Consider the following 144,179-nt stretch of genomic DNA (forward strand, 5'->3'; position numbering starts at 1 on the left):
CTACGCCTCCTACCTGGCAGCATCCTTCTACCAATATATTCACTATCTCTCCTCTAGACATGTCCCAACCATCTCAGTCTGGCCTCTCTGACTTTATCTCCAAGGCCTCTAACATGTAATGTCCCTCTGATGTACTCGTTCATGATCCTATCCATCCTAGTCACTCCCAATGAGAACCTCAGCATCCTCATCTCTGCCACCTCCAGTTCTGCTTCTTCGAATTATTATTATTAAAATATAGTGGATTTATGCTTCTTTCAGCATTCTCCCTCAGTGAATTGAGTCACCATTTTACATGTCATCCTTTGTGTCTTTCTGGGGGTTACGTCATTACTATTACATTATATAAAATATTTTTTTCTACGCTACTGATTTGATTTTATTTTCCAAAGGTACATACTTTTTGAATGAGTTTAATAGTGTCACTGAAACAGCATTTCTCAAAATGTTTTTTTTCACTGCATTTATTTTGCAATGTAGAAAACTACACTTTCTGTGAACGCACACCATTTAGTGCTGTCTTGCTCTACACTCTGCTAGTGGTCCTCCCTCCACCAACAGAGACGAAGACACTGACTGACTCACTGACAAGAGGGTTCACTCTGTTCATGCCTTTGTTTTATGGAACAACCACGGCCAGGGGGTGAAAACAAGCACAGAGTGAACTCTCTTCCTACCTGCTTGGAGGCGAGAGATGAGGAAAACAGACACACATGCAAATGGTAATATATCAAGGCCAACAAAATTATGCAGTTTTATTTACCGTGTGATTAATGAATTTATTTATTAGCATCCCAGGCCAATGTCCGCAAGGGTTTTTTTTCTGAATGAAAAATCTTGTCACCCCTACACCCTTACTCAACACACATCATTGTCTAAATAGTTGGCATCACAAGTAAGTAGCAAGATGATTGTTTTGTCTAAACTGAAGCATGGTGGTAGCATCACAGTCCGGGGCTGCATGAGTGCTGCCACGGACCTGCGGTTCATTAAGGGAAACATTGTTTCCAATATGTATTATGTCATGTGAAGTAGAAATTGGGCCACATGGCAGTTTTCCAACATGATGAGCCTAAACAAGCCTCCAAGATGACAAGTACCTTGCAGAGGAAGCTGAGGATGAAGTTGAACCCCATCAAGCACCTGTGGGGCATCATTAAGTGGGAGGTAGGAAGAGGATCAAAGCAATGCAAAATAACAATGGTGGATAGTAAGTGTATACTGCTGTACACAGACTACTGTATATCCAAGTTTACTTTGTATACATTGGTCCTTTGACAATATATACCATATTTTCCTCACTTTAAGGCGCACTTAAAAGCCTTTAATTTTCTAAAAAATCCACTGACCAAACCTGTAAAAATTTTGTTGTGCTAGCATTTCCCACGGGACTACTATGCTGGCAGTGTTAAACCAATCAGAGAACGTACGCTACTGTGAAAAACCAGATGAAGAAAATGTATTCAGAGCTTGCCATCATCCCAGAAGGATTGACAAAAGAACTTCAACCATTGAACATTGGTGCAAACAGGGTGTTCAAAGTGACATTGCGAGTGGGAGCGATGGATGAAAAACGCCAAGCTTGGGCTAAGGTGTCTGCTTTAACTGTTGTCTGAGCTTTGGTGAAATCTGCCATAATTGCTGAACAGCCACCTGACAACGAGACTGACTCTGACAATGATGAGAGGGAACCCGGCATGGGTGATGGCCAAATTGCCCTGCTGTTCAATTAAAATATAGTTTTGATTCATTAGTGTCAAAATCATCTTTTTCTAGTTACATTATGCTTTCTTTTGGTCATTTTCTCCATTTGCCATAACCCAATAAAAAAGAAAAAACAGCAACAAACAAACAAGCTGTGAGCCGCAAATGGACCCCATGGCACTACGGACGCAGCTACTGTACTGTATGCAACAGAGTTCAGAATCAGTGCACACACACACACACACACAAACACATTAGGACATGAACTACCATAAATACAATTAGTACCATAAATAAATGACCAGTAATGTACCTTTGTGGTTGAGGGAAAGGTTCACCCAGTTACTCAGGAGTGTAGTAATTATTCCTATAGGACATATTAGTGTAGGAAGGACGACTACACTTAGAAAACCTACATAATTGTACCTTAAGGAGTTTCACGTACCCTGCTTTTCAGAATCTACACTTATCACCCATCATAAAACGTATAACGAGTGATATTAGAGTCAAGTAATTAGTTGACAGACGGCGAATGAACTATTAATAGCATTACATTTCACCTTATCATGGATTATGTACAAAAGCTATGCCAATTGAATGGCACCATTTAACAGACTTTTGATAGTCCTGCAGTCATGTAAATAGTGGTACTGTAACTTGCTCATCAACATCTACCATTTCTCAAAATGATAGTTAACCAGTCAAAAAATACTTTTTAGGCAACCATAAAGGAAGGATGTGTCAGGCTTCATTTATACTTGCTTTAATTTGGTGCTTTCAGTCATTGTAGGGAGAATGAATCACACACTATAAAAACATGTTATGCTGATGACAACTTTGCATACACATACATACACACACACACACAGGACTTTCCACATGCATCATTTTGGGCCACTCATCCACTGGAGGGGGAAGCTTGATAATGATTTTCTCGGGTGATTGGGAGTTTTGATCATCACGATTCTAGTTGTAAACACCGTCTCGGAATCGCCTACATGCTCTGTTCCGCTCTCTAACTGCTTATTCAAAGGCCATGGGACGTAAGCAATCGCTGTTATTTCTTGTTTGATCCAGCCTCTGGTCTTTGCATCACTTGGTAAGACTGTCTGGAAGGAAACATGGACTGAATCTTTAGGTTTTTTTTTTTAAGGATTGATTAGACTGATTGATTTCCTGCAGGAGTCGGCTCATGCCGATGCGACTGTGTTTCATTTATTTTTGTGCCATGCAATCGCTCATAAATCACCGTCTTTCTATTTCTGAACAAAACACAATCACATTGATCATGGTGAGGCAAGACGGTCCCTTAGAGTGTACCTATACATTGTAAAAAGTATGCCATTACAAGGATAGTGAACTGGAAGTACGTGTATTGTGGTGCAGTGTTGTATCATTATCTACTGTACATTACTTGGACTCAGAAATAAACAATAACAGTAGTTCTAGTAGTTTTAAGATGACAGATGGTCTTGTGTATTTCCAAGACAGAGAGTACCAAAAACAAGTTGATAGTGACAGATTTAACACCTAAAGTGTCAAGCACCAAGATGCTATTCTCCCTGAAAGACAAGTGTGGCTGTAATTGGTCGATAGAGGGCGCTCGTAAGCAACGATAGAAAGCACCGCTGGACTCCAGACAGCTCCGTGCAGATGCTGAGACAGTCTCCCTTCTCTTACCCCCCGCCATCTCGCACTGCATCTCTGCCCCCCTCTTCTCTCATTCTCATTAGTATCATGCACTGTGTCATTTCTTCGCAGATGTGACAATTCTCACTCACTGATGAAAGAGCTGTTTCCCATGCAGTACGTTGACACAGGTGGGCCATTATGCATGCAATTTGTCTTCATGGGATCGCATCCATCACATCAGATGCATGCAGACGAGTCGAAGCGCGGTCACAAGCGCGACCACACGCATAATAGTAACTACAGGGAGACCACAGCGATGCGCGCACACTCAGCACGTCCCGTCTGCACTGTCCTGCAGGGGAGGGTTTTACATGCCGACTGTTCTTCTGTAAAGATATAGTTGCACTGCATCGTTAGTGGAAAAAAAAGATATGGCAAAAGGCCAGCTGTATGAGATTGAGAGGAGTCCTATCAGAGCTTTCCTACACATGGTCTGACACGGACACGGACCAAGACGCCTGACCCAAGTACACGTTTACCGGGGAGAGGGTGTTGATGGAGGAGTCGGGGAGAGAAAGAGAGTGAGCGAGCGAGAAAGAGAGAGAGAGGGAGAGAGAGAGTAGAATATCATTTGTACGTCCCTCTCTCTGTGCTGCAGAGAGAGGCTGCCAACGCACGCCTGTAGGTGAGGGGACAGGTTGCTGCATCCACTGAAGGATCAAACCAACCCTTTCTAAAAACTCCCCTCACACAAAGGATTTACTCTTTGTAATGTTTGTTGGTTTTGTTTTTCCGCGCAAAGATCGTTGAGTGGAGCTGCGTGGCAGGAGGAAAAGAGAACTAACGTGCGCGTTGCTCACCAAAGTGACTTGCAGGATGAGAGCAGAATTGGCTCTCTTTCTTCCACATTGGAGTGTGTGACTTGCGTGGGCATATCACGGCAAAGAGGATATATTGTCAAAAACGGGAAAAAGAAGGCGTCTGCAGAGAGAGAAAACGTGAGTGACAAGAGACGATGTGGACTGCTTGTACTTTCTGCTGGCGCTTTTTACGCGCATGAAAATTACATTGTGGCGCACGTTGAGAGATTTTTTTTTTACAAGTAGCACTGAGGCGTCATTTAAATTCATAAGAGGAGAGAGAGGGGGGTGGGAAACTTGCTGCCATCCACTGCAGCAAGAGCGATGTAGAAGTCTCACACTTGACGCTCCTCTCCTCCTGAAAGCAGCATTTTATCCCAGCATTCACACCACCAGTGAGTGATTTATTTTTTTTTTTTAAATCAGTATTGTATTTTTGTGGACACTTTCAGAAGGGAACAATGAGGACTACTGGTGCAGTGGACTATTTGTACTATTGCATGCTCATTCTACAGTTCGTGCATCAGCCCGCTGCCAAGCAAGTGCTCCGGTACCGTTTAGCAGAGGAGGGACCCCCGGACGTGAGGGTGGGCAACGTGGCCGCAGACCTGGGCATAGTTGCCGGGTCCGGTGAGGTGACTTTCACGCTTGAATCAGGCTCTGATTTTTTCAAAATAGACAACATCACAGGTGAGCTCACCACCAACGAGAGACGGATAGATCGTGAAAAACTCCAACAGTGCCAAATGATATTTGATGAGAATGAGTGCTTTATAGATTTTGAGGTATCGGTGATCGGTCCGGCCCAGAGCTGGGTTGATCTCTTTGAGGGAAAAGTCATCATTCTAGATATTAATGATAACACTCCATCTTTCCCTTCACCTGTCCTGACTCTGTCTGTGGAGGAAAACAGACCCATTGGAACCCTTTATTTGCTGCCCACAGCCACAGACAGAGATTTTGGCAGGAATGGAATAGAGAGGTATGAGCTCATTCAGGACAACGGGGAGAACTCAAGGCGCTCCTCCGGGGATTCTTACTCTGGGAAGAGGAGATTTGAGGAGGGCGCAAGTAGGAGTAGTGTCTTTGAGCTGCAAGTTGCAGACACCACTGATGGCGAGAAGCAGCCCCAGCTCATCATCAAGGGGGCGCTTGATCGGGAACAGAGAGACTCCTATGAGCTCACATTGCGTGTGAGGGATGGAGGTGATCCTCCCCGGTCCTCGCAGGCCATCCTGCGGGTGATGATCACTGATGTGAATGACAACAGCCCCCGGTTTGAGAAGAGCGTGTATGAGGCTGACCTACTGGAGAACAGCTCCCCCGGCACCCCCATCTTGCAGCTCAAGGCAGCCGACGCAGACGTGGGGGTGAATGGTCAAATAGAGTACGTGTTCGGGGCAGCCACAGAGTCCGTGAGGAGGCTGCTGAGGTTGGATGAGAGCACGGGGTGGCTCAGTGTATTGCACCGCATCGACCGTGAAGAAGTGAGCCAACTGAGGTTCACAGTAATGGCCCGTGACCGAGGCCAACCTCCAAAAATGGACAAGGCAACAGTGGTGCTCAACATCAAGGACGAAAATGACAATGTCCCCGCCATCGAGATACGTAAAATTGGACGTATTTTCCTGAAAGATGGTGTTGCCAATGTGGCTGAGGATGTAGTGGTGGACACGCCCATCGCACTCGTTCAGGTATCAGATCGTGACCAAGGTGAGAACGGCATTGTGACCTGCACAGTGGTGGGCGATGTGCCCTTCCAACTTAAGCCAGCCAGCGAGATGGAGGGCGAGCAGAACAAAAAGAAATACTTCCTCCATACATCAGCGCCATTGGACTATGAGGCCATGCAGGAATACAACGTGGTCATCGTGGCTGTGGACTCAGGAAGCCCTAGTCTGGCCAGTAATAACTCTCTGATGGTCAAAGTGGGCGACACAAATGACAACGCTCCCATCTTTAACCTCAATGTAGTCGAGGTGTCATTCCCAGAGAACAACGCTCCTGGCGAGAGGGTGACAACAGTGGCAGCCATTGATGCAGACAGTGCGAAGAACGCTGAACTATCCTATTCCCTCGACTCCTCTGTAAATGGGATTTTCTCTATTGATGCAGACAGTGGAGACATCCGAGTAAACACCATCTTGGATCGAGAGCAAACTGAGCGCTACGAATTTAAAGTGATAGCCAAAGATAAGGGCATAAACACCCTACAGGGTTCCGCAACAGTGGTCGTCCTTGTGGCAGACAAAAATGACAATGAACCAAAGTTCATGCAAGATGTATTTACCTTCTATGTCAAAGAGAACCTCGAGCCAAACAGCCCAGTAGGCATGGTTACAGTCATTGATGTAGATAAAGGCCAAAATGCACAAATGAGTCTTTTTATTGAGGAGGAGGAAGACATCTTTTCCATTGAAAATGACACTGGGACTATTTTCTCAACACTTTCCTTTGATAGGGAGCAGAAAACCACATACACATTCCGTGTGAAAGCAGTGGATGGAGGCGACCCGCCCAGGTCAGCCACTGCCACTGTGTCACTGTTTGTTATGGATGATAATGACAACGCACCGACTGTCACCTTCCCAATAAACAGCTCCTACACTCTTCTCCCACCCTCCAGCAACATCAGAACAGTAGTGAGGACAGTTATAGCCACCGACACAGACACTGGCATCAACGCAGACCTCAACTACAGCATTATTGGCGGGAACCCCTTCAAGCTGTTTGAGATTGATGGGGGCACTGGTGTCATTTCACTGGTGGGGAAGCTGGAGCAGAAGCACTATGGACTGCACCGGCTAGTGGTCCAGGTGAATGACAGTGGGCAACCTTCCCAGAGCACCACAACGCTTGTTCATGTCTATGTTAATGAGACTCTTTCCAATTCCACTGTGGTGGAGGCGCAGGTGACAAAGAGCCTGAGCACGTCTCTCAATACAAACATCGCCGGTGACCCCAATTACGACCTCAGCAAACAACGTCTGAGCATTGTCATTGGAGTCGTCTCAGGAATTATGACAGTCATTCTCATCATTCTGGTGGTTGTCATGGCCCGCTACTGCCGGCCCAAGAACAAGAATGGCTATGAGGCTGGCAAGAAGGACCACGAAGATTTCTTCACGCCGCAGCAGCACGACAAGTCCAAGAAGCCCAAGAAGGACAAGAAGAAACCGAAATCCAAACAGCCGCTCTACAGCAGCATCGTCACAGTAGAGGCCTCTAAACCCAATGGCCAGCGGTATGATGGCGTGAACGAGAAGCTGTCGGACAGCCCCGGCATGGGCCGCTACCGCTCGGTCAATGGAGGGCCTGGCAGCCCTGATCTGGCCCGACACTACAAGTCCAGCTCGCCGCTCCCCACCGTCCAGCTTCACCCGCAGTCTCCAACGGCTGGCAAAAAGCACCAGGCGGTTCAGGACCTTCCCCCGGCCAATACATTTGTTGGCACCGGAGATAACATTTCGCTGGGATCGGACCACTGCTCCGACTACAGCAGTCAGACCATCAACAAGTACAACAAACAGGTAAGAAAAACTGTCTCCATGTTCTTTTTATTTTCCCACCACCACTCTTAAATGTATTCTGTTTCCTGCTCTTAGTGTTTTGTCTAGCCTAATGCGTTCTGACAGGGCTAGTCTCAGTAGTCGTGTTGCCTTTATGGTGCTAATGTGTGTCAAGTTAGCAGTATTGATCTGTTTTGGTTTGGAGTGCCATTCACATGCGATATTGACAGAGAGAGTAATGGTTCAGATTAGTTCATTGAGGAGGTTTTTTTTTACCACTCGCCCCAACACCAAACTTTTTTTTTAGTCACTGCTAATGTGTGTCAGAGTGTTGCAGACAGTTCGCATAAGGCTTGGGTTTTGCGGTTAATTCATCCCAGAGGCGGAGGATGGTGGGGCCCATGCACTCCACCTCTGACAAGGCTGCCTTTTTCGTCTTAGGAGAAGGGAGCAAACAAAAGGGGAGACAGGTAGATGAACAGTCATGCTTTGTTAGGATTGTACAATCTTAAGTGGGAACATCTGGCCATCGGGTCATGCTAGCATTCCTTTCCACTGCGTGCTCTGTTTCAATTCACTGACCTGGCACAGAGATTAGATTTTTCTTATTTTCTTTGACGTCACCTCCCATATTGTGTCTTACTTTCTGCTACTCGCTTATCTTTCTTTCTTCTTTCTGCCCTCCAGCAAGTCTTAGCTCCCTCCTGTATTGGTGAGGCAGAAGAACATAGAGGCTTGACAAGCGATGGTGCAGCATCCTTAAAAGAATGCTTCATTCACGTGCGATTGAATAGCTTTAATTTGTATGCTTCTATCTATCTATCTATCTATCTATCTATCTATCTATCTATCTATCTATCTATCTATCTATCTATCTATCTATCTATCTATCTATCTATCTATCTATCTATCTATCTATCTATCTATCTATCTATCTATCTATCTATCTATCTATCTATCTATCTATCTATCTATCTATCTATCTATCTATCTATCTATCTATCTATCTATCTATCTATCCATCTATCCATCGATCCATCCATCATCCTGCCGCTCCCTCTCATCCCAATACTTTAGTGTTTCACACGCAGCTTCTAATATGGTCTATTTGCCGTGCTACTCCCCAGAGGATGAGGAGCGCTGTTGCTTTTGGATGTCTCCTGCATAATTAAAAGGGTACTCCATTCGCCACATGTATTGTGTGTCACTGTGCTCACCACTTATATAGTTATTTTTTTTATCCTGCACATAAATGCTGTTTTATGTTTCATGCATTGTGTGTGATACTGAGCTTCATCAGCCCTGACCATATTGTGCACAAAGTGCTTACCTGCCTGTTATCTTGATAGACTAATGATTTTAAAGTCGAAAGTCATGACGTCATGTTATCACTATTAGAATAGAGAGTTGCAGGTGTGCTGTTAATTGTGCCTGAAGTTGGTCCTTGTATGGGTTCAAGTTCTCTGTGGGAAGAGCACAAGCACAAGAAAGACGGCCCTGTTAGCGCTACAGAGAAAGACCACTACTGTTCCCGCAAGGGCACCACACTAGGGAGGGAGACGTGGAATAATACTGACCATTCAGTATAACCTCTGAGGTATCGGATTGCCTTTTTTCTGCCTCCTTGTCCTCCTAATATTACAGTAATCACTAAGGCAACCTGTCTTAGCAGGTAACCAGGCAACTGAAGGACTTTATTGTGCTTTCATTTTTGAAGAGCTGACATTTAAACAGTCATTAAGATGAGCCAGCTGTGAGAGGGGAAAAAAAATTCCGGACATTTCCCCACCACGCCAGCTGATGAAATAACACATTTTCTTTTACATACCTGCCCGCTGACTAGTGTATGTATTCCACAGAACACTTAACTTTATTATTCTTGGCGGTTGTAGTTTCCATTCTTCCCCGTGCCAGAAAATAATTCAGCGCAGCCTTAATGTGGCGAGGATTTAAATCACTTAGCCATCAAATTAGCAAAGGCCATCAGCTTTTGTTTTATCATTGCTCTTCAAAGAGCCTCGTGCCCATGTGGATCACTTTTAATCAGCGGTGATCCTCAGCAGCTTGTATTCTCCGCTCACGTAGCCAAGCCCCTGAGGGAGAGCAAAGCCTCGGTCCAGGCGATTATAACTGTATTCTTGCCTCGGGGTCCAGCAGCAGAGCCGGACATTGCCTTTTAACCCAGTGTTCACCTTCCCAAATCTTGCCATCCTGCCTGTAATATGAGCCAAGCTGAGCTGGACCGTGTTTCATTTGTATGGGTGGACACTTCATCCTGCATGCAAATGAGGCTCACCTGATCGGTGTTTGTAGCCATGTAAACATAGACACAGGTTTTCAGAAAACCAATATGGAAATGTGGTATTTTGCCTGCGGTGTCATTTGTCTTGTCGATGCACAAAACTCCAGCATCTAAACAGCCAAAAGGAAACACAGTACAACAATGCACAATTTCAGAAATGTAAATTGTCAAAGCTAACAACACCTTGTCACAAATTGCAAGAAGAAACAAAGACAACATTCAATTTTCACAGTTCTAACATTAAAACTAAGTACTTTAAATATCCTGCAATTTTCCTTCAATTTCCCACGACCCTCAAATGATTTTATCTGCAAGCCATTCACTGGTGGAGTCCAATAAGGCAGTTATTAGTGAGCAAGTCCTCCTCCCCATGCAATTGAAGACACTAGTCAGGTATGTGAGAAATGAGGAGACAGTACTCTGTTTTTCGATGAGCATATTATTATCAGTGTTTATCCTCGATGGCTGTGCCGTACCACCAGCTGAGGTGAAGTTGATAGAACTACTTTTGGATCTATTATAGATAAATTCAATCAATGCTTTCCCAGGCTTTTGTTTATGTGCTGAGAGGAAAATGGAAGCGCTAACAGAGCCCAGTAGTGCTCATGAAAGTGCAGCAGGCAGCAATTTTGACAATAATTTGGTGATTGGAATAGATTTGCTCGGAAGCAATTACTAAGCCGAGGCTGAGAATTACCTGATAGAAAGGCAGCAATGTTAACTGATTCTATAGACGATCCTATCAGTTTGTTGTATATTTCCCTTGCATAATGGGTTGATATCCCCCATATTAATAAGGGATTTTTTTTAATGATGGAAAACAAAGCGTAAGCTTTCCTCACGGCCCTCTTCTTTGCCTGTGATAAATGTGCTCAAGTTTCTCTCATAAGAAAAACACTTGTGATTTAAGGAGGCGAAGAAGCTGCAACACTCGACATCTGTCATGATAAGAAAGATGCTGAGAGACACAGAGAGGAGGGTGGAGACAGATAGGAAATTCAAGCCCTGCGCCACCTTGATTGCCCCGCACGCTGCTGATTGCGAGTGTCGGTGTCGAGGATGCCACCTTTCCGCCGACACTTCTTTCAATTTGCTGTCATCAAATATGGAATTTCATTTCATAGTCGGCAGTGATCACGTTAGACGGAGCTTGGCAGGATAAAGCAGATTCATATCTGCAGCTTTCCTGTGCCACTCCCAGCTATTGTGCGGCGGCCATATTGCAGACTTGTTTATCCTCAGCAATTGTTAGCGGGAGTTTGTACAGCAAATTGACTTTTACAAGGCTCCCAGGGTCTATGATGTGCTACGCTAGCCCTGCTGCTTCCTCTCACCCATCCTCTTGTATCGACTGTAGGAGCTCAGACCAGCTAGATAGGAACATCACTTAAGCTCCGCTGCGGTCCAACTCAGGGGAATAGTTGTCTGTTGACGCGCTGCATCACAACACAGATCCTCCGTGAGGCTTGTTTGTGTGACTAATGGGCTAAAACAGTGGTGCTCTGTTCATTGTGACACTGTACCTCATCAAAATTGCAAAAATGTCTGGCAGAGTCAAGCCCATTGTAGTGTGGCTATTTTGTTGTGTGGTACAAAAGGCCTCAGGCGTTGTGTTCTCTTGATGCTGATTCAAACAGGTTGGATTTTGTTTTTTTGCCGAGTGTATTTATTTGTTCTGGATTCTCAGAGGATTCTGTTTACTTATATTTGTGTTACTGCCTCTCCATCTTTATTCCCCACTGTGGAGAGATCCATGTGATGAATCAAATGAATCACCCTCTGTCAGCTGTGCTTACATGGGTCCAGGATGTCAAGGCAACAGTCAGAAGGGTCCCTGGCCCCTTGTCAGTAGGCTGCGATTTAAAGCCTCTCCAGCACCAACCGTCTTGTCAAAGTCGGCCTTCGTGGAAATGAAAAAAAGAGACGTGAAAGGTGGACATGTTGATCCATAATTTACCCTAAGTGCCACCCTTTGCTCTGGCAGCCAGCTGAAGAGCTTGTCATTGGTAAGTGAACTTGTTTATGAAGAGGAGTGGACAGGTGAAGAAGACACTTTTATTTACTCTGCGAAGTTTTTGATAATATATGGAATACTTTTTATTGAGTATATCGACTTTTTGTTCATCTGTTTTAACTTAAAAAAAAAGTAACATCAAATCTATAGTAGGATTTACCGACAATCGGATATACAATGCTATTGTTATATTACTGCAGCAGCTCCAGGAAGACGGTGTTTTGAGGGGGTCTGTGTACAGAGCAGCTTGAGCCGATGTGATGGACAAGGTCAGAGAAGCAAGCGTTCTACGGCAGAGTTCTGCAGAAAAGTGATATTTCATATTTTATGGGTGTTTTTTTTTTTTACCTCTGGCTTTGTGTTTTCCTGTGTTTTCACCGTTTTGCTGTGTTGTTGCTTTATGTTGCTTGAAGTAAACAAGAAGGGATGCTCACATATATTATGGGGATATTCAATGTTTTATAATTTACAGTCCATATTTTAAATCCTTTATTCAAATCATTTATTCATGTACCCTTTGGATGTCTTCCATCCACCCATCCATTTTCTATACCGCTTATCCTCATTAGGGTCACTGGGTATGCTGGAGTCTATCCCAGGTGACTTAGTGCGAGAGGCGGGGTACACCCTGGACTGGTCGCCAGCCAATCGCAGGGCACATTTTGACAAACAACCATTCACACTCACATTCATACCTATGGACAATTAGGAGTCGCCAATTAACCTAACATGGTTTTGGAATGTGGGAGGAAACCGGAGTACCCGGGGAAGACCCACGCTCATACAGGGTCAACATGCACAGAGATTCTGGATGTCTTATTCATAAAAATACTGTAACATTTTTTGAGGTGGTCACAGGTAATGGGGATCCCTGAAAATAAACAGATCTCATTTGTGACATTTTCCACCCCAAAGAAAAAAGGCCAAAACACCCAGATAAATAAATAAACAACAAGTGTGCAGCAACAGTACTTGTATTTATTTAGTGAAGTAGAGCAACATGAACAAAATAGAAACATGGTCGCTGTCAGCAAGTGGGCATATGACACATCAGAAAAGTGCACATAGGAACAACATGGCTTGAAAAACAACAGCTTGCCAAAACTCTCAGTTGGCTGCCTAATTTGTTTGATTAAAATCCACAGTTGCAATATAATGAAGTTGGCCCAGCAGCCTAACTCATTTTAAATGATATGCCGTGTTGGTTTTTGGTCTTGCACTTTACTTTCTTGGGGTCATTCTTAACCTTTTCAAAATACTTAATCCACTTTATATAATTTTTTTTAGCAGCCATTATGACCCAATAAGTCCACCATCACCTCAGTTCCTCCAATGATTGTGCCAATGAAGTGGGTGATGTATATAGTATAGTATATATCACCAATTTTGGTGCACATGCCGCATGTGTCCACATCATAAAATGGCATGTTGTGGCAAATTGTGAGGTCCAGTCAGCACCTTAACAGGACTGACTCAAAGTTTAATCTTGCAGACAGCATTAAAGTCATCACACAGGAACTTAACACTCAAACAATATATCTTAGAAAGAAACATGTATCAATCCGAGTTTAAAGAATTTTTTTTTTCTGAAAACCATTTAATTTGAGGAGTATAGAGAACAGAAAATGGTGGGACGGCGTAGCAATGCTGGAATTGGAATTTTCTTAACCCAATGTGGCGAGCAAGTCCAAAGGTTTGCCTTTAAGTTGTAGGTTCTCTTCAGCGTAATAATAGCGAGACTTTCTGACTAACAAGGCAACATTTGTTGTGAAAGTGACTTTGAAGGGGTGGGAAAAAGGAATCCCCCTCTACACTATACCAAGGTTATTGGAGCATAGTGTATTAAAAACAGGTTCAACGTTCACCCTAGGTTCAGGTTCACATTGGTTTTCCTAGGGCTATATGACAGGCATGCACCTGTTCCTGTATAATACGTCTCCTTTTGACTTTGATTTGCTTCCTTTGTTATGCAAAATATCACAAATATTAAGAAGTACGGGATCTGTCTCAGATACTGTAAATAATGCATCCTAAAGCTTTTATGAACCATCTGCAGCCATGCTGTAAATGCTACCTAAGCAACAGAGCATCATGGCTATGACTCGATGCAGGAAAGAGAGGAACAGGACAGTCTGCTTCTATTACCCCTCTTTTGGTTGTGGCCCCAAAATGAGATTATGTGTGTATGAAACAGGAGGTACCACGCTCAGAAACCATCCATCAAATCTGCACGAATAATCGTCGCTTGTGTGTGTTAGAGTGTGATACAGTGTGTGTAGGTTGTACAGTATCAGAGTGTATCCTGTGAGGGGCCGCCACGGCAAAGCCTCTCCATCATCCTGCACACCAGACGACATGCCTGAGAGGGTTTCAATATCCTGCATGAGAATGTGAACGTGTGTGTGTGTGTGTTGTGTGTTTACCCTAGAAATGCGGTTCATCATATTAGTATCTGTGTCTGGTCATTATATATACTCTGCACACGTGCACACGTGCAGAAGCAGCCTGAAGGCATGAGCAATGCCTCAATTGAAAGGAAGAAAGCACATCACTATACACAGTCTGGGAGGACGCCATGAGCTCCCTGACCAACCTGATCTATGTAAGCAGTGGTGCTATGATTTTAAATTTAAAGCCTAAACTCTGGAGACGCAACATTAATTAGCAAAGCAAGCACTTGAGAGAGTGTGAAACTATTCCTGAAGAATGAAGGTCTCAAAGCCGACTTGCAAGGTGCTACAAACAGAGCAACAGTATTATTTAGAGGTGTCATGACATCTCTCGTCACGAGATATCATGATATCGTGACAAGATCTCATGGGCACTTGGCCTGGGACAAAAATAAATAAATCAGTTAATCACACAATTACTGAAAATGAGCTTGTTAACTTAATCCACACTGTCATGTGCCAGAAAGAGAGTTCACTCTGTGCATTGCTTTGCATTGCAGACGGAGCACTTTTTTCTCATTGGGTGGAGGCGGGGGCGCATACACACAGAATGCAGAAGAGTGTAATGTAGTAGAAATTAAATTAGTTAATTGCAATATATTATCAGCTATTTTTTTATATTTTTTCATTGTACTTTTCTTAAAAGTAGTGTTAAAATCTTGTCCTGTCTTGTTTCCGTAGACCCAATCTTGTGAACCCCTACTATTATTATTTGTATTATTAATATATTATATATATTGATGCTTATATTTTCTTACCTGTAATACAACATCAAATAACATACTTGTAAAAAATAGTTTGCGTGCAAAGCAAAGCGCTTCAGACTGATATAAGCTGCCAAAAGAGCCCCTTTGCGACCCCCCCATGCAACTGTACTTTGTTTTACAAGCTGTAGGCAACAGGGTCAGACTGATGCTGTGTATTAGCGGTAGCTTGTCTGTCGGAACCTACGATGAACCAAAGATTCTCTAATTCCGGTTCTCAACAGACAAATTTTCTGATGGATTGACTAACTCCAGACATTTATTCAGCTGCAGGCGGTGGATTTGCAGCATCTTGCCCACTAGTTTGGGATTTAGCTTTGATATCACCTTTTACTCTTTGCACCATCTCAGGAGAGGGAGTTCTCTTCCTTGTTTTTTCCCCCTCTCTCTCTCCCCAGCAACAAAGTCCTTAGCAACGAGCAGTAAATCAACCTGGCCACCGGGAAAGAGCACACCAGCCATTTTGGATTGAGAATGAGTGGGTAAACCCTGGCACTGGAACAATACCACTTTGCTGTGTTTGCTGCAATCATAGACGGAGGGAAAGGAGTTGTTGGTGGTCTGCTGTAATCAAGGCTAAAATACTGGTCTTTGACATGCTTCATTTGCCCGCGGTTGGTCCCATGCAACACTTGGGACACTGTTGTAAATTAGAGAGTGGATTCAGTAGTGAGAAATGCCTTGAGGGAGGGTAGACAGGAAGGGAATGTTGTTACATTTGTTGTTTTGTTCAAGTTGATGAGATCTGGGATTGAGAGAAAGGAAATGACATCAATCAAATTGACATGTCCGGGGGCAGTAAAATGATTAGACTAATAGTAAACCAAGCTTCTTAAGCACATTTTCCTACCACTGGATTTCCCTTTACATCCGACTCATCATGTTTAATCTGCCTAGACGACTTCCCTTAGAACTTAAGTGAATGAAGAAGCCTATCAGAGCTATGCTGTGATGACGGCAGGGCGGGCTGGCGACGGCTTCGACAAGCAGCTAAGCGCCTACTCGGGTGACATTTAAGTGTGTGCCGTGGAGATCCCCAGCCGGACGCTCTTGAGACGACTCGCTGTTTGACTGCCATTGGAATTCAGAGGGCGCTGCGGCAAATGTTTGAACAGCGGCGATTACTTTGCCCCATGAAGCCAATTGCGGGTGATTGTTTGATGTCAACGCAAATGTGCTTAGCACGCAACAACCTCCCACCCCTCCCCTTTGCTTCCTGTGTGCGTTTTATAAGCTTTTTGTCAGGGTGTGTGCATGTGTGTGCCTACTCTTTTGAATCTCTTTGAATACGCTATTCTTTACCCAGGCAGCCTCCTCTCGCAGAGAATTGGGGACATGACACGACAATCAGAGACCTTGTAATTTATGTTTAAAGCGCCAGCATTCTCCGTGCCAGCATGGTTTTGTTTGAACAAGCGGGGATTCTGGCGAAGGTCCTCAGTCGCTGTTTAAAGCGTATGACTGTGTTTGCCCAGGAATCCTTGGTGGACAATCCATTGTTACTATGGCAATTTACCTCTACCGCACTCGCCCCCACCCACTGTAAATTCTCCCATGGCTACGCCTCCATTTTGAAAAAAATAACAAACAACCCAACAGCAATAGAAAAAAACTAAGCAATTACTGCTCTCCCACCAATGCCAAAAGCTTCACTCAGAGACAGAAAATGTCCCCATACTGTAACAAGTTGGCCCTCAGTTGGATGAGGCGCAGGAACGCTGTGTTCCACTAAAATCTTGTGATAAAGCCACCTGGGGAAGCAGGGAACATTTGAAAGATGAAGGTCCCTGAACACTAAATTGGCAGCAGTTGCTTCACCACAATGGGCTCATCTCTTCCTGGTGTCAAAGCTCCATTGGGAGCCGTAATTTACTGCCCTCGCCTCTTTGAGTTCTTGCTTTCTGAGATCAAATTAGACAACGAGTGAACATCAGTGACTGCACAATACGTTAACTCTCCAACTCAAGGCCTCAGAATCCAGTCTGGCTTATCTGCAAGTCTGCTAAACAAGTATCCTACTCAGTTGGGAAAGAAAATGTGTGAGCTTTGTCACCATATTGGAGGCAGAAGAATGAGCTTGATATGACCAAACAGAAGGCTTTCACAGGATTTCTTGAGAAGGCTAAATAATGATGAGTTTATTCTGGCAGAGCAAAGGAGTTGGTGTCAAGGTTAGAAAACAAAGAATAAATACAGAAAGTGCAGGGGTTGAAAGAATGTCATGCTATCAATACCTCACACGGCCTCAACTGCTGTTAAGTGGCAACATCAAGTGCTTGAAAGTCTGCAGTCTCCTCAATCTGTATATCCACACACTCCAATGCATGTCTCCATTTGAAGCCTAGGTTGAGAATGTAGTTATTGTGATCACCGTGATCATGGAAGCTCTCGATATGTATTGGTGACGTATGAAATATTTGTGTATATATATATATATATATATCATATGTCACACTCTGCAAGTGTGACATATGAAAAAAAATGCCCAAACCTGACACCAGTAAAACGTACAAAAGACATGTTGCCATACGGATAAAGTACAAGGACGTACAAAGTGTCATAGTGCCCGTAGAGTTTGTAAACCTTTGGCCTGTCTGTGGCCAGTTTACAGCTTGAAAATCAATACATCATGCACTCATGTGTATTTCTTTTGTTTTTTGCACACAGACTAGCCTTAGGAGGTTGTGATCTAGGCTTTAGACAATGAGCTTGGACAAATATTTGCAGGTGACAAAATATAAAATCGGATGTTTGGCTGACCGTGCATTAGTAAAGTACACTACAAGCTTTAAAGTGACATTTTAGGTCTGAAGTGCCTACAGGAAGTCACGTTAGGTGCAATCCTTCGTCATATCTTAAAAGGAACCCACCGAGTGGTGTGCACAGAGGACAGCAAATAAGGTGCCGTTGCGTGTCAGAGATGTGACGTCTCGCTGGATTGTACAAGCACTCATACAGTGGCCAGCTCTTTTCTGATGTCTCAGTGTGGGCGCGGCAGTGTCTGAGGCGTTTTTATTAACCACCCAGAAGGTGTCGTGAGGTTGAGACTGTGAGTGGCAGAGGAAAATGTGATTACCAGGCGGCAGGGACACTTCAAATTGAATCTGATGAACTGTCAAGGCTCCCGGTCCTCAGCTTTTGTAAGCCATTGCCATTTATTCACACAAGTCAAATTTGCAACGCTGCAACGAAAATAATGCTCACCCTGTCCCTCTCTGTATGTCTGTTATATAAGACTGGAAGTGATGCATTGTAGTGGCAGAGGGGCGGGGGGTGGACGACACGGTGTTTACCTTGCATCAGCACAATGACAACAACAATAGCGACAGCAGCTGGAGGAGGGCCTTTGTGCGGCACACGCCGATACACGGAAGGGGAGTGACAAGTTTGAAAAATTGGCGAACAGCGTTTGCTGGAAGGCTTCCTTGGGGCTTGCGTACCTTTGGAATCATGTGTGAACGCGGGGGCGTGTGAATGAAAAATAGCTGTGTGATTCTGCCATATCGCCTCTGTAAAGATACGTGTCCCGCCACCAGCCCACCCTCCCCCCTTTCTCAGCTTGCTTACATCATCATCATCTCCCCCCCTCCCCTCCATCCCTCTCTTCCCTGCAGCTTAGTAGACCAAAGTTATTTAAAGCTTAAAGATCGTAAAATCCACCGTAGGTGTGTTTTCTTTTGTTACTTTGCCAAAATGGTGCATTGTCTGACGCATCACAAAGCAGGCAGCTCCGGTGCAGCTGCTGGCCGAGTGACAAGCATTTACATGTGGTTCAGCTGAGGTAGAGCCCTCATCAGCAGGTTTTAAGTAGAAATGCTGCCAATTAGAAAAGAAGGTTGTAGACATTCCGGGGATGCCGTTCCCCCCAAAGAAAACTATCAAGGACACACCCTGCAGGGGTATTATCTTAACGGTTACAATGCAGACATGCACAAACAGCTCTTTTGTGGTAAACTGACACTTAAGCAGACGCCCTCTACTATATTTTCCCATTCTGGATGCCACATAAGCTCATTAAAGGAAAAAAATGCCAGGTAGGTCTTGTTTTGAGAAAGGAAATTATGTTTTTATTGTGTTTTCATAGTTAGGATTACATTCTGTGGAGGGGTGGAGCTTAGACCAAAAAGGAACCCTTTGCAGTTTGACAGTCTTACAATCGGGGTTTCTGTTTTGTTTTTGATTACATTTAAAGTACATTCAACTTATCGTTTGATCAATAAAGCATTGATCTTAATTAGAAAGTGCAAGCATAGGACTGAGGTGGCAATCTGTAAAAGTGAAGAAACAGGTCCAAATTAGGATTATTTGGCCTTCGTGAAGATCTGCTTTGTTGTTTATTGTTGTTTATTGCAGTTGTATTGTGTGATCTCTACCACACATCAGACGTCACACACAATTCTGCCCTTCCTAATTAAACTCTATTCACCACAAAGCTCTTAAAACAGGCTCTTGACTAATTATTAGTCACAGACGCCACAAAGCAATGTTTGAACTCTCGCACACTGTTGACAGGACGCCAAGACCAGACAGGAGAACAACGCAACTCAAGTCTTTCCCCTCGAGCATCCCCTCAGTGGGTCCGCGTCTTTGGCCTTGTTGATTTTGCATATTGGTCCATCACACTGCTAAAGCTCTAATTAACGCGTCTAAATTGTGCCAAAACATTGTTGTGCTATACAAAGTGTGGCAAAATAAATGGAAGGAGTAAAAATACAGCAACATGTTCTCGTCAGCGGTAAAACTGTTTCCTGAATGTTAGACACATACATCACTTTGTATTTTTCCGTATTTATTTTTACATAATTGTCACGAAAAAACCTCTTAACGCCTCATAAACTCCCATGGAAAAATATTCAAGTAAAATTTGATGATAATTTCATTCAACAGTAGGCTCAGAGAAACTGTCGACTTCTAGCACATACTCAGACACACATTCTCTCCGACACACACACATGGAATTATCCCATGCAGCAGCCTGATTCAATTAGTCCGAGGTGAGTAGCGGAGAGATGAGGGTCACACTTGCCATTCCAGCCCAAATGGAGATGTTTCCTGGGAGACCTGGCTTGTCTCTAAATTAGTGCAGCTCCTGGGTCATTGTCTCATCGTGGCCTAGAATGGCCTTTTTTTGGACATTTTACAAGTCTCCCAAGATCTATGATGTTGTTTGAAATTGGAACTCCTTCAAACTAGCTGCCGTAGTATATGTGTGTGCATCACTGTTGCCAACTCCTGGATAATGTCAATGGCTAATTTGTATATTATTTGCATATGACGCAACAGATGCTATATAAAAAAAAGCGTATCTGAGTAGGAGAGACACAAAAGTGAGTAAAAACCCCTTAGTTAAATTTAGAACTACAAATAAAATAATCTCATTCAGCACCTCTCAAAGTCTCAACAACATAATAATAAAATCCAGACTCGCCTGTACAACATTGCGAGATCCACCTCGGTGGCATCACGTCACATCAGCACTTTTGAGAACATATGTATGTCTCTAAGAGGGTTTGGAATGTCACCAGATCTGGCAACACTACTGTGCATATCAATAAGGTTTCAATTTAAAAGTCTAGGTATGGAGTAAATACAGCGGCTTCAAGGAAAGAACATCCTCACTTGAGGTGAAAATGACCACCTGTGCTCCTCCTGTTATTGAAGTTTCAGAATGAGCCTTCGTGACCAGAAGGTATCAGGTATGGATTATACCAGTAAAGGCAGTTACTGACAACACTCGCTGCTCCCATTAAGACATAATGGATGTGGAGAATCAATGTTGGATAAACAGAAGGCCTTCGTGTTTGAATGTTATTCAAACAAGCACCAGGTCCAATCTCTAATGGAAGCGTTTATACAGAGCACCTGGCTCTCCAGTCCGGTCTCACTCTACCCTGTCTAGACAGCCATTCCCAGCATCGCGTATACCTTTGTGTATGTCTCACATACACACTCCTGATCAAAATTTTTATGACATTGAACAAGTGCAACAATTTACATTGTGCACTGTTGGATCTCAAGTAGATTCTAAGTAGAGCTTCAAAATGAAATGGGAGTGAGCCAAAATAATTAAATAACAATCATTAAAGTTAAATAGATTGCGGAAGGCCACAGCCTCTAAAAGCTAAAATCATGGCAAAAATGTTTATTCAATGCCATTTTCTGTCAGGCATTCACACTGTCATGATCTCTTGATGGCAAAGGCAAAAAAGCTTTGAATGCGGTCTGATTGTTGTGTTGCATAAGGAAGGCCTCTCGCAGTGCGCCGTTTCTGCTGAGGTTAGACGCAGTAAGATATTCTTTCAAAAATTGTAAAAAAATCTTGAGGATTATGCAACAACAAAGCCAAGTGGTAGAACCCCAAACATGACACCAATCGAGTGGATCTGACTGACAGTCAAATGAAGGTTGGCGCCAGCTTCAGCTTGTGCAGGGGTGTCAAACGGCAGTGGCTATGAGGAGATGTTACTAGGGGCATCTCTTATGACTAAAGGCCCTCTTCTGTGTGGGAATGACAACTCTGCAGTTCATACCCGCCTGGACTTCTTCCAGAGGAACAACCTCACTGTTTTGGACCATCATGCATGTTGCTCGGATCGATATCCAATTGGGGACATCTGAAGGTGGGTGGCAAGGGAAGTTTACAAAAATGGACATTGGTTCCAGACATGACCTCCGTGAAACCCTCTTCACCACCTGGAGCAACATTCCCACTAGCCTCCTGGAAACACTGGCATCAAGCATACCCAAACCAATTTTTGAGGTGATTGAGTCCTTTTTTGAGAAAGTAATTTCTCTTTTCGGTGGCGGGGGTCAGGTGTTTTTGAGCTGCAGTCTTAAAGGTGACCTATTGTGCTAATTTTCCGACCCTTTGTATTGAGTTGTGGAGTTGTATAGAGCAGCTACACACAATAACTTGGATAGAAAACCTTTTCAGAATCTGCACCTATATATATATATATATATATATATATATATATATATATATATATATATACACATGGACTGCCCCTCTGTGATGTCACAAACGGGCAGTTTTACCACGCTTTTTGAAACCTAGCGTCATCCCACACGTGTTTCCGGGCACTTCCAAATGTGCAAACCTCACTATCTGCAACTTTGGCATCGTTTAACACGAGAATACAACATTCTAATTACATTCATAGGTCAGAAAAGTGGAAAAAGCATATGGGTCCCCAATGAGCTTGTTTTTGTTTCATCACTCATTTTTTTTGTCAGTTACATTTCTTCTTTTTGCATTTTGAAGCCCTTATTAGAACCTCCATAAGATTCAGCAGTGCAAAATATAAATGTTTCCAATTTTTCAACTAGTCTTAAAATTGTGAAATGTACATCTGGTTGCACCAGCTCCCAACGACAGCCTCCTGACTGCTAATTCTCATAAACCAACTTGATGTGCCTGCAGGATGTAATCATCAGCAATCGTTTTATCAGCCTTTGAATTCATGCAAACACTGTTTCTGTAGCAATGTTTACGAGCGAATCGACAATAACGTGCAGCAGAAGCACCTCTGTGAGTGCCATCTGTCTGTGCTAGCGCAATTTAAACTTGTCATTTTTACGTCAGGGGCTGGAAGTCAGAAGGCATGGATAGTGACACACCAGTATACTTGCCATTACTGGCACAAGAAGCAGTGTGATGCTACTTGTTAATAAAGCCACAAAATGTGTCACGTATTGCAGCACAAGATCTGTGAACACTTTTTGAAGACGCCCAAGTCTGTGAAAGATGAAAAAGGCGGTGCTTAAAAATCAACAATGCCCGCAGGAAAAGCATCTCATCCTTCCCACGCTCACGTTTACTACCAGCCAGTGGTGCACACAGGTATAAGTTATGTGAAGTTTCTATGGTTTGCATGCGTGTGAGGAGGACGTGTCTTGCCTGAGGGTGGCAGTGAAGGCGGGGACACAAGACGTGCTAGAAAAGACAAAAAAAACCCAAGTTTTTCTTGCTTTTTGATTCGTCTCAGTAGTAACTAATTATAGTCTGACAAGTCTCTGTGTTAAAAAAGAAGTACAAAAAGAAAGAAAATGTGTTAGTAATTACATCTTTTGTGATAAGCTGGAACCAGCACACTCCGTCTTCCCCCCAGGAGACGATAGTTGTTGTGCGTGCGAGCTATTTCTCTCGATAGAATGTGATCCAACAGCTTTTTGGATGGAATGAATCCCGTGTAAGTAATGTACTGCTACACACGATTCAGCACGGAGGGCATGCTGAATATCAAACAACATTCAATTGCACGTGAAGTTTCATGTGCTCCTGAATGGGTGATGTCTTGGCAAGTTCACGCTAGGTGCCAAAATTGCAGCATGCCACTTGTAAATAATCACGCAGTAATTATTGCAGGAGCTTCCACACAAAGCTCAGTGTTCCAAGTTTGACCTTAAAGGCGAGAGGCTTTTAAGTTTGTTTCCTCTGAGGCTCAAGTCAGATTAGGTTTATTAACCATTATGGTGCAATTTGGGTTATTCCCGTAATGATTGACTGCATTCTGCGGCGAGACAGACGACAGGTGGGACATGTTTGGTGTCAGGTTTTACTTGCAATGAGCTACTGAGATGATAAGTAGTCTGTCTGAGAGGGTGTGTCCGTCTTCTGTCAGCAGCCACTGTTTGTTTTTTTCTATCAACTGCTGTTATGCAAAGCATGAACTCATACGCGTCCTCTTTTTGCACATTCAACCTCGCTGTGCGCGTCCCTTTGGTGCATCTTGCAGGTGGCATGTGAGTGTGCCATTCATGAGCGTAACAAGGTCAAAGCACTTGGCAAAGTGATGCCACTTCAGAGCTGAGGAATCTCTAGGAGCAGAAATCAGCGGGAAGTTGAATGGAGACAAAACAGAATGCACAAGGAGGCTGCTCATATCACAGCACTTCATCTCCAAATCTTTAGCCCTGTAAAGTGTCTTTGAGTATTTTTAAAAGCGCTATACAAATAAAATGTATTATTATTAAATGTATTATTATTATCACTTATTATTAAGTGAAGGATGCTTCTGGATCAAAAAGTAAAAAGACCACTTTAGTATTTATTCTCAAGGAACAATACTATAGAAGTAAAATTTGGATCTAACTTGGTCTTTTTTACAGCTTACATTACTATCCACCGAAAGTGAGTCAACACACAGCCATTCTTGTATAAGTTTACTATATATACGTATATAAGTTTAATTTATATAGCTTTGACAATAGAGGCGTTATGTGAAGGGTTTAAACAAGGGAAATGGAGGCATTATGCACCAAAAAATGTGGCCGTGAACTACTACAATGTATCCCACGGGACAATCATGATTAAGAGTGTTGATACTAACTAAATGTAATTATATGACTACAGCTTTGTTTTAAGTCTGCTACAGAAGAAGCTTTGCTGCTCACATCTGCAAGGTGTGTGTGGCTCCGAGGAGATGGTAGCTTTTGCAAGGAGCACTATATCAGTTCATTTCTGCGGCTCAGACGAGCTCATGTTTATTGTTTTTTTTTTTCTCAACCTCTGGATCATTAAAATGCCTCTGGCTAAGCTCATGTAAGCTATTACTTAGCCCCCACCGACATCTTTTTGGCAGCATAATGTTGCTTCACCTAAGAAAAGTCCATAAAAGGTTGTGCTTCTACTTTTTAGTTTGCATCCTCTCTTTAACTCAAAAAAAAAAAAAAACAACTGGAGAGCTGTAAGTGGGGGAAATGCATTTGCTTTAGAAATTAAGCATATATTTCTCTCTGCCATCTTTCTTTCTGTGCTTTCATTAGCCTCGCATAATGAGAAAATGCGTGTCCAAACCAGAGCGAGGTTGGATCATCTGATATCACACCGCAGGGTTTGCAGGCAGCAAAAATGTAAGAAAAGTTGTTTCAAAAACTAAAAAAAAAACAGAACAGAAGAGAAATATCTAGTAATTGTGCAGTGCTTATCTTTGGTTGGAAATGTCAATGTATTCATGGGAGTTTGCACTTTATTCATTTCAGTTCATGAACATTTTACTGAACATCTTTAACTGGGATTGAGGCTATAATGGTTGTTTTTTTTTAAGTTTCAATAATTACAAAGAAGTAATCGTCATGTCCTAAGGTTAGCATGCTTTCACAAGCGACACTGCATCCGACTTTTTAAACAGCATTAAATGTCAGTTCCACATTTAGAGAGAGGTTCCATCTACTCCACTAATTCCTGTCCTAAAAACCTGCTCATGTAGCCATTACAAGCGCCAGAAAACACATAAATTGGAGCCCATTGACCAAATCACATTTTCAACTTCATTACTGGAGGTACACGGATACATTAAGTTACGCTCGGATGCAGAAAATGTCTGCATCAGCATTTTCATCCACAGAGGGTCCTTTTAATGAGGGGGATTTTATACTACGATGCATTATTCAATTAAACGGAAGAGCAAAAGTAGAGTTTGCATCTGGTGGCTGCAGAAACACAGCGATGGAAACACATTAACGATGAGGACAAGGGAGTGGGATGGACACATGGGGTGAGCATGAGGAGGGCTATTGTGGTGAACAATATAACCAAATGACGCTGCTTGCACAAGCACGTGTACATTCAGCAGCAGCCAGCTTAATAATGATTTGCCGCCTACACTCACAGAGGCAGCAGCAGCATCAACCTGCATATGAAAGCAGAATTGAAAGCAGAATGATAATATACGATTTCTGCTGGACTGGCACAGCACGCATTAGAGCTGATGACAGTTGTTGAATTGCAAATGTCCTTGACAGCATGTTCTTGCTTCAGTGGATTATTAGAGCGACTCCTTTGCATTTTCCCAGAATGAAGAAAAGGCTGAACTCAAAAAGCAAAGGCCATTTCTTCATCAGTTTTAGTAAAAAAAAAAATGCAGTGGCATTATTACCTATATCAAATTAGTCATGTTTGTACTTAAAATTTCTCTTTTAAAGGAATTAATTAACAATTGTAAGTAATTACAATCGATTAATCAAAAATAGCAATGCTGTTTATTTTAAATCAACAAAGAAAGGTCAAGGAGAACCAGCAAGGACAATGCAAACAAATGACGTAATAATCCCTACTCTGTATTAAATATACAATTTGCATTGAAACAAAATATAACAACAACTGGTTTTGCAGCAAACATCTGCTACAGTACATGAGAGAATGAGCGTGGTCAGCACAGCCAGATGTTTTTTCAATGTGTTTTAATGCAAACACATGTAGGCACCCAAATCACTCCAAGAACACCAAACTGACCCGGTTTGCTGGCAAAGAGCAGTTGCCAGTTGGTGTTTGTTCATCAAAATATTCAATGCAATTTGCTGTCCAAACAGTAACCTGGAATGAAACAGGCAAGAGATGGGTCCACAGTCTTGCTTTGCTCTGTGACCAAAGCTGCAAAGCAAAGCATACAAATAGGCGTTTTGTATGTGGGAGCGAGAAAGGCAGGCAGGCAGGCTGCGATTGCACACAAAGTCCTTCGAATCCTCAGAGGCGCTGGGGGCCGTCATGTGCCAAGTGGCAAATTGATCATGACATCGCAGCGTGGAAAAAGAAGAAACCGGAGCGTACGAGCATGTCAAAGGCACAAAAGAGGAAGCGGTGGATGCAGGGCCAGAGAGACACACACATATGCAAAGATGCAGCTGTACCCTACATACAGTACCTTCAATTCAATGCCCTTCCTTTGACAGTCAAAGCACTTTTTGCCCACCTTGCGTCCTTTTGCAGTTCACTGAGGGTTCGTAGCCTGAGCTCTGCACTCTTAATCACACTTTCAAATCCTCCATTTTCCTGAATCGCTATTTTCTAGGTTAAACATACCCTTCTTTAGAAGTGTGCCACCAGTATTATGCCTCCAAACCTTGATATATTAAAGTCTGGGTGAATCTTCTCTTTGCCTTTTTTGGACGTACTGAATAGTGACCATCTGGATAAAGCCTGCAGGATTTAGTCATATATCCAAATGGCAAAAGAAAGTAAATCTGCCACTGAAGTATTAGGTGGGAGGTCAGACGAGCGACGGGCTTAAGCCAAACAATCTGGCGTTGCGAAGACACACACGGCGAATGTGGCTTTCAACCTGCCGGCGTTCACCACTAAAATATTCATCGTAAAATGTTTTATATGACAGGCTGTTTTGTTTTGCTTGAGTGAGAGCTAAAGCCTGGGCAAGATGACAGTGTGTTTTATGTCAACAGTTTTTTGTGCGTGTGTGTACATTTTAATAGTTAATCACAGGGCCCAGTGCTAAGAGAGGGGACGAGATGAAAACAAATGGAACAAAATGAGCTCTAGCTACCTGGGTTATTGCTTGCAGTGATTGACCTTTGAAGTCATATAGCCATAGACCTTCTTGAACCCGTGACCCCAATGCACACCTGCACGGTGCACCTCACGTAAGTTGAAAAAGAAAGCAGTGCTATTCTCAAAGATGTTTGAGGAGTCCTGTGGTTCCTCTTTAATCTGGTGACCTTGAAAATTAAAATAATGACAGCTCAGATTTGGACTGTGGAATCGCTGTGGGTTTAATCCCTAGCAGTGGGCAGCTGGAGGCGATTGTTTATGGTGTGGCAGTTAGCACTTTATAGGAAGCAACAGTCAGTTTGAGTCCGCTTTTGGACATCATTGCTGTTTTAGAGCAGTGTTGGCAGCCAGATGCCTGGGGCAGAAGATGATGCTCAACTCCTTCTTGACTTGTCCTCTCCTCTCTCTGTTTTCTTGACCAATTAGCAATTCCCTTTTGAGCTGCAATGACATCGGCTTTTGACAGCTGAGCGACATTGCACCCCCCTATTTCTCTCGCCTCCCCCATTTTTGATGGTCTTTAATCTGGCCTCAAAGACAGGTGGGCTGTTTGAGCTGAGCTTTAAATGAAAGCCTGTGGAATTGTAGTTGTGTCTTTGACCTCAGGTTCTCTTTCCTCAAGAGCGGGCCTCGTTACTGGCAGCAGGATGTCACCCCGGTGCCAGACAGATAAAACGCCTTGTGAAGCGTGTGCGCGTGGAGCATCCCGAATCCTATTAGAACACCTGATAATGTCGAAAAAGGGATGAAAGGAAGGAGACACTCAATGTGGACACATTTTTCTGCTAACATTAAGCTAACATTTCCAACTTCCTTTTGTAAACTGAAGTTTTGCCCTCAGCTGTTTGCACTCCCAATAACCATTTACAGCCTAACGGTGGCCCTCTGTCTGCACAGGGAACACTGAAGCTAATCCATCCTCTAAGGATAGCTCTTTTTTAGACAACACTTTTGTCACGATGGTGGCGACATCCCGAGTTTGGAGATCTAATACTTGTAGCCTGCTGTGTTGCTGAAAATGAGATTTTCCAATGTGGCTCGAAAAAGAAGCTACTCTTTGAAAACAGCATATTCTCCCCGAGTTGTTTCTTAGAAGCCTTTCACCCCCGATTTTCGTTTTTTTTATTTGCTTCCTCACATTTCCATTTGTTCAATCTTTATTCTATCTTCAAGATGCGTCTCCCGGAGCTGGTCAAGGGCAAAAGAAAATGATCTTGTGTGCTCATTTTCTGGAGATTTGTTGGCAACACACAAAAACATTGTAGTCGAGATGAGAAGTCCCATGTCAAAATGTGTAAATTTCTTTAGCTCTTTTGAATGAACGCACCCCGCCCTTCCCCCAAGAACACGGTGTTTTAGAAACATGCTCTTGTGTCAACACATTTCTCCATAATGGCGCATAGATTCCACCTCTGGCATTTAAGTCACAACAAAACCAACTATGCTGTTTGAATGTCAACAAGAAGAAAGACGGAACAGGCCTTCGACACACTGCCTCCAGTCAGTCGCGGCAGGTGGAAGCAGGTTCAAGGATGCGTGTTTGCACCAAGACGCGCCAGCACAGAACGCCTCTGATTATAGTAGTTGCATTTATGCATGCCACCGCACACAAGTAATATAACGAGGCGACTGTTGCACATTTCTCTCATATTTTGAATACGTGTGTATGTGCTAGTCTTTACGGCAAAGAATGATAGGATAAAGGTGGTTTGAAATAAAGGTGGTAAAAAAACAGGAAAAGGAAGAAGAACAAGGACACATTTTGTGGTTGCTTGTTGCAGGGTCCTATTAAATTTAGATGTAGTTTGTTGGAGTGTACTCTGATTATATGGGAGACTATAACCATGTCTTCTTCTCTATAGTCATTTAGCTGTTGGCAGCCAGTGTGTAAAGCACAATAATACCACCTATAGCACTGGAGAGGGATAGTATTGACCGTAGCTCCTAAATCCTGGGCTTAAATGTGCTGTCTGTCATGGTTGAGTATTGTAATGGGGGCGCTAGCTTTCGGAAGTACTATACCCGGCCTTCTTCCCTCCATGGAGCACTTACACACAGGAAAAGGTGAGGTGAGGTTTTCTGAGACTGCATGTATGTGTATGTGCGTACATCTACAGACATGTGCATGTCCACAAGCCGTGAGTGACAGTCGTGAACACAGAGACAAACAACAAATGTCATCCTTTTGAAACATTCTTTGGTACAAACCAAACCACGATTGGTAACATGCTAGCTGATGGTGGTGTTCTTATATTTTTTTTGGGTGAAAAAAAGTGTATTTTGGAAGCAAGGTAGAATGCCCCTTGAAGATTCAGTTTGAAAGTCCTAATGCTGGGTTTAAATGTTTCATTGAGCACTTGAACCTTGCTATATAAGGTCTAGCTGCTACTACATTGTGGATAAGACTGTACACGAAATGCAGTGTTACTTACTATTGCTCTCTGTTTCAAGTCTTTTCTATCATTCCATCCATCTATCCATTTTGCATACCACTCATCCTCATTCGGGTCGCTGGGGTATGATGGAGCCTATCCCAGCTCACTTTGGGTACACCCTGGACTGGTCGCCAGCCAATCACATGACAGTGCTTGTTTGCTTCAGTGGAAAGAAATCTACACGGGAATGCAAAAAGTGCAACTGCAACTAAGGGCTTTGTAAGAATTCAGATTTGCCACCAGCTGCTTATAATTATCTGCCTTGTAATTTCCAAGAAGTGCTTATACAAAAGTAAATTGATGCTGCTGTTCATGAAATGCGTCTACATACATACATACATTTCTATATTTACATAAATATAGCACACAGGGCACACCCCTGTATCGGGACACACCTAATGTAAATCATCATGTATGTTGATGCAAGCATCACGTAACAAAAAAACCTTGCTTCCCCCCGTACCGGGGCCTGGCGGTTCAAAAAGGTTTAATTTGATATTACTGCCTAACCGTCTTCTGCGCACTAATAAGTGCAACTTTTTATTTGTCCGCAGCATAATGCAAAAATGGCTAATGACTAATGTTGCTGAAATTAAATCTAGTTGGGTTATTTAGGTTATGAAAAATGTCCTTTCTTGCAACATTTTGCTTAATTTAACAGTGAATAATGCATGCAACAAAACTCAAGCATATGCAGGCAGTGGATATCTATGCTCCAAAATGTAGATGGATGAAAAGATTTAGATCAAGCTTTGTCCATATTCATACAGTGGTTAATCAAAGTGGTTGGAGAGCCTAAGCAGTCCACACGGCTAAAAAGTAGAACGTAAGATCACTCTCACTGGACACACACACACTTCATAAGCTCCTTTGTGATCCTCTTCCATGTCTTCTTCTTCATCTTTTATATCTCATTCTTTTCATCGACTTTCATCTACTTTGGTGGACCATTTTTAAGTCGCCCCCCCACCTCCACCCCTTCCCTCCCGCTTTCACTCTCCCATTCTGTTCAGTGGATGGATTTTTATTCGCACAGCAAAGAAGACGCCTGCTTTGTCCCCATGCTGGATGCTAAAATCTGACCTATTTTGGCTGAAAGACTGGGAGGCATCTTTTCTCCTGCCCTCCCTCCCCTATTTCAATGAATCAGTCAAGCAAAGCACATCATAAGAAAATCCTTATCTTCGACCAAGTTGGATGAGAGTTCCGTCTCCAACAAATGAAAGCGCCTGTGATTCTCCAAACAAATTCAACGCACTTTTCATCGTTTGTCAGCAGCGAGCTCCGCTGCTTCTTTCTCCTAATTACTGTCGTCTACGACTACGGGAAGGAGGGTTCATGACTCGCCCACTGGCTGCTTGCCAACGGATTTGATCCCTCGCTCTGACCGTGGCCATCTGCGTCCGTTGGCATTGGGATATGACAAAAAGTGCCCGACTTCTCCTCCAATGCCGGCTTTAGTTCTCTTGTGAGCTAAGGACCATAGTGATTTACTGATGGCTTTTTGACCTCAAAAACCTCTGCTTATTGCTTGTAACCTAGTGGATAATGAGAACCGGATCAAAGGATAAACGTATATTTGGAAAATGCGCAGGGAATGCTATTCTTGTTTAGTACACAATAGAGGTTTAAGCAGTGAAGTCACTATTTTAAACATAATAATCAGTTTGTCTACTAAGCCTGTTCATTATCCAGTCTTTACATTGACTTGTTCACATTCTGTGAATGCAGATTCCATAGTGGGCGACCCTTCTAATAATGACGCTATTACTGCCTGCACTTAAGCTGACTTCGCGTTCCCTCCTCCCCTCCTCATATAGTTCCTTCCCTGGCTGCATTATTAGCGCATATTGCTCTCTCCTGCCTCTGCAGAGGCCATTAGCTGAGATTAGCAGAGGAAGAGTTTCAGCTTCTCTGTCACTCTCGTAGACTCACTTTATTTCAGCCTTTTTTTTCCCCCTGCCATGCTCGCTGAATGATTACCATCCATTATGGGGCCTTATTGTGCTGACAGAGGCAGCTTCAGATCCTGGCACTGGCCGTAAAGAAAAAAATAAAAGGGCGACAATCATAATCTTAGACTTACTCCTTATAAGAGCGCCGTGTGTCATTGGAGATTGCGTGATATGCATAAGAATTAGGAAGCAAAAGGTCAGAATGCCAAAATAAGGAAGGGACAACTCTGACATTGATTGATTGGAAGGTTTGATTGGACTCTAATTCTGCAAAATCTGTTGGCATTCCTCACCAAGGTCAGGGTTTAACCAACCGTTTCCCAACTGTACTGCGGGGCGGGGCCACTAGCATACACACAGAGTGCAGAAGAGTGTAGGCTTGTGAGGAACATAGTAGAAAATAAATTATGTTATATGTTTTATATTTTTTCATTGCAGATTTTGCTTGTCTCGTTCTCGTACACCTGATCTTGTGTATCATCATGTCTTGTGAACTGAATGTCTCGCAACAACCCTAATTACAACAAAAGTTCAAAATTGTAGCACATCAATCCTATACTGTAAGAGAAAATGATATTGTCTTTTATCTGCTATTTTCTACCACCCTTAACTAGCTACATTGACTTGTGTTTCTTCATTCATCCTTCTGATTTCCAAGTGAAGCCCCTAATCCTTGTATCCTGGCTAAACACAGCCAGAGCGGAGTTTCATCACTTTACTACTGTCAGTCATTATTTTCTTTTTTTCTGTTTTAACTTTTTCCAACAGGCGTGCGGGCATGCAGGGATCATTAAAACATATTTTCCTAAATGTTTTTTTGTACAGAAAAAAGGTTACATGCAGTCGGTAGGAGGTTAAACAGCACAAATCGGTGTGATTTTATATAACTGGTGAAGGGATTTCTTTCAAGCATTAACAACTCTCACCGCCCCAAACCATCCTCCCTCTCTATTTATCTGTCTGCGCCTTGCTCAGCTTCTTCTTCCGCGCTTTACTGAGCTGCATTTCAATGAGCCTGTCCCAAAATGCCCCGTCAATATTCCTGACAAATCTCCAACATCGTGATACTGTATGGCGTGAGGGAAATGACAAGTAAAGTTTCAATGCAATGCACGCCTACAGTTTTGTTTGCTGAAATTAGGTCTGAATTAGCATGATCACTGTTACCTCACTCAAACGTCTGCTGTTTGAATTGTGCTGATGTAATGTTCTTATTTTGTTTATAGTCTATTGCAGGGGTGTCCAAACTTTTTCCAGGTTGGCATCCAGAGGGATGAGGGGGGCCATTTTGATACATTTGTATGACTGTACATTGAATGTACATTGCTGACCTTAACACCAATCCAAGTTAGGTAAATATATGCTAAATATATAAATATGCTAAATATATAGCTATATGCTATATAAGCTATTGGGACAAAATATCCACATCTTCGCTTTTGTGCTATGGGTGGAAAGAATATTCATTAATAATAAATAAACAGGACTTTCCAGAATTTGACAAGCTGTAGGCCCAAAGAACCCATCAGAGACCGATTGGTCTACTGCTGCAAGTAACGAGATGGGGGTGCCATGTACTTCAGCTTCATGGAACGAGTTGCAGCAGACAATGAACAGAGAGTGGGTAATCAGGTGCAACAAGGTGACCATCATTTTGTACTGGAAAATAAGACAATCCATTATGAAAGCAGGTTATCCTGATAACCTCGGCTACACGAGGTGTAGTATAGTTTTCGTCCTCCTTGTTGACTTGGAAAACACATTAAACCATGTCACTCACTGTGGCCTGTGGGGGGTGGTCCAGGAGTATGGGATTGGTGGTACCCAACTACATGCCATTGGGTCTGGTCCGGGGTAGGAGCCTGGTTCGCATTGCCAGCAGTAGGTCGTGCCTGTTCCTGGAGATCGTTGGCCTCCGTTACACTTTGTCACCAATTCTGTTCATAATCCTTATGGACAGAATTTCTAGGCGCATCCAAGGCGTAAAGGGAGTCCAATTTGGGGGCCTTAGAGTCTTGTCTCTGCTATTTGCAGATGATGTGTTACTGATGGCCTCATGGCGTTGTGACCTTCAGCGTTTACTGGGATGGTTTGCATCTGAGTATGAAACTCAGAAAAGGAGCCTGCGGTAATGCAGTCGCTGTACCGGACCATTGTGGTGAAGAGAGAGCAGAGCCGGAAGGAAAAGCTCCGGTCGATCTATGTTCTGACCCTCACCTATGGTCATGAGCTTTGGGTCATGACCGAAAGAACGAGATCCCAGATACACACAGCTGAAATTATTTGGGTGGCTAACACTTAGAAATAGGGTGAAGAGCTCAGTCATCCAGGAGGAGCCCAGAGTACTGGCACTGCTCTGTCACATCGAAAGGAGCCAGTTGAGGTGGCTGTGGCATCTAGTCCTGGTGCCTCGCTGGTGAGGTGTTCCGGCCACGCCAAGCTGGGAGAAGGCCCTGAGGCAGAGTTAGGACACGCTGGAGGGATTATGTCTCACAGCTGGCCTGGGAACGCCTTGATGTCCCCTCACTGAAAGAGGTGGCCGGGGACGGGGAAATCTGGGCTTCCCTACTGAGACTGCTGACTCCCGAACCGGGATAGGGAGAGGAAAATGGATGGATCGATATATCCTGATGAAACAAACAACTGAAAAGGTGGAGTTTTCTTTTTTAAAGGGGACTTATTATGCTGTGTAAGGGGGCTGTGTTTTGTGTTGTGGACTCCTATAGAGCAGCTATGTACGATAACCGGCAAAGAAAGCTTTCTAGATCTTCCAGATTCTGCACCTCTTTCTGCATTGTTTCCATAGACTTCTTGCTTCTGACCCAAATGGTATGTTTAATTTACTCGACCCTTGGCCATCTTCTAGATGATTGGTCACACTCCCAAGTACTCATGAGGACTTCCGCATATGTAAGTCCGCGTTTACTGCAGCCCATATAAGGAAGTCCGGTTCACATTTGTGTTAGTAGAACTTGGTGTTAGATAAAACTCAGTAAAACCAAGCTTGCCATAACTTCTTTAAAATGCGTAAACCTCATTATCTGATGCTTTAGCATCATTTAACACAACAATACAACTTGTAACAACATTTATAGGTCAGAAAAGTGGAAAAAGCACAGGTCCGCTTTAAAGTTCTTCTTCTTGTTGAAAATTAATCTGAATTGAATACATTGAATTGATTCTGAAAATGTGAAAAAAGTCATCCCTTGCTACATTATAGTTCAAACATTGCCCCCTCACTCAATCATTTTCAATTTTATTTTTTCAATTTTATTTTATTTTTTTAATTAAAAATAAATTATTGATGTTTTGTGGATGTCAGTCAAAGAATATTGGAAGACAAGTTATATGTATTATTCTGGTCACTACGCATGTTATATTGATGAGTCTGACGTGACAGAGTTCGAAGTGGAAATGTTTTACCTGCTTCCCCACACCCTTTGAAACACTGTAAGTTGACACTAAGTAAATAGGAGAACCTAAGTGGTTGCTATGCTAGCGGGGGCTGTCTCTTATCTCCCTGTAGTGATCACATAGCCTGTGCACTGTGGTGTGAACAAAGAATAAGAGGAGTTTAAACATGGCTATAGGGGTGTTATTCCATGTCTACAGGGCTCTAATAATGTTATAACCGGGATAAACAAGGGACGACTGTCATTTTATTTTACTGACTTGTTTACAAAGGAATTGTAATAAAACATAGAGCTCTGTTTCTGTCTGGCATTAGAAACCTATAGGTGTAGCCATTCATTACATTAGCACCCCCTATGACGGAATGCATCCACCTCCCTTCCCATCATCACATCTGTCTTTTTGGATCTCTCCCTCCACTCTCCTTGTGCTCTTTATTTCTAATCTATTTTCTCTCCTTTACTCAACCTTCCCTCTTGCCAATAGCCTGCTATCTCCTCTACTTCTGCCCTCTCCACTATTTTCAATCTCTCTCCACTCAGCCATGCTACTCTCTTTTTGTTTCCCATCTCGTCTCTCTCTCTGCTTGTGTTTCTCACCAGTCAATAATGAAAATTGCTTGCTACCTTGAATGGATTATGGGTGTGCGTGGGGGCCCGAGGTAGTTTGTTTGAAGGCGCAACGGTGTCAAATGAAAAGGCTGGGGCCATTTTCTACCTGCCACAGGCCCTCTCCCTCCATCCACACACACACAGCTCAGGAATGTTCACATGATGAAAACAGCCTGGAATACACACACTTGCGAGCACTGGTGATCAATGACAGCGGCTCAAGCAGTACCACCCGTGGCTTCTCGCTCAAACGTTCCTCTCTGCTGTCTCTCACCCTCTCCCTCCGGTCATGTATTATGAATGTTGCCTAATTACACAGCCTGGAATTCTTTATATGGGCTGGCACAAGCATTTGTTTGCTTTGTATCTCTTTGACTCTCTCTTGTACGCAAAATCCTTCCGTGATTTAGTTGTTTATTCATTGGCGCTGCTTTCCTGAGATCAAACAAAGAGCAGATTGAGTGGGGACGAGGTGCCATCGGTGGTCAATCCTCCAGTTGATACACACCAGGAAGCGGAAGGGAGAGATAGAAGTATTTTGGTAAGGAATCAAATCCATAAAGCACCTCATCGCTTTGACTGGGAATCTAAAAATATGTCGCCACAATCCCGCCGCTCATTATGCAACAAAAACTTGGTCTGTGTGCATCACAGCTTGGTCCCATGTATGATTAATATGTGCTGGCATTTGTTTTCCAATTTGTTCCTCTTCTATCACTCCAGGAATGGCTTCAAGCAGTGAGTCATGAAAACTATGGAGTGGACCTATGAGTGGGAGGATATTTTGAAATGCGGTCAAACTCTGACTGACAGCTGTGTTGCTGATGTAGAATACAAATAAGGAAGGAAAAAAAAAAAAAAAACAACCGCTCTTCAAATGGCGTCTTCCCGCAGCAAGTGCAAAGTGGCCACATCTGCTTGATAAATGTGTTAAGACGTGCTTATTTTAACATTGATGCGGACAGATTCAGAACCAGCTGCAAGACGGGATGCTTGCATCTGTGTCACATCCATTTAAACACGGCTTGCGTCATTTTTTTGTGTCCTCTGTACGTGGGAGAGAGTGTGGTTGTGCGGTGGAATCGAATTTACGTGTGTGCGAATGCCAATTGCTCTTTGAAATAATACAAAAAAAAGTTAGTGATGCTTTAGCATTGATTGTAGGCCTCAGGTTGGTGATATTTCAGCTATTTTCCTGCAGTGAGTCATTTCCACTGATAACAAATATCCCTTTATTTTCATTTTAGACACTGCATTTGGAAACAGAAATGCTGCACAAAAAACACTCCTCATAAAAAGCATCTCTGACTGAAGCCTGAGAAAGGAGCTTTGGGCCTCTGATTTCACAGTCACTAATGAGCATCCAGCATTTGTCTCCTCCTCCTTGCCAGCTAATGTGTGACTGACAAGCCGCTGCTTTTTTTGCATATTCCAACATCAAACTTTCATCTTTTGACACCTGCATTTCGAAAAGGACGCAGCCCATCTTTAGCTTTCATACAGCGAGATAATTCAGAGAGTGCATTTTGGCTTTTCTACGGAAGACGTGGTAGGGCAGGTGGCTGGAGTTTTTATTTTGCCAGATTACTGGGCTGCCTCTGTTACTTGCCTGCTTAAATTAGCCCAGCAGGGACCCGTGGGTGCCAATTGTTGTTCATAGTCACATTTTAAGCATTATTTCTATCTATTTCTCACACCATCTCTTTCCTCTAACAACCAAGTGATCAATACGTATTGGCGGTCAAGCATGCTGGCAATCCGAGAGGTCACTCGGTTATTTATTACAGTGAACTCTGGGTCGTCATGGCTAATGATTGGTCCCAAACTAGTAACTCGGATTTATGACCTACATCAGTACGCATCTAAAGCACTTAACAGGGCTTGCATGGGAGGACTGTTTATTGTTCAATGAGCTATGATGAGCCAAATCTGTGTCTATGTATTAGCTTGTCTAAGCAGGTTTTTGTTTACATCCTGGGACCATCTCTTGCCTCATCCGAACAACCATGCGACCACCCAGGTTGTGCATAATGAAAGAAAATGTGGTGACATTTCATGCAACACCCCCGAAGCATGGTAACATCATCTACTGTTATTCCATTGCCTTCACTGGTCAATTAGCAAAGCTTCCTTGCGCCATGAGGAACAGGCAAGGTCATACAAAGATCTTGCAATGAACACAGTATTGTTAATCCAGTTCGGCATTCTGTATCTAGGGTAAACCCTCGGAATCCAGTGTGCACTTAAGACCCGCGCAGCACATGTGATGAGCCTGCACAGATGTCCCTTAAATAGTGCAAACAAAAAGGGGGCGACAACTCATAGCACAAATACACATTTCTCTCGGTCACAGGAAGCAGTCTTCATGTTATTTTAATCAGCAGCAGTGTCAGTTTCGTAAATGAAGAATTTGTCCGAGACCAAAGAGAAGCTCTTCCCAGCCAATCTTCATTTTGCAGTGCAATACTTTCAAACAGAAATCCTATTTTATTCATGTGGATTCCGGCAGTCTCTCGTTATCGCCATCGCTCACCCACCCTTCCTCTTGGACCTCCTCCGCCTGCTGCTCTCTGCAGCAATCGCTCAAATTAATTTTCAACTTGTTAATTCCCTTTGAAAAAAAAAGGAAAAGTAGGAGAAGAAGGAGAATTAAAGAAGCGAGCCCAGGTCATCACTTGATTTTCTAATTGCTACAGCCCAGAATGTGGCATACAGATGTGAAAATCCCAACCTGATAAAATTTTAACTAGACTGTGACACTTGGGTCGAGATCAGCTGTAATGGAATAGAGTGGAAAAAAAGAGACGCCATGGTTGCAACCCAACACGCCTGGAGTTGAAAGGGTCATGTAAAGGAATGTGGGAATTAAATAGAACTCGTTAGCAGAGTGAGGAAAGTGCGACAGGGGCATTTACTCATGAGTGTGCACTATAGATACCCACTCCTCCAAGGTCTTATACGGCATAAAACCGTAATGTGAAACGTAGCGTCAACCTTATCTGTGGATTTACGACCCAACAAGCCATTCATCTCCTTTCCTACCTTGTTAGTATTACGCCTCAGCTCCAAAGTATTGAGATAAGCAGAGCGGGAGACATGAGAATTAGGGAGTGGATTGAGTGTGATGGATGACTCGCGGGGGTAATATTCCTGACAGACGGACGAGAAATGAAAAGTTGTTGAAGCTGAAAAAACAAAGTCACTAATGGTGACGATGGCATCTGGAGGGGTTGGCATTTGCCAGCAGAGTTTGGCTAAGGAGGAAGACACGGTCTCCTTCTGCAAAAAAGACCATCACAATTGTGATACACCTTCAGGATATGACAGAAAGAGGCCATTTGCTGTTTGAGAGTGTTTGTTATTTGGAAGAAGACAACATGTTTCTCGGAAAAGGGAGGGCCTCCTCTACAAACCTGCTCCCGTGGGAGTGCATTCTGAAATATTGTTGGGGGATAGAGTTGCATGTTACCAACAATGTTGGCCATTTAGTTTATTAGTCAAAACGGCAAAGTATTTTATCATTTCAGTCTTTAATGCCTAACCATGTAGGCAAGCAAACTACTTTCTGAAAAACCACCCCAATGTGACTGTGGCTGTGAGCTGTGGTTGTGCTGCAGTTGGTGATATTAGTACTGTTGCAACATTATTTCGCCACTCTCTATGTAATAGAAATGTGCAGAGACGCACGCACAATTACACGTGTCTGATTCTTGTTTTTGCATGTGTAGCGGACGAACACAGACTTACTTAAATGTGGGCCTTATGTATGACATCATTTTCACTCAGTGATTCGACCTGAAAACGTTCCGGTGTGGAGGTGACTGTTTACTGATCCGACTCTGTGTGGACTCGATTTATTTTTTTCAATCAAAAAAAAAAAAAAAAGAAATACCCAGATGCATTCCTGGGCTAAAATATGGAAACATTGCCTTCCGGATTCATTTTAATGTGGTCTACAATACTTCATCGTGCCTTCCCGGCATGGCCTCGACTACCTCTCAATTTACACGGGGGGGTTAATTTAGCCAGGCTGATGGGGACCGTCATTAGTGAGGAGGCATGCTGCGCCATGTCGCTTGGCTTCAGCCAGCAGCGAGTGGGCAGGAAAAACCTGCTCGGTGGAAACTCGGATAGAGACGAATCCAGGCCATTGTTCCTGGATCAATGAAAGAAAACAACTTCAGACTGAATGAATGTGTGGCCTTTTTTATTTTGCCTCTTCCAGTCTGGATTGCAGTTATTTTCCTGCAACAGGAGAAAGTGGATCTTCTGCGCAAGGACACTGCAAAGCTTATTCATACACATGGCCAACCCCATGCCATGCCTCCATACTGATTCACCATCAAAGATACTCGCTTGTCTGTATCCATCACTATTATCTGTCAAGCTGATGTCACTTAAAATCAATACCACTCTCGTAGCCACTGTAGCATAGCACAGCTACTATATTCACTACCACTAGCCAGCATCAAGAAGCATTATGCTTACAGTGAGGTGTATTCACCTGCACTGCTCACAGCAGGGAGGAGGGCGTTCCATCTGGTGGCCCGCTCACCTCCACTGATGAATCCTACACTGCTTGGGGAGCAGCTGTTGGTAAGGTGATAGGCCCACATGCACACGAGGAAAAAGGGCTCCCGGTGCGCTGGTACAGAGCAAGCACAGGTGTACAGTCATTATGAGGGGTTGACCTCTTCTCACCTTTGATTATTTATTCTTTATTCTGTCCATGAGTAAATCGTTTTTCCCCTTGCGCTATTCACATTAGCACACATTTATTTTGTGTCTTATTCTGCATTATTTTGACTTATCGTGCAGAATTACCATTGGGAATAACCGAGTGTCACCGTTAATTGTGTTTTGTGGCCCTGCAAAGTGCCGCCGGTGACAGCAAGGGATCAAAACAACCCGACTGCTCCCTGCTCGAATTTCCCATTAAGCTGCCCCCAAAATTGCTGCCCAGTCAACAACTAAGTAATGAGATCTAATAAGGCCGATGTTGAAAATGAGAGCTTAAGAGCACTTTTTTTTCCTTTTCACAAGTCAGTGGGAATGAGCCGAGTGGAACTGTTAGCTAAGTGCCGCTAAGGGGAGGACTATTTTACATGCGGATTAGTGTGCATATCGCCATCATCAGACAGCGATGTGACGCCTTGATAGACTTTCTGTCTTTGATGCCTTGCGAGGCACGGCACCCTTTATCCGCCTTTTTTTGCCTATCTTCTGGAACACGCTTGCACAAACCCACATACACTGATGCAGCTGTGATTGGATTGTAAGATATGCTTGCCAGTATATCGATTGCTGCAATGTACATATATCTTGAAAGTGAAAGCAATGACAGACACAACATTAATTCTGCAAAATAAAGACACCCCTTCCTCTCTCCAGTTAAAGGTTGTTTTGCCCTGCAATTCAAACACAAATACTGTACATTTCAGTGTTAAATCAGTCAGCACCTAAGCAGCTTCCCACCACCACCACCCGCCACTGAGTTCTTAATCTCCCGTTGCATATCTTCATTATCTAAAAGTGTGCTTTCATCTTAATTCCATTTTCATCCATCAAACGTCAGGGAGGTACGACCTTGTCTGATCTCTACAAAGATAGTGGTGTTGGGCGGAGGGAGTGACAGAGACAGGGGAGGAAAGTTAAGAGATAAGGAGATGAGCTGTGGTGATGAACGAGGATGGAAGGATGGCAGGACATGACAGGGGGAAAGAAATATTGCTGAAGCAAACTTTGGTGGCCTCTCCAATGTGTAAGTAAGTTATTGTGTTTAGCATAAACTAGCAAAGTAATCATCTTCCTTCCCTTCATTTTACCTCAAGCTTTCCCCATATCCCCCTTTTCCTCCTCACTTGACTTTACCTACAATTAGCATTTAATTATGCATTTGTAGTAATTGTATAGCAGGCATCGTAACCATAACGTCTGTTGTCAGGAGCAGGTGGCGGATGGGAGATGTAATGCAAGTGTGCATAAGCGATATGATAAGGACACTTGGCAAAGCAAATGATGCGCCGCCTGGTGGTGCTCCCCCTGATGAAGTGAGGGGAATAATGGGTGTACTCGAAGATGACACCCACTCTACTGAGCCTGCATGAATGATACATGTCTTCGGACTGAATGTGTGCTCCATCCTTCACCAATCCATCTTTTCCTCTCGCTTTTTCCAACTGGATGGCGGCCCTGCTTCCCTAAATGCAGGTCATCTGTCATCAGTGACTCAGGATGGTAAATAGTCGTTTATCAGCCTTATTAAGCTTGAATGCTGCTCTCTCTCAACTGTTATATTGCATTTGTGGCGTCTCCTATGGGTTTGGGCAAAATGCTTTAGAGGACATGCTAGCATACATGTTATATGGTAATATCAAAATGGCATAATCATCAGACAAATGGTCAATGACTTATGGGCAATTAGTCACCACCTGTGCCTCTTCAAAGGCATTTTGTTTGATGGCGGCAATGTTTTTCAGCCAACATGTGCTTGTCAGTGACCAAAATGTGTGTGCCCAATTTTGTGGTGATTGACAAGCTAAAGTGAGTGTATTGTTGAGTGCTTTGAGCTGTGTGAGAACTTGGGGGTTAAACTTTGGGATTTAATAACGGTGCTACCATGTGGTGGATATGTCAGAAAAATAACGCTGTAGGTGTTTATATTTTGTCAAATGTTTGTCCATTTTTTTGCAAAGGATTAAAACAGGATTAAAACACATACAGTAGTCCCTCACTACATCACAGTTTTTACTTTTTCACATTTTTGCAAAAATTACTTAAAGAATAAATGATCATCATTTTGTGGTTGACTGTGGTCTATTAGTAGTTAAAAAATCTGAAATAGAATTCACATATAGTCTTCTGGTCAATCGGTGTCAGTGATGTTACATTGATGAGATATTCTCCTACATTACATCAACTTAACTTGCAGACTTCAACATGACATAGTAAAAAACAGTTCTTCTCCCATTCCGTGTGGAAGTGGTACAGTTTGACTTCTTACTTTGTCCTCGACCAGCCCAGGGTGTACCCCACCTCTTGCCCAAAGACAGTGGGGATAGGCACTTTATAAAATGGATGAATGGATGGATGGATGGATGGGTGGGTGGATGGACTCAGTTTGAAACCCAATCTGTTGCCTGCACATAAGAGTTGCGCAATATGGTGAAAACAAAGCTAGCAGTGGTATCTGAATATATTTCTTTGTATGGCGGATTCACATCATACTTGCTGTCCTGTCAATCAAGTGACAAACGCCATTTTGAAGATGGATGGTCTTTTCTTAATGCCGGTGGATCGACCCACATTACATTTGCAATACAACAAAAAGAGGAACTTTTTTTCACGTGTGAGTTATTATGTCTTATTATGCGTGTCATGTCCACTATATTGGGTAATAACGGTACAAAGGCGAATATAGGGATGTTATTTCATATTTACAGGACTCTAATAACGTTAAAAAAGTCATTTTTTAGAAGGTCATAAACAGGTTTTCTAAATGATGGATGGGGGCTATGTACTAATGATCATTTATCACCAACATTCTCACATAGCAAAACAAATCAATCGCTCCTTGTCACATCATGCACAAGTTTGGCATTGGGCCGCTTTGTGCCGACTCCAGGCACCGTCGCCGTCATGCTTTGTGATGACACCCAGAGCCATGTCACAACAACCTAACGTTAGCGCCAGCCTCAGGCTCGTTGCAACCTGACAGTAGCGGGCCACTGGTCAGATGTGATGCTGCCAGAGCAGTGACTGATCCCCCGACTTGACACCTGTATACCTGCCCTCATGCCAAGATTGTGGAATCTGAGTTGATGGCTGGCTGACATGTAAGATGACATGACAAAGGCAAAGGCATGACACACATACTCGCAGACGACAGACGAGTGGCACTTGCACGCCTGGCTGCGTAAAGTGTGCGTTCGCCACGCTGGACGAGAGAAGAAACAAACAGAAAGAATGTATTCTGTGCTTATATTCAAACTTCACCAGACCGTGAATGGAAACACAACACAGAGAGTGTCAAACTTGAGGGCCTCACCCAAACCCATTTAGGCCATCCACCCCCTCCCTACACCCATGCTGCCGCCACCCCCATGCCTTACCAAACTAATAAACACTTTGGTTTAAGCCTGTGGTGATGTTCAAACGCATCCCCTAAGAATTGTATCTTTGTTACACCAGTGACCCAATCCGCCTCTTGAAGATCAATTAAAAGTTTAGCCCAGACTTTAAGAAAGTAACTGTGTGATCTTTTTTTTCCCTATTTTTTTCCCTTCCTCCTTGTCTCTCCGACTGTGCGCATGGGGTGCATGCTAATAGGAAAGTGGTAGCCATGGCACTTTTCCAAAGACATTCCAAACACAGTGGGAAAAGAAAAGACTTGAAGGGTGATGAAGGAATGAAAAAAAAAATAATGTGTTTCCTTTCCATTCAAAACTTTGGAATCCTTCCTTCTTCTTCAATACCCACTTCCCCTTTTGTCATCCAATGAGAGGACTAAAAGCAGCTCCCATTAGAGAGCTTCTGTGCCTTGAGATGCCATTGTGGGTCATATCCTTCACCATAAACTCGAGGCACACAAGAGTCCATGTTTTGGCTTTCCTGTGGGTCCTCTGCCAAACTAATGCAATAATGGTCCTGTAAAGATTTAAGAGAGCCAAGCGGAACGTGTTCAACTGTTTATTGCACTAGCAAATCATAAAATAGCCACTTGATAAAACAGAAGAGTGAAATGACTCTTGGAGACACTGGTATTGCCCATAAAGCTTTGTACCCATGGCATGAATGAGTTCACAGTTCCTGGTCATAACTTTAAAAGGTTCCAGCATTTGATCCGTCACTCTAATCTAGCTTTCTTTAATCTTTGAGCACATTGAAATGTGCTATACAAATAAAATGTATTATTAATCTAAGAAGATTAGACTATTTTGGTATGTATGTTTTAGGCAGTGGGTGTCCTTGTTTGCCTGGTTGTGTAAAAAGACAAGGAATAATTTACTTTTCCAGGCTAAGCAGAGTCGGATAAGTTTTTTTTCTTCTTTGTTGATTCTGAAGATAACGGGAAATTCAGGCACTGAACTTGCAAAAGTTGTTTTTCTTTCTTTTCTGTTTTGGGGAGTCTTGGGTGTTCTTTGGAAATGTTAGCCTGGTTTCATCTCTTCATCCTGCCTTTCCTTATGGGAGGAATGTGTGTGCGGAGGAGGAGTAGAGCATGGAGAAGACAGGCAAGGAAGTGAGGACGAGCGCTGGAGCTTGACGGGGGCCAAAGCTATCAGTCAGGCAAGAAGACGATACCTTTGACTCTGCGGGTGTTTGTCTTGGGGAAGCTGCCCAATTCATTGCCAACATTCCAGTTCCTTATTGAAATCCCCCCTGGTCACTCGCAAAGGCCGGACTTGAAGACCATCCACAATAGAACACTTGTTTTTGGCAGCATCACTGTTCATGCTTTGAAGTGCCCTGTAATCAACGGAGATCAACCCAAGAACCTGATCCACCCTGATCAGGTTGCCATTGATTACTCCCTCGGATATTCACCTTGAGGGCATTTGTCTCATTTATCACATCTATCACAGTGTATCTGATTGTTTGAATTTATACGAGTGGAATTACAGTAGGCTTTATCAGAGCGGCGCTAAGCAAGCAGTCACCATCGGGATAAATGTTGATACTTGGCACTCTTTGCATGTCTCAGGTAGCCTCTGCTTGGTTGGCCATTAAAAATGAAACAAGGCTTCTTAATGTCAGACTTGCTTGCCGACTAGCACTTTTAGTAGGCAAAGCCTACTCACTCCTCCAATTCTTTGGCCTTTCTCACTGCTGAAAAGACCTATTAATCACACCTTCCACGTGGTATACCTTCCGTCTTTCTTGCTCAACTGCAAAAGGACATTGCAGTTTATTTTTGCTCCCTGAGCTCAGAGTCTGGGCCCACTACATTTGACCCATGTGGTCCAGTCAGCATCTAGAGCATAAACACATTTCGTTCCACAATTTCTCATGATATATCAATGTGTTTTCACTCAAGTGTAACACGAATGCCAAAGAGTGTTTTAACCCTTTGTGGGCATTGAAGAACAAAAACAAAGATACCTCCAACCTGCTGACAGCAGCCAAATATTGAGTTCAGTGGTGAAGGAAATGAAAGTCAAATCCAAGAGGTCACACATTATAAGACATGAGAGGTATGCTGTGTTTTTGTTGGCTCAACCTGCATTTGAGTCACTAAAGCCATGTGTTTTTTTTTCTTTCCCAGACAGGAAATAGGCCAAGTTAAGCCACGTTGGAGTGCTTCGAATAAAAACCTGTGGCTGTTTGCGTTGTTTGTCTTTTAGGATGACGGCTTTGTTCAATCACCCGTGGCTGTCACAGCTGGGTTTCAATCACAGGCACACCCCCAAAAGAGTCTGCTGTTTTGCCCCCTCAGAGGGGTCCCAGCATCTGGCAAAGATAAAACAAAGTAGTGCTAACTTGTAATGAAAGTCATGCATTAAAAGCCTCCTCACTACTCTTGTGCAGAGCACAGCATGGGGTTAAGCCGTGCAATATGTGTGGCTGTGTGATAGTTTCACCGTACAAGCGGAGCAATTTGATAAGGTTTTGATCTTTTTTTTCAGCTCTAAATTCATGGACATCAGAAATTGTAATTTCTTTGCATTTAGGAATACCTTTTAATAGAGCTGAAGCAGCGGTGAAGAGCAAAAAACACCTTTTACCAACTGGATTTGTCTATGTTTGCATGTGCAAGTCATTCTGTCGCGTTGATTGGCAGAGGTGTGAACTTTAAGGGCAGGAAGTTGAAGGAGCGCAGTGGGAGCACATGTACTCGGTCAGGCTTTACAAATGCGCAGGGCCCGAAAAGAGCTGTGTCCCTGCCATTGCCATTTTCACTGCAAACACTGAAAAGTACCTGCAAAAGCAGAACTCATCACATTTATTGCATATACATAATAATTGATACTGTATGCTGTCCATACCAAAAAAAAAAAAAAAAACGAAACCATGTCCATTGTTGAGTTTGACTTGAAAATGGGAAAGAAAAAGTTTGAGAATTAAAGGAGCAAAGGTTGATGTGCAGATGGTGGATGCTGCAAATTTTGATCCAAAGCCTGCGGGCAACGAGCTCCATATCTGGCCTGAAAACAAATTAGCTTTCCTCCCTCCATATTTCTTCTATCTTCCTCTGCTTACCCATTGAAAGTGTAAAGGGAAGTCAGATGAATAAAATCTGCTTGTTGATTCAAATTTAAAACTTCCTTCCCACTGACTAACTAAGGTTTCCCTTGACACACATTTTCTGGAGAGCTTTTTTTGCCAGCAATTCATAAGGCAACATTTATTGCATTTGCATCATTGGATAACTATTTCCTAGGCAGTGTAACACCTCACAGCCGTCAGTGTTTGGGTGCAAAAAACACAACCAGAAAACGAACAAAAAAACGAGATTGAACATCTTAACATGGCCTCAAGTGTTATTACACTCACAGAACCGTTTTCCTTCTGGGTCCATGATTTTAATTACACAACAAATGTTTGGCTATTGGAGTGAAATTTGCATGAATATTTATACCGATTCATTTGTTGAGTGTTGATTGTAATTACACGGAAACATGATTTATTGCCAGGATTGCAGTGTTAGCCAACCAACCAGAGAACCAAGTGGAAGTAAATAAATAAATGCAAATTTCCACTCAAACAGAAGAAGAAACCCTTTTTTGTCATTTTTCTCGGAGGTTTGGGTAAATGTTATTATCGGTAAACAAACAATCTTTTACCGTGCAAAGACTCACACTTGTTTAAGTGTTTCTTGGAGCAGAAGACAACTTTCCAAAGGTGGCCTGTTTTCCCACATCAGTATATTGCTTTCTCTTCACAACACATGAACCTCTTCACAAGGAAACGTTTTAAAGTAGAAACGGTAAGGTAATTTTTCGTTTCAGCCCTTGAAACGGCTTCCAGAGTGGGAAAATCTGATAATGATGGCTTGTCATTGCCGTGTAGACAAGCAAATCAGCGTTCTAAAAACAATGATGTCACCACCCTGTCATCAGAAGTGAGCGGTTGCTGACTGCTACCGAAAAGCCATCAAAATAGCTGAATACTTCGACTGACATGACTCCCAGTCAACTCCAACGTGACTCTCAGAAGTAATTCCGCTTGATCGTGAATCCAGACAAGCCATCTGTTTACAGCGTCACATGCGGGTGTGTTTTATGTATTACATCATGGCAGGAAATACTCGACTAAACTAATCGAGACAACAGGATAACAAACGGACAGACACTGTGGGAGAAATGATTGAATAATGAGCTTTTAATATGGATCATGGAGGTTAATCAAAAGAAGACAATGTCAGGAAGATGATGATGAGGTCCGGCGAGGACCTAGCAACAGAAGCAAGCTGGCACTATGTTTGTATCTAATTAATGAACTGCATTAGCCGTTTGTAAAGCCATTTATTATGATAATGGAAACAAGCCTTCTCCTTTATTCTGTAGCGCACACGTAAATCTGTCTTTCACCGCCCCCACCTTGCTGTCTGCCGTTACTTTTGTGCAGCACTTCGACAGGGATTGAGAGCAGCGGTGCATGGAAGGGAAAAGCGAGTGATACAGTGAAAAAAAAGAGGCTTCTACTTTAATGAAATGCTCTTACTGCTTAACTCACTGACACTGCTCAATAATGCCTTCGATCAAGCTCCACGTATTGACAGCGCAAGCCCGCAGAGCCTCAGCTGGATCGGAACGCTCTTATCGTTTACCTGCATCCCCTGTTCCCTCTGTCCTTCTGAAATGAATATGTTAAAAAGCCCCCCTGACTAGTATCTGTTGATGGATCTCTGGGAGTTAAAAGTTATTAAAGTTGTTTACTGCTGTGGGAGATTAGGCATGTATCGTGTGTATATATATATATATATATATATATATAAGTGTGTGACAGTTTAAAAAGTGCTACAGTAAAGTAGCCGTACTGGGAACACGCTGCATCTCTTCAGCTATGTTTGTCCACACCTGAGTGTGTGTCTCCAAGAAGCGCCATTTCATACTTGAATCACATTTTACATCCAACATACGAGAGGCAACCCTGCAAAGACAGCTGAGATAGGCTCCAGCACACAGCCCACAGCTCCCACGTCTGTAGGTGACTTAAGTCTGAGGTCCAGGCTTTATTTCAAGATGTGCAGCAAAGCATATCTGGAACTGCAATAGCAACTGTTTTCCTCTTTTCTCCAAAATGGAGCAAACAAGGGATGGATATGATACAGGAACACATATTACTGCAAGAACATGATTATTTTTTTTGCATAAAAGGGGACTTTTAAACACTATCTAGTTCCTCAACTACTTTGGAATCCTCACAAAAAGCCACCCTCAATTGTCTGCTTTTGCTGACCTGAACTCCCTTTCCTAAAATTCTAAGGATGGAACTCCCTTCTAAACAAACAAGTAAGTTTCAAAGCGTCCCTTTTATAGTGACCCCCGGCAATTTGGTTTCTCTTGTAGCCGTTTCGCCGAGTGACCTTCTCGGTGGTGAGCCAGCCCCAGGACCCTCACCAGCAGGGATCGCTGCAGAGCTGCTACGACAGCGGCCTGGACGAGTCTGAGACACCCAGCAGCAAGAGTTCATCGGGGCCCCGGCTCGGCGCCCTGCCCCTGCCCGAGGACAGCTACGAGAGGACAACGCCGGATGGCAGTGTCGGTGAGGCAGAGCACATGGAAAATGGTAGGGGCAAACACTGAAAGGAGATTTAGAAAAAAAAAAAAAAAAATGCTAAGATAAAGGCCACACATGCACGCACATACTGCCTAGAGCATTCAAGCAGGATGTTAGACAGGTAGGCAGTCACAAACTTGCGAGGTTCTCTGTTTTTTTTTTTTTCTTAGACAGTATTTGACTTGAGGATTCTTGCCGCCACAACGCTCCTTCTTGATGCACTTTTGCAATAGACCTTCATGTTGAAACATACTCCACAGACTTTTTTTTTTTCTTTCAAAACCTTTCAAACTAACTTTCCTCTTTTTGCTCATTGTTGCTTCGGGTGATTCCCGCTGAATTTCATCTGGTAGTGAGGATAGATTTTCCACATGATCTTTCCCTTGGTTGAAATAAAGTCAAGGGGGGAGTAACCACAGGGGGCTAATACCCTAGTTGAATTGGTAAGAGGCTGTGTTGCTATAGTTGCTGTGTTTGCCTCAAGGCCGTATGAAAGCACTAATATTTCTCTAAATTTACCGTGAAGCCTATGAGTGAGTGAGCGGGCACTATGAACAGTCTGGATTGTAGTTTAAGTTTTGTTTTTGTTTTTCAGGTAGTTTCTTCACATCAGAGCTGTGTGTATGCGGTTGCATTTTGCAAAAATATGAGTCATCAAGTTAACTGTCTTGTTGTGGTTTGTGACGCATGTAGACTTGGGCAAAGCAAACAGATGTCAGATGAGCAGCTGTCCTTAATGCAGTGTGATAGGGGGTTTGGCATGGGACTGATCAGGCTACCTTAAAAAGCTTATTTAGACATAGGCATCATTCAACTGGACGGTGGGAAATACCTTTTTTTTTTGTGGGGGGGGGGGGATGGTGTTGTCATGGTCATTTTGTCCAAGATGAAAAACAGACATCTTCATGCTTATCTTAATCAAGATCTGCTGACTTGGCTTGTGTGTGTGTCGATAGAAAAGCATGTATACAAACAAGATTGCAGCAAAGCAATTTATATAGGTAGTGCATACGTTCCGCATCCATAGATTAGCTGTTTTGTGAAAACTAATTATTCCCGCTTTTGTGTTCCAACCACTTTAAAACTTAGCAATATGTCTCCTCTTAAGCGTCCTTGAGGAAGACCTTGCTTGCTCACTTATGCGCGGCCACTCTTTAAGAGGGCATCAGTTAAACACCTAAGTGCAAAGCAAATGCAATCATCAAAGGTTAGGGCAAATATTGGCTAACTGCTCCAACCTCTGTGAGAGGTTTGTGTGTGTGAGGGGTGACAAGCGGGGGGAGTCTACACAAGAACCCTCCTGAGATTTTTAATGTATTTTTTTGGCGTGTTGAAAAAAAATTACATCCACACTGTGTCAGAATAGTAAATAGTTGCATCCAGATGGGAACGGATCAGTGAAAACGATGTAACGATGCAAGGCACACTTATATGTGGTCCACCAGGAAGGAACCACATGACACATCAAACCATAGAGGTAGAATTACTTCTGCAAGTCATTATGGAGAAAAAGACGACTAAATATCAGGACAATGTTGAAATATTCAGATGTGTTCTCTCAGATTTTCAAATAATTTTCATAAAAATACCTTTTTCAGGGCACCCAGAACTCCGTTTCTATGTAGATGAGAGGTTGAAATGACAAAACACTTTGTTGTTTTGATCTGAAAATGTGATGGCCCTTAAAGATACTAATTAGCTACCTAGCTTTGACTATCCCGCTGGTTGTCAAGTAGACACAACATGCAGGAACAGAAACAATAGTGCACTATCTCAGCTCTACTTCCCACCCATGTTTTGCTTCAAACTCCACACATATGCAGTATAAACAAAGAAACGGCTATCATCAACACCTTCATTGAGGTTGGGCTTGATCTTTGACTCTCAATCACAAAAAGTGCCTGAAAATCCAAGGTTGAGTCCAGATCAGGATATGACTATGTTTACGTAGGACTATATGAAGCATTGCGCCCTGACAAAATAGTGATGCACAGCTGGCTCCCTTCACTTATTCATAAGCTCACCCCCATCCTCATCAGATATTCATCAACATGTCCACAGGTTTGGATCAAAACAACCGATTAAACTCTTACAGATGTCATCGACTTCTGTTGTTCGCTAGAAAGTGGGCAGTGACATGTTCAACCTCTGAGAGTTAATTCTTCCAAATAAACAAAAACTCTGCACCATTTCATCCAGTGTGAGGTGTGCGATGTCGGAACAGCCGCTAGCGCTTGAGTGGAATGCTACCACAGTAAATATTTATGTTTTTTGATCAATTGTGTGACTTACAGAGATATGTCAGTGAATATGTTTTGCCCTTTCACTTAGCATCTTCTTTTTTGTTGTTTTGAAACTACTTTTCTGCCGAAGGCAAATTTGTAAGCAATGCGAGTTGTCAGGAACTAGACAATCCTTCAACTCTCCTGCAAACAGAGGCGGCACCTTAAGATGATCACTCGCAGATAGAAGAACCGTTTACTGGCCTGAACATCACTGAGAGTTCATTTACGTCGACTGCCGAGGCGGATGAAGAGTGCAAATTTATTGCAGCCCTTCTAAAAGAGTAATAGTTGGTCTTGCTAGTGTTAGCATGCCTCCCACACTCTGGCTGCTAGACAAACCACCCTGCAGCAAACTCACACCCAGACTCCGTCAACGTCTTCCCTGCTGGGGTACCGCAGTCGGATTACAAACATCCCTCAGCGGCACACGCCACATCCGCTTTTGACACGCATCAACTGGATCGCACAAATAGACGCAGGGAATTTGTTTAACAGGCGCTTGGTTGCAAGAAAATGGTAGTTTTACATGAAAACCCATTTGGTGGAGCACCAGCTATTTGAGAACCAGCCGTACCCGGTGCTTTCACTTGCTTCCTGTGTCTCTTCTAACTGCAAGACAGCAAATACTTTTGTCACTTTTTCACTCTACAACCCGAATTGCGGAATCTCTACTTTAGCTTTAAGCTTTTTTTGCCGTGGCGCCATCTGCTGGATCTGGTGATCCACTACCACACTTTCCAATGATGCCAAACTGCTACTGCTGATGCAGGACGAGACGCTGCATCATTTTGCAGCTCTGTGAGGTGTGAGTTGCCTCGCTACATCCTTCTATTCATTGTTGTTGTTTTTTTTTTTTTTTCAAAGCCTAGTTAATAATGTGTATGTCTCGTGTGTGTGTGTGTGGATGTGTTTCCGTTAATGAGGCAGGCCCGTTAGTGCGGCCAGATGGCAAAGCAAGTGTTTAATTAAAACCATTCATATTTCAAGAGCGGGAGAAGCAATAGCGCTGGTCTTAGGTTTGATTTCCCCAAACATGGTGCAGAGATGGTTGTGTATGTGTGTGAATTGGGGCAGTTTGGTGAGCAAAATATATATATATATAATAATTTAACAGAAGGCATGTGCATTATCCACTCCTCTCCCCAAGGTCATGGCCCATGTGTGCATAGAAATAAAGCACCATAATGTGAAAACCAGGACAAAAAAATGGAGGAAATCACAGTTTCATCATTCACAGTTTTTGATGCCCCTGTAGATTTATACCACGCATGTCTCATCCATCCCTTGTACTCCTCAGCCCTTATTTCTCCTTGTGATATCCCCAGGCAAGGCGACAGCCGGGCAGATAGGGAGAACAAGAGGACCTGGTGAGATAATGTGAGTGAATGCACCGTGAGGGAAGGTAAAGAGATGGAAGTCGAGTGAATGAATAACACGGTGAACAGAAGCTCAGAAGCAGATGGAACAGCGGGAGGAGGGAGAGACCGAGCGGTGTAGAGAGGAGATGCCGGGAGAAAATTAATTAAAGAATGTTTAAATAAAAAAAAGAAAACAGGAAAGAGGTAGAGAGAGTGAGGTGAAAAAGGAAGCCACGTGAAGGAGGAGGAAAAAAAAGAGGGATAAGACGCCAGCGGGGAGTGGCGGCTGACAGAGAAGTGATTGATCACGGCTCGGCTGGAGCAGGCAGGTATTCAAATCATACCCCTGTGTCACATCCACAGGCCTGGCTTCTTCCTCTCTGACTCTGTGCCTGTGCACACTGAGCACACATGGGCTGTAAAGCCCACTCGCTGCCGGCCTAAGTCCCTTAACATGGACAGGATTATTATGGAGGAAAATATGCGATCCACAGGGAGTAAAAGAGAACTTGGACAAAAAGAGATGCTGCCTACATTATCCACACAGATAAACATATATACCTTGTGTTACTTATCCAAGTGAAATCAAGTGAAGACAGCCGGTTGCAGGTTAATACACCAAATATTACAATAAGCAGAATTGAATGTATGTGATGGGCAATTGGGAGCCCATTGAAGCAACTTTAACTGTTAGCAAACTTATTGCATAATCCAAGCATACTGCTTTTGTTAATTATAATTATTGTAGGTTTACAGCTTGAAGTGTTTGCCTTGAACCACAAACCACAATCGCTTCACGGGCGGCATGTGTCTTGTGTTAGCCTGAGTGCAGGTCTGACTGCTGTTAACTGTGCATAAGGCAAGTGTTGCTTTGGTCTTTTGTATAGCTGAAACTCGGGCTGACTACCCAGAAACACCAAAAAAGATCATTTATCTGCTTTTCAAACTTGGCAGAAGACCACCCCCACCGCTCTGATGGATGTCTTCTTTGAACAGGAGAATAGTTGAGCAACTTTATGGACCCTTTGAGACAGCCTTTGTTCTGAATATGTCCTGTCTTTTTGCATGAAAACATGCAAGAAATGTGTTTTAAAACTGTTCCCATAAGTGCATGCTGTAAAAGCCTCATCCAAAAGAGAATACTTTTTTTTTTTTTTTTTTTTGCTGAAAAGATGAGTTGCAACATAGTGCTCTGCACTTTGGAGCGACCGGCGATACAAAAAAGTAAAGAACAGTTTGTCATGGCAGTGCAGAGACATGACTGTATTTTCAATGAGGGCCCGCAGTCATACAGTGTGCATCCGCCGCCTGTTTAGGAGCAGTGAAACAACGCCGGGAGATTTGGCTCATATTCAAATGGCATTTGTTGCAGTCGGAATGAAATCACTTTCTCAGACAGCGGTTCATTCTGAATGCATCTCCGCTAGCATTGCTAACATGCCAGGTATAGTGTATGGGCGGAGGCCTCAACAAAGACAATAAAAAATCTCTGTCAGAGCCTCCAGTCCTCTCCTCCCTCCTATGTCTGTTTTTGTTTGCAATGTTGCAACGTGATCACAATGTGAATGCCCATCGTACAAAAGAAGGAAGGTGCAACATACTGGGAGGAGGCAGTGGGTGCCACTTCTTTGGGTATGTAATTGTACGTGTGTGGATGTGCATATGTTGACGACTTCCAGCAGAGCCGACGCTGGAAAAGAGAACATTCACTTCTTTTCACACTTCGGAGAATGTGCTGGAATAGTTTAACAAGAAACACATTCAAGTGTTCACACATTCTGTAGGCAAACTCCAGCACCTCATGCATTCATTCATGCACCCGCTAAACATATCTCACAGTGGAGGCGCCGTGCACATACAGCCAATGCATAATAAGCCACAATACGTATTCTTTCCACGTGTCAACTCCATGCAATTTAATTCTTGTTTTCCTTTTTGTCGTTATAAAACACATCACATTTGTGTGATTACAGAGCCTTCCTGTAAACGCTGAACATGTGTTTGCACCCCAAACAGCTCCAACCAGATGTAGTGAGCCTGCAGCCAATATTAATCCCTGTGTCTTTATTTTAGGGAATCATTGCCAAAATTGGTCAGAGATATCTTTGTTTTTCTGAGAGCGTGCTCTGCACACTCTTGTCTGAATATACACACCTCCTCGTCGTTTTGACCTTTTGAGGTAGGAATGGCAAAATGTGCACACATTTTTTCCTGCCGATGTTTGTGCATGAGCTGACAAGCGCATGTTCTAGTCCTGTCTCTGTTTACATTAGGTATGTGCGGCGTCGGGACCGCCAGCAGCTTAACCTCTGACATTTGGGATACTTGTCGAAATAAATAAGAAGTTCTGGCTCGCTGCTGAGAAAACAGCCTGTGCTTGTGCTTCATCTCCAGCAGGCATAGATGGTGTCGGGTTTTCCAGGATGCTCCTTATTCTGGCTGCTGAGGCTGATAATTGATCCCAGTATGTGACACCATATAAGACATCATTTTATCAAACCTGCAGAGATCTTTACAATAGTTAGAAAGGTGGAATGTAGAGTGCTTGGTTGTAATTGTTAAATTATTACTGTGTAGTGATGCCAAAATAAATCTTGGGTAACATTTGGTGTTTCGTTGATTGATGATTTAATTCTGGATATTGGGGGAAAAAAGGGACACAAACACCTAACCTTTTATTGAGTAGGCTCTGACGTGAACTATAATTGCATCCTGTAAAATGATTTGCAGCGGGAGTCATTATTGATGTGCTGTTTGCAAACTACGCACACATTTCCTGTTTCACAGATAATATTGTCTTTGCAAATACAATGAAAATAGTTACCTTTTGTGTTCACCACCATCACACTCATGGAAAGCGCCTTGAACGCCTTCCTAGGCCATAGTTATGGGGCCAAATTACTACACAAGAAAGTTGTGTATATTATGTATCGATATCTAATCATTACATGGTATCTAAATCATTAAGATTGTTTTCTCTGACATATTGCTGTCAGTGCAAGGTTTTATTTGCCGCTATTTGGCATGGGGGTGCATTTTCAAAAAAATGTACACTTCAGCTTTAATTGTCTCCCTTGTCACGCATTTAGTCAAGATGTTTGGAGAATGTGTCATATACAGAATCTTGCAAAAGCTTTCAGCACGCATTTTTGTCAAGGGACAATAGAGAAAGTAAACTTGGATATACCTTAGAGAAGTCAATGTACAGCTTGTATAACATTATAGATTTACTATCACTGAAAATGAATCAATACATTAGAAGCATTGAGTCATTCAGTTTTTATGTTCATATTAATGAATATAGAATATCTTGATATAAACGTATAATACTGTATATTGTGAGAGTGCCTTAGCTTTGGGCTGTGTTGATGCATCAACTGTAATGTTTACACCAGACACAGTAAAGATCAAACTGGGGCATGTTTCAGGTTTCTACTTGGCAGTAATGATTTGGGATCAATACATGTGTTTATTTAAGTGAGCGTGGGCTTTATATACAGTATATGAGGCTGACTGCTCTCAGAAGATACTTTTTCTTCCCTCCTCTCGCCATCTCAAGGCCCTCCCCTCCTTCGCCTTATAAAAATAGATGAAAGCATGCAACAATAGAAGAAGGGGGATTATCCTTCTGCTTGCTCCAGCAGCCCCCCCTTCCCTTTGAGGGCCCAGTTGATGTGTCTCATATGGAGGCACGGCTTGCAAAGCTAACTTTCCTTGTGGACAAACGTTAGTTGCATAATGGCACACTGCGACTTTTGACATTGAAGTTGCTGGTCGGCACAAAGACACACGTGTGCACTTGCCCGCTCAATCTACCTGCAGGGATAATGTTCCAGTGAGTTGCTCTAGCTGAGGAATTTAATTATTTCCTCCTTTTTAATTCCTCCATGGACTTATGCTCATGGAGACAATTACTCTGCTGAAGAAATTCTCTGCAAGAAGATGGCTGATTAAAGAAATATCTAAATATTGCAGAATGCTCGTTATCTCCTAACCCTGAGCAATCCTCCTATGCGTCGCTGAGATGTCCAAAAAGGGTTGGATGAAGGTTTTGTCCACAGTCTGAGGATGGTGACTTTTTTTTTTTTTTCCAGACAGACTTTGTCACAAAGGCTAGCCCGTTTAGTCGGCTGAAGCAGTTCCCTGGCGACCACGGCCCAAGAAATGCACATAAGAGCGCGCATTAACAGCATGCATGTTTTATGAAGGCCGAGCACTTCTTAAAACAGCTATTCACTGAATGGTGCACGCAAGTGTGTGTCCATTAGGGAAAGGAAATTGTGCAAGCCAATATTTGTGCTCCCCCATGAGTGTTTTGTTGACCCATTTAAAGTGTTCAGTGTGTAGCTATTGATCTCCTATAGTTCACATGCTAAAAGATGCATTTCCATCATCGTCTTCAGCAAATCCCTCATTGTTTTCACTCTGTTACCCTCCTTTCTTGGTGCACCAGGATTTAATGCCGGAATGAAATCATTGTCAGCAGTATGCAAAGACTCTCGCATAAAACAACCTGCTGACAGCTCAAGAATTCTTGCGAGGCGCCACTTGGTATGAATATGCACCTCAAGGCTGGAATCGGGTTGGAAATATCACCTTTTCCTCTGTTTCCACTTTGAGGTCAACCAAACAAGGAGCCAAAATGAATGCCATTCAGGCAGCTGTCTTTTTCAGTTTGCACCACACTGGCCCTTCCCTTCACAAAGCTACAGCTCGCCGACTGGGAGGTCCAGGCGTGACTTCCTGTGAGGCGTGAGCAAAGCCAAAGTGGCTGTCAAAAGCCTCCATTTAAAGCACAAAAGGGAGAGCCAAAACACATCAGCGGACACAATCAGAGCAAAGTAACGTGACTCTAAAAGCAAACAACTAGCTGGTGCAGAGACACAAAGATTAACCCCTTGGAACAAATGCAATAGGAGCACACCTGTTTCTGTGCATGGGGGGCTAGAATGTTTGACTGTCTGCTTCCTGCTCTTTTGTTTGTGGCGCAGACCGGAGACTAATGGCTACCTGCAAGGCTAAACCAATAGCATTTATCTTGTCTGCTGCTTAATCTGACCCTCAGGCAGTCACTTTAGAAAGGTTTGCCGGACAGGTCGCATAAGCCTCTCAATGGGGCACAAGGGATTTTACTTAAGCAGGTGGAGTGGGGGGGAATTCTGTGAAATATCAATGTAAACATGAAAACTGTTATTTTTTTCCCTACTTTTTGTTGCGCTAGGCCAGCTGTATTCTAGATGGCCTGTCAGAGTTATTTAGCCTCCTTTTCAAGTGAAAGTCTTCGACTTGGGTTTGAAAATTTCACCGAAGTGACAGATTGGGTTCACACACTCTGTGCACAGAAACAAGTTGCAGTCATTATCCAGTTCGAGCTGTCGTGATCAGCTGGCTCTCTAAGTACAAACACTCACTCTAATATGTGTTTATTTTGTTTATAAGGCCACGATGTGCAAAATACAACACTCCAGTCAATGAATTACGACTCCATCACCTCACATTTGAATCCGAGGTCAACAAGGCGACATAAATCATCTTAATCCCTGAGTGATTGCTCAGATGCACTCCCATTTATTTGTAAATACACACATCATAAAAAAATAAGGCAGCTTTAACTGACTTGAGCTCACAGGTCGCTCCGCTTTAATCTTAGTCGAAAGCAACCACAGATTAGGAAAAGAACAGATGGTTTCTGGGTGAAAATTACATTTTCCAGACATTTCTTGATTATTTACACAGCCCACCAACTCACTTTGTATTATTACTGCGCTTACTTGTCGTCGCTTTTTGGGGGCATTATCCAGTTTTAAACACAATTCCGAAAAATGCGTCTGTACTGTTGTTATTTCAGCATCAAAGTCCTAATCCATGTCAGTACATACGGTACATGCAAACAGTAATCCTGCCTCTCCTTTCCTCATCTCATGTTCTTTGGCTGAACTCTGTAGGAGGACAAAGAGCTATGTTTTTGAATCCTTAGAGGTGGAGGCCTTAAGGCGCCACATGGAAGCGTTGGCTGAAGAGGACAGAAAGTGCATAAACTGCTGGCTCCTTGTTGTGCTTTTTGGATTGATAGGAAGCGTGCTAAAGTTTATCCACTAGCAGAGGTAACACTGGGAGTACAGGGATATTACAGTTTGCAACCCTGGCTTTCTTTTTTCTTGATTAATTGTGCACCAGTGGACTGCTGGTTCAATCTAAAGTGCTTTAGAGGCGAATATAGGAGGGTAGAAATAATGAAAAACAAAGAAGGCACGCTTGAGATCCTGCGAGCACTTCACCTAATGAAATGCAACGTCCAACACATTTTTTTGTTCCCCCGGAGCGGCATATAGAATAGAGAAATGGAGTTGTAGAGCAGATCCTGGAGTGTATGCCCAAGAAGCTTGGTCCAATCGATACTGTAGATGTGGCTCTTTGCTTTAGAACACCACTTGTAATGCCTAGTGCTGAAATAGGGCAAAACTATTCCCTACAATTTCAGCAATGGATGTTTGTGTTGAAAGCGGAAACAAGGCCACAGTGTAACTTCAGTAAAACAGGGTGATGGAATAATCTGGTGTTTCAAATAAGTCACAGGTGAAAATTCACAGTCCACTCCAAAGCATCTTTTCATATCGACCGTAACGGTCTTCTATTCCGATATTGAGAAGCAATGTTTCCCCGCCCTTCTCCTACATCTTGGTATATCATGTGTGTGTCTGTGCATATTTCTTTTCCTTGCAAGCATTGGGGAAAAAAAAAAAAAAAAAAAACAAGGAGATGCCAAGTATTTGAGGCGCGGAGAGACAGTGAAGCAAAGGCTCCTCTTTGTTCTACAAACTTTTCTCTCTGGCCAATATCCCCGCCCAAAATGAACACCCCCGCCCTCTCGCCTGCCTCTGTCAGCTTGTTGTAATCACATGCTTTTGATGGAGAATCCCCCCCACAATGATTTCACAGAGTAATACTTTTTAAGGAGGACTTGTTTAACATCCAAGTGTTGATTGGCATCACTCGATGATGGTGCGAGAATGCGGCACTCCCTGTATCCAATTAGAAGGTAGTCATCTGTGTTGACAGCACTGCGTTGAAAGGGAGAGAGGAAAGGTGCAGCCACCAGTGTGACTAATAATAGACTGATAACTCTGAAGCTGTCGGCAAAGGGTTTTGTGTTGCCAGGATGATGTACAAGACATGGAGGAAGATTATTAGAAAAGGATTTTATTCCATTCGAACATGTGACACATTCAAGTGCATTGCTGGATAGTATAATTTACTGACTGCTGTCCTACAGTAGATGACAAAAGTGAGAACACCCCTCACATTTCAGCATTCATCATTTTATTATGTCTTATTATGTCTTTGAAGGGTTACAATAATGGAAAAATTTAACTTGATTAGAACGTGTTTGCCAGCCGAGGGGGTCATACTCTGCTTCACAATGCCAGAGTAGATTTCATGTTTCCCCTCATTGAACCACAGCATTCCCATGCCGGAAGCAGTCATGCTCGCTAATGCTTGACTGTAGGTAGGGGTGTCCCGGTACGGCAATAACTCGTTTGTCAATGTTAATTGGCTCTTGAATCGACTGTGATAAGTGAATTTTCACAAAGTAGGATTTAAAAATCATTAGAATATATATTTAGTTGAGTTAAGTTTTAGCTGGAGTGGATTGCAGCTGCAGATGTAGCCGGTGTTATTATTATGATTATTATTCTAATAATAAGAATCATTAATATAATAGTAGATAGTAATTTGGATTATGTTGTTGTTGTGCCTGCTGTAAAAGCCTGTTGTTCCGGCTATCGAATTTGATGCATGTGTGCCTCACTGAAAATTACAGTAACATTACTGACACCGATTGGAAGCAGTGTAGTATACAACATAGCATCTTTGAACGCATCTTCTGAATGTCTTATAACAGTATTCTAGTTAATTTACCTTAATTTAGAAAAAATATTTTTTTTATTAAAATGTACTCAAATATGCTGATTTTTTACTAATAATAGCCTTAATTCAACTGAAAAAATAGTATATATATATAAGTGAGTGAAGCAACAAAATTCAAACCGCAAAGTGGGGAGGACGGAAGTCTACAACGTTTTCACGTCTGATAAGATAACGATATTACAGCCTTGAGTAATGATATTTTATCAGCACAAAGCATTAATTTTTGAAGTGTTAATGATAGAAAAGGCTAGACTAGATGATATTACTGATGTATGTATTGACGTCATGGTATAATGTAGCAAGGCTTGAGGTGCTCAATTAAGTTCAATTAACCCGACATTACTCACCACCAACAGGGACTGGTCATCTCGCACAATAAATTAGCCTCTCTTTTATAGTAAATTGCTAGTATTATAGCTAATGACTTTTGCCATCCCATGGGAGTTTATCACGCTTTGCAAATATTCTGAACACTGTTGGTTGTTTGTGAGAGCCAAAGGTTTAGAAGTCTTGACATCTAAGGTCTTTATTTGTTTTCAAATGTGTGATTGGATGGAGGTTGGATTAAATTAAATTTCCACACTGCTATGCCACCACGGGAAACTTGTGCATGACAAGTTTTGCACTCAGCTGCAATGTCTGTTTTGGTATTTAACAAAAATAAAGCCAAACAACATCACTCCTACTTCTTGCTATTGTTTACAAGTTAACACATGCTGGTTTTGTGTGATTATGTGGGCTCTATCCGAGCGCTGCTTGATAGAAGTACACTACTTGACAATGGACTGCTTGTATGGAGCTGTTTTTTTTTTTTTTTTTTTTTTGCAGATATTGGACGGATGTCCATTATTAATATTGAATCAGGACAACCCTAACTGTAGGCAAAACACAATCATGCCAGCTATTTGGAAAATAATGGCTGTGTGTTGACTGATATTCAGTGGATAGTAAATCTAAAAAATACAAGCTGACTAAAGTATATACTGTACAAGTGTCATTTCTTGAGTATTGTCCTGTATATTACTGTTTGGCTGTAATACCTATCGCTCACATGCAGTAGTGAAGTGCTATCTGACAGTCCATGTCTTCCACCCGCCTCTGTGTTTTCAGTCTTAAATGGATTATGGTTGACGGTCAGCTGTGTGTTAACCTGCACTTGTTTGCTCCTGACTTCCCTTGCACTCAATGGTGGGAAAGGAGGAATTTACTAGCAGCCGCCTCAGCCTAAATGCTGGCGCGTCACTAATCACGTTAGCATTGATCACGCAACTATCCTGGCTTTGACCTTGCTGTACAGCATTTAGCTGCAATGGGAGGCACTGTGTAGCATTAGCCAACTCTATGCAGTTGACTAATACATTATGGAAGTGCAGCAATAGAAGAGCAAGCTGGCATACTGTATATTACACCCCTGTGTGTGTGTGACGTGCATGGTTTGCTGCCATGATTACCCTAATATGCATTTGAGTTAAGCTCAGCCTCTGTTCAATAAAAACACCAGAATTTGCTATCAAATAGAGGCACGCTGCTCAGAAAGCGTTGTCAATTTTATGAGAATAATGTTTCTTTTCAAGCATGAGGTCGCAACTAAAGAATCCCCTCGACATAAGCCCGAGAAATGAAGCTATAGCACTTTTCAACTGGGATAATTAGTCCGGCTGACAGTCCATCCCCATTTCTGACACAATTTTTATTCTGCAGTATGGAGCTGTAATCCCCCCTTTGAGGATGTGTGAGTGTCTGTGAGTCTGAAAGTTGTTTTTTTTTTTTTTTTTGTTCTTGTGGAATATATTGAAGCAATTAGAAGCGACTCAATAACACCCATAAGCGTCTTGTAATTAGATGACATGAGAGCGCCTCTTTGACCTCCATGTGGGCTGACCAGTCAGAGCTTTTGTCTCTTTTTGTGTATTTGGGTGTTCGCACATATGAGGGATTCAGGTTAGGATGAAAGTGCAACGTGTCGGAAATTCTTTGAGGCAATGTAGTGTTCATGTTGTTCGTGTTATGACTTTTCTCTGCATTTTGAATGAAAAATAAAATATTTATTGAAAGCTGGATCTAGATAAACGTGAGAACTTGTCACAGTCTGTCCAGTGTTTCCCAGCCTAATGGCCTTCTCTGGATGTCTGTGACCCCCCTCCTTTCCAGCAAATGATCATCCGTCACGCGACGCAAGGCAGATTTGGCTGAGTGCCTCCGAGGTGTTTGTCTCCACTGATGACTGCCCCACCTGTTTGCCTGTCACACATTTCCAAGCCAAGACACGTCACGCATAAAGAAATAACTCAATACAACTCTGATGGGCCAGGACAGAACAGCGCCTTTAATAGTTATCAAATGTCAGGTATTCCTCCGATACAAAATTCAAGTTTTGAATGTTTCACTTAGAACAAGCAATGGCCGTTTGGCCGCCAACAGTGGTTTGGAAAGGTCTCGGCTGTGAGTTAGCTTCAATGGATCTCTAATAAATCACATTTTTAGACTGACTTCAACTTTGAAAATGCTGACTTAGACGGGACGGCTGATCAGCTTACACCCAAGGTGGCATGCTGTGATTTCCCTTTGCACTCCGCAGCCGTCCTTTTGCATTAGTCTCTCGTCCTGCTTCATTTATTCAGATGACTCTCTCAGCGCCGCTTTGTAAAATGCTTAAGCGGTCCAAATTGAATGCAAAATAGACAAATATTTCTTTAAGATGGGGGTGTGTACTATGGAAGAGTGGGTGCCTTGTGTGAGCATGCACGTTACATTTGGAATCCAAGACATCTTGAAAAAAAATGGTAAAAAGTAAATGATGAGATTACTGTGTTCTCAGATAGGAGCTATTACACCGCAGTGAAAAAGGACACCTCCCCCAAGTTTTAAGCTCATAGCAAGGTATGACGCTAATCGCTTCAGACTGGTGTGGCAGCGATGAGGAAAGAAAAAGAGACACGAGTGCGGTCGGGGCGTAATGGAAGGCAAAGAGTCGACGTGTGCGAGTCAGCAAATGGCCAGAGGGGATGCTGTTGGCAAAAGTGGGCCATTTGTTTGCGTGGCTTCAGTAAATATGTGTCAGGCCCTATCATCTTTCCTGGCTTAACGAGCCGTGACTCTCTCACTAGGTGAGGCCATGAGGGCACATAGGTTAGTTACAGCGACACTCACACACCCACACACACATTTGGCCATGGCTTGTAATACCTGGACTAAAAATCATGTGCACCACATGTGATGGTTGTTATTGTATTAAATAGGCCACCATCACCTCAAACATCAAGCCTGTTTAGTGACATATTGTGGGTAACTAAAGCTGCATTTGACTTATTACCCAATATCATTGTTAACACAACCCAGTAAACCCATCGACGCTCAAGTTACTAATTGCTGTACAGTGGACCCTTGAGTAGCATCATTAATTAGTTTGAGAAGGTCCAACGGACAACGGAGTCAATCAATGTAAATCCAAATAATCTGTTCCACAAAGCCAATCATCTTAATATTAATATTGCTATAGTTTAACAATGATAGTTTTATGCAGAAATCACTTTAAAATTCAAATAAATATGTATAAACGGTAAACTAAAGGGATAAATGTACATTTCGTTTTTCAACAGTCAGCTTAAATGTTAAATGTATCCCTTTCGTATTTCATTCATCATTTATATATATTTAGAATTGTTTTATTCTAATGCAAGTAAAATTGTAAAACTGTAAAACTATTTAAAAAAAAGCTGCTGGTGACATAGTAGACGGACTAACTCCTGGTTTCAGATGCCATTTTGTTTTGCTAGCTAATAAGATGCTAACAAAAAATATATATAAAATAAATTTAAAAATTCTTAAGAACTCACACAGTGTATGAACAACACACGGTGTGTGTCGTATTGTACACGTGACTGGAGAATGCATGCAAACCGAGGAAAAATTGTGGTGTAAATTTTCAACGCTAACAGAAAAAGATGCTAACCAGGACAGACGCTAACTGAGGTGCTACTGTATAATTACAATAAAACACATTGTTACTGGTAGGGATGCACCAATCACCAATTTGTAGCCACCAATTTCTAGCCAATCACCGAAATGATCTTTTTAAATAGCTTCACACACCTTCAATGTTCCAAACCAAGCTTGAACATCAGGTTGCAATGGAGACCTGATTTGAGCATCTTACCAAAAGAGCACAGTGACTTGAAATAGCTCATCGTCGAATGCCATGAGTTCCGCTATCGTCCTCGTGGTAGCCTTGCACTTTTCACTGCTCACAAGCACTAAGAGCAGGCCACCACCTGGCTTTTTCTAGCTTTAGCTTTAGCCTTAGCCTGATTGCCTTTCGTCAGTGTGGCAGAGCAAAATGCAGACTTTTAGACCTTTGCAGAGGTAGGTAAGATCAGTGGACAAGATCGGTTTCATGCAGTATGTACAATTAAAAGAAATCCAACATTTAAGAAATGGTTATTAAACCAGTTACTGATAATACTCGTGTTTATTAGCTTGACAATTTTTTTTTGATTCATCATACAAAGTCTGCTATTTGCAGTATGTCCTTTTCAAAGTCCAAGCTCGGAGATGTTTGCAATGAATATACTTTACAGTAGGTGCATGTTTGCATGGAGGACACCGCAAATGTCCTGCCCCACTTCTCTCCCCTACATTTCTTAGTGAGGAGATGTCCGTCCCTTGCTTTAAATAGACTCCCCCCTGGGGGGCACTGCTGGACACGTACAAAGTCAACACCGCTACCCCGCCCACGAGGGGACATAACCTTGGCAGATACTTTCTTTTCACACATCAGCAGTGTCGAACATTCAAAATTTTGATCTTTGGGATTCTTTTCCATTATTATTTTTCCTCCTGTTTCACACCCCCCACCTTCTCAATGGTCAGTTTGGCTCTCTGGTTAGAGGACATTCAAAATGAGAGGTTAGAGATGGAGGTAATGAATCGTATCTCATCGCTCGCTGCTTTAATTATTCCGTCATCAAGGTGTGTTCCTTTTTGAGGAGCCTGAGGTTATTAAAGAGTGTCCATTTTCATCATGGAGCACCATCTCCCCTAAATAAGCGAGTAATTAAAGTTGGAATAATGAAATAGAATGGTAGAGTTGGCTCATTTTGCTTTTAATTCATTTTCTGTTCACAATGGGTTTTCCCTGTCAGCCAGGAGTTCCCACGGAATACTGTACATGCTGCAGCACATTCTCTTTCTTACCAATGTTTACAGATAAATGACCAAGTAATGATACCTTTTCATCACCTAGTTTCATGGTCTTCTTCTCCTCTGTGTCCTCAGTCTTTGCTGTTCTTTGAAGTAAAGCATAGCTTCCTCTTCTGCCAGGCAGCCAGTGATAATTACCAGTTAAAGTGAAGTGGACCACAGTGCTGTAGCTTCATATACCACAAAGACACCTTTTGTGGAATTAGAGTGGCCTCTTTATTGTCTGCCTGTCTAGTGGAACAAGTGGAAATTTGTGTGTTTGTGTTTCCTTTGCACAAAGAAACATAAAATCGTGCATCACTTATCTTGGGGGTCAATTATTTCTAAAGCCCATCAGAGGGCAGCCCTATTTCCCCCATGATGTGGGCCAAAGTCTGTTACAATTTGATTGTCTTACAATAAACATGCTTTTTATTTAAAAAAAAAAAAAAGTGACTTTCTCATCCGGATGCAAAAAAAAGTTTTTTGAAGTTGAACACCTTACCTGGAGATCAGAGGAGTTCTCTTTAGTTTAGTAACCTGTCTTTAAACAACATAGGCCAGCCTCTGGGAACATCTCTGACATCTTTCCATCTTATTTGAATGCTTCGAGTTTCGCCCCTGGTCTCTCCTGTGCCCCAAGGTACCCCCATGGCCCCTACAACGCAATGCAAACAAACAGCCGCTGGCGTAGTGGCGCTTACAGGAGTATGCCCCACCAGGGAGTAGGATAAATAGGGAAGTGGTGAAGAGAAGATTGGCGAGGAGGCGCAGTGACAAATAGCAAAATGTCATAAAGTAGCACTGAAGTAAAGATGCGACTGAGGGAGGGATGTGTGTGTGCGTGTACTTGTGTGTGATACGCTTGAGGGACTGGGCCACAGAGACAATGTGCTCATTAGTGCTTACTCGACTATATATTTTCCCTCTGAACATGAGGACATCTCATGAAGCAGGGTAGCACATGCAAGTCTGCACCAATCTGGCAGTTTTTTTTTTAATTCTGCGGCACACATTTGCATATTCAAATGTATGGCTACATGCCTGTAAAGATGATTGTTGGCACCACCATCTACTGTATGAGGACGTAAGCCCCAACATTGCCCTAACTGTGAGCTGTGAGAACCAGGTCATTATTGGGGATGAACTCTCCAGCTAAATATGGAAACGGCGACTTGGGGCGTAAAGAAAGAAATAGCGGCCGCCTCACTTGATGGCAAGCATGTGAAATCAAAATGGCTTCCATGGAAAAGGCATTTATCCTCAGTGAATGCGCTGTTTGCTGAGTCACACGCTTAGCTCTTTATCAACGCTTTATTAGGAAGTTTTCCATCCAGTCAAAGCCATCAAAAAAAAGGACTCGGGTTTGGGGAAGGAAAGCTCAGAGCCACATTGATTGACATGCGGCAGCGATGAGCAATTGTTGACTTTTTAAGTCAAAGCCTGTGGCAGCACAAGCCGACCCCGAGCGCAAACGCTGCAGCGAGGTGAGCCATGTCACCGGGAGGACATGCCATTTACTCTTAATGATGCAATTGTGCATTGAGTCCAAGTTGGAAGAAGCACAATTCACTTCTATCCACACACTGGCATCATTAGCCGGCTTGTGTCCACTCCCTGAGTCAAGGGTTGCGATGACAATTTGCCACCACCGTATTTAGGAACATTACCGCCATCACTCACAGCAGTAATGAGGGAGCAGCAGATGGATGCCATTCTAGAAACTGCTTTTAATGACCAAACAGGGGATTGGGCTCCCGAATGGAGCCTGCAGACTCTCACTCTTAAAGGGCAACTGCCAGATAGCACACCAAAATAAGGGCAGGGGGGCTCATTTTCTTTTCACCTTTTTTGAGGTCCAGCGTAGGCGACGATGATGCTGTGCTTTTGGGGAGCGGAAATCTCCGATGAGAAGAACTTTGTTACTTCTTGGTCTTGCGCAGGCTCAGAGAAACTGCTTTATCCCGTGTAGTCCATTTGGGAGTGCCTTGTCTTTTCACCTTAAATCCCTGATTCCTATGTCAGCCCTGCAGTCCTATAAATAGATGCTTATGGTGGCCAATCAATACCAGCAGATTAGTAATGGGATTTAGCATTACAGAGGTGATATTGTAATCCTCACACCTTTGGTGAGAGACACAATATACAGTAGAATTTCTCAACACAGAAACACTTAAGGGCTCTTCTCCTGTCTTTTTCTGCTTCTGCACGCAGTAGCCATGCACAATTCATTTTTTATCCACAGCAAGTGTAAAAATATCTTTATTTCTTGCCTTGACTCTTCATGATTTGAGGCCAGAAAAATAGCTGTTTGGAAACCAAAGTTGTAAATGTTGTCGTATGACCCCCATTCCCCACACCCCCCACCCCTTGGGCTGAGGGCTTGTCTCAGTGAGAGAACAGTTAGGATGTTTCACCAAGCCCCTTGAGGGACTCTGGCAGTTACCTCATTCCCCTGTCTTTAATTAGCGATGTGTATTAGCCGTTCGCCAGTGCAGATGAGAGCCTGCGAGGACATTCAGGAGACCACCTGGGGATCACTGCGACAGGATATCAGGGTCTCTTATCTGTGGTCCCGGAGGGTGAGCCAGAAAAACAGCTAAAGCAAACAGCCTCCCAGGTAGTGTCCTCATTAGCGCTATCGTCACTATTAACAGCATTAGTGCCAATGTTTTGATTGCCGTCATTAGCGTTAGCAGCTTAAGCTGCACAGTTACCAATGAGGTAGGGGCTAGGCTAGGAGGAAGGGGCTAGGACCGTGTATGGCAGGTGTTTTAATGCCATCAACAAGTTGTTGGAAAGCCATAAAAGTGTTCTGGTTTATGTTGCTGATACTTTGCTTGACCTCACTAGGTGTTTCTCAGCAGACCACCTAAACCTGATGACAATAAGCTTGCACAAAAGGACACTGAGCCCAGTTAAAATGACTGCACAGGCGTTGTTGGCGCAGACGTGTGGCAGTCAGCAAGTGTCAGGGAAATCTCCAGGCGGCATGCCTGGTTCTCTTAACTGCTCTAGCATTGTCCATATTGGCTTGATTCATGAGGCCATTGAGCCTCTCCGCACCAAATTGCTTTCCCTCCTATAATACCCTGCTGGTAACTGCGCGGCATTATGGCCAGCAGAATCTCATCCCTGATGTTCAAACATATTCAATGAGTTTCAGGCTGCAGCTGTCGCAAGCTTGCCTGTCGCCTGCCGTCCTTCAAATAAAACAGCAAGGTGTATTTTTAAACAATTAACTGTGAATATAAAAGGAGCAGCAAGAAGCTATACAAGAGTAGAAGAAAAATAAGCAAAACATAATGAAGCTAGTGTAGGAGGAAGATGTGTACTGTATATTGAAGCACAGAGAGTATTCATGCACCCTGTGATACCCTCGTGTTGATCCTGGTGTGCAGTTCCCGTCCACAAATCCAAGAGGAAAGGAGTAGACAGCAGAGTGGACGTAAGATTATGAGGAAGAATCAGCAGGAGAATGAAGAAATAAATAATTTATCTTCACAATCTGATAGCAACAGAGCTATGTTGATGTCAAAGCGGAACGAGGTGTGTTTTTTTTTTTTTTTTTTTACATCACGACATCCTGAAGAATCATTTTATGGAAAATACAAGCAGTAAGAAAGATAACAGAAGGCAGCAAAGATAGCAGCCTCTCTTCAGCTCATCCCTGTCTTCATCTCAAATGCTCCTTTCATATGCACAATGTGGCTTCTCCCACTCCGGGCCTATGATCAGGTGGTACCAATGACAAGAATTAGACAGGGAGAGATTAAACACGCTACTGTCAGACGCCACACATGGTGCATTAAATTACAGCTGCTTAGATGTGACATAAAGCAACCTGTCGGTTTTGGACAGAGCAACAAAAGTGAGGGAGAGAGAGCAAATGATTGGGGAGGGAGATGTATGCCGCAGAAATTAAAGCCTTTCAACTAATTATTGCCTATTGTTCCAGACTCTGAGACACAGTAGGAAGAGAAGGGGAGGAGTAAAAAGCGTGAACTTTTCTAGCCTTTGCCAAGCAGCTATTCGGAGCAAATTATGGGTCTATTTTTGAATGTATAACTGTCAAAAGTAAGATCTCGAAAAAGAATTGTTTGCTCATTCCTACCTGAATCTCATTAAAGCCACCTCTTCAAAAGAGTACATGGTGACATTTGCTCACGGTACACTCAGGGGGCAGCCCTGAAATTAATTATTATAAGCCCAGGATGAGGACATTTTCAAAGCCATGGGGCTCATATATTGATCAAAATGGAAAAAAAAGAAAGATAAAAAAGAAATCTGTGTATTTTTTCCCCAAACTCAATGTGTTGCCTCCCTGATGCCTCATGTCGGCGATGAATCACACCCCCCTTAAGGCCCATTATTCAGCCATTATTGGCAAGTGCTCGTGCTCACTTAATTGGACAACTTGTCTGTGACTGCCAACCCCCTGGGCTGGCCAAGACGGAGCCCAAGCCAATCAGCCTAATTGATCCAAGCAAATGGTATTAGTCACCGCTCATGATTGGTGATAGTGAGATCAATTGGGGGGAGTTTATGAAGACTTGAGATTTTAGCCCCAGCAACTGGTAAAAGTGTATTGTACAACTAGGAGTGCACCCAATCACCAATTAAGTCAAACTGTCCTTATCTGGTTCTGACAAATACATCTTAAATTCATCACAAATGTATTAGAGATTGCAAAAATTGTGGTAAACACACAGAATGTGAACATGTTCCAAATAAAACTGTCAAAGCTATTTCATCTTGATGGGATAGTATTGAATCTTTCTTTTACGCCAGACCTTGTTAATTTAGCTGGTTTGTCTTGGACTGGACTAATGAGAACACAGCGGCCAGACAGCTGGGAATGTAAATTTTAATCTAGAAAGCCAACATAGGCCACCCAAAGAGACATGCCCTTCTCTTGGCAAGATGTACAACAAAAGAATGACTACTCCTGTGTGATTCAGCGGGATTGATTGTCTTTCCACATCACTTGCATCCAAAGCTAATACGCCTCACTTGTTTGGAGATTGTTAGGTTCCTGCCAAAGACTAGGCTGTTATTTCCAAATTGTTTAAAGATGAGTTTGGCTTAACTTTGTGGAAGGTCATACCAAGTAAGGAAACTTTATTTTTTGGCTCCTCGTCGTGTAAGCAGAGAATGATGCAGTACACAGGGGTCCTGGGAGCAAATAGAGGTTTCTACCCAAATAAGGACAATTCCAAGTACGAGGCTCGTTGTCGTGTGTGGAAGATGTTACAAGATAAGGTTTTGTTGGATGGAACCACTGAGAAAAGAGTTCACAACCACAACCAAAGACAGAGAGAAAGAGAGATTCTACAACTGGAGTGCGATGTTCTTGTCACACACGCTCCTCCAAGCAGGCCAATCTTTCAAATTTGCTTCGCAGTAGACAAATACCCTTCAATGTGCTCCTGTCGAGGGATGTGTTCCAATGGAAAAGAAAGATATATTAATGAATAAAGGGGAGAGAAGAGCTCATGTGTGAACGCCTGCTGTCAAGCCCTTCTGTCAGTGTGAAATATTGCTGATCCCACCACACGTCCAGTGGGGAGGTGCTTGTAATGATTCAGTCCTTGCGGGGGTTCAAAATGTCATCACCAGCCTCCGAGTGTACTGGTGTCCTCCAGGAAGACTTCTACAACACTGGGACATTTTGGGGGTCTCAGGGGAAAGCTATTACTAGCAATATAAAGGCCTCCTATTCCTCATCTGAATTCTTATTAGCAGCATTAGTGCACATTAATGGCTATTGTTGTTTTACAGTCCTTTTGACAAGGAACTTTTGGACGTTTAAAGGTCATGGCGAAAGCATTCCAACTCTTATGGCTGTCACACTTCATTGTATGTTGGTCCCAACAAGTCAATAACCAGGTCAGATGAGCTCTAATGCTGGTGGAAACCAATAAAAACAATACCCATCTACATCTGTGAGCTTGGAGACCAGTTATTTTCATTTCTGTTTGCTATTAGTGGGTGTTGGTCAATGAAAATGCCTTCAAACGAAGCTCATCCAACTAGTTTCAACCCATTACATTCAGCCTTTATTATAACAATTTCACTTCTATATTTCATCAGAACATACCATTAACATGGTGTGATTTAACAAGATTAAATTAAAATACAGAAGATCTTCAGCCAATGCTTACATGTGTAATCGATTTATGGGGACTGTCAGAATCTGTGTGAAAAATTGTTGGCAAGTTTGTCATTGCACATAGCATAGTTTCAGGCAATTTGCACACACATTGCATATACACACGGCACAGTATGCTCTGTAGTACAGTTTATGTAAATGATGTGAGAAATAAACACTGTACTGTACAGTAGAATGGAGCAAAAACCACTTTTTTTAAAATATATTTTTCAAAACGAGGCTTTCATTTGACACAAGCCCATTTTTGCATTTTTTTTATTTATGCAAGGCAGTAGCACAGTGACTCTCAAAATATAGGACAGACACACTCCAAGAATAGATGTCTCCTAGCCAAAGCTTATCCCTTTCATTCTGCTCACAACTCTCAACCTAATGATTTATTCTGCTGTTTTCTCCCCGAACATATTACACAAGCCAACATTAAGCAATGTATGGGAAACCATTCATGCTGCGTGGAGCATTTATTGACAAGGTGGTTTTAATAGTTTGGACTTATCAATGACAACACCTCCCTATTGTGGGATCAATTCAGACTTGACTTTTCTCTCCCTTTTGATGCTGTTGGATTCACATCATGCCGCAGTTGGCATTCAAAGACTAATCTCATGCTTAGACTGAGCAACAATTAGATAGTATTGATCGTATGCCGGTTTCAAAAAGCAGTTTCAGCAGCTGTCTCATAATGACACCAAACAAGAGATCCAATTGTATTTGGTCTTGTAAGGCTGAGTTAACGGATTATGGTATTGTTATGGATCTATTCTATACACTTTAAATGGGTCAGAGAATTGACAATTGCATGTTATTGCTTTCATGTCCAGGCATTTTCCAGGCTTTTAGTCATTCAAACAGCTTTAAGTTACCCTGAGTGTAATTACATCCAATGTATGTCCATACCAGGCAGCACACCATCATTATGTTTGTATAAATGTATAGTAAAAAGCAACCTTGATAGTATGTGGTTGTTTTTCTCACTCAAACTAAGCTTGAGCACCTGCTACCCAAGCAGTGCAAAGATGTCAAAAGTCCATCTGCTAATGTACAGCAGTACTTTTTTTCACATTTACGCCGCTTCCAATATTAATGAATGCCAGCTGAATGGGCAAAAATAGAACCATGTTCCTTCCGTTATACTGACATCAAAACGGGCATGTCTTCCTTTGGAAAAACTGACCAGCAAAAGGCAACTACTGGTAAGAATTTGTTTTTAAGTGAAGTGAGAGAAGATTGACGACTACTTGTGCAGGTCAGTCTCTCGATGGAAGAAAAATAGATTTCATCATTTGCACCCTGCATGAGAGAAATAAAGCAGGTTTAGGGCTTTTGAAAGTTATTTTTAGTGTCCTCCTTCCCTTGCAGCTCAGCAGTTGTAGTAATGAAAGCGGCTCTGCATTCTGCATTCTCCCCCTCCCCAAAGAAAGTGTGATAACAAGGCTCCACCAGCGACCATGCGGCCATTAATATTTGATGCATCCATACACATATGCACACTCAAAAGCAAATTCGCAGAATACTACAAACAACACGACAAGCAATCTAGGAAACTTGGCAAATTGTTCCATTTTATAAGGTGTCTCTTTAAAAGAAATCGTCAAGGGATGCGATATACTTGGCCTATATATTGTTGTGATAGTCACATGGCTTTTGTGAGACTGCAGTCATTTGTTACTGTCCTTTTAATCATGCTAATGGAGCCACTCGCTTGCTCTCTGCTCTCACTATCCTGAACACACACTCCCATCGCTGAGACATTAAAGAAAATGGAACCAAAGAATTGAATGCCTGCAAAGGAAAATGAATATATTAAGTGTATTTTTTTGTCTCTTTGCATGCCTGTGACTAGTGCACTTTCAACACAGCTGTATCCATATCAACATATAATGAAGTACCAACATAGGAAGAATATGGAAGCCAAAGTGCTGAAGCAAATGAAGCGTTAATGCTGGAGCTGGTTTCCTGGAATGCCACACTTTATTAGTATTCTGTTTGGACTCCACTTGAGTTTCCTTTTAGCCGCTCTCCCACCACCTCTCCCAACCTTGAACCCAGTCCATATCGAACCTCCGGCTTGTCGGCTGAGGTTTTCGGGGGGAAGAGGGGAGGACTGACTCCTTCCGTGTAGCCACCCACCCATATAAAAATGATCAATCTCATGAATTTGCCAATAGGGAGTCGTTGGCCGATCAGCAGAGACAGAAAAATATAATGAGAGAAATACGAGGAGGCTGGCATGCAGCAAAGAAGGGAAAGGAGGAAATTTTCAAAGGTAAAGGAAAAGGGAGATTGTGCGAGTATGAGAGAATGGATTAGGGAAGACAAAAGAGCAGGTGAGCTTTGATCGCCAGAACGAGGGAATGTGAACATCAGTGTGGGCTTCGATAAGAAACAGGAGTGAGGGACAGCGGGGAGAAGCAAGAAATGGACCATGTTTTTCTCTCTTTTTTTTTTGCCTTTCACGCTTTGCATCCCACATCTGAAAGCTGACGGCCCATTGTTGCAGCAGTGGAGCAAAGTACATGTTTGGGTTTTTTTTTTTTTTTGTCAAGCGTGAGCAAGTCCCGGTGAGGTAGCGACAAGGGAGATTGGGGTTGAGGCAAGTGAAAAAGAGCTTGTCCTAAAATTGAGGTCTGGTACAGCCTGAGGGTGATTTCTACACTCGCAGGCAGTGCAGTATGTAAATTTCATAGAAGTCAACGGAGCGAGAGGCTGTCTGTCTGTCTTTGTTTGACAGGACAGTGCAGACCAGGTGCATCTCTCACTTGCTTCTGATGTGTGTGGATCGAAAGAGACAATGCATCTCGCACACACACACTGTAACAGAACTCGGTTGTTTTTTTTCTTTTATATGTATTTTATGAGCTATCTCACAAAAATATCTACATCACACACCGGGTTCATTTCTATCTTGCTTCTAACATTTTCGGAACTTCCACCCTGTTTTTTTGTATGATTCAGTGTTCAATGAAAAGTAGTGCCTCTAGTCACCGTTCTCGTACGGCAAACTAGTCAAGTGCCCAAACAAAGCATTCACGCTGTGACTCGGCCTCTGTGAAGGATGGATAATGGTTGCTATAGTGATACTTTCGGACACTATAGACAGAATACTTTTATCATCTTTTTTATGTGTGGGGGGTTGTTTTATTTAGCCATTGAACGCACACAGAACAATGTTTCTGTCTCCTTCCTTCCTCTAATTAAACACTGTCGCCTTGCGCTAATGAGGCGTTCAAGTGCACTGTGAATTTCTGAGTGTTGGCTTTTTTTTAATTACGCCTGCAAAATAAAATGTCATAAATAATGTGACAATTTCATGAAGAAGGGCAGAAACACTTCTCGTACTACTCGAGGACTCGTAACAAATTCAGGTAATTCAGGTCAGTTAAAATAGGATTGGAATGCTATTGTATGTTCCATAGAAAACACATTGCAGGAGCAACGGCTTTATATGGGCCAGTGTTTGTAACCGTGATTGTACCTGCGTCTAAAGTTTACATTAAAGTTAAAGTCACATCTCACAGCTCTAACTAACTCTTTAGATTGAGGTGTATCCATTTATTTCATCATTTATATATATTTAGCATTGTTTTTTGCGTGTAAAACTATAATTATTGTCTATCAGTTTTATGTCCATATTTTAAGGGTCTCTGGAACAAATTAAGTCAATTTACCGTATGTACTGTAAATTATTACTAACCTAAAAGTTTAATCCTAACCGATTCCATAATGTGTTGGTTATTGGCGATCTACAACCCTTGTTATTTATCGAGAGGCTATTCAAGTGAAATGCTTTTTTACACACGCTAAGGAACTATGCTTCATTCAACAGTCCTTATTATCCTACAAAGCTGACCTTGGTTAGGCGTCTGAATAAGCAGTGTTTGCAACCTAAAGTGAGAAGGTTTGGCCAAACACACAAGAAGAAATTGTCACCTGGAGCACATTAGCATGAACGCGAGCAATGAAGGCAGAACGTGGCTTTTTTTTTTTTTTCTCATTTTGCGTTAGTGCTTTTAGCAGTTTGTCAGAGGGCGGCATCATCCTTTATCGACACATTTCATGTTTCCCAGAGGACTCCGCAAAGCTGGTGATATTATTGAGGAGCACTGAGCCTTATTAAATTCCCAAACATATTACCAACTCTCTCAGTTGTATCTCTCACTCTCTGAAGCGCTCACTGATTGTTTCTCCCGCTTGCTCTCTCTTAATTTGGTGGCATGTTCTGCTGTAGCTCAGTCACTCATTTTCATTATTTCTGTTCTGTTTGTGTGTGTGAGTGTGTGTGTGGAAAAACTCACAAAATCGGAAAAGTTACACTACAATATATCATTGGACCGCTTTTAGCTTTGATTATGTCACACATATTCTTTGACGTCACCAAAATTAACACATTTACACAGTAACAATAACAATAGCAGCAACAAAATTATTGAATTCATTATGTTAACATCTTATTGGCTGCACGGTGTAGTGTTTGTACAGCTTTATTCTGACCTCAACACATATGGTGGATCCTCAGTTGTTTTTTTTTTTATTTGTTTCAAAAGGTCAAACTGAAACGGACAAAATTGAGGCAGTTTATAGAAAATAATTATAGTTTACATCAAATGCATTAGTGTTTCCCACCTTCTTTATGAAATTCCAGACACTGTTTAATGTTATTTGGCCCCATGGTTGATTATTTATAAAACAATCTCGAAGAGTGAGTCATCAATATGCACTTGATTTTGCAGAATGTTACAGTACAGGGGAAGTTTAAGTGCAACATTGTACGAAAACCAAGGCAAAATCTTTTTTTACAAAAACTGGGGCCGAGTTTTGACTGTAATTGTGGTAACTTCTTTGGGAGCTGGCTTGTTGTCAATAGATTATGCAGGGCAGTGAGGACTGTCTGAATTTACATGTGTGTCACTCATTCATGCATACTGGAGGGTTTTCATAACTTGCCAATATCGAGAAAATATGAATTCTGCCTCATAAGTGCAGACTTCATGTTAATGATTCTGTCTTTGTGCGCTCCGGAGATGAATGAGTGTGCACTCGTGCACCAGAATGCACTCTTGAGGATTACCACTGTCTATGAACTACAACACCCCTGCACTTATTCTTTATACATGAGTCATGCAGCAGCCATTCATTGACAGTACGGGTTAAGATTTACAAAATAGAACTAGACTGCGTGTACATTACTTGCCAAGGCAGCTGGACGCAATGAAAATTTGATGCACCTTGTATTTTAAACGAGAATGCAAAAAGCGTACAGTGTTGGGCTGTGTGAGGATTCCAGTGAACTGGCTCACATTGACAGGTAGAAAGAAACAAGCTGAAAGCTGGTGGCTGATATTTTGTTGAGCTGAAAACAGTGTGATTTCTGCCGCTCATGAAAGACCCATCAGCTCAGCCGTCGATCAATGTGAATAAATATTTCCCACAACCCAGAAGCATTAGAATCAAAGACGGGAAAAAAGGCAGACACAGGAAAGTGGAAAAATCAATTGGTCAAGAGCTTTGCTAAAAAGGGGGGTGGGGAAGTGGTCGTGGGTATTGGGAGGGGTGAATAATGGAGAATGCTGGCTGTGTTTCAAAGGCATCCTGTAGGTATGTTACATGATTCTAATTGTACATTCATCTGAGGTGCAAATCAGGTGTGAATGGAAACATCAACATGGACTCTACGGACGTTCAATAATACGTGTAATGGAAGTCATGCTAACAACATTACAAATCTTTTACAAAGAGTAAAAACAATATGCGTTCAAAGGAGTAATACATTTGCATCATAAAAATGCTTCCTCTCTTTCTCTTCCAACATATCCGCCTGTCCATTGCTATGTATGCATTCAACAGCAGAGGAAGATGTTGTCATTTAAAAAAAAACAAAAAAAAAAACATCAGTTTAAAATAATACAGTCTCTGTTCTGATTGTTGTTCTTGTTTTTATATTGTCTGGATAACCTACATGGCTAACAAAGAGCTATGGATTGAATGGGGGTGCATATTTAGGCATCAATAATTGAGACCAGAAGGTACAAAGAAAAGGTTTAAACTCAAGGACACTTTGGCTGAAGGAACGGTGAAGTGCAGCAAAGGACCCTCGACACCTCTTCTCTGCAATGGATTGAAAAATGGAGAGGATTCAAAGTTGAGTCGCAAGTCAAAGACAGCAAGTGGACAGGGAAGGTGACAGCTCTGCAGGAAATCTAATACAGCGTTCCTGCAGGGAACAAACCGTGGCCTATCTATCCATAATCCAGGACACCTTGGCGTTATCAGGCTGTATCACTCTGAGTTTTTTTCTTTAGCTGGAAAGCCCGGATGGATAATGTTTTAAGGCTCCTGAGGAATCAAAGATCCTGATTTTCACCAAGTGCAATCTTCTCCTAGTGAGAAAGTACACTGACATGTTTTCACAGAGGCTGCAAATTAAACTGATGATCAGATGACTTTGGAAGTAGCACAGGAAGCCTTCATGCTGTTCCTGAGGCCTTCATTTGTTAACCAACAAGGGCACACTGGTCAGACACAAGGATACATTAAAGATGAACCTATTTGCTGACTGACACAACCTTTTAGAGCTTTCATCCACGCTCAGCTACGCTCTACAAAGCAGACTGATGCAGTTTATTTTCAACTTTCTCGGTAGGTGTTCTGTCTGTTTTTAAGGGAACGCTCTCTAAAGCCTGTGTGATCATCTTTTAGCTAACCTCGGGGCAAGTGTCATCTCATTATAACGTCTCAACAGACACAAATTGCAACTGCTGTAGAAATTTCTTAGTAACCCGCTACAGACAATTTCATCAGCGGATTGAGTTGAGTGGAAAAGTTTACAAGTTTTGAACCAGTTTACAACCTTTTTGGATTCAGATTGTTAGCCATTTCATTTTAGTTATAGCTTCATATTTCATACGCTGCTTGGAGCAGGTTTTCAAGTCTTTTCTTTCTTTCAAGAGCTACTCTTACAAAATTAAAATGACCGGGAGTTACACATTTTTGTTACATTTATTTTTGAAGTCTTGGCTTGTTTTGCCCAAGTATTAACACAATGTTAGTATCCACTCATATACATATACATACAACTCATATACAACACCACAAAAATTTTTTTATCTGCATTTTGTATTTCACAATTCTTTTTTCGGAATGCCTCAGGCCACTACCAAAGTGTCGGAATTTGGAAAAGTTAATGCTAGGTGTAGGTGTTCATTTCTATTTTTTTCTATGTGAAATCAATGCACCAGGAAGGAAGGTACGGTACTGCTTAAAAGGATGAAAATATGACAAAATACTGTAAGTATTAGATGGTATCATGAATGTACATTTTACTACATGGCTACAGCTTGAATATAAAACTATCAAACCTTGTTGGAGGTGTTTTAATAGCGGTCTTTGTAGGCGACATCGGTGTGTCCCATTATGTGCAGTAATGAGCTGCCTCTTTTAATATGATTTTATATCTTTTATACAAACAAAAAAGAGACATATACGGATTGTGGATGATGGGCAAAATTAAAAAAAAAAAATCTATAGTATGATTTGTTAAAAGCAACAATTCTTGTCTTTAGTTTATTTTTAAGGCAGTATTTAATCGAAATTTTATTTTGACAAATAACTATTTAATGGTGTAAAAAGTGGCTATTGTGTGAGAGAACCTGGGCAAGGGTGATAAGACCAGCAGTGGAGGAGAATGCAATGACACTTTCTTTTCTGAAGAGAGAATTTAGGGGTATAATAAGCGCACACAACAGTAGCTCAGAAAGCCCTACCATTTTCTAAACACCCGCCGCCTCTTCATACATATTGTGTTTGTCTTATCTATTGTCTGTGGCTGGCAAACATCAACACACACGCATACACATGCACTGCATGGTTCGTTTGACTGCAGCCTTATTCTTTTATTAGTTGCTTTTGCAGCTAATACTAATCCCTATGCAGAAATGTGTTTCACAGTCACTCCATTCCAGTTATAAACACATAAAGAGGACCGTCATTCCTCATTCACTCACTGGGCTGCGGACAACCACCCGCTGTCTAAAGAAGCTTCATGTGCTGGAGCATATGTGTACAAGATGAACGAGGAAGCACGTAGGGACACTTTATTTATGGGCTCTTTGGCTTGCCTGTTGACCTCTCTAACAGGCAGGGAGGAGGTAAAGAGGAGCGATGATGTGGGTAGAGCTCAGGGCATATTTGATAATTGGCTACAGAACTGTCACCTGGATGAAATTATGTGAGCTAATCTCTCCACAATTAATTACCTCAGGAGCAGGGCAAAGGATTCCAGCAAGGGTGCTGACCTCGCTAAAAAGAGGAAGCTACATAATCATAATTCGCCTCATCTTCCAAACAATGCACCAGATGATCTGATTATGTGAGTCTTTAAGCTCAAGAAAGCACGTTTACAACAATTGGAACATCTGGAGCGCTAACATAATATTAGCACAAGAATAATGAATGGCACTTTATATTGTATTTTAAGATTTATGTGTACTTTACATGATTAGCTTTTGTGATATTTTTCTTTTTTTTCTCTTAAGGTAGGACATTGGAATCCAAAGCATTATCTTTAGTTGCACTTGCCAGGCAGTAAATACTGGACAGTCAATAAAATAAATAAAAAAAAAAGTCTGTATACGCGGCGGCACGGCGGTCTGGTGGTTAGTGCGCAGACCTCACAGCTAGGAGACCAGGGTTCGGTCCCCGCCCTCGGCCATCTCTGTGTGGAGTTTGCATGTTCTCCCCGTGCATGCGTGGGTTTTCTCCGGGTACTCCGGTTTCCTCCCACATTCCAAAAACATGCTAGGTTAATTGGCCAGTCCAAATTGTCCATAGGTATGAATGTGCCCTGTGATCGGCTGGTGACCAGTCCAGGGTGTACCCCGCCTCTCGCCCGAAGACAGCTGGGATAGGCTCCAGCACCCCCGCGACCCTCGTGAGGAATAAGCGGTAGAAAATGAATGAATGAGTCTGTATACGCCAGAAACCCAAAATGTGCGTAAAAAATTTATATGTTAGTTATAAAAAAGTGGCATATGCACACATTCACACAAGCTGTGGTTCAGAGATTTCACCTTGAGTAGAAATGTAGGAACTAATGTCTTTTTTCAAAGCACAACAAGCCCTGACACTATCCACACAAAATATAGATTATTTTAAGACAAATAAATGTTGCTAATGATGATATACTTCACATATGCAACAAGGAACTATCTTATTTTTGGATAAATTGTCCAACAGAAAGCAATAAACAGAGCACTGAGGGCATATGATGTTAATCGAACACAATATTACCATGATAAAATAAAATATTGAAAGATTCAATTGCTGCATTCATGTACCTTTTAGTCCGGATAGTACGCGACAAATAGTATTCATCTGTGTCATGTAAAATAATAACTTTAAGGCAATAATGGCACAATGTTTTCATGCAATGATGGATTCGTCTTTGGTTTCCATTGCATGTTTATTTCTAACACATGATTTCACTTCACCACTTAAATATTCGTATTCAACTTTTCAGCCCCGTTTTGTTTCTACATAAGCTTTATAGATGAGACCCCGAATCACATGCTGCAGCCTCCGACACATTCCTGCAATTGGCTAAACTAGGGGGCATTGCTACAGTAATATGGCATCCCCATCAATCTCAGCTATTTAGATTAACTTTTGTCAACAGTTTGACCTTGGCCTTGGTTCAATGGGGGAAAAAAATCATCTGCTGACGTTAATGCCCTCAATTAAAGCCATTGCTTGAGGTGCACATCATGAATTGCGCTTTCAAAAAGGTCACTGCTCCCCAGGACTCGATTTTTGTTCTAATCCCACCTCCCAGCAGCATAAGCATTCTCTCTGCCATCTTTTATCACTCCTTAATTGTCTGCCAAGAAAGAGGGATGGAAAAAAGACAAATATTGCTCTTTTTCTGTGGATATTGTTCTGTCTGAACCCACTGTCACACCATTAATAATTTAGCGCCCAATATTTTGTCTTTCCGCTCCCTTCTCTCAGGAACATTTCCTCCCTCAACTTATCCTTATGACTGTTGTGTTGCTTTGTTCTTCTTTTTGCCTGCCTCATTTCCCGTGCTTCCTCTTGATGCTCGTGTCTCGTGTCTCTTCTTGCATATTCAGCCGCCGCTGCCGCCTCTGTGTGCCTGTCTGTCCGTCTTTGATTCCGCAGCCTCTGTCAGCTGCGAGGCTATGCCACGGGAGCTATGGAACGCTAGATCTCCACACACAGGGAGGCTTGCGCTTTGGCCATAATTTCTCACCAAGATTCACCCAATTAAAACGGACCCTATTCGAGGCGAGAATGTGTAGCGAGGGATGAAGTGAACGGCATGTTGTTTCATCCCAATCTCTGCATTCTTCTCGTCACCCGTCCTCTCGTATCAGTCGTGACACTCTTCGACTCCTCTTACCATTTTTCCATGAAGCATTTGCAGCAGTTGGTTTTGCAGGATAAATATTTCATTCCGCTCTCCTCAGCAGATTGGAGTAATCTGTATGACACGCGGCAATGTACACTGTCATCTTCGCACTGATTGCTCCGCAGCGCGAAATAGATCTGTCTGAACAAGACGGCCTTTGATGAGGGGCTTGGAGGCAATCGTCAGTCCATTTCCGAGCTTTGTTCTCACTGAGGCTCTCTTTCGTTTTTCCACTCAACCCTTTTTAGACTTTGCCCTCCAATCGGAATCATATGGACGGGTGTAAATTACATTTGGAGGTTAAAGTGTTTTTGAGCTTTCCTGGGAATGTGGTGGAGCTGTATTAAATTATCTGATGAGGTTCCCAGCACAAACACAGGACCTTGTCGCTGACTAATATTTGCCACTGGACTGATAAGATGAGTGCAGTCTCTGCAATTTGTCGTCCGTGCTAGATCTCCTCTCTCCTCGATTTATCCTCCTGTAATTCTGTCCTCTCCGCTGTTCTCTTTGGCAGTGTGTTTGGCCTATGACGGCCCAGAGGCAGCCATGCTGTCTTCTTTGCTCAATCTGCCGCTTCGCCTCTCCCAGGCTCTGACCCTGCTACACTCAAAGCATTGTCACTCTCCTTTAATTCTCCTTCCATCTCTTGCATACGTCGTGCCTTCAACTGTCGTCCTCTGGTCCTTGCGTGAGGCCCTTAAGTGACTGCCAGACGAATGTGGTGTCTTTTAAAAACACAAACAAAAATTCTGATTAAAGGCTTTTTGTGCTTCTTCTATCATTCTAATAACTGCATATCTGGCTTTTTGCTCACAAAGCAAAGGTCCAACCTGAGAAGCAAAGCAAATGCAAATAAAGAGAGCAAAAGGTCATAGTCCAGTCCAGATGAAATGCAAGTGTGTATGTAGCAACACATAGCACTATTCTTGTCCACCAGCATGTATTGAATATTTTGAATAACTCTTACAAAAGACAAAGCTTGGTGTATGCCAATCCTTGATTGTTTTGTCCTCTGCTGAAGTGGATGTTCTTTGATATGTCCCACAGTCTCAAGATGATCGGTTGGATAACTGAATCTGAATCTTAAAAAGTGACTAATCATGACTTCTTGTCATCATGATTCACTCCTTCATCCTCCACACTACTCCTGAATTTAAAGCAAAACTGAAGGAGGGCAAATGGACTGTTGTCGGCCATTATGAATTTACCGTGTCCTCTTGGCTGAAAGCTCTTTTCCCCAAGCAATGGAGATGGAGAGCCTGGCTGGTCTCAGGCCAGCAAATAACAAGGTCTCCGCCCCAGGGATAAAACCTGGAATGGAAGGCCTCCTTGCTCTGCTTTGTAGCGTTGTAAGAGAGGGCTTTTTAACTCAACAGAATGACCCTGCTTGTATTGTGTTGTACAGCGCTTGATTGTGTGGTGAAAAGGGCGCTTTATGTGCTGTGAGTTCTCTCAGGGCTGATCTTTCACATGGCTTTCCATGGCCTCATTTTTTAATTTGGTCTTTATGGAAGCAATGTTGCAGAAAAAAGGAAATATAGAGCAGAACAGTCAATACATTGTTGGGGTTGGATTGGATTATTAGCTATAACGGTAGGAATCGAGAAGCAAGTTATTTTATTTAGTACTTTTGTAATGGTTATATAGTTTATTTGAAAATGGCATCCTTGCGCCAGTCTTTGAATTCTAAATATAAACACCATAGAAGTTAAAGCAGTATTCATGTGATGAATATCATTCTTAACAAGCCCATAGAGCCAGTGGACTGCACCTTGAGATAATCAGCTCACATCACTGGTGTATCTCGCCAGCTTGCCGCTCATGGTGATAAAGATAGGACAGTGAAAGTTGATTGCAAATGACAAGCAGAACATGACGGATATTTTTAGATCATCTGAATGGCAACGGACAGAACAGGCGATTGCCTGAGGAATCAGGTGCAGGACACCGTGGTCTCTCGAGCTGATTTCGCAATTGCATGTTTTAAATGAGCAGGACAATCAGTGTCCACAGTCTTTGTGAAGCTGGGGGAGGAGGAGAGGCACGCCAAGATGTCATGCCATGATTCATCGCTACGTTTCATCATTTTGATCGCATTAGCTAGCATGTCATTACATTGCATCTCTCAATTGCGTTTGCCTTTACTTTCCTTCACTTGGCTATTTAGATTTCATTAGCAGCTGAGTCGCATTCACTAATGACAAAAGTTATTTGATTTTGGCGTCAGTTGCTCCCTGAGGGTTTGCTGCGCATCGACTGGTGATGCTTGGTCTTTTTTTTACAGGGGTTACTTGTGAATCAATTCCATGGAATAGGGAGGGTGACGACGTAGAAATGGCACTCATAGCGTAACACACGACTACTGATCAGTGTCTGTGCCTGTTGTCTGTGAGTCATGTGTCTTGCATAGCCTGCATATCTGCTTTCTTGACCTCTAGTTTTATGAATGCAGTACATTCTATATGACAAACAGATCAAGTGATTTCTCTTCTATATTCTTTCTTTTACAGGAGAAAAAGAGCATTAAAAGTAAGCCCAACTCTTTTACTTTGGGCAAAGGCATGCTTGGCTTGCACACTCCCTCGCTGCTTGTTTTGTTTGCTCATGCATCTTTTCATCAAACATCGCTAAAACACTCGTCCACTTATTACTTGGCACTGTGCAATGGCCACTTGGACAAAGATGCGTCGTGGATGACTACCTTTTTCCATGTGGGACGACTGCTAGTCATGACTTGTATTTTGTCTGATCGTGTCAGTGACACTGCAATGTCTGTTAAAGCGTCTCGTAATACAAGAGTTAATCTGAGGCCATCGTCAAGCTAGGTAATTGGTTAAAGCATAATTAGTGGATTAGCGAGGATACCAGGAGGCTTAAACCACACAAATCTATAAAGCTACTTACATCAGGATGTGATTGCCAGCTGTCAATCACCAGATAAGAAAGCAGGGTGTTACCGCCACACACAATCATGTGTAACCGAGGTCTAGGCCAAAATAAAAGTTAAATTAATGTTGAGTTGTCCATTGTGCCTCCCCCGCCTCCACCCGTCTCAGCACAAATATATTTTGAAGCATGACATGATTTCAGCTCTTATTCTTCTTGAGTTGGAGGCTGCTGTCCAAGCCAGTGGAGTCTTTTTCATTGTCATCTGTTACAGTTGCTGTCGTGGTATGCATGAAAACAAATTTTATTCATACAAGCTTAGTGTTAAAGTCACTAGAACCAACTTTTTTGTTCCCAAATCAACCTTCACTGCCAACATTTATAGCAGATGCGATGATACCGTCCGCATTAAGCAGAATCTTGCATCTGCATTCACACTTACTCAACACTTAACACAGCAAGTGTTAGAACTGTACACTATTCATTCATCATAATATACATTATTTCTGAAAACCGACATAATCCCTTACACAATGCTATTTCCTTCTTCTCTTAGACTCACGGCCGTTGCCTGACGTAGCCATGACTGGAAAGTGTACCCGGGAATGCGACGAGTATGGCCACTCAGACTCCTGCTGGATGCCTGTACGTACGTCGCCAGAGCGGCGGCCATCCAAGTCTACCACCACCCCACAACAACCAAAGCTTTCCACTTTCATGAGCGGCAACAGCAGCGGCAGCAGCAGCACCGAGCAGCCCGGCAGCCAAGAGACCCTCGCCATGGCCAACGGAGACCCCACCGCCGCCCACATGATGGGCGACCGCAATCGCAACCTGCTCAGTAAGAAGATGGCTTCTTCCTCCTCCTCCTACGAGGCCTTCGGTTCGCCCTCTTACGGCTCAGCTTCGTATGGTTCGCCTGGAGGTGGAGAGGAAACGCTGGGCCACCCCACTGAGGAGATCCCAATGGCGGCCACTGGAGAGTACAAGCCCACATCTTGTGGTACTCTGACACGACGGGAGGTGTACCTGTGAGTGTCTGATATGCCTTCAGCACCACATGTGGAGATACTGTATAACAACGCTTACCCAAGTTAATACAGCGCCAGCAGTTTAGCCAGCCTTGCACTGAATGAGGTAGGACTAAAATTACCCCAAAGACTTTTCGAAAAATTTAAGTAAAACGTAGAGACAGTGCCCTTTTTAAAGCGCTATTCCTCCAAAAGTGAGGAGTAATACTGGGATGTCAAACTGGCGAGTCGGGCTCTTGTGACACAGTCTGCTGCCTGATAGTCAACCTGTACAATAACCATTTTACAAAAACACCACACGCATGCATCGACAGCCCCGCCCCATTAATGATGACAATGTACAAAAGACATACTGTATTTTATAGAAAACAGTGTGTGTCTGGATGTCACTGTTGTATTCTTTTGGAACAATGCAACAATATACTGTATGGTCCCTATCATTAGGAACATCCATGGATTTTGTGATTAACAGTGATTAAGACCAAAAGAAAGGACATGTTGGCAATGAGTAAGATTTAAAAAAAAAAAAAAACATTCTGCCCTCTTTCTTCTTCCACCAACTTCTTGAAGTGAAGACGCAAATGACAGATGTCGATGCAACAACACACCGTATGGACCATGACGTGCACTCTGTAGGGATGAAAAATTGTACATAAACACTGCGCTCTTATTTTCTTTTCTCTCCTTGCAATGTTTCTTGGTTATGATTGGTGAGGATGAGCCCCCTTGTGAGGTGGAACATCTGGGCTGCGGAAAGCCCGCATTTTGATCACTTATGATGGAACTGTTACCACAGATATGGTCGGGATACGGCATGCAGAGATGAAAATGATGAAGGTCTCATTGAAATTGTGCGGTGTGTATGGGCCAAATAAGCAGATATCTCATGTGTATAGGCTATACTGTAGGTAGTACTTGTAGAGGTGTATAACAAAATAGGTTCACAACGGTCTTTTATACAGCTATTACTTTATGGTGGGATAGACTGAGCAATAAATATCATAACGTATACATCAACCATCAGTTTTTTTTTCTTTTCATTTAGGTTTTCTCAAGCCTTTAAGGTAACCCATATGCAACGGTCCTAATGAAGCACCATATATTGCTTTCTCCAGTCCATGGCATCTTTGAGCACGAATGTAAGAATCAGCTCAACCAACGGTAAACAATCAAAAAGCAGCATATTGAACAAGCAGATATGTGACTTTATTTTTTTGGCAGGATGAGTGTGTGAACCTAAAACAAAACATTCCATATGATGCTTTTGGAAGAGCTTTATTTGTGGAAGGGGGTCATTAAATAATAGGAATGTGATGTCTTGACACTATGCCCCCTCCTTTTTATCAGCTACACTGTAGTAAAAGAAAGTACTACAAGATGCAATGGATTTTTTTTTTGTATGTTGGTCAGTAAAACCCTTTTGGATTGAATGGAGTTGCAAATCCTACATTTTGGCTCTCTATAGTCTATAAGTACTACTTGTTGGAAAGACAGTACTCCTATACTTATCAATTGTATACATGAATATTTACTTTTTACTGCACGTTTTATGGAACTTACTTCACTTAATGAGAAGGAAGAGGAAAAAAATCTATAAAACAACATGTACAAAAAAATATCCCTGTAACATTGGAATTCACCTTGATGCTTGCTTACTTTATTACTAATGAGATTTTAGCCATGTAGGACAGCTTAGTACATTGGTTCTTTTGGGGGGGGAGTTTGATATTATCTTCCATTTTACCACACAAAACACACATTTTTCCTATGTTTTAACATTGTTTGCCATAGCAAATGTTACATTTTATTTTCATCACTTTGTTATACGACAGCCGAAATTGTAGAGATTGATCATGAAATTGTACTTTGTATTTGATTTTTTTTTTTCTGGTGCGACTTGTATATTCTTTAGTGCTTCTGAACAAAGACAAAAAAAGAACAAGCAAACAAAAACAGAGAAAATGTAGTGTGAATGCAAAATTGCACTTGTGCCTTTTATACCAATTGGTATGTTTAAAGTTGGCTTGGAAAAGACTGGGACAAAGACTACCATGCATAAGATGGAGTCCTGTGTGGTGACTTTTGAGGTCAAATGTGAGTGAGCCAAGCAGCACTTGTTGAACTCTCCATTCCTAGTGTAGTGCATTACTGTAATGGATGACTGTGGTTACATTCAAAAGTTGCTTGTTGGTAGTGATCATAACGATATAATGGATTATTTGTCGTGCTCCACTGATGTACATGCGCTTCCTCTGCAATTTATCAGGCACAATAAATCTTAAAATACAGCAACTTTGCAATGAATTCGGACATCTCATTTATATATTTATACAAAACATTTGGAATAAAATTCAACCAAGAGATCAAAATGGCACATTCAAAGACTTTAATGAATTGCAGAGCTGTTGTATTTATTTTTGCTGTGTTACAGTTAAGATAAATTGTCAAGTGAGTGTGTAAGAAATCAGAGGTCAAGTTCTTTGTGCATGAAACCAGCTCTAGGACTGAATATAGAGGCATAGAGAGATAACAGACAGACAAAAAAAAAAAAGAAAAAAAATGCTTGGAGTCATTTGACTGCTCATAGTTGATGGGGGCCTGTAGATAAAAATGGTAATGTGATGGTTTTATTCCACTGAGTGGAGGGAGCGCGGCTGACAGAGCGCACACCTCAGGGTGTGGCGAGCATTGCACGCCGTTTTACGATGGGTGATGAAATGCTATCCTCCGCCGATGTTGACGGGGATGTTGCAAGGGGAAAAAAAAGGCTCTCAGACTCTGTAATTATTACTTTATTCACTGACTCAAAACACATAACCTGCCGTGAACAGTCCCACTGTTGCCTGAGGTGTGTGCTCAGCCCGAGCTCTCGACTCACGTGCAAGCGGATTTGTAATATTAACCATTACCACGTGGCTGTTGATATAGAAATCAAGGAACCGACCTATCATCGTTTAATATGAGTCACTATGCACGCAGCTTAGCTGAACATGGCAACGTGTATTGAACGCAAGTCCACTTCTATTTATGAGATATTTTATGTAAGTTAATTTGCTTTTGTACAGGTTTGTGTAAATAAATTGCTTGTCATTTTTGTCTCTGCAAAAATTAAAACTATAACATGGTACATCTTAACTGTCTATTTTGCTTTGCTTGTATTAATGATGCTTGAATTGCAGCTTGTTTACTGATGTGTTTGTGGATGTCAACTGGAGGAAGCTTTCCACAATCATAATCATTAAATGGTCATTTTTAATCCTGTGCCTTCATAAGACACCACTTCTAGGAAATGAAAGGTTGTTGATATGAGAAATGTCGCTCGTTTTCTTGTCTTCTGTGAAGCGTTATGGATTGCCCAGCATGGAGTAATCAGCTAAGTCAAATTTGAATTAATTAGAATGTTATTAACATTCAGGCAATGAATACAAATGCTTTTTATGAATAAAACAGTGAGTGAATGTGATAAATATGATTAAAGTGCAAAAATAGCTAGCGGGAAGCATCAGTGAAACAACATTTAGATCATAAACTGCAAAGGCATTCATTGGCGTGCCAAATTGTTGATAAGTTCAAAGTGTCTATGTACCTTTTCTACCCACTGTACCTTTTTGGATAGGACTATTTCCTGTACTGTTATTACCATTCATAGCTGTGTGCTGCTAATTACACAGTACAAAGTACACTTGTTAAATACAATGCTCAAGGTCAGTGTTACTCATCGCCCATTTCCAGCCAGCAGCTCACTGTTTTTCTTTCAAAACAAAATCTGTGGAATCTTGGTTAGCATCCATACCAGTCAGTGTGTTTTTTGGTTAATTTCGAAATTTTTCGCCATAATTTTGCCTCAGCATGTGTGCCTTCTCCAGTTACTGTACAATTGTTGTGTTAACACACAACATGAGTCAATTTGTATTCTCACCTTCGTTATCAAAATGCAGGCATTTGCAAATTCCCTTGGCTGCATTTTGGGTTGCTGTGAGAAACACTGTTGAATTCATGAACCCATTCATGTCAAAACAGGAAGGTGGTAGTGGTTGATCTTGCTGCCCCATCATGTCTTTAGGGACAGGACGTCAAGAATCGTGACTTCAATGAAGGTAAACGTAAGAATAAATTTAAATGTTCATTTTGTGTTAACATTTTTGGCTTTCTAGAATGCATCAATGGCATTTACATCATTGATTTGGTTTGCATGCATTTCTTTAGAGTCATACCTGCAACAAATTCATGACACGAAACAAGGTTCCAATGCAACCGGAAGATACATTTTTCGATAATACCGTATCCTTATTTGCTTTTTTAATCACAACACAGAACTGGAATGTCAATATTTTGTTCAAATAGTTTAGCAAACATTGACCTTCTTTAGATTTGTTTTAGCATAGCAAAGAATATGAAAGTGCTTCCTTTTTTATGGATGTTGCCCTCTGTGGAAAAAGACACCCCTGACATAAACCGAAGGTCACACTGCCACCATGTCATGTTCAACCACCCCTTCAGGTAAGATAGTGTGAGCCCAGGTTGGAAAAAAAACCTCTGTTGAAAAATCAGCTTATTCCTGCAGCTCAAATAAAGGTAATGAATGAAATCATTCACTCATTTCCATCAAATCAAACTTGACCCATCATATCTTGTAATAGAATTCTGCTGCCATTTGTGCTCACTGGTGCAATTCAACGATCACAGTTCCTCTTAAAATTAGAAAGCCCGCATATTGGGAATTTATGACTCTTTTATTCAATATTATTTTTCTTGTGGAGCCACAGCAAACTGCACGAGATTAATAGCAGTTAAGGTCTCAAAGTAATTCCGTCTACATTTCAAGAGGGTTGGTATTTTGAGATCTTGGTTTAAAGGTAACCTGTAATGGGTGATCACATACCTCAAAATACTATTACACCTATTTTATTCTGAGCAATGCTGGATGTACCTAAGGCACTGCAAACTCTGACCAAACATGATTTCTGATATTCATACATTCCCAGCACACAGACATCATTCTAGATGGACTGTCGCTGCGTTAGTGATATTGTTTCTCCCCAGGGTGTGCAGCTAGGTCACATGCTATTACCCATAAGTCTCTGTGCCACCCCTGCCAGCACATGATAGATTTCCAGCGGTTATCCTGCGCCGCTTTGCATGATCGGCTGGATGCTGCCCGCGTCAGAGGCAAAAAAAAACTACTGCACTGCGATGGCACACGGCAAACGTCATGAAGGCACAGTCATTTATTTTTCCATACATTTGTGTGGCAGGGGTAATTTGACCAAAATCCATACAGGCTCGGGGCCACATGATTAATGAGCAAAAGAGAAAGCAGTGACCAAGTGGAAGGAGGCAGAGAAATTAGAAGTAGATGGTGTCAGATTGGCCTTTTACCTTCTGACCACATCTTTGTTGGTTGGCACGTGCACCTTTATCACTGTCTGCCCGTATTCATCAGTCGTGTAGGAAAGGAAGCTGTAGGCACAGCCCTGAATAACAGTTAGCCAAAGCCTAGATCACAACCAGTCATGCCAAAAAATGCAAGAACTGCACCTGACATGCTGAATTTTGAGTGGTAGACTGGCCACAGACCGGCCGCAGAGGTTCTGAACAAAGGATGTGTCTTTCGCCCATTTTGCTGATGTCAGGTTTGGGCAGAATGTGTGTGTCATAGCACACACACACAAACAATACACAATCAGATATTTCATACAATATCCATGCATGTCGAGATCTTACTCCTTAATGGTCACAATAACAACAACAACAAAAAACAGTGATTTGGGCCAAACTGTTACGCGCAAGCATGGTCAGGACCCCAAGATGCAGACACAGGAATGTTTGCAGGTAAAAATAATAATTTTAATGAAGGTAGTCGGGCAGGAAAGAAGCCAACTCGTAGGACATAAACAAATGTAAATCAGTTAAGGAACCAACAAAGGAAGGTGCACACACCTGAACTTAAATAGCAGAAAGCAAATAGGAAACAGGTGTGGAATGGAGGAGAACAGGAAATGAGGTGAGACAGGAAGTGAAAGAGAAAATAAGAGCATGGATAAAAGACTAAACTAGACAGGGAGTAAGAAAGGAAATGGAGACAAAATAAGGGCATAGAAACCAGAGAAAGAGGAAAAGGAGGAAAACATAAAGAGCTGTCACAAGGGGGTGCAGTCCAAATTGTGACACAAACATTTCACGGACAAAAAATTCTCCTGAAGATCTTTAGTAAAACTTACTTTACTAATGGCAAACATAATAATATGATCTTTGACCCACTTTACCTTGAGCATATTACTGTTTTGATCTGCCGCAGCTCTTACGGATTGACATTTTCACTCCCTTCTTAGTCATTCATTTTATATAAATCTAGTTTTTGTGTTCAGCCAAGCTAAGGGGAAACCATAGATGACTTCAAATATTAGTAAGAGTAATATTGTATCATTTAATTCGGCTGCGCATCACTGTATCACGCCCACATGTACAATATGTGGCATGAACATGTGTTCATACATAAACAAATAGACTCACTCCGCACTATTCAACGATTGATCCCTTGGTGATCTCTTAAACCAACCACCGCTCCAACATACGGCCACCGATTTACATATCAAATTTGCATACCAAAGTTATACTGCTGGTGACACTTGCCTCATGAATAATTCATTCTAGGTATTTACATGAGGTATATGGAGCCAAGTCTTAACCTGAAACCTCTGTTTATGCGAGTGACTTCAGGATTGGTTCTGTGGATGACTCGTGTATCAAGCACTCAGTCAGCCCATCCAATGCACTAATTAACTACCTAATTTCAGGCTCTGTTGAGATCAATACATTCAGCTCTCCATGCAGGCTAAAGCAAATCACCAAGTATAGCTCTTGAAAGGGGATCTTTGGGCCTTTGGGTCTATATTGCTGTCATATTGGTGACATCAGCAAACAAAATACCCTTGTGATGGATGCATTTTTTTATATGCATGCATTATTCTAATAATGGTGCTTGGTGTGTTTGAAAAGTCTTTGTATGCATATTTTAAATAGCAAATATGTATGAAAGGTGTTTTTGCATGTGCTTCATCCCAGTATGATTACAGATTACATATTACAACTTGGTTTTTATACATTTGCATCACACAATTGTAATTCTAATATGATGGAACGACAAATTTATGAGGATGAAAATGTATAATCTTCTAGAGCTGGCTTTTCATCGGCTCCATGCCTGTTTCTGTCCCCATCAAATGAACGCACACTTGAGGAGTGAACAGTGTTAGTGGTCTCTATGGCTGACTTGTTTACTTCCTGCTTCTGCGTACATCCCACGAGAGGCAGCGTTTCCTGACCCTTCGCTAAACCTCTGCAGGCTGCCGTCCTCCCTCAGTGAGGAAATGTGTTTGTGAGTATTATGCAGGAGCGGCAGTTAATTAGCCCTGTGCACACACACACACAACACACACACACATCCTCATTTGGTGAATGCGCATACAATTTCATTGTTGCATCTGTGGCAATGCAGCACATCCAAGCGGATGAACCCACATGGATTTGATGGTGCTGAACAGCAGAAACCCCAGGGAGCAGCCTGTCTTGACACAACAAAACACATGTTTATGGGCATAATGCCACACAAGCTTTCACGTTCATTTCTAGGTTTGTCATTGACCCATATTCAATATTTGTGCCATTATTTACCGGATAGTGTTAACAAATGCTGGCTAACTGCAAGCATAGAGAAACTTGTTTATCCATGCAAGCAATGGCAGGCCAATGCAATGCCTCCAAACTGGCACATGAGATTAGCGTCTGCTCTCACCGCTGCCATGCCAATCAGCTCGACACAGGCAGAGGCATGGCAGCCCACCCGCAAACTTGCATGCAAACACGGCCACTCACGACCGTTCCCTGCTGAGGAGCCGCACTGATGGCTCGAGACTGGAGCGCTAGTGACAGCTCCTTTCGAGTCAACACGGGGAGGAAACAGACAGACGCAGCCAGAAGGGGGTTGAGAGAAAGTTCTGGACACACTGGACACAGAATAAAAGCAGCAAATGTTTCTTTTACCCATTCGTTTGTGTAAGCGGTCACACTGAGAGGCAAAAGGAGATCTAGAAAAGCGAGTACACCCCTCGCATTTTGATATGCCTTAGAGTACTTAGTGTACAGCATGTAGAGGAATATAGATTTGGGGTTGCATTCTTAGACCATAAGTCATATACTACACCCTCTTCAAACCCCCCTGCTATAATTTCGGACCAACATCACAACTGTGTTAGAAATGGGCTTTCTGTCCGAGTCCAATCATTTAAAAATGTTCTCAAGTAAATATCACAGAACTGGTCTTTCTTCCATGTTGCTCCGTGGGGCAGGAGCTGGGTGTTCCATCTCAGCCGTTCCAGGCGTCCTTGGGAGGGCATGATGGATCCCCTGGCCCTGGCCTGGGCGGTCCCATGTCGGGTGCAGTGTGTGGGGCGGTTGAGGTCATCCGCACATAAATTACTAATTTATCTATAGTATTGCCATGTTATTTGTATTATTATGACAGTGATGTGGTAATGTGGTAATAATATTAATATTTACTGTCATTGTGTACTATTTTTATGCTATGCTGAATGAATTAATGAATCAGACTTTAACAACAAAGTATGAGAATGTAATTTTCCTGGATAGTATTTATATACACATAATAGGTAAGACCACAAATACTTTTCACTTCATGAAAAAAAATGGGATTAACAAGTATTCCAAAACATGTTTTATAGGGATGAGCCGGATACTTGCTGTAGAGTAGTATCCTTTGTTTGAATTCACTTATCACAGCCGGGGCTGGAACCACGGACAGCGTCCTGTGGGAGTTGTGCCTGTGACAGCATTTGTGGTGGCTGTATATGTTGCGGTCACCTCGCACGACCACCACTATGCATTTTGTGGGTGCTTGTGAAGGCTTGACACTCTTCAGGGCTCGAGTGGCATGCATGGACTGGTCAGATGTCTAAATTACAGCTGTGGTTTGGAATATCACTCTGCTCTTTGTGGGTGAGTTATGCACTCTGTTAGCCTGTTTCATGCCATCTGTATTGTGTGATGTTATGCGTTGTCTACCCCTTTTTCCAGTGTCACCACGGCTCATACATGCCGCTCTCAGTTGCCTGCTTCAGCCATCAGCATTTGATGCTCAGGTAGGCAGCAACCTCCTTCTTTGATGCATTTGGTTGTGCTCAAATGTCCTAACGCTGTCTTCCTTTTTTAGCATGGTGTTTCAATGTGCATTCTATCAGAAGGCCAGAGCACGCCTTTGTAGGGGTCTTGGGACCGGTGTTTCTTCTAGTGTTTCTTCTCTATGGTAAGTTGCTGTTTCTGCCTTAAGCTATTCATGAAACTGTCCATTGTGGATGCCCTGCCCTGTAAATATGTACAGTACTTTCAACTGTAAATTTTTATTTTTTGTTTATCTTGCAGGATGGGATTGGTTTGGTGTGAATTTAAATATTGTTCTGCTCACGCGTACATATTTTATTCAGGAAATTCCATCCATGCATTTTCTATACTGCTAATTCTCACTGGAGTCGCAGGCATGCTGGAGAGGACACTAGCTGTCTTCGGCCGAGAGGCGGGTTACATCCTGGACTGGTGGCCAGCCAATCACAGGGCACATATAGACAAACAACCATTCACACTCGCATTCATACTCTACATGCGAAATGCTCGGCAAAGAACACATACAGGCTGGATAAGTAAGTGAAGATGGTGTTTGGCAAGTCTGTCTCCTGCACAGCAAGACTGGGAATAGATTACAGAGCTCCTGAGGATAAGCTGGCGACCACACAGGTTTCCAAGCTGTGTGGCCTGTGCGCTAACCACTCGGACACCATGCAGCCCTGAAATAATAATTCATTCATTCACATAATTGTAAAAAAGATTATATATTGCATACTTTTGACATTGTCTCTGACCCGTATTTGAATGTGGTGAAAGGCTGCACAAGGAGGTGCAGAATCTGGAAGATCTTGAAAGCTTTATGTGTGGGTTATCGTGTGTAGCTGCTCTATGGGAGACCAAACTACATGAGCTCAAAAACATAAGAAGGAAAAATTAACACCAAATTATTCAATATCTAATAACAAAAACATGTTTGGCAGTAGATACTTTGCTGAAAGAACAGCGTAGACTTGAAATGGCACATCATTTGGCAGAATTACACTGACATTAATACCAAGTAAACACAGGCTCTATGCTGAACCAAATTAATTACTGTTCAATTCTTTTTGAAGTTGAGCTTCGACTTCTTTGCGTCGCTTTCTCGTGACATGACATTGTGTGTGGTGGGCAAAGAGTAAATGTTTGTCCTGGGGCATGATGATGGTCAATCCTCTTCATGCTGACAGTTTTGAGGGCTTGGGAAATATTTCCTCAGGAGCTCTGTAATCTACTCCTAGTCTTGCTGTGCAGGAGACAGACTTGCCAAACACCATCCTCACTTACTTATCCAGCCTGTATGTGTTCTTTCCCGAGCATTCCACATGTGGAGTACTTTCCCTCCACCTACTCCCACAGCAGAGATGATAGCAGCGAGAAGCCAGAGAAAGGCCTGGTTGACTATCTGACTTTCAGGTCTTGTCCCCCTTGTCTTAAGGCATGCAGGGGGGAGTGTCAGGTTGAGCCAGCAATTAAGATTCTGCTCAGCCAGCCCACTCCAATGGCTCAATGGGGCGAGAATAAGCAAACCCAGTGGTGATAAATGGCCCATATTGCTGTCAATGTCCTTCCTGTATAACCTGGGCATTAATTATACTCGATTGGAATTGCACTGTCATCACTATCCGTCTGTGCTCCCACACTATGTGCATGAGGTTAAGTGTGCACTCATTTTGTTGACTGGATCACTTGGAATACTGCTTTCACAATATGCTTGCAATGCACAGAAAACCAACGCAAATATGTTTTCAGTTTAGTTCTCAATTTCTTGATATTTTCTATTATTGCATCAAACTTCCAGAAGTACAGGCGTCCCTCGCTACATCGTGGTAGGTTCATTGCTCCCTCTCTTTTTTGTGTTTTTCAGAAATTGATAAATGAATAAATGACCGCTGTTCCATGGTTGACTACTGTCAGTGATGTAAAACTGATGGGACATGATTAGATTAGATTAGATTAGATTAGATTAGATTAGATTAGATTAGATTAGATTAGATTAGATTAGATTAGATTAGATTAGATTACCTTCACACTGCATAGAGTCAGCCATGACATGTCTGACATGAAAAAAAAAGTTATCTCATTCCATGTGGATGTGGTATATTATTGGCTTCTTCCCTACTCTGTTTAAAATCCTTTTTTCAGTTTAGAGTAGATTAATTGGAAGCTAACTAGCCAGCTCGGTTGCATGCTACGTCTAAACCATGACCCTGCACATTACTATGTGTTGTAAACAAAGAATAATAGGAGTGTAAATATGACTATAGGGGTGTTATTTCATGTCCACAGGGCTCTAATAATGGTGAAAATTCGATTTAGAAAGTCATAAACAAATTTTCTATGTTCTATGAATGGACTCCGAAAATGTTCCCTTTCATGGCTCAGGAGGTAGAAATAAACATTACCACCACCAGTGTGTGACTGAGGAGTGAATGAATAATGGGTTAATTTCATTGTGAAGTGCTGTGCGTGCCTTGAAAAGCGCTATAGAATCAAATCCATTCTTATTATTAACATTTAATCCTACTTCGCATAAATTCATTTATCACAACAGTATGAAGTCTGGAACCAATTAACGACGATGAAATAGGGATAACTGTACAATCAAATTTAGTATAAACAGTCTGTCACTGCAAAGTTTAGAAATCAACCTCCCAATTTATCGCGGAGAACATCACAAACAGTATATTTGGAAGGTATTGTTTTAATGCTTGAAGACAACTCCGGTCCTCATCAGATATTGGCTCAACCTGCAGGGGCCTTGACTAGCTTAATGAACCAGAGTGAAGGCTAGCACATCAAATAAGCCATGAAAAGAAAGACTTTAGAAAATGAAAACAGGAACTTTCATTACAACACACATACGTAGTATGCAGCTTCCTTTTTACTGGTATATGAATAATGTCAATTTGTTGCATATTGTCATTCAACCATGCCGTCGCTAGACGAGAGTAGCTCTTCATTTTAAATTTAATTGAGCGCCATATTGGAAAAATAAATCTGGTTGAAGCTGACCTTCAGACAACACTGTGCTAATTTAGCATAGGCTATACAGTAACAGAAAGAAGGTGACAAGAGTCCAACACATCAAAGTGACTTTGGCGTCACACCATCTGGCCTGTCACTTAACCTGCACCTTTAGTTTTGCTCCTGTTGCTCCAATCCAAACGTTCATGGAGCAACTCTTGCTTCCCATCATTGATCAGCAGACATACACTTCAAGATTTGAGTTATTGTCCATGTCATCAGGTCCACAGGTCAGAATGACTTGAAGCATATGGCGAACTGGCCGTTTGAAAGTGGTAATTCACTTTTGGAGGGTAAAGAGTTATGGGCACCACATCCGAGAGGCGGCATCACCTCTACTCTATTCTTGTCAATGGGACCAGAAATCGACCATTAAGAAGACAGGATGCAAATCAGTATGCTATCAATGTATATGCTGCCAGTGTTCCTAACTGACTTTTTTGTCCTGTCCATCCATTGGGGCAGATAGTATTTCCAGGATAGTAGCCCTTACATGCTACATTTGCTCTGCCAGGGTAAAGTGTAAGCTCCACTCTCCATGTTATGTAGAGTATAATGTTTTTTGTTTGTTTTTTTGGAGCAGGAGGGGATAGAAAAGAAGAAAAAAGAGAACGGGGGGAGGGGGGTGCAGGGACAACAGCAGACACAATTGCAATGACAATAACAGAACAACAGAAACAAATAGGACTGCATCAGTAAATGTCAATGATGGTTATAAAGGATCACAATGGAGAGGACAAAGTACTAAACAACCACAGTGATATTACTCAAATGAAGCAGTCAAACATATTAGTAATAATAGTAATAATGAAGATATGAACCATGATAGTAAACCAAGTGGGCGTTTGTGACGCCCATTGCTTGGTGTCCAGATAACTCACAAATTCAACTTGTTGAAATCTCACCGATTGCTGTAATAGTGATGTACAGATTAACACCACATTTTTTATCTGTGCTCAGATACACTTGGCCGACCAAATCATACTACCTTCTCAAATAGATAATGAAATCACAGTGTTAGTGTCTTCCACCTTGGCACCATGAATACAAAACACAGCGGGCTAATTCACGCATGAAGGCATTCTTGGTACTGTTGAAAAAATTTCACTCATTCCAGATGCCAGAATCCACCACGGTATTATTCATTAAGACAAGTGAAACGTTGGGAGTCTACAAGTATATCTCCAAACGGGGCCGACCATATGTTTAGTGTCAATATGACTTCACGGTTGCCCATGTGGAAAATAGCTGCGGGCCACAGTGCGCACACTCACGCCGTTGTGTTTCGATAAATCATCTTCAACTGTGAAATGCAAAATTAAAAAAAAAGATGTGTCTCGAAAACTAATTTCCAGTGAGGCATTCTTTTAATTGTGACAGACAAGAAAAATAAATACTTCATAAATAGTAAATTGTTTTTTTTGTGGGGAGAAGAAAGGGACATTAGATTTTTTCCAGCAGCCATGGTGATTCTCCGAGGACTGGCCTGGCATGAAATTGGCAGAAGAGGGAGGCAGGGGTTGGGTTGTAGGGGGGGTAGTGGAATGGAGACAGAAGAAAGTAAGGAAATTATATGCAAGGCAGAACAAATATAACTGTGGATAAAATGTGACCAAGAGTAAAGGAAAAGTGCAAGGGAGCCAAAATGATGAAGAAGACCGTGAAAGTGGAGGAAGATCATTTGGTTTCTGTTTGGGTTTTCTTCCAGCCACGTACACTCTGTGGTTCCAACATAGAGTGTGCCGTAAAAAGCCCGTAGTCTTTAGACAGACCAAAATGCAGTTACGCTTGTCATTAGTGGTAGCAAACAATCAATAGCACGACAATAAATGACTCTTTGGCAGCTTAAAAAACAAAGATGCTTGTGAGGGCTCCCTGAGGTACAATTTGGAGCGCATCTTCAACCTCACAAGAAATATTGCTCCTTATCTTGGATGTCTGTAAGAGCTTCAGAACCCAAGGATTGAGGCTTGAGGTTTTCCTTAATGCGGTGTTTGACACTTTTTCCACTTCTTGTGTGCCACACGGCCTGCCCATTGGCTTCCTGTAGTTTTAATGGCTCTGTTATATTAGCTGCCTCGCTCCAAGAAATCCCAAAGGCGGTACCATTTCCTAAATGTGCCTTTTAGTGTGCATCATCCTTGTAGAAGATGCAAAAGCCTCAATTTGGGGAGAGGACGTGCAATGAGAATGTGCTAATTGGCTTGGCATTTCACAAAAGCAGATTTGACTTCACACTAATGTGATTGTGCGCTTTCTCTTGCTGTGCTTGCTCACCACAGGATGAGGTGGGCGAGATTTGAAGGAAAGCACACAAGTGGTTTGTTCAGTATCTGTTTTTTTCTTCTTCTCACAGTACAGTTCAACTTACCTTCCAAAAGTTCACCTTTTTCAAGAACATTCTTCAAATGATCGCATAAAGTGAGTGAATGGATGCTTATAGTTACAACCTTACTGTCCAATCAGACACTGCAGCAACCTCATCAAGCCCGACTCTTAATCCAGCTTCAAGCATAAGTCTGACATAGAAGTGATTGTTTATATTCTGATGGTCAGACTCAGTACTGCACTTCCCTTTCTGCTGATGAAGGTCCTAATCACCTTAAAGCTACAGTAAATTAATTAAACGTATTGAGCTGGACGGAAGTTGTTGATGTAACCTATATCATTCCTGAAACGCAAACCACCCCCTAAATGAGATTATAGAGCTCTGTCCAGTCTGCACTCACTGAAAAAGCTAATTAGAAAGTGAGAGCAGATGAGATGAGGGGAAAGCAGCTCTGACAAGGACTTGCAGGACTTGCAGTATCACACCACTTGGATGCCATCAAATCCACTCAAAACTCAGAGGAACATAAACCAAAAATTAGTCAAGAGAATGTTGAAAAGCTTAGTGTACCTTTTAAACTAGATTAATGCATCATTTACAAAGCTGATATGAGTGGAATGTATGGACAACCCAATAATATATGTTGAGGTCCATGGCTGGTGATTGGTTGAACGAGGGAATAAAAGAAGACAATAATTAACTTAATAATTACATTTTTCATATATTTCTACCTCATCCATCCGTAAAACATCCATTTTCTATACTGCTTGTCTTAACTCGGGTCACAGCTATGTTCAAACGTATGCCAGCTGACTTTTCAGGCGAGAGGTGGGGTACACCCTGGAATGGTCGTCAGCTACTGACAGCTTGCAAATCTTTAACTAGTCTTAACATTAAAAAAATAAAAATAAAAATTATGGCACTGACACTGTAGAAGGATGAGCACCTGCCACGTCACGTACACGCCTGCCCCCTTATTTAATTCATAGTTTATGGCATTTTATTGTCCGATTTATACAATTAGCAAGAATAATGATGTCACAATTACTTAAAAGATGTTAACCTGGCTGTGTTTGTAAACTGAAATGGGCACACACCATCCAACTATACAGAAAATACATTTATGACGCATTTCAGTGAACAAATTGAGTGCATGTAACCGATGTAACCTACACAGACTGACCAGACTGAGGTGAATAACCTATATCTAGGTACAGAACATTCTAAACAATGCAATCTGCAATCTACAACTGCAATCTTTTGCTCCTAAGACATCCCTGCAAAACCTCCAGTACTGTAATTGTGTGTTGGCTTGATGCTTGGATTAATCCTGTGGCCCTAACCTTCCCTCTCACAGCAGAGAGAGCAATTTGCCTAATTCTGTTGCCACCATGGGTGGCTCTCCTCCCAATGACACCTCCCGTTGTGTGCCCGGAATAAGAGGCCGGTGCATTCCCCCGAGGGGGTGATCAAGATGCTGTAAAAAAAGTGCTTGCTACCACCTTCCACAGAGAACAGTCAGAGCACTCATGTGCTGATTAAGGAAGAACTTTGACTCTCGGTCGACAACCACAGGAGGAGGGTTTGCGATGTGGGATGCGAGTCTCTGGAAGTCATTTTGGGCTAGTTATGCTGACAGGATCGGCAAAGTCATGACACTGCACTATTTACTTTACATTTGCATCATATTAAATATTCTTCGCCTTGTAGTGTTGTTCTGAAGATTTATTCTTTTGAAAATAATGTTTGATGATTTGGGGCGAGTATTTCAGGCCTTGCACACAAGTTTGCTCTTGTTCATGCTCAGCAAATTGGCCCATAATCCTGGTGCGAACAAGCTCCGGCTGCTTGTACATGCAGACAGTGTCTTTTATGTGCTTTTAAGGGAATCTCCTCCAGATGAAATCCCTAATGAGTCTCAGAGGAAGTGCTTATTAGAAAACCCCAGGGAAAAAAAAGCTCAGACTGACTGGGCCACACCTTTGTTTTTAATTGACCAATGAGAGGAAGAGCTTTCAGGTAGAGTTAAAAAAATACGTTGAATCTAATGTTCATCTACAGTGAAAAGATAAAGGCCCTGTCCACACAAGACCATTCCTGTTTTTTTTTAAATTTTTTTTTATTCATATTGTGCCGGATTATTAAATAGTTCCAGACAGGAACGGATCACTGAGTGAAAACCATGTGAAACCGAACCATGCAAGAACAACAAAAAAACAAGTCTGTTGTCTTCCGCTTTTCGTGCCCTTTTACACTTATGACAAGTGTCATGGAGTACACATTATGTACAGTGTTCCTTCATTTATCGAGGGTTATAGGTTCCCAAAATAGCCTGCAATAGCTGGAAATCTGGGAAGTAGCCTACTCTATTTGTGTGCAACTATTAAATATGTTTTAAGACTATTAAACCCCTCACCATACACTTTAAGACTTTTCTCAGACAGGCATGACATGTTCTCACATCGGTTGGAGACAAGAAATTATTGAGTGACTCACACGTTATTTCACTCCTGGAACCATGGCTTTTTGACCTGGCCCCGTTCTGCTGTATTGTAGCGTTTATATATCCTTGTTAACACATATTGCTGCTGTCCTCCTTCGTACTGAAGATGCAGTCACAGTAGTCCCTAGTGGTGCCATGTTGCTGCATAACTTCTACATTTCTTCAGCATGTCAAGAAGTCCAACCTTTGTACGATAGTTAGCATCCTCCTCTGCCTTTAAGGCGCAGGACATTTAATCGTCATGTGTGTTTTGTTGGGAAGTAAACAAACAAAGACTGCAAGCTCGCCATCCTTGTGAGGATAAGCGGTAGAAAATGAATGAATGAACAAATAGTCGAAATAGGTGTCCCAATGATGTCTGCATATGTCAACGGATAATGTCAGTTCATATTTTATCGTGTTATAATGCACATAAAAGGAATATGTACTCATGTTTCACATAAGGATTGTGAATGATAAAATAAAGTGCAGTTCCCCTTTAAAAAGGCAAAAACATACAATTTCTATACAGAATGCAAGAACTTTTTTTCACTAATGTCGGCCTTGCTATGACCGACTTCATGCAGTGTTAAGGTAGTAAAATGTAAGGCAATGTCTCTTCAATGTTACTAGTTTTAGTGACCAGAATGCTACATACTTCGATATACTTTGAGTAATAACAGACCCTAGTCTACCACAAAACAGTGATCATTAATTAATTCATTAATTAAAAAAATTTGTGATATTGCAAGGGATGACTGTAGCTGTATAACATATAACAAGAAGCTAGGTCTCCCAAGGGAGGGGATCATGCTCTGTTTCACAGTGTCACAGTACATTTATCTTTCATCTTCAATCAATCATCAATTCATCTTTGAGGAAAATATATAAACTATGTTTTGCTTTTGGATTTCGCTAATTTATAGTATGTCGTTGCCTTTGTCAAAAGAATAAGGTAATTTGTTTTGTTGCAAGACTGACATGAAAAATCAACATTCATAACAAGTAACATGCTGAGCTCCCATGATCTTAGTTTAAATCTTCCTCTCTTGCTCTGACAACAACAGATATCGTCTTCTCTTTAGAAAGTTACAAATACACACTAATGACTATTTATGCCCTTTGCTGTGTTTGCGTGAGCTTCTAATCACTGTGTTCTGCCTTCCTTGGAGGGGGCCCATGCTGGGATTCATTACAGAACACCCCGTGCCCCAACACCAACCCCTCTCCCCCCACCCGCCTCGGATGTTACCAGTAGATTGCTGGATCTGTCAAGTAGTAACTTTCTTTGACTTAAGTGGTGCAAACATCTGGATTGAAAAGGGCTCTGTTGTGCAATGAAATTTGTTTTTTATTATCATAATCATAATGAGGAAACATTTGCACTTAACTAAATGGCCTGTGCCTAAAACAAAGCCTTGTTATAATTTTTCCCCAACGTGGAAGGCATTCTATACTTCAGTTATTTCAAATTCTGATTTTTTTTTGGCCACACACCATAAGGCGAGGTTTCAGGGAAAGCATAATTACAAAAGCAAGTCAAGCCTAACAAAACAGTGCTTAGAGCCTGTATGACTTGCTGCAGAGCGACCCTTTTTTTGTCACTTGTATTATTCACTCCCTGAGCAGAATATTCAGGAGTGACTTTGTGGTAATTGTGGGACAGAATAATGATGGGCAAGTGCAATAGGAGGACAAAACAGAGCCTGAGATGAAGGATTTGTGTGCACAGCTGCAGAGGATTGAACCGGCAATAATGCCTCAACTATTTTTTTTTCAATTAGCCAAGAGTCTACCTGTCAAGCATTTCAAAATCATTATGACCTATAAATGCCTTGAGTATGGAGTGGCCATCTATCACCATGGGGTGTTTTCTCACAGTACAGCCAAACAGTCTTTAAACAATAGACCATTATGGCAATTGTGAGGTACTAAGGTAGTTTGGGTCGATCATATAAACGTCACTTTGTAGATGTCACATGACATTAGTCAGCTGGCATCCTGATTTGCTGTTGCTGCCCTGCGGCGATGGTGAACAGACGTCTCAAACTACACACAGAGATGCAACATTCATCTTTATTATTCCGATTATGGATGAACTAACTCAACATTAAGATGCCTATATCTATAGCAGAAGGTACCCATTCACTTGGATTGGGTAGTTATGTAGAAAAAAGTGAATTGCTTGAAGGCTTAGTTTTTGCTTCCTGAACCCCACTATAGAATTATGTTTTCTATTATTTCGTTTTCATGATGAAGTGAAAAATGTGCCTGTTGCTGAAACCTTTTTAATGTGTTGTCTTGACGTCGGCTGCATTGTCTTTTGCACAATCACTTTTATTTCTTGTATATCTGCATTGTTTGATAGCAAATGCTAACTGGACGTAATATGAGGTGACCCGAAAAAACAAGAATTTTTGAAGTGCATATTGGCAGATATGAGCAAGTGGCAACACTGCGAGACCTTGAGCAAGTAAATCACTTCTAGTTTTATTGGATTGTTAAAAAGTTCCCATTTTTTGTGTCACCCTGTACATTAAATGTGTGTCTAAGGAACGGTATGTAACTAGATGGACTAACATATCACCAGTACTCATGTTATATGTTATAGATTAGAGATAGATCATGTCCCCTGATAACATGCTGAAAAAGTGTGTGTGTGTGTACAATGTACATACGTAAATACTCAGATTTCTCAAGACAGTAAATACATTTTTCTATATTTATAGTAGACGTTAGATTTTTTAGGACTTGGTCATTTAAAAAAATAGCTTGCGGCCTGAAAAAGTGTGAGCACCCCTGCAATAGACCATTTCTTTTTTTCATGTGGAGTGACACCTTCAGAGGTGACATTCAACCCAAATAACTCTAAGGCATTCATCTTAAATCATTCATTTAGTCCATAGTGTGTAATTGTGATTGGCAAATGTAATAGTGGAAGAATGCAATTTATATCTATATTACCCATAATATCCTAATTGCCAAGATTAGCATGCATTAACAGCTCCATATGGCATAAACATTCCATCTGGATAACATAAAACGAACCCACACACACATAATATACGTAGGAATTTGTGATATAGCATGTGCAGGTTTGTCCTTTGAGAGACCAGACTATGTGACCTTGAAGAAATTTCCCATTAACATGCCAGGAACATATTAAAAAAAACCAAAAAAAACTTTCCTATAGTAAATATTAGCGATGCTCCAATCAATCAGCCCTAGATTATTCATTCATTCATTCATTCATTTTCTACCGCTTATCCTCATGAGGTCCCTCTAAGTCAGGAGTCAGCAACCCATGGCTCCAGACCCGCATCTGGCATCTTTCTTGTGACTCCCTTCGCAATGGTTGATTGTTTATTTTAACACCGGATTGGGGAAAATACGCACCTTTCTCATGAGGTTTTTTTTTTTTTTTTTAAATGGCTTTCTTTGAGACCCTGAACGAATCCTGTCTGAGTTCTGACGGGTGATTGGATGAACTTGAGGAATGAAGGGGAATACCCCCCATAACCCCCTCCCACCACCACCCCCCATTGGAGTTTTTAGTCATTTTTGTCTTTTGAAATATTCAAACTTTCCAGAGTTAATAAGATATTGTTTTTGAATTATGTTTTGCAGCTACAGTCTTTAGTGAGCGTGGGGGTAAAATGGCTCTTTAGATTGTAAAGGTTGCCGACCCCCGCTCTAGGGCTTCTCTCACATTCAAAGTCTCCTTAAAGAAGGCGCCTCATCCTCTGCAAGTTTCATGAGTGATAAATGTTCTCTTCAAAAAGTACGTAAACTTTGTCTTGGTCTAAATTAAAGTGATTTTATGGTTCCTTTTTCATGGTATAACCAATAGCAGGAGTGCAGTCAGAAATGCTGGGCCACATGAAAAAAAACAAAACACGTGGTTGAGTATGCGCCATTATTATTTAAGCATGTTGTGTATTTTTTTTTTGCCTAAATTAAGCATAAAAATAGCTAAATGAACTAAAATACAAATGACCTTGTTTATGATCTCTGGTTTATGAGCTTGCAATTTGAGAACGAAAATGAAATTAGCCTTGATAGCATGTTGATGCATCTCACTGGCAATGACTGCCACTCTAGAGATTATTGATCCACACATTTGTTATTTGTTATTTATTCTTAAAACATTAATGAACATATTCAGTGAGGCAGATTCTGTGGGAAAATGTGTTGTCTTGCTGGAAATGACTCACGTTAGTTGACAACTTTGAATGGGGACACATTTACTTTTACTCAACACAAAATCTCAGTATGTAAAAGTCATCAAGAGTCATGTCCCGAATCACTTGAATCAAAGTCGTGTAATTTGAGTCCATATCTCCGCCATTTGAGATATATTTGCATATCTCTGCTAACTGCAGAACTATATAAATCGTATGTAAAGCATATACATATAATTGTTAATGTGAGTTTCTCCTCACAAATTAAACACAATTCTCCCCAAAGGGGGAACTGACATTAAGTATGTATATTGAAGAAGAGTTAGCTTCAAGCTTCCGAGTCTTGTTTTTACATTTTAACACAGTTAAGAAATTATTCCACCCCAAAAAGTGTTTTAATATCCGATGTAACCGGAATTCATCATGCCATATGGTGACCGTATTAGGCAAGGAACAAGAGCCACTCCCTTCGACTTTGTCAAGACTTTGATAATATATATAATGCCATTTGGCAGACAACTTAATTATAACCTGGCCGTTAACACGTGTTGTCAGAGTGTGTGTTGTGATGTGAGTGGGCAGTGAGGAAGCAGGTTATAACTGTAATCCAAACTGCCAGCTTCACTTCCAAATGAGTATAAGCGGTGAACACATCTCTTGCGCACGGCACACAATGTTGCAGATGTGGGCAAAAGCAGTACAAATACAGCTTTAGAGCTTATTTTGTTTTCGGTTAAAGCCACTATACACGGACCATGTATTTAAAACTGAGACAGTTTGAAGTCATCAGTTAGGTGCTTGTTGTATGCACGAGTTTCTTTCCTACAACAGCGTTGTAAGTTGTAGAGATAGGCAATTCTATGTAAATTAAACCAAAATAAGGACTAATAAAATACAGTAGTAAAAGATTAATTCTAAGCATTATCATAATAAGAAAGACAGCAAGAAACAACTCTTCACTTTTATGCCTGTGGTTGTCTTGCACACTTCCAGATCTATTCCAGATCTCCTGACTGTGTTGCCAACATGCTAACTACTACGCCAAAGTGCAGCCATCTTTTGTACAATATTAATAATTCATTGGAGTGGGTACGTAACCAAGAAACATCAAAACATGAAACAATGAATCACTAAGACTGGAGTGGCCGGTGTTGAGAAATTAGTGCTGACCGTGTCTTAATGCATGCCTGTTTTCCTGTTTTTCAAAGCTTGCAGCATTTTAAGTCTTAAAACTGCAGCTACTCTTCCCATCAAGCAAGCAGAGAATCTAGTTTAGCTTCCCCTGCAACATCTTTGCCCTTCTTGTCTCCCATCAATCTGACAGTCGACATTGCTCCAATAAACCTGGCCGTGTCTGGACTCACTCTTGCACATTTAATTCTAACAGCTGTTCACTCCCGACTCCGGACGCCCTGAGCACTTCCACTAAGAAAATGGTTGTAGTAGAAGAGAATGGATACTTTGCCCATGGTAGTTAGACAAGATTTTTGTACTCTTTAGGTTCAAAGTCAATACATTGGAACCTCCATTTACCATCCTGCACTACCACTGACCATATGACATTGTTGGTAGGCAGACCTTTGTGTGTTGCCCTCAGCAGTCCACTAGGAAGACCAGCACTTGATGATCAGATTGCCTGGCTACTAAAGCAGTGTTGCGGTGCCTTCCGCCGCAGGCGCTCAGGTGCTCTAAGCAGTCCCAAGCCCCTTTTCCAGATGAACGGTTGGGAAGAAGAGTAACAAGCATGGCCCCACGCTGGTGTCCAAGCTGTGCAGTTGATCTGCTCCCTCCGTCTCTCTCTTCCTTTATCTTCTCTCTCGTTGCACCACTTTGATTTGCCCCTCAAACGGCTTAAAGAGAACTGTGAAAAAGTAAGGAAACATGTGGATGTGAGGTCACAAGAGGGAGGGAAGGAAGACCAGCTTCTGACCTACTGTTATTCTGAATGAAATAGCACCTATTTCACATCAAGCATAAGCATGCTACTTTTCTTTGCTAGACAAAAAGCAATTAATATGATAATTCAAATAAGATAAATAATACATCAATAATTCTGTGTGGCCGCACTAATGTGTAGATTTGAAATATTTGTCATGCATTAGCTATTGTAGATAATTTTCTCATAAATGACAGTGCTTCTGCCGAATGTAATTGTGATTAGCAAAAAAAGCATTGTTTCAAACATTATCTTCGAGAAAAAAAGTGTTGAACGCATGGAAATATTTTCACAGAAAGCAGACAGAAGCAGATTAATTCATTGTGAGACTGACAGAAGGAAAAGAAATAGCAGCAAAATACGCAAGGTGAAAGTGGCACAAAGCATTAAGTGAGTACGCACACACACGTATATGGGTGTAAACCTCCACATTGTGGCGTGGACAACTTTGACACCACTCTTGAAACACCTCCTGAGGAGTCATACACAATATTAACATGTAAAATGGATACTGACGTATGGTGGAGGTGATAAATGCTACACCTATTAATAACGATGCAAAGCGTGCAGTCTGGTCTCTATAATTGTGTTTGCAGACTACTTAAGGATGCTTGCTTTGAAACTTTCATGACATCTCCGGAATTTCCAGTTTGTTGAGTTTTTGGTGAGGACGTGTGCATGCAGCAGCATAACTTAATTAAATATAATCCCTTTGTTGTACAGATTTTTAAATATTCAGTCAGAGGATTTTAGAATTAAAAACTTCATAAATGATTACAAATCCAATTAATGGTTTCACCTCATTTAACCTGTGTGGAGTTTCATCACTTTAGTACTTACCAGCACCAGTACAATGCTTGTTTATACTAGTATGTCGAATACAGCACACAATAACAGTGGCTCTGAAAAGACAAGGAAAAAAAGGGCACTGAAGGCCATGTAATGACTGTCCACTCTACATCCATTTGGCCAGGCAAAGAGTGTTCAAAGTGGAGAGTGAAAATAGTAATGGAGCGCTTCATAATTTCAACAGCATAATTGAGACTCCACCTGAAAAGCGTTATCCAGAGCGACCTTTTGCTGTGATGGCGGCCGATGGTCAAGAGCGAGGACCAGACACGCAGTGGTAGGTGAGTTCATACAGGTACATATACGTCCTGCACTGTTCACCACATGTGCCATCCATCCATGCATAATGGCTGTGCAAAAGTAGGTATACAGATGGAGCCTGTGACACCCCACCGGCTTTGCATCCCCTCCAGAGGGCACTGAACAGGCTGGGCCATCTTCCCTTCCCTTCTCTCTATTTGCTTTGGCTTCGGTCCAGACAACCAATCACATTGATAGCTTTGTTTTCAACCCTCTTTCTCACAACACTTCCTCCCAAGTGCGGGTAGCATCCAGGAATCTTGAGTTGATGAGCCCGAAGAGATGCTTTGGTGGAGGGCCAACAATAGACAGGTAGAACAACTCTGAGTGGATGTTTTTTTTATGCGGAAAAAATCAGTTATAATTTCAAGTCTTTTCATCTTCATTATAGTCAAGAACTACACTGTAGTCGAGTTGAAGACAAATGTTTGAAGAAGGGTTTTGAAAACATCAAGCAACATATTTCATCTTAATTAAATATCAACGGAGAATTAAGGCAGCGATAAAGTCACTCAAGACTGTGAAACTGTTTTCATTTCAGGGAATCTGAAAAGCCCTTTCTGTGACTGAAACAAGCACTCTTGTTTAGGATGAACTCTGCCTTTATGCAGGGAATATGCAAATGGGGCACTAATGAACTTAAAGTATTCTCTTTGTAGGGAACTGATTAACCAAGTAGCTCCTTTGCGGCACATTTACATTTTTCTCAAGTCAAGTCAGGGTTCTCCAGTCACAAATTACAGTGCTTTTCCAGGCGAATTACATGGAACAAGTGCACCATTAACCAGTTTTCAACATCACACGCATGTGTCTTTCATTTTCCCAAGAATGCTTCAGGCCAAGGGTTTCTTCAAACAGAAAAGAAGCCGAAGGACTTGGAATCAAGAGGGGGAAACAGTACAACATGATAATATAGATCTATTTAGAGCAATTAAATAAGAATTGAAGATATAAGTAAAAAAATGGTACAGTCCATGGATAGTAGCATCACATTCTGCACTCATGCAAGAAGCAAGCAAAAAGCAAGAATGCCATACTTCCAATTGAATCCTGGGGGATGCAGCAGGAGGTGAGACCACATCAAAAAACACTGCACCAAACCACTTACAAATGAAATTCTGTACTGGTACGCAGTGATGCCCCCCTCCCCCCCTCTTTTTGGGTTTTTTTTGTAAGACAACGAAAAAAAAAAAATTCAATCTCACAACAGAGACGATGCCTATTGAGGTGACAAATGTTTGGAGGCCGTCTCCAGCCAGTTTCCAACTGTTCTATTCATTAACTTTCTGCCTCTCAGTTATTCTGCTCAGCTGCCGCCATCGCCGCCTTCCCTCTCGTCTCACTGTGGAGCCGAAACTCCGGGAGCTACATTTTGTGCAAAGTCTCCTCCCGCTGCTACACCTGATTTCACAAATGATAGGAAAACGAGCCAGCAGAGCCTGAATAGAAAAAGGGGCAGAAAAAGATGACTGCTGCACACTCCCAAGCTGCTTTTTCATAGATAACAGAGCATGATTAGTAAAGTGCAATAGGCAACAGGGTGCAAGAGTGACGATGACTGGAGCCGGGGTGAATTTAGTTTACAGACTCCCCTGCATGTATTCACAAGGGAGGTCTAACACACAAACAAACACTGATATTCCAAATACATGGCTTACCGTGTGCCTGCTCGGGGCCAATAAACCCAGTTGAGCTGGTGGATTTTGTATTTGTGTCAGGACATTTGTCATGTGCTGATAAAATCTGGGCTCAGGAGCATTTATGTGCACCGCTGACAATAAAGCCGACTTGTAAAAAGTTTAAAAGTTCGAGTCAATGACTTTATTGACGTTAACATTATTATTTATTAGCACTTAAATCAGGGAGATGTCTATGCTAAATGCCACGAATATTGCTCCATAAACATAATACCCGGAGGTAATAAACAGCAACACAGTAATAATTGACTGGAACGTGGGCAACCACGCACACACGGCACTGTAAGGCCAGTCATGCTAAAACGGAAAAGGTGATAATGAAGAGACATTTGAAAGTGATTAATGTTATGTAATATACTGTATTGTTTACATGATGGCTGCAAACGTTGGTGGAAAACATGTAAAGCTCTGACCAAAAAAAATATATGTATATATATATATGTACAAATATGACTAGAATGAATAGGATATGTTTCAATAGTGACTTTACAAAGGAGGGCAGAAGCAGTAATTACAAGACACCGATGCATGATATGAGTAGCAAAAAGTAGCACATTATTCAAAATAATGGGGACAGCCGAAGGCTTTATAACCATGAAGTTAGTTCAAGCAAAGTATGCACATTTAATATTAACTTGACGTCTTCAAAACGAACCAGGGGGAAAGACAAAGTATGTCTTGAAATAACTTGAAATAACTCTTCTTGCGATATTGAATCAGTTCAATAAATAATTGTAACGCTTTCACATATTTTGAAATGACCTTTTGCAATCATTGAAAAGATCTTCTTCCAATTGCCCAAATTTGTCCTGACAGGAAGTGAGGCTTGCTGTAAGTGCTGGGTAGAGTCAAGGTAAATGAATTCAACATTTATTAAACGCTGATGTGAAAGTGACAGTGGAAGTGATTTTGGAAGATCCTTCTACTGCCTTTTTAGCGTGTACAATATTCATACTGTTTGCTGTGTTGCCAACTTGGCGATTTTGTCTCTACATCTGGCAACAATCCAACCCTGCTTGACGACATATTTTCTCCAAAGCGACACAAACCAAGTAACTTAGACACTGGACAGTCCGAAGTTTCTTAAGAAAAGCGGTTACTTCAAGACATCTCTCAATGGTATGTAGCTTTAGCATTTTCGTGTTAGGTTTCCTACAGCAATGTGGCCGCTAATTGTGGTGGAAACATCTTTTAGCAACCTTGCCTTTTGAAACCCAAACTTCCCAAACATCTTTCAGGACTCACTTCCAAATGCGCAATCCTTATTTACTGAAACTTTGGCATCGCTTAACACGAGAATACAACATTCTAACTACATTTATAGGTCAGAAAAGTGGAAAAAGCATAATAAACACAGAATAATCTGTTATTCGCTATTCAATTATGCTAATTTAGGGTAATAAATAATAAAGGTAATTAAGGTGTTTTTACTCACCCTACAGGTTTTTTTTTCTTCAGCAGTTTACATCATCAATTTGAACAGTTATAACCATCATGTGGAGGTCATGCATGAAAAGCATTGTTTTGTGACTCAGTTAAAAAAACAGTGTGTGTGTCCAGACGTATCATTTCAAAATATCAAAATAAAAAATCAAAATATCTTTCTGTCTGGTCTCATGAGCTGCGTGTATCATAACACCTGTTACATGGAACATTTTTGTGGCCTTATTTTTTATTGCCCTTGGCACTTGGCACTGGTATTTTTGTCATGATCTGTGTGTTGTCGCTCTGCTGCTGCACTGCAGCGCATCCTGACTAGCAACAGGCGGGCCACTGCTCCACACACCTGAGTTCAATCTTCCATCGGACTACTTAAGCCTTCCTCACAGCTGTGCTAATTGCCAGTTTTTGCAACTGTGTTTTCTGTTGTCATTTAATTTTTGCCCGCTGACCTTTTGTCAGCGGTGTTTTGCCTGTATGAATTTGCTGCTGTGTTTTTTGTTACCATGTTCTGGCTAATGTTATTTTTGCCTCGCAACCTCTATTTATTTGTACTTTTACCCTTTGTGGGACTCTTTTTGTTAATAAACAGTTTTGTTGTGTTCCTGCCTGCGCATCTTGGGTTCCAGACCAGTTCTTAGTTCTTGACAATTTTCTCTACTTGCAGGCTTCCACGGGCTGCCACAAGCAGCAGCTGGCCGTGTTTAGTTTCTCCTCACCTTTGCTAGTGTGTTGGAGTATTTACCTTTTTTTGGTCTGCCTGGCTGCATATATCTTCAACAAGTAATCTCGGTAAGTCCTAACTGCCCTTTTGTTTTTACTTATTGAATCTATATATATTATATATTTTCCCTTCCTGCTCGTGATATCCTCCCAGCAGCTCTTTTGATTTGTTTTTGGTAGTTCTATATTTTTGTATTTTTCTCTGTTACCTTTTTGTTGCAGCACAGTTTTGTTTTTGTTTTTTTTCACATTTTCCGAGGTTCAACCATACGCGGATGTATGAGCACCACTATTATTCATGTAAACCTCCATATTTATTAATTTTCATTTTATATACTTAAAGTGGGGGCTTGCATGCTGGTCCTGAGAGGCGAATCAGAAATTTCACTGGCTAAAAAAAAAAAGGTAAATAGGTAATTGTGTGACAGGAACCAAACATCATGTGACAGCAACCTCAATCAAAGCTGAAATGTGATTGGACAAAGGTCTAACACACTACTTCATGACGATATGACACTGTTGGGAATAAATTTATATAATTTAATTGAAGAAAGGTTAGAATTTATATTGTAAATATATGTCAGCACTTGTGGAAGTGGTTAAGCCAGCAGGGTAGGCTTTGTTCATCTTGACTCCACACCACTGACTAGCACTAATGTAAGTCAGGCGTATTGTTGACTGTTTTCAAACATATGGGAGCTTCCATCGTTATTGATACAGTATGGGTGTTGGAATCACAGAAACCCAACAGTTACCCATTGTGTTGAAGTTACCTTTGTTCAAGTTCCAGCATGGGGCAGTGGTAATATAGTGCTTTTAAACTATCATCACCTATAATTTTTTAATGATACTGGTCTGTTGAAAAAAAGTCCGTCTGGTTAAGCCCTCATTGAAGGACCAGAAACAAAATGTACTGACCACAATTGCTTCACATACGAGATACAACGGGATTCCACATTGCTAGTCAACTTTGCAGTACAAACTGATCAAAACTACACCAAATTGATAAGACCCAAAATTATGTCCTTATCTCTGCATACATTTTCTTTAGCCAACACTAAGGAAATATATTGTTCTCTACAATGCACAAAAGGCTGATTGTTTTTTTTCCTCACCCCTTTTCTCGAGCTTGGAATAATCTCTCATTTTTCCATATGCATACAACAGGAGGAAATTATTTGTCAGAGTGAATGTCATCTCATTTAGTAGAGCCATAATCCTGCATGCTGATAGCATCTTCCTGACTGGTCGGAGCTTGTGCACAGACATATTGTTCCAGCAGCACCCTTTTTAAGATCTCAATCTGCAGAAAGCACCATGCCTCGCCTTCTTTTTTTGCACTCCTTTCCTTGTGCTGCTTTTTATTACACCGAGGGCATCAGACTAATGCAATATACTGTTGGCCTGCTGCCACGTGCCAATTTATAACATGATAGCTTTGACCATACTATGCATACCAAGTACGTCTGATTTGTTGTATCAGCTGCCTTTCAGGACCTAATGTTTTTCTTCCTCTTTCGTCTCTCCCCCCCTCTCCAAAATGCTAATAAGCATGTTAAAACACAACACTTGAAAATGGCGGTGCTGATGAAGTAGATGATTGCAAGGCAATACTGTAAACATGGTGCACTTGAGCCCAAGAGGGAGAATCAAGAGATGCCAAATGCAATGCAAGATGTTCCAGTACAAGCATACTATATGGCACATATGTTCACCAGTGTGAGCCTCTTCCTTCAGTGACTGGAAACATGCATAACTATTAGGTGCAAGATGAAAAGACAAACTTTAAAATCATACAATTGTCTTTGCAATATAGTAGTATGCATTAAAAAACAACATTACTAAAACATTGCAATAGTTTCTCTCCTGCTACAAGATCAGCATGAAACATGCGACTTTCAAATGTCACCCGCTCTCAATTTACATCTACCTAAAGTCGTAGTGCAAAGAGCGTCAAACACCTTTTTTTTATATTGGCGGTTTGCTGTTCCTGTGAAAATGTCAGCAGGTCTCAATGAGCTTGTCGGAAGCCACTGTTTCCCTCTGAACAGCTGCATTGAAATACTGGCCTATTAGGTACATTGATCATCTGCAAACGCAGCTGTCGGCCGGAGAAAAGGCATCTGGACGTGCTGCAAATCAGGAGGAAACTGCTGCATTGTCATGATTTCAGAGCAGGAAAGTTCACCTGGTGGCTTTGCAAAAATATTCCAAACACAAAGAGGCACTTTAAGAATTCTACATTTTTAAGTGTTACTGATAATGGGCTTTGCATCCAATTTTAAATAAATAATTTTCTTTTCCTGTATGAATGAATCATAACACAATCAAAATCTCTTCACTATCATATTCACTGAACAGTGAGGCGAGCAGTGGGTGGATGTGAAAGGAATGTCTTAGTCAACACGTCTTTTCAACACTGATGAAAGTCGGAATTGGCAGCAGATCGAGGTGGTAGTCCCCATTTTCACAAAGAGTGACCAGAGGTTGTGTACAGTCATCAGCCTCCCTGGGAAGGTCTACTTCAGAGTGCTGGGAGATGGGTAAAACCTTTGGAGTCGAATCCCGGCTACAGGAGGTGCTATGTGGTTTGTGGTGTTCTGGGATTACAGGGTTCATGACATGCCATCACATACCATTCTGTCCTTGTACAACCAGAACAGGAGCCTGGTTTGTATTGCTAGTATTAATTTGAGCCTTTTTTGGAGAACCTCCACCATGGCTGCCCTTTGTCACCGGTTCTGTGTATCATTTGCTGTGGACAGAATTTCAAGGCACAGTCAAGACATTGAGTCCTGTTTGGCGGTCTTTGGATCGTATATCTACCATTTATGGAGGATGTGGACCTGATGGCCTCATCAAGCTCTGACCTTCAGCATTTATTGGGGCTGTTCCCAGCTGAGCGTGAAGCTTCTGTGATGAGGCCATGGTCCCTCTGAGGCCATGGTCCCCAGACAGAAAAATTGCCGCCTTGGAATTGGGAGTGCGGTCTTTCCCTAGGTGGAGGAGTTCAAGTATATTGAGATCTTATTCACGAGTAAGGAAAGGATGGAGGTTGAGAACGAGAAACAAATTGTCACAGTGTATGCAGTAATGTGGTGTGAGGAGGCACCTACCCTAACCTACTGTCATGAGCTTTGGGTAGTGGCTGAAAGAGCAAGAATTGGGATACTAGCATCCGACATAATTTTCCTCTGTGGGGTGGCTGGACTCAACCTAAGAGATGGGGTGATCAGAGGTGAGCTGCTGCTCCTTCACATCAGTTGAGCCAGTTGAGTTGGCAAGGGCATTGCCTCTGGTGAGATGTTTGTTCCAGGAATACCCAGTTGAGAATCAGCCCTGGGGCAGACTTAGGACACAACGTAAGGATTGTGTCTTGCAGTTGGCCTGGGAACATTTCGGTGTCCCTGGTCGATGACCAGGAAGTATGTGCTTACCTACTGAGACTGCTTCTCCAGGACCAGTATAAGTGGAAGAAAATAGTAGGCCAACAGTGGAGTTGTTGAAGTGAAAAGTGAACATAATCACTTGAAATTCCTGAAGGCATATGACCACCATAGCATGTTAGTGCTTTGGATCAGAGCCCAGTAACAAAAGGTTAACCCACTATAAACCGAAGCGACGTAGTCGACGGTGTGAGTGTCTGGATGATGACTGTGCTGGTTTGCAGGGGAGGACACTCACTTGGGACTGTTTGGACTCAAGATTGCTTGTCACCTTTTGCTTGTAACATCCTACATATTGATATTGCCATTTGGTTCAAGTGGTCAGTTTCATTGAGGAAGAGAATGACTAAACAACACAACATTGACAAACATTGCAACCTTGATGTATTCTTTTGCAGCTTGTAATAGATATCTCAGATAAATGTTTCTGAAAGTCACAGCAGAAAATGAAATGCAGATAAAAAAGAGACAGCATTTCTTTACTGTTGAGCTTTTGTACTGACAGCTGTGTTTTCAAGCATCACATGCATTTTCCCTTTCAAGCAGTAGAAAACAAATGACACATCACCGTTGCAGTTTTGCCTGCATTATACATTAATAATTTTTTTTAAACCCTCACCACAAAAGATGAAAATTTCATTCAGCTGAACCTCATTTGTAATGTTTGTATCCAGACCACAGACCCTTACAATCCAGAAATGTCATTGTGGTTAAGTACCTCTTGAATGAAATATGTAAACTATGCCTGACTGACGTTCCTGGGCCTTTTACCTTCATGTGATTTGTACTGAAATAATGAACTTCAGATTAGCATGACTCATTAGGCATTCTACCCCTGATTGCACCCCTATCAGGGCTGCTTACTGCATCAGATTTCTAATGTAAACATCACTGCCACAAATGTATAGAGAAACATAAAATGGGACAGCAGGTGCAATTAATCAGAACCTAGAATCATCTAGAATTAATCTAGAATCATTCAGAATGTAGCAGGTTATTGAAACTCATTCAAAACATTCAAAAACGGCATGCAATTCAGCTGGCTAGTATCAATATTAGTCTTCATGTCAACAAATGAGCTGTCTTTGAAAGACCCAATAGTACAGTATTAAATACAGTTCAAATACTGAATGCGCAATTTGGTCTAAGCGTTGTGTGTCATGGGTAACCATTACCATTATGGCCCCACAACACCACTCACTGCATTTCAAGTAATTCCAATCCCTTGCTTAGTGGCATGAATATTCCACCTCAGTGTTCTCACCAAGCTGTCTCCAGAGAGATGGTGCTCATCAGCCCTGATGTGCTCAACCACTGTGGCTAATGCACATCGCAGTAGAATGTGCATATGCCACTGTAAGTAGACACAGTATCAACTTGGCGATCTACCATAAAGAGGCTGGGTGTAAGAACTGAAATGAGGATAGAGATTTCAGAGTGGTCACTTAAGTATGGTCAAATTTGCTTGATTTTGTTCCTACCAGGGGTGGAACATTACACCATTATCACAATTTGGTACAAAGCCTGCAGTTGTCCTTTGCTACATCATCATCAATGACTTTTTTTCACAAAACATAAAATTAAAATATATGCATATATGCATTCATGGCCTAAATTAAATGGTCCTTCACTTGTATAGCGCCTTTCCACCTCCAAGGCACCCAAAGTGCATTGATACTGTGAGCACATTTCTCTACTGATGACGCAGCATCAGGAGCAACCGGGGATTCTGTATCTTGCTTAAGGATACTTTGACATGACCACATGAGGATGAAGGATTGAACCTGCAACCTTCAGGTTGGGAGACGACCACCTGAGCCATGCCACCTAATTAAGCATAGAAATGCTAAATGAACAAAAAGACAGCACCGCCACGCCCATCTCAGCACAGCCCAGTCTTCTGCAAAATTACCAAATTGGCTGTGCACAGTGGTGCGCAGAACAAAATTACCGCTGTGTGCTGCTCTGCCACCCTGCACCACAAAATTAGAGCCCTATGTCTTTTAGCAACATGTTCAGCTGTAATATAAACTTATGTGATATGGACATTTTCAATATACAGCTTTTAAATAGGTCAAGCTGACCGTGTTTGTAGTTCTGCTAAATTAGCAGTGACCTGGATATGCTTTTGAATGGCACAATTTGCGAGGCTGCACAATCAGACAATATAATTGAAAAACTAAAATTCGACTCACCGCTCAGTGAATGGTTAGTAGCACAAACAGCAGTGGAATTGGTGCAGTAGTTTGAGCACACCAGCAACGGGGAAGGGCATCAATGGAGGAATGACAAGATGACCGGCCGTGTCGCGGTGGAAACCAGAAGTGTGCCGCTGTTTTAGCTATTGTTCAATTCACATGCATACTGAACTGTGACGCGGTATCAAACGGTTACAGATACATACATTTCTAGACCCCTACTAATAATAAATAACTCATTAATGATAAATAGTATTTTTTTGAATAAGCCACAGGCCAAAAAAAAACAAACAAACAAACTGTGGGTCAAAAATAGCCCCTGAGCCACACTTTGGACAAGCAGTATTTTTTTCTTTGGGATGTACAAGTGCACCAGTAGCAGTTTGAACAGTATGGATTATTATTTTAAATGAATTATAATAAATCAATTCCCGGACCTGGAATCAAGCCCATGCCGTCTGCCATAAGGCCATAAGCGTGTACCATTACACCAGAAGAGATATTCTTAAATTTGCAAATTCATAGAGAAAGATTTCACCTCGTACATGACTCTTGAGCTACATTACTTCTTCCTCAAGCTCGTGTATCCGCTAATGGTCCATCCATCCATTTGCTGATGTGTGAGGGGGCACAAGGATCACCATTTCCCCTGTTCTCTCTACTTGTATCAAGAGTTCCCTTTCCTCTTTGCCCTGTGAATAATAGCACCCCAGTGGCATTGTGGGTGATAAATAAATCCTGCAGGAAACAGGAACTGGATCTTGAAGGAGGGTGGGGGTCCATGCAACAGGAAGCGAGATCAATGCGTCTTTTAATTATAAGTGCGGCTGAAGCTTGCCGCTGGGTTGCGTGTCAGCCGCTGCCGGCACTAGATCTATTACACTGACTTAACTACCAGATATTACAACATACATTAAATTGTATTAGTAGCTGGCCAGCAATGTGTTTTAGAAAGTTGGAGTCATTCATATTTACCAGTCAATAATATCTGACTGGAATTTGAGAAAACTTAGATTGAACATGAGAGTGTGGGCATTTAGGCAAAGATGAGGACTCGGAAAAGGGTGTTTTTGCAGCATCTCATCCGTGACCATTAATACTGACTGTAACTGAGCGAAACAGATGGTGGCTAGCAAAATCTGACAGACGTGCATGGACGTCTGGCTAATGATGCAATGTAAACCGACAAATCAACACAAACAAAGGAGAAAATGGCAAAGTTGCATGTTGACGGACCGTAAGAGGACACAATCTGGTTCAACATTCAGAAAAACGATTAGGACGAGACATTCAAGCACAGACACAACCAAGCAAGATTACATGTACATAGACGAGTGGCATCCATAGGCAAAATATAATTGATTGTTGACGAACACGGCATCATGACTGGATGATGAACATGACTGCTGCCAACAGAAGCATGTTCAACTATCAACATGGTGTGATCCCATTGCAATATAGAATCAGACGATTAATTGCTTTTGCCTTTCTGGAGCGGCTGATGAGTGAGGTTGTTAAATATTTAACACCTAATTAGCATGTTTATTTTCATTGGCTTACATTCCTGGCTGCAAATGGTGTAATTCATGTAAAAGAAGCACGTATTCTTTCCTGTAATCATTGTGGAAATGCAGAGCCAACACCTAACTTTTTGAGTTACATTTTGAGTGAGTACAACTCGACTATATTTTCAGCATCCATTTTTACTACAGTTAATCGTCACAGGGTACGACGCAGTTAGAGTTGGACATATTTCATAATAGTACACCTTGTTGGAATTCCTGAACCAAAGAAGGTCAAAGAAAGAAGCCAAAAATGTACCACTTCCACAAGGAATGGGAGGAGAACTTGTTTTCACTATGTTGGACATGCCATGACTGATTCCATGTCGGGTAAAGGTAATGTTACCGACACCGAGTGATGAGATATTGCATGACTTGTAGTCGAACCGCGATGTAGCGACGGACGACAGCATTTGGGTTGCATTACCATTCGGTCACTTGACAAGATGTAATAAATTGGAGATTGAGATACTGAATCTTGATGAAAAAGTACGAAAATAAAATTTGTGCAAACTTTCCTTTTGTCCTTTGTTCATCGAGTCGATTCGAGGGCGGATTGATGCCTCGTCAGAGCAGCCCCCTTTTTCTTCAGGTGACAGAGCAAAAGGGGATGGGTCATTGGGTAGCACCCAGGGAGAGTGGTGGCTCACAGAGGGGAGGACAGAGCGCTATCAGCCCTCTCTACCGTGGCTTGATGCCATTAGGCACGGCTGGGCACATCTCGCAGCGTCAAACGCACACAAGGGATCACACTTTTCACCTGCACGAGTGGGTATGTGCAGTATATACAGCTGTGGCAAGTGGATTTGATTGAATTCTCTTGGACATCACATCATTCCAGGATATTATCACAACCCAGTTTTTTTAAACAACAATGCAAAAGTTCAAATCAAACATTGCAAATATACAAGAAATGATCCAAGTCTCCCTCCTGAGTGGTCCTGCCGGCCTATCCTTTCATCCTGGCCGACCTCCAGAAGGGTCTGGCTGGCGAACCACCACCGGTCCTCCCACCTCCCATCAATCTTTTATCGGTGGATTTTTTGGGAACCACGACCATGACCACGAGTCGTATACACCTATTCTTGTGAAATGCATCATGTACGTTATGAAAGATTGCAACGTGCATACTGCAATGTATTGAGAGGGGTCCAATATATTACCATGCTTGTAGTGTAGTATGATGCCATGCAGGCAGCTCTTGTATTTACTACTGTGCATGTGCACCTAATGTCATGACCAGTCAATTCAGTTCACTGTTACCACTGTCTGTGTATTAAAATCAATAAAATGTTTATGTTGTAGGGAACGCGCCTGTTGTATGGTGACTTTTAAGGAAAAAAAGCGGCCCTGTCCAATTAAGTTATTCTATAAACACAAGCCTGCACAGTGCTGTCTTGTGAAATGCACCGCGTGAATTATAAAACAAGTGGTCATGTTCAAAATGCATTAACTATCACCAGTATTCGGCCAGTATTCCTCACTTATTGGCACATTTTACAAGTAATCATGCAATAATAGTGTACAATACATGTATTTCTACAGTGAAGGTCATCCAACAATTAACTTTTTTTCTACATAACTAGCCGCTACAAGGTTCATCATGACTCGGTTCATCCAAAATCAGAATAATAAAGATGAAAATTGCATTTCTGTGTGAAGCTTGTCTCTTCACCAGCTTGGAGATAGCGCATCTTCAACCTGACCTTGGGGTTAGGGAGGGTTTCACAGTTGTGGAAGATGTCCTGCATTGTTCCAGTCCCAAAGAGACAACATTCTGGTGAGTTGAAGGACTTCAGTGACGTTGCAAGTGAAGACCATGGAAGGGCTGGTACTCTGTCATCTGAGGCGGCAGACCCACCACGCACTTGACCCTCAACAGTTTGCATACCGGGAGAAAGTAGGAGTTGCTTACTTCTGCCATGTACAGAAGTAAGAAAATGACACAGCCATCATGGAATGTAGCAGGAATGGACAGGAGGACAAGTTCAGAAAACTTATCCATGACCTTGTTAAGCGGTGTGATACAAACCTCCAAGACCAGGGAAATGATGGTGGACACACCCAGACCCTTTTCTCATGGACACTGAGCTGGAAAGCCTGACATCTGTGGCAGACCAAAGGACACTGAGGTGCCTTCTTTCCATCATGGACAACCAGCATCATTCAATGCACTGCATTATCTCCCAAAAGAAGAGCAGTTTCAGTGGCAGATTATTATCACTGTCCTGCTCCACTGATAGACTGAGCAGATCATTCATCCCCCACACCATGCGGCTTTTCAACACAACACAGGAGGAACGATAAAGAACACACACAAGAGTGGACCTATGACCTTATTATGCATTATTGTACCACAAATGCACATGATCTGTTTTGTATTTATTTATTCTTATTCAATTTTATTATTTTTCTTTTCTCTCCTGTTGTTTTTAGTTGTTTTCATCCATGCAGACCCCCCTCGGGAGAAGAACAACGAATCAGGAGGCAAGCTTAATGTCACCTGACTGATATCATAAGACATCTACAAAGTGATGTTTATGTGACTGACCCACACTACCCTTTGCTATCGACCAGTACCTATTGACGTAACGCCACCCTGGTTTACCATGACACTGTATTCTACCTTTAGCCAATCATTATTACTGTCAGCCCTAACCCCTAACCACAGAAGAACAATCATAAAAAAGAACATCTTTTATTTGCAGGTCTATCTTGTGCCTGGCTAGATAACAGCGGTTATCGGTGCATAATAACACACAGCATTCCAATGTCGATAGCAGTAATGGCGTTAATAGTTAATAGTGATTAAATACATTTCCTAAATAATGACAGCATTAGTAAGATTTACTTTTAATATCGTTACGCTCAAAACTGGTGTAATTGATATTAAATTGCTGCACCTTTACCCCATCCATGCCCAAAACTGTATCTCATGGCCCATGAAACACCCTTTTTCAAAGATCCATGGAAATCAGTGTTATGCTTGGCAGTATTAAAAATCACGGCTAATGAATATTGTATGAACAGCTTGTGCATATGTCTCACCTCCCCCTCGAAGAAGCGCCCTTTGTTCGCTGCAAGGGTAAAAACAATAAATTAATATTGAATATGCATACATCTGTAAAGAAATGAATACGAATAGTTTTCCATGTCAAAGTTTGAGGTTAGCTCTGATTAAAAAGTGTGCAGCTCCCCGCGGGTTGCATTGCAATTATTTGCAGGGATAAGGTATAAACTTCAAAAATTAAATATGTCCTAATGAACAATACCAACTGCAACAAGGGACAAGCCAGATAAGAAACCATTTGTCTTCCACAATTGCACAATTGATCAAAAAATGGTTTACACACATCTTACATTTTCTCTTGAGAAATCTTTTTTCTTTAAATAAATGATAATCTCAACAAGAACCATTCTGCACTGATTACTTCAACAATACAGTGAAGCAAAATGACTCAAAAACTTTGAGAAGTTTTGCCTCTGGGGTTTTTTCTGCAGACTTTTCTCAAACCAATCCAAGACTCAGCAATATGCAATCCCCTCTAAATAACACCTGCTAGTGCCAAGAAATATCTACCTTGGAAAATGTGGGTGCACAGCAATGAATATTATTTCCTTTTCTCCCCCTTGGTGCACAGATGTGCCTTCCTGGCAGGTGCACTACATCTGCCCGCACCTCCATGTTCAAGGATTAACTAGGACAACTGAGAATAATTAACCATGCCAAAGCCCAACTTGACTCCACGTCCATTTGCCTAACAGGATTGATGAATAAATTGATGACCAGCGCTAGTATTCAAATTCAAGATTTTCCAAAGCATAATAATATCACCCAAGTTTCCACCTTAATGAGGAGGCATATGCTTGAAAACGTAAGCTTCGAGTTGAAATGGCGTCAAATAGGAAAAGGCCTAATTTGCAGAATGACATCAAACCCCGGCTCTCTCGTCCGCTTCCTGTTTCCATCGATCAGTGTTTGAAAGAAGCCTTGACTGCTGCATACCAATGATTACATGCATTGCGTTCCTAGTCAAGGAGCGACCACAAAGGAGCCGGCCGCCGCTGTGAAGTTTTAAAAGTTGCCTTTGAACTTCAACCGGGACTTATAATCAATAGGAGAATGTATGCAGGCAAAGCTTACGATGGAATGGTTGGTGCGTATCAATTGGAATATTGGAAATCAACAGCCAACTCTTGGTAGTGTATATACACGTTGCAAAGGAATGTAAATTATATGTTGGAAAAATAAAGTAAATATTCTAAAACTGGATGTTTTTCCACCTAATTCTCTATGTTGCTATGTCTACCTTTAAAAAAAAATTACTGTGAGATTTTGTTAAAGGCCATTCTAAGGCTATTGAAGGACCCTTTTAGTGGCTTAGCAAGTGAAGGCGGTGCATCTTCCCTCCAAAGAAACACAAAAGTGATGTTATTAGGGGATTATGTTTAAAGATTTGACCATTTTCTTAGTGCGAATGGGAGTTCACAGGCATTGTGGAAGTTGGTGTTTTATGGCATTTTAAGTAATGGGATCATGCTAGGTATTAAATATCATTTAAGTTCACCTTCTGAGCCATTTATGGACATGTGGGAGGGGAGGGGGGAAAGAGCACAAGGCAGTTGTCAGGAGGCAGGTGGTGACGGTGCTTCTTCCCTTAAAGCAGAAGGTCAGGAGATCGATGGAGACAAAGTGAGTGTCTGCTTGTGACAAAGTGTCCTTGAGTGAGAAAGCCGGCTCCCTGCTGCAAGGGGGCTGAAATGACTTGTGTCATGATATTAATTGTCTTAGCCAAGTGCGAGCTAGGTCATATATTAATGTATGTTTAATTAGTTAGAAGCCTACATTTGAAGCCTACAATAAAATGCTATGGCGGTACCATTGAGAAATAGCATTGAAATGTTCATGCAGATTTGGATTAAACAGTACAAATGATCTATTTGGGGTTTTGCTGACAAAACAAGGCTAAAAACACTGTGCAGGCCAATGGGTTCACAGCCTTGATTTTATGGGGAACATGTAGCAGAAAATGGCACCTGAGGCACTTGAGAAAGGCATTCTATTTTCAAATGACATATTAATATGTTATGGATCATTTGATCTTCCTCACATCCGTTTCCTCCCACTCACAGCCCTCGGAGACAAAAGCAAGTCTTGCAGGCGGGGTGAACAACGGCGGCTCCTCTAATGTGGCATCCGGCGACGGTGGAATATCAGAGTGCCATCAAGTGAGGATGTCTAGGGAGCAGGGAGATTGGAGCTCGCAGGCCATAAAAGTGTCTGTCCGTGGGGTATGTAACATTCAGGGCCTGATACTGGAGGGTCTTTAAAGTGACATCTCTCCCCTTTTTGCAGCTGGGCGCTAAAGAAGTGGTATTACGGGAGCTCAAGAGGCTCGGCTGCATGATTCAGTGGGCCATTGTGGGGAGAGGTGCTCAGAGAGTGGAACAAACTATCACATGAGAAAATTGGGTAGAGCGAGTATAACGATGTGTGTGTGTGTGTTTGTGTGTGTGTACATCCGCAAAAGTATGGTGGTCATTTATGAGACTGGGTAGAGGTTAGCAGGCAGAAATCATGTGTGCATGTTTGTGTTTGTATGTGTGAGCAAACGGGGTAAATGCAATGCAGCGGATTGTTGTTTACGCTGACATTTGCCCGGGGAATCGCTTCTGTGACCTTTGTATCTTGTTTTTTTTTAACTTTTTAATTTTAATTAGTATTTCCCACACTGATGAAAACATGAGCAGATTTCCAGTTGAATGAGAAGCAGACTAACAGTGCCAATTTGATGTTCTCTCACTGCGTCGAGGTGTTTTCTGTTGTTACATTTGGCTCTGACAGCCTTGTGAGTGTCTGTCTACACATTTGTGGCACCAAAGAAAGGGAGTGAAGCATGAAAAATTCACACAAACCGAGTCAAGGGAGAAAAAAAAGAGAGGCTAAACTGCAATTTGCATTACCATGGTGCACAATGTTAAATATCGTGACTAGTATAGACCGTCTAATGTTGGTATCTACTTTAGTAGAGACGCCAAGGGCCATGGTTCTCTACCTCCTTCCACTGCATCTGTTAGCATCACTAAATTATTTACAAGCTTGGCATCTTTAGCAAACCTTTTCCGTCTCGTCCCATGCTCCCCTCCCATCCCTATTTCCTTATTTACTTGCTGGCAATCCCTCAAAAATCACAGTAAATAGATAAAACACTCAAGCTAATATATGATTATGGAGTGCTGTGTGGTAATGAAAAGTGTGTATAGATGGGGGATGCAGGGAAAGCCATTTAATTTCATTTAGAGATGAGGGATTAATTAGGGATTGGAAGGACGGTGCAAAAATTTGGAGATTTATGAAAACGGGAGAATACTTCCTACTGCGGTAGCTCTGACAATAATCCATTAAAGTTTGATTGCTGATGCAAATGAAAGTCAAATGCTATGTGTGAATGGTGTAACCATGGAAACATACGTAACATGATTTTCAGTGATTTTATTTTCTTAAACAGTAACTTTGTCTGTGTGCCCTTTTTGTAGCAATCAATATCATTGTCATCAGATTTAACATGGCGATGCTGCATGTTGCATCAAATATCCTGAATGTCCTATTTTGGAAAAAGGACACTACATTTGTTATAGAAGCCCCATTAACGGCACTTTTTCTGCTATTCTGAGGCTTCTCTGCACCGGATGTGTAGCACTTAACATTCGACAAGTGTAGGGTTACTTTGAGAGACTTTGTGAAATTTCCCTGCACTTTTAAGGCGAGTGCTGACAGCACTTTCTCTTGAGAGTAGTGAAAGTGACACCGTTCCTGCGATGGGAGGGTGGCAAACAGAGAAGAAGAAAAAAATCAGAGGGAGGCTGGGCAAGACAGAGATGGAGCGAGCAGATTTGGGTTGGAAAGTTTTGCATTTCATCTCTTCACAGGGATGACTTCAGCATGGATTAGGCTGTGTGTTTTTTTCATACTGCTGGATTGTGACAAGAGAAACTGTACTTTATGTGTTGTCAATGTCAGCCAGTGCCTTCAGATAATGATATTCCACTGTAAATGTACCTGTCAGCCTGAATTGGAAATAATCCAACATATTGCAATAACAAACAGCCTGAATTCAGTTTGTTGTTGCATATTGGCTGCATCCTTTGTGTAACGGTGCCGGCAGCCTCATTCTGAATGTGCTACATGGCAAATTAAAGCGCCGTGTCAATCTAGCCTCTGAGCTAATGACAAAGAAAGTGGAGAGCCTCCCTTGCTGTTGGTTAAACGAGCCCCAGGAAGGCAAGACAAGGCAAGGGAATCCCTTTTGAGTGAAAGATACAGGCGGCTGAATCATTGCCATGATAAGTTTCCTTTGGTTCACAATGCGCTGGCTACTGAAACTTGTGTCTTTATAATGAACCTCCTGGGCTTTGCAGGAGACACTGAGCTGCCTGAGCCATGTGCGGTAGCCCTTTTCCCATAGCCTCTGGCGAGCTAGCACGCTAATGATGCCATAACTAAGTGTTCCGTTGAGCAGACTCCCGCGCGAGCAGCACATTCGATGTACTGTGCATGTCCAGTATGTACTCATGCACTTATTGTATCGGCTCTACAGGAGTGAATTCCAATGGGCAAATAAGTCAACAGTGACAATTAACTTAGAATCATTCAAGGCTGTCAATATACAGGTGAATTGAAACAGTATAGCAATGTGGTTATTCCGTTCCTGACCTGACTGCGATAAGTTAATTGATGCAAAGTAGTTAATTTTAATTTTAATAGTAGTTTTTTTATTCAGTATAAAAAAATTGAATAGTTTCATATTTAAAGCACATGTTAATGACTTTCTAAATATGGTGTTCACCATCATTAGAGCCCTGTAGACATAGAATAACACCCCTATAGTCATCTCACATTGTGCAACACTGCAGGGACACAAAAGACTTTAAACATAGCATACCACGGATCTAACCAGTTAGCCTCCAGTTCATTTATTCTAAACTGAAAGAAGGGTCTTAAACTGGGGAAGAACGAAGAAGTAAGAAGCCCAAAACATACCACTTCCACACAGAAGTGGAGGAGAACTTTTTTCATTCATGTCAGACATGCTATGGCTGACTCTATGCAGTGTTAAGGTAATATAATATAAAAAAATGTCTCAACATTGTAACATTGCCTTTATCAGAGTTAGACAACATGCAATGTTACAGCCACAAAGACGTTTGTAGTAGGTATTTATATGATGGTTTATAAGGTGCAGTAAGAATATCCCATCCTCTAAATGTTGGCACTTTGGCTAAAGGTCTTGGGAACCACATCACCTCTCCCCGAACGACGCCAACAGTTTCCTTAATGTCAAGCCACTTTTGTGCATTCAGCAGCAGTGCGTTCCTCAGATGAAAAGGTTAAGATGCTGAATTTGAGGGGTTTTTGGGCAGGATGCCTCCCATGCTTCCAGCACAATCAAGTCCCACGGGGGGGCGGGGCCGCAGCTGAAAGCAGCTGACAAGGCCACTTTGCCGGGAGGTCACTCTGGAAATGTGAACCAATTAGCTGCAGATTTAAGCGAACATCTCCACTGATGTTGAGTTTAGACAGCAGCGCCTCACACAGACTGCCACATTTTGTGTGTGCATGTGTGTGTGTGTGTGTGGTGTCAGTGCAAAAACGTGGCACGCCAAATGTTGCTGCGTGTGTTGCCCCGAGGGCTGTGCACTCTCAAAGGCAAATCCCTGAGGTGACAGTTTGCGACTAACAAGTAGAGCTTTCGCTTGGTACTGTTTGATCAATTTGAAGTTTATGGACTCTACCACCAATGTGCCATGATAACCATGTGGGATTGCAGGATGTCGCAAGCTAGAGGCACACTCAGCATCTGTTTATCAAATTAATGGCTGCTCTGCTCTAAAACCATCCAGGGATTTTTGTTTATTTAAATATTTTATATTCTGCAGGTGGCAGGAGAAAATATTCACCTGCCCATTTCACAACATACATTGCAGTCATATTCCCAAATATTTTTTAATCAAGGAGCGTCAGGACTTACTCAAAAAAAAAAAAAGAATCAAAACAAACAAAAAGTGTGACGACCACATTGCAGTTTGATGAATAATTCATTGAAACTTCAGCACATTTTAAACAGCAGACAGACAGTTTGTGAGTGTAAAACAATCTTGCAAAATATCAAACAAACCATGAATTTATTCATTGCTATTGGCCTCTATTGTAAAAAAAAAAAAAAAAAATGAGTGCGAGTGGCCAAAGGAATGAGAGACTTCAGACCTTCTGTTTTACTCTGCACCGGAAGTGTGAGCTTCTTGTTGGTAAAGCTGTTATATTCCCTTAACAGTTTCATTAGCCAACGGTTTTCACACTTTTCTTGTCTCATCATATCGGTTGTTCACAGGTGCCCACATAAAACACCACTTGTCTGAAAAATCTGGATAAACTTCACCATGGAACAGGTCAGTTGAATCAGTTTATGTAACTGTTTTCACAGTGAAAGTCCAAACCTAATTTTGTCTTATGCACCAAACAGAGAATATATTTATGAATATCAAATATAATGAAACACTACATCTAACTCTATTGTTTTAAAACAACACAATTATCTTGGCACCTAAAGTGCATTTAAAAGATACATAAATAGAATGAAATGAACACAAGAAGCGTAGCACTGGATACTGAACAATGAACATATATCGGTCCAGCCCTTCACTTTTAAATAAAATAAGGTACTATATGATATGCCCTTACTAGTCCTACAAGGGGCAGTTCCAGGTTTAAAACAGCAAAACAAAGTACAAAAGCAAACAAGAGCATATAAAGTGCAAAATCAAAAGTTATATACACTAAATATATAAATGCTCACTTTTTATGTATCAACTTTTCTTACTTATAAGCAAGCCATGTTTTTCTCATTCACTTCTCAGCAAGTAAACACATAATTTCAATGACTCATTTTTAGCGTTTGCTGTCACCTAACTGTAATAACTAAAGTAATCATGTCCACAAACACTATTATAAGTTATTATTTTATTTCCCATTCAATTCATATAGTCACAGTTCCATAAAGGGCCATCACTGGGTCTGCCATTTAATGATCGCTGCCATAGAAGAACAGTTTCCTGATTAAAGTAAACTAAAAGGGCCAAATGGGACCACTGTGGACTCTGGACCAGCAATGTTTGACATGATTGCCTACACAGGAGTATAGTCTCCTCAATTTGTAATGACAACCTGCAACAACATTTAAGCCAAATCCCCTTGCATATTGTCCCAATTTACTTAATTTCCTTTCAATTTATCGCCAACAAGGTAGAAAGCGCCAGAACCCAACAGGTGGCAATTTTCTTGTGGGTTTTGCGACACACAGCGCCACAAAGCAATCAATATTAAAGCGACTGACTGGCTTCATGTGGTCACGGATGAGCTGCTTAGTGTTAAGTGCAATCATTCAGTGAGAAAATAACAATGGGAACTCCGCGAAGCCGGAACGATGTAAAATCCCCATTGATGTCAAGTAGACTAGTAGACATTAATGACATTCACCCTGGTGTCACTGACAACTTATAACATTTATTTACTTGACAGTAAGACAGAAATAGTTTCCTTGTTTAAATAAAGTGTTCCACTTTTGACTCAGATACTGGCTTTAGTGTTTTCAAAAGTGAAGCTAGCATGACCTTTGCAAGACTAGACAAACAGAAGAGATAGAATATTGCCCAAAAGTGCACATCTACACAATGTTCATTGACTCAAGAGCTAAGTTGTTACATGATTGAAGTCTCTGCCACTGATGAAGTCTCTGCCACTGTCCGTGGTTCTGAATTTGGACCCTCAGTGGAAGAAGGAAGCTATACTTTGCTATATGCTCTGTAAAGGGCCTAAGCTGCTCATTTCAGGGGCTTTTAAAATGATATTGGATCCCAGTCAGGCCCTATAGTAAGTTGTTGGGGTTTTTTTCACAATATATTCCATAAATCCAAAGGTCATGTACAGGGTAAATCCACAATTCCTTTCATTACGCAATCTTGAATCTCTCCTCTTCACCGCACCTACACCCGTTCCCCCCCAACCGGTTACATATTAATGGACGTATTAATGGTTATGAGCAAAGAGTAAAGAAGAATTGGGTATTAAATATGAGGGGTGTCACAATATCTTGCGTCACAAAAGTAAAACGTGACAAGATTTTTCATACAGAAAAAAACTGTCTCATGGGCACTAGGTGTGGGACTATAATAAATAAATGAATGAAAAACACACTTTTTGGGTCATTTTCAAGAACTGTACCTAACATGGGCTATTGGACTTCCTAAAGTAGAGATGAAAAAAACACCAAACTCATAATATGGCACTTTTACATCATGCTGAACAAGAGTGCAATGTTTTTTTTTAAACACACAATGTAGGATAGGCCCCCTTTAAGAGCTAATCATCAAGCTTGTTTTTTTTTGGTACCGTGCACGACAACTGTACTGTATTGTGCTCAACAATTTCTAAATCTGTGATAATATAAGGAGAGAGAGTATTTTAAGTGTGTGGGAGGTCCATCTGGAGCTGTGGGACACCCTTGTCACTGAAGGACACGCAGCATGGACATACACAAGGAGAGAGGCGACAGATGCTAAGAGTAAAATAAAATAAAAGTAAAAATGCAACCACAAAAAGGACACAGTAGAAACAATGACATGTGCTGCAGCTGGCAGCAAAGGGTGATGTGTCCTTGACAGCACCCTCCTTTATTTTTTCTCCTTTTTTAACAAGCTAGTGAAAGACACACACGTACAGTAAAAGCAAAAGCAAGCGGATGCGAAGGTGTGTTGGTGCACAGCAGACTTTTCTGCTGCCTCAGCTCCTTGGCGTTGTGTGACTGTCGCCAAGGGGGCCCCGGCCCTGGCCCCAGATGAGTCGCCATGCCGTGTCCTCTCAGCATTACCCACCCACCCCCACCCCCGACACTGACGGTAAATTAGTCGCAGCATTACGCCACCACACTTGTCGCCACTCTCCCCGGTGTGCTATTGTTCATGCCCTTGAGGAAGGTAAGTGTGTGGTGGCATTTGTGTGTGTGTGTGTGTGTGTGTGTGTGTGTGCTGGTGCTAATGTGTGGAGTCAGTGTTGGTGTGAAGTGTTAAAACCAAAACGAATCTGCAGAGACAAACTAGCACTAATCACATTTAATCTGCCCTCAATGCAGAATTTCTCTTGAGTGCTTTAATTTGAATAAAACGATCTAAACAAATGAGCGCAGTATTGTTAATGGCTTAAAAGTTACCAATGTGGCTGGTGACATTGAAGTTCATTAATTGAATGCATTCTGGAATTTTCTGTGAAATGAGGGGATTTGTATGCTTCGGTGCGGTTGTTGTAATGAAATAAGTATAGGATGCGTCATACGGTATGTCACACTTAACCACGACTAACGTCATCAAAGAATAAAGAGGAACACTTCACGCCATGATTTGGGGGTGCTGCTAAAACCATTTATACCTTAACCATGCGGTTGTTCACTTTTACCTTGTAACTTGTTAAATTGCAGTGACAAATATGGTTTTGGCCCGAGTGGTTAGCGCGCAGGCCACAAAGCTAGGAGACCTGAGTTCGATTCCACCATCATGTGGAATTTGTATGTTCTCCCTGTGCATGCGTGGGTTTTCTCCGGGTACTCCAGTTTCCTCCCACATTCCAAAAACATGCTAGGTTAATTGGTGACTCCAAATTGTCCAAAGGTATGAATGTGAATGGTTGTTTGTCTATGTGTGCCCTGTGATTGGCTGACGACCAATCCAGGGTGACAGCTGGGATAGGCTCCAGCGCGCCCGCGACCCTTGTGAGGATAAGCAGTATAGAAAATAAATGAAAAAATATGGTTTTGATGTTTGGTGACTTCATCCTTGGCAAAATGATGTGGGGTCCAGCTTCTGGTTTGTTTGAATGGATTTTAAACATCCAGTAGCTGTGCAACAGATGATCACATATATGTTTCTGGTTCTTTGGTTTGCTCCCACTCATGGTTCAGTAATAGAAGGATATATCTGAGTACAGGAACACACAGAGACACAGATTTAAAGAAGTTATTGTTTGCATAAGGTGAAATGGATCTGAAAATTCCCCAACTATTGCACAGACAGCAAAGTGCTTCTCAACATATGCAAGTCAAATGGATACAATTATGCCCCTCATGCACATCTCGCCTTTCAAGCATCCCTCATGAAATCGGAAGTGCTGCCTCCTCCCCAAAAGTGCTGAGTATCTTGTTGTTGCACTATTGATACGTGGCTTGGATCGATCGTCTGGGCTGTCCAACCTCCGCTTAAATCCGACATGAAATCACATGTTAGATGGTGGTGTTCTATTGTCCTATTGACCCGGTGGTAGAAAAAGCTCCGGCATCAATACAAAGTGGAGTGTACCTTCATTTTCATAAGAATGTCTACTATGGTGAATAAACATATACATCTGAAGCAGAAATACACTTGTAGATCATCAATAGAAAGTGACACTGGATATAGCAATATCTCTTAATTACAGGCTACTATAAGAGAGTGGTTGTTTTTTGAAATTGTTTTTATTGGTGTCATTATCTCGTGTACTGTTTTTACCCCTTCCAGGTGTACAACTTATCATTAGGTGTGTGTATTTTTTGTGTCATATTGGCTGCTGTACAGCACTTTGGGCAGTTAACTGTTGGAAATGTGGTATTAAATTAATTTTACCTTGACCCTGGTTCTCAATTATGTTCTTTCATGCCCTCTCACGGGACAAAAATGTTTTTAACCCCCCCACTGAGAAATACCACTGAGAAACTGATAATATCTATTTATTAATCTGTGCTGTACTCCAAACTCCAAGGAAAAAAATGCAGTGGAGAGTAGTGAAGCATATACATGTATTCAAGAATCAAACTGTATGTTTAGTACAATATATTTGTACATATTGGCAGGTCAGCACTGAAAGTACAGAGTACAATTGTGAAAAAAAAAGTTTGGCTAAGTCAGCCAGTGCAAGCACCATTTAGTTTGAAGCATTGTTGACATAAGAAAGCTCAAGTAACAAATGTGAGAAAAAAACATTTCAATGTGATACTATTGGAGGCGTAATCCCTTCAATATACATGTGCAGGGTTTGATGAGCACAGTAACAATAGCAGTAGAAATGCTTGCTTCGGCACAACAGATGCCGCAGCCTGCATCATGCCATATATTTTATTTTTAATCATGCAAAGCCCCGAATCTAACGACCAAAACAAAATGTGACATCAACGATAATGATAATGTAGCTCATGATTAAGGAGGCAAAGCGTGAGCAAAGTGTGGAAGGGTTTTGCTGTGACACAGACCGCATTCACTATCCATATGTTTGCCTGTTGAACTCCATAACTCAGCACAAAACATGCCAGGGAGGGGAAGAAGCACAAGGAACACCAAATTAAGGACGACAATTAGCCTCATCAAAACCAAAGTACAGAACATTATTTTGTGAGTCATGCATGAATCATGGAAACATAGTGCTCCTAGCTTCAGATCATTCATCCTCACTCGGGTCGTGGATATGCTAGAGCCTACGTCAGCTCACAATTGCATGCATGTTTTGGAATGTGGCAGGAAACATGCAAACTCTACACCGAGATTCGAACCCACATCTTCCAGATCTTCTGACTGTGTTGCCAACATGCTTACAGAGTTTCCTGTTGCAACACTAAAATAATACATCAGACATTAGAGATGATACAAATGTGCTGAAAAGTTGGGGCAGATGGCAAGTCTTCATTGTTGGCCTGTTCAGCAGTACCACCCCCTTCCCATATGACCAATTATCAGGGTTTCACCTTGGACTGGTGGAGACGAGGGTGGGTGGAAGTGAGTACAAGTGAAGGCTTGGTGTGTGTGTGTTTGGTGTGGGGGACTACAATATTTCTCTTGTGACGTGAGGACAGTGACTGCGGCAAAGGACTCTTCAGAAAGCATAACTGTAGAATAATAGGGGCTATTTTATCCTTTTAGCTTCTCATCCTCACAGAAATATCATTCTGGATGTCCAGAAACGGTTTTGAAAACGGTTTCTGTTAATTCTGTTAACATGCATGTTTTTGGAACTAGGGTACCCGGAGAAAAAAACCCCACACAGGAACATGCAAACTCCACACAGAGATGCCCAAGCGGAGAATGAAAGCCAGGTCTCCCTGATCTTCTGACTGTGTGGGCAAAGTGCTAGCCACCCTGCAGACCGAGAACTAATTCCACTTCTAGTAGATGAGCCTTGGAAAGAGGAAGTGTGGCTTTAACCAGGGTCTAAAATTGCCTTTAACAATTGTTAACACCCCCCCCCCCCCCCCGCAGAGTACATTTCAGCAGACTAAGACAGACTTTCCACAAGGGATCCACAAGAGACATTGCAGAATTGTTTCATTGCAGAAGAAAAAGACAAACACTCGATAGTGGTGAATAAAATGCAATACAATTCATATTTCTCTTTCGGATTTTCCCTTCAGGGGTCGCCACAGCAAATCAATCTCCTACATCCAACCTTGTCTTCTGCATCTGTCTCTCTCACACCAACTACCCTCATGTCCTCTTTCACTACATAAACCTCCTCTTTGGTCTTCCTCTACGCCTCCTACATGCAGCATCATTCTACCAATATATTCACTATCTCTCCCCTAGATGTCCCAACCATCTCAGTCTGGCCTCTCTGACTTTATCTCCAAGGCCTCTAACATGTAATGTCCCTCTGATGTACTTGTTCCTGATCCTATCCATCCTGGTCACTCCCAATGAGAAACTCAGCATCCTTATCTCTGCTACCTCCAGTTCAATATGAATACAATTTAATAAAATAAAAAATGACAAACAAGTTTTGCATATTTACAAATAGTGTGTGAAAATATGGTAAATACAAGTACAAGGGAGGACAAACAGTACTGCGCAATAATGTTGTGAATTGTACAGCTGGATGGCGTGTGGAATGCATAACATCCTGTAGTCACTGTGGGAACGGAACTAGAGGAGACTCCCTTCCTGAAAAAAAAATATTTTGGAAGTGTTTGGTGAAGGATCATTATTTAGGGTCAAAGTATTTATAAAAGTCTAAATGTTGGAAATTGGCTGCTATTGTAGCTGGTCTTCCATTAATTGTCCAAACAAGTTGAACAGTGAGAATAATTGCGTGATTAAAATGGTCATTCAGATAATAACTTTCCCTTTTAATATCCCAAGCAGCATGTCAGACACCTGTGTCATTTCTTCACCCAAATCCGGCATCTGCTGTCACCTTTGGGTAGTGACTTGAGAGAGTGCATCGATTAGGCCTGAGAATTGTACTGCACTGCCAACTTGACATACTGCTGAGACAGTTTTGTATGCAAAACCGTCTCCCTCTTGTGTCTCCCACCACTCCTTGTCACCTCCCCCCGACACTGTGTACCACCTGTGCTGTATCCACCAACATGTGAATGTTCTCGCATGTGTCACAGAGACAAGGGCTTGACGGCGGGTGATAACATGGAGGGTGCAACTGTGGGCCAATGCATCGCACTTGTAGGGGGTTTCTGGGCCTGCTGGACTTTCACATTTTTTTCCCTCTTGCAACACTCACCCTATTGCTATGCGAAAGTGAGGACCATCTGCCTCAACAACCCACACAAAGACTTCACCTCAAGTTCATCTCAACTCCAAACCGAGTAGAACAGAAGTATTTCTAATTGATTTTCTCTTAAGATTGACTGCAACATTAACATTTAATGATTTTTAACTGCTAAATGACCCCCTAATTTACTAGTTACTGACCAGCTTGTGCATCATCATCACGTAACACTTTGCTGCTTGATTCTAAAAATTCAGCATCAGTTGGTCTGTTATTAAACATTAAGCAAGGATTACGCTCGTATTCTCTCCGTGGTTAACAAAGTGTTTAGGTTGGCCAGGGAAATAAAATATGATAAATATTATAGTATTGGTTCTCTTTGTTTGTAGCAGTCCTACAGTGTGTAGAGGATTTTGCACAGCTTACATTCTGGCAAATCAACAAAGAAGGAAAACATTTAATACATTCAACAGCGAGCGGCATGCATGGAAATTAAATCTGCAGCATAAAAGGACTCAGCAGTGCTATAAATAATGGCAAATGCCTCGATAAGGTGGGAATGGAAAACATCCTTGTTGAGGTCAATTGAGGTCAGCCTAGCACTGAGGAAAGTGGAAAACAAGTGATAGGCCCTCTGGCAAAACATGACAATTACATTTTGCTTCACAATCAAAAAGGAAGGAATTTGGCTTCTCTTCTGAGCTTTTTGTTCTCGTTGACTCAACTGAATTGAAATGGTGATGAACTGAAAGCATTTTTATTAATCGTCTCCATTTCCCAGACAGAAAGATGTTCAGTCAAAGTCTGTTCATCGTGTGTATTTAACTTGATGGAGTCTAAAATGGAGGTAAGTGAAGAGATGAAGATTGAAATGCATGCCCTCCATAGCATGACCTGAGAATCTTTGAATAACTTTACAGTGGTGCAGACAAAAGAGATACTATAACTCAGGGGATTCGTGTACTTACAAGTAAGAAGGCTTTTCAAACAGGGAGCATGTTTGCGAGCGTGTGGCTTAGATTCAGGTACAGTTCATCATGGCTTTTGACACATTACTCAAAAAGGAAAAAAGTAGAAATGGAAGATACCTTTAGGGCCATCATGGTTGTTAGTCTTTCTTAACAACTTATTATTTGTTTGTTAATGCACCTTTTATGAGAAGCGTTGGTATATCCAGATGACTAAAGAAATAAAATGAAATAAGAAATGAAATCTTTGGTGCTTGAAGTGGACTGCTTAGCTAAATAAACTTATTTCCAGGAACAAATATCCAGAATTGTGGAAGGATTGATGGGTACCCTTCACATTTGAACCCAGTACCTGGTACTCAATGGTACTAATTGTCTGTACTCATGTGTGTGTTTATGTGGCCATTCATCCCCAAACGTTCTTTATGGAATTTAATTCAGAGGAATATGCAGGATGGTCCAAATGATGTTATTCTCCTTGGTAAGTCCTTGTTCAAGCCAGCATTGTGAACTGCAACGTTCGCTGTTTGCAGCATTTGACGACCTCGCACCACCTGTAGCTCCAGTGTTTCACTGAATGAAAAAGGCCCTCCATTGTGCCGGATAGAAAACATCTCAGGTGAAGTCTCCTTTTCATGCCAGTAACGTTGGAAGCCATCTGGAATGTCAAGGTTTAATTTTTTCTCATCAGACAATAAAACTTTTTTTCCACCTTTCAATGTCCCATGTTGGATCCTCCCTGGTAAAGTTTTGTGGTGTTGAAGAAGATGCTTTTTTTTTCTTTGAAACCCTTTTAACACAGACGCCATGCAGTCGACACTAGTAAGGGCTTTCATTAAAATTTTTTCGCATGTTGTAAATTTGAACTTGCTTTGTACACCGCACGTTTCACAAGAGAGCTGTACGCGGCTCATCACTGCCGGTGTTTTGTTTTGGGTTTTTTTCCTCTGCTCTTGTCTAATTTTGCTTGTGGATCCCTTCCACAAATGCAGTGATTTTTCGAATTTGGGGAAATGATTTTCAAAACGACGGTAAAGCCTCACCACAATTTTGTGAATGCTTCTCGACTGCGTTCTGACTACGGATTGGATGAGCAAGTGAAGGGGAGGTACACTTATGTATGCTGTGAGTTTCACTCGAGTGAAAAGGTAATCTGAATCTGAAGAAAGTTACTGGGAAATAAAATAAAACGATGTAATTAACAAGAACATAGCAATATGTTTTACAACAAGAAGCGCGCTGTAGATATGTGTTTGGAGCCTGTGACACCACTCAAAATTAATTCAGAGTAGGCCAACATAATGCTTGCTGTACTTCTGTATGTACTTTCTAAAAAGTTTATAACATGCGTGTTTTGTGGCTGCAGGCTTTCTTTGACTGAAAGAGGAGGCACATTTTCTCTTTTTATGCTAAAGGTTGCTGCTCCTTGACCTATTAGCTGAGGAGCTTTCCCTGCCGAACCCGTCAATCTATGTATCTTTCTATTTCTCTTCCGTGATGTCAGCAATGTTTATATCCTGTGTATAATGGTGGATTTGTGGTGAGCATGTTGGCCATGTTTCATCCAGAATTTTAGTCGGGTAGAGGAACCTCTTACTAGGTTGACATCCATGAACTTTTACTGAGACGTCAGATGCAGATGCCACATTCACCAGACTCAAATTACGATTTACTGGTGCTCCTGTTCTCATTCACCCTGACACTTCCTCTCAATTTTTTGTTGAATTGGCCGCGTCTGACACCGGACTGGGGGCTGTCCTCTCTCAATGCTCCAACTCTGACAAGAAGCTGCACCACTGTGCCTTCTTCTTGCTTGGAACTCCCCTTTGTGGTACTCACAGCTCACAAAAACCTTGCGGACCTCCGCACAGCCGAAAGGCTGAACTCTAGACTGGCATGGTGGGCACGGTGATCTTTGGTGCCCTCCAATGGGACATTGGGAAGGAGGTGACTGACGCTGCGCTCAAGGATTACCCCACTCCAAAGGGTTGTCTGACTGGCCGCTTTTTTGTCGTCCCACGGCTTCATTCTGACATTCCGTGCTGGGTACACAACTCCAAGATCTTTCTCGTGTCTCAGCGGTTCTGGTGGCCACCGCTATGGCCCCCTCCAATGGCAACACAGTCATCCTTACCATGGTGGACCGCTTTTCGATTTCATTGCCCTCCCATCATTTATACATATACACAGCACACATATGGTGGGATAAATATAATGTAAGTATGATATATATATATCGCAACTTCTGATCAATCAATGTCAATTTCAGACTTAAAATAATGTACAAATGTAAGCCCCACACATTTTTGGTTAAATCACACCCACTTCTGGTTTATGCCCCGCCCACTCCGAGTACAGATACATATACAGATCATTTAGATGGATGAACAGATACAGATCATGGTGTACGTGTTCATCCCTAATGGATATATCCATGATTTACCAAACTTAAAAGAAGAGATGTCTTAATAACTTTAATTTTAGTTTTTGACCACCATAAACTGAAAAAAAAAAAAAAAAAATCTGTGTGCCACCAGACGACATCTGTCACAGAAACCCTGAGGAGGACTTGGAGTCAGTGGGGTCAATGGATGTAAAATGACCCACATCTCAGTGGGCAGCTCTGACATACACTCACAGAGGGAAGAGAGGCAAGCCAAGACTGAGATTATGTTCTTTTTGCTCGCTCGACTGTCATACTAAGATTGACAGATGAGGCTGTCAGGACAGTAACAACACCTTAAGGGGGCACAAGTACAGTAAGGCAAGGACAGAATGGACCGCAGTCTTTCCTCCTCTGTGTCATTAAGCCTCAAACGATCCCCATATAAAGCTATTTCCCATTAAAACACTTTCACTGGCTCAATAATCTCCAGTAAGAGGCCGGTGCAAGACCAGCTGGGGACAGGCTTTGAATCTCTCTTTCAATCCCCTCTTAGGGAATCCCAAAGCCCTAAACCAGCGGGCAGATCTGGCAAGTCCCATCCAAACAAGACCTTTTGTGACCCCCAACAGATTACCTGCTGAGTCCCATCAGCACCAAATGTCTCCTCTATCAAGATTTAGCATTCCTCTAGAGCAAACATCTCGTTTGTTGTCATGTTGTCATCCGCTGCACTAGGCTAATCCCTGGTCAGATCTACTTGGTCCGGCTAATCTAAATTCAGGATTAAATCTCTTTCAGAGGTACAATTTTCATCTTCAGAATGAAGAGGAAATGAGGGTGAAAAGGATATTCTATTATTTGTCAATGTGATTCTTCCCTGACATGTTTCCTGAAGCCTTGCAACACAAGAAAAAGTAAATAGGGGGAACAAAGCATTCTTTTCTCGAAGGGAGAACGCCAAGATAAGCCAATAGCAGTTACGGCTAATGTGCCAGCCAACTGCCAGATAAAATAAGAAGCCAACAGAAAAAAAAACATACCCATAACTCTGTTAATGTAATATCAGGATTTTTAGTTAGAATTTTACAGGATATAAAATCTAGAGAAATACTTTTGCATCTTCACATGTGCGCCACATGGCACGTCATGGCGAGCTCCAGAATTTGCAAGCATGAGGTAGGCTACATTGATCGCAGTGTCGGATGCCATTTTAATTTCCCTAGATGTAAGAGGCAATTTCTCTTTGCTTGTCACGCAAATAGCTCGCCTGGAGGTTAAAATCTCATAATTGACAAAGGAGCGAAAGCATGATCAAGAGCTGTAATTAATTAGGAATATTGTTCTGAGGTTTTGGTGGGGACTCAGTCGGATACACACGTGTGATAAAATGTCATCGCACCAACACTGAGGATAAAATTAAGCCTGGGCGCTTGCAGGGAAAATAAGCTAATTTGTGTGCACAGGTTTGTAATTAATGCCTTAAATCAAAATGCTACTCAGCAGTACAAATACAAGCAGTTGCCTAAGATTACACCAGGATACATTAAGTATCACATGCAGACCATTTCAGGAATTATTCAACTTGGTGAATTGGCTTTAATTTACAAGCAGAGGTCAGTCATTCAATTTCATTTATTTTATTTTGCCATTCATTCCCTATTCTATCCTTTAAAAGGAACAGCAGAATTCAAACCATTCAATGTCAGTACTACCGGAGTGTTGTGCTCCAACACACAGACACACACACAGTCACTGTTTAGTGTCCAAGGGTAGCATGACCTTGTGACCTTGGTGATGGAACGGCTGAATAAATATTGGAAAATGTAATATTGCATCACTTTACAACAACACTAAGCTCTTGACTGTCCACACACACACATTTGGACATTGTCAGTGTCTCTGTCTCCAGTTGTATGCCCTAATTCACTCATACACACACTCACATGCGCACACATACTGCACACATACACTGTGGATGCCAGGGAAAAAAA

At 41.9% G+C, this 144,179-nt stretch overlaps 1 protein-coding gene across 6 annotated transcripts; it reads left to right on the top strand.

The window, feature by feature from the left end:
* Positions 1-4,000: 4,000 nt before the first annotated feature.
* On the top strand, positions 4,001-91,912 carry pcdh7b (protocadherin 7b). Of its 6 annotated transcripts, none has more exons than XM_058065673.1 (4): positions 4,001-7,726; positions 49,445-49,664; positions 85,514-85,532; positions 86,446-86,594. In XM_058065673.1, the coding sequence occupies exons 1-3, from the start codon at positions 4,658-4,660 to the stop codon at positions 85,528-85,530; spliced, it is 3,306 nt and encodes a 1,101-aa protein (XP_057921656.1). In that variant the 5' UTR covers positions 4,001-4,657; the 3' UTR covers positions 85,531-85,532; positions 86,446-86,594. The 6 variants fall into 6 exon arrangements, with proteins under 6 accessions (XP_057921656.1, XP_057921657.1, XP_057921654.1 ...); XM_058065674.1 differs by having other exon boundaries at positions 49,445-49,640; XM_058065671.1 differs by lacking the exon at positions 85,514-85,532 and having other exon boundaries at positions 49,445-49,640; positions 86,446-91,912.
* Positions 91,913-144,179: the final 52,267 nt, after the last annotated feature.

Source organism: Doryrhamphus excisus, chromosome 3 (genome assembly GCF_030265055.1).
Source record: "Doryrhamphus excisus isolate RoL2022-K1 chromosome 3, RoL_Dexc_1.0, whole genome shotgun sequence".
NCBI classification, from domain to species: Eukaryota; Metazoa; Chordata; class Actinopteri; order Syngnathiformes; family Syngnathidae; genus Doryrhamphus; species Doryrhamphus excisus.

Bases quoted from the DNA above. Each gene is read 5' to 3' on its own strand.
- pcdh7b (XM_058065670.1), top strand. From the start codon at position 4,658: ATGAGGACTACTGGTGCAGTGGACTATTTGTACTATTGCATGCTCATT. The intron at 7,727-49,444 runs GTAAGAAAAACT...TTTCTCTTGTAG, and splicing joins TCAACAAGTACAACAAACAG to CCGTTTCGCCGAGTGACCTT. The intron at 49,665-86,445 runs GTAGGGGCAAAC...TTCTTCTCTTAG, and splicing joins GGCAGAGCACATGGAAAATG to ACTCACGGCCGTTGCCTGAC.